The sequence below is a fragment of the Miniopterus schreibersii genome, assembly GCF_964146895.1.
Source record: "Miniopterus schreibersii genome assembly, chromosome: 13".
NCBI classification, from domain to species: domain Eukaryota; kingdom Metazoa; phylum Chordata; class Mammalia; order Chiroptera; family Miniopteridae; genus Miniopterus; species Miniopterus schreibersii.
The window spans coordinates 13,569,647-13,711,865 of record NC_138113.1 but is presented as its reverse complement, the minus strand read 5'-3'; the positions used below and the strand labels follow the sequence as shown (position 1 = coordinate 13,711,865).

Sequence of the window (142,219 nt, the reverse complement as noted above, 5' to 3'; positions counted from 1 at the left end):
TTGCCTTCTTTTTTATGGCTGAATAATATTCCATTGTATACACCACATTTTTTAATCCATTCATCCATTGATGGACACTTAAGTTGTTCCCATATCTTGGCATGTAAATAATGCTATAGTGAACACAGGGGTACAGATATCTTTTCAAATTATTGTTTTTGTTCCCTTTTGATAAATATCCAGATGTGGATCACTGAATCATATGGTAGTTGTAGTTTTAATTTTTTGAGGAAACTCCAAACTGTTTTCCATGGTGGCTGCACCAATTTACATTTCCACCAACAGTGTACAAGGGTTCCCTTTTCTCCACAACATCCTCCACAACACTTACCTCTTGTCTTTTTTATAATAGCTATTCCAACAGATGTGAGGTTATAATCTTATTGTGGTTTTGATTTGCATTTCCCAGATGATTAGTGATGTTGAGCAACTTTTCATGTACCTGTTGGTCATTTGTATGTCTTCTTTGGAAAAATATCTATTCAGATTTTCTGCCCATCTTTAAATCAATTTTTTTTTTTACTGAGTTGTATGAGTTTTTTGTATATTTTGGATATTAACCCCTTATCGATATTTGGTTTGCAAATATTTTTTCCAATTCAGTAGGTTGCCTTTTCATTTTTGATGATTTCCTTTGCCTGGCAGAAGTTTTTTAGTTTGATGTTGTCTCATTTGTTTATTTTTCCTTTTGTTGCTTTTGCTTTTGGTGTGAAACCCAGCAACTCATTGTCAAAATCAATGTCAGGGAGATTACCCCCTATATTTTCTTCTAGGAGTTTTATGGCTTAAGCTCTTATCTTCAAATCTAATTAGAGTTGATTTTTGTTTATGCTAAAAAATAGGGGTCTAGTTCTATTCTAGAATTCTTACCTGAAGTTCCAAAGAAGAAAGGAAATCACTCATCACAGGAAACGTTAATGTGTAAAGCAACAGAAATTATCAGACCTTGGAGAAGTGAAAGTTGGGTCCAGTCCCAGCTCTACCATTGCCTCACTGTGTAGCTTTGGATGCATCACAGACATCTGTAGATACCAGCATCTATAACTCTAGCATTAGTGTGCTGAAGAATTGATGCCCATGTAACATTCCTTCTACATATTTACTTTTCAGGGAACATACCCTACAGATACATATCTCCACCCCACCTTGCTGTATCAGAAGCCCCTGCCAAGTCTTCTAGAATCTTCCAGGAGCTCAATATTTTGTGCTTCCTTTGTTGGACATCTTCAGATGTTAGGTATTCTTTATCTAGAGGCAGCAATCTACATCCCTGGAACGTTCTCGTCATACTTCTAGCTCTGTTATCTGGACCACTGTAGAAAAAAAAGACTGGACCTGCCAGATCTTCAAATACTTGAGAATAGCTTTGCTGCCTAATCCAAAAGCTCTCTTCTTTATTTATCCCTGGTAGTTCTCATCTAGGACCCATTGGTGACCATTCTCTATATGCCAATGACCCTTTGGAGTACACAGTCTCCTAGGCAGCAGTCCTGTGATCAACACATTCTGAGGTCCTATTATTTTTGTAAGCAGCATTTATTCAATCTCCCAATTATGTGCCTTGAAATCAGGACACAGACATGGTCTCCATAAAGAAATAGTATTTTAGCATAAATATTTCCTGAACACTTGGTGCCTCCTAATGAACACAAGTCAACAAACATTGCAGAGATTTCAGTTAATTAGATTCAACTATATTTTCTCAAACTCCCCTTTCGTTCCTTTTTAAAAGTAGAACATTTGATCATTTCCAATCTGCCTGATTCCTATTTCAGTCTGCATGATTTCTAATGTCAGGGATCACTCTTCCATTGCGTTGTTAAGCTAATTTTGCATATGGGACCTAAAGCTTAAACTTTTGAAATATTGGGACTGTCATTACCCTTTCTCCTATAAAGGGTCTCAATTCCCTCTGAACTAATTTCCCTACACTTCCTGTTCCTTAAGATTATGTCAGAAGGAAGTATAACATAAGTTGCACGGCTATGTGTGTTTCAGTCTCCTGCAGTAATGCCTGCCGTCATCCTAAGAGTGCTCCCCCGACTTCCTCATTAATCACCGCCCTCTGCCTTCACATTATTAAAGCATATCCACTCGCTCTTGGCTCATGGGTTGCTTTGCAGAACTGGAGGCAGGAGGATGAGTAAGTTCTGCCTCCACGTCTACAAACCCACTTTCATCTGTAATCGTTTCCCACCTCCTTCCTGTTATGCTAGAGGGGATATCCTTCTGAGGATATCCTGGATCTAATTGCCTTCCACCTTCGCAAGCGCTTGATTGAGCGAATTCTCTCCTCTGACTTCTGAACGCCAAACCTCTCTCTCTTTCTTCTGAAGCCTTCTAATTCCCATTTACACATGCTTCCCTTTTAAATTTCCTCCATCTCAAATTCCCTTCCAGCTACAACCCCATCTCTCTCCCCCCTTTACAACAAAAATTCATCAGGAGCTAATTGTCTCCACATCTCTACCTCCCGCTTTCTCCTAAAATTACTTCAGTTTGGATTTCTTAGACATCATCTCTCTCCCTGACTTTTGCATTGGCTTCCTATCTGATTTTCCTATGTCCACCCCTATCCCTCAAATCAATGTCCTGCAGTCTGAGCACACTTTAAAAAATTCAGACCCAGTCACTGCACCCCCCAGGTTAAAATCCTTCAGTGTCTTCTGACTGATATACAGGAGAAGTAGGAAGTCGTGTATGTGGTCGGCACCACCTGGCCCTGCCCACCTACCTCAATATACCTTATGTCTCTCCTCCTTCCTGCACTCTACTCCCCCCACACCAACATTACTTACATTTCCTTTCAGGTTTTATTATTTTCTCAACCTCATGTCCTTTGTCCTTGCTGTCTGCTCAGCTCTGGGGTTAGTTACCTAGCTCCTGAGCATTTATGTCTTAGCCCTATTGGGTTCCCATATTATTTACTCACATATTACACTTCGTCATAGCATTCAAAACATGTTTTTGTTGTTGCCAACTCCTTCCCTTTTTTAGAGTTTTATTGAGACGTAATTCACACACCATACAGTCTACCCACTTAAGGTATAGAGTTCGATGCTTTTCAACATAATCACAGAGCTGTGCAGCCATCACCGCAATGTAAGTTTAGAATATTTTTCATCACCACAAAACACACACATACCATGCCCATTAATGGTCACTTCCTATTTTTGCCTGACCCCTCTAGTCCTAGGCAACCTCGATTCTACTTTCCGAATCTATAGATTTGCCTAATCTGGACAATGTATATAATTGGAATCATGTAATATGTGGTCTTTTGTGACTGACTTCTCTCACTTAGCGTGGTGTTTTCACGGTTCATCCATGTGGTAGCGTGTATCAAGACTTCGTTTCTTTTTAGCGCCAAATATTTTATTTTGTCAGTATACCACATTTTACTCATCCCTACATATCTTGATGGACATTTAGGTTGTTTCTACTTTTTGGCTATTGTGGATAATCTTGCTATGAATGTTTGTCACTGAAGTTTTTGCATAGTTTTATGTTTTCATTTCGCTTGGGTGTATAAATTCCACTGGAATTTCTGGGTCATACGGTAACTCTATGTGTAACATGTTGAGAAGCTGCCGAAGTGTTTTCCAAAACAGCTGCCCCACTTTACATTCCCACCAGCAGCCTATGAAGGTTCCAGTTTCTCCATGTCCTCCCCAGCGCTGTTGTTGTCTGCCGTGTTTATGATAGCATCCTGGAGGGTGTGACATGGCATCTCACTGTGGCTTTCATTTGCAGTTCCCTGGTGGCAGGTGACATTGAGTATCTTTTCCGTGCTTATTGGCCATCAATATAACTTCTTTGAAGAAATGTCTATTTAAATCATTTGTCCACTTTTAAATTGGGTTATTTGCCTTTTTGTCACCGAGTTGTAAGATACATATACGGGGTAGGAAAAAGTAGGTTTATAGTTGTGAGTACACGAAACACAGAGTTTATTCTTGTAGTATGATTAATTGATTATTGTATTATGTATTTGTATTACAACTGTAAACCTTTTGCCCATTCCTGAATTCTAGCACAAGTCCCTTGATCATGTATGTGACTGGAAACATTTTCTTCCATTCTTCAGGTTGCCTTTTTTAAGTTTCTTGATGATATTGATTACAGAACATGAGTTTTTAAAATTTTGATGAAGTCCAAATTATCTGATTTTTCTTTTGTCACTTACACTTTAGGTGTTATATCTAAGAAATCATTTCCTAACCCAAGATCATGAATATTTACTCCTATGGTTTTGTCCTAAAATTTTTTTATAGTTTAACTCTTACATTTAGATCGTTGATCCATTTTGACGTAACTTTTGTATATGGTGTGATGTAGGGATCCCAACTTTATTCTTCTGCATGTGTGTATCCAGGTGTCCACGTCCATGGAAAAGACTATTCTTTTTGTTGCATTTTATTGACTGGGCACCCTCTCCAAAAATCAATTTATCATAATGTAAAGATTTATTTCTGTACTTTAAATTCTATTCCACTGATCTATGCCTACCCTTATGCCAGTAACATAGTGTGCTGATTACTGTAGTTTTATAGTAAATTTTGAAATCAGGAAGTGTGAGTCCTCCAGCCTGGTTTTCTTTTTCAAGATTGTTTTGGTGATTCTGGGTTCCTTGAATTTACATATAAATTTTAGGATCAGCTTGGTAAATTCTGCAGGAAAAAAAGGCAGCTGGGATTTTGATAGCAGTTGCGTAAATCTGCAAATCAATTTGGGAGTATTGTCGTCATTGCACTATATGATTTTCTGATCCATTAACATGAGATGTCTCTTGGTGTTTTTTTAAGATATTCTTTAATTTGTTTCAAAAGTGTTTTGGTTTTGATAGTATAGAAGTCCTGCAGTTTCTTTGTGAAATTTATTCCTAAGTGTTGTATTCTTTATGATGCTATTGTAATTTTATTTTCAGATTGTTTGTCGCTAATGTATAAAAATAAAAATGATTTGCATATATTGATCTTATATTTTGCCACCTTGCTGAACTCATTTTTTGGTTCTAATAGTTTTTAGGGGATTCCTTAGGATTTTATATATACAAAATTATGTTATCTGCCGATGGAGAGTTCTGTTTCTCCCATCCCAGTCTGGATGGCTTCGATTTATTTTTCTTGTCTAATGTCCTGCCTGGAACGTCTGGCACAATGCTGAATAGAGGTGGAGAAGGCAGACATTCTTTTGTTCCTGATGTTGGGGGAAAATACGCAGCCTTTCACCAATAAGTGTGATGTTAGCTTTGGGGTTTTTGTTACACCATCAGTCAAGCTGAGGAAGTTGCCTCTGTTTGTAGTTTGCTGAGTCAAACACTTTTAATTGCTTGCTGACATCTGCATCCCCTGCCACACTGTCAGGCTGGGCGGGTCTTATTTGCTCCTATCTCGTTAGCGCATAGCAAAGTGCGTGGCATGGAGAAGACATTCAGTAACAATTTCCCCGGTGACTGAAAGGACTTGTCCCTTCAGATGTCCCTCTTCCTCGGTCTTGTTCTCATCCCAACCTTTGTAAATATTGTCTTAAACCCAAGTCTTCTTAATATTTCAGCTATCCCCCTTTCCCATTGGGATTACTGGAGAGCACACAGTTAACATTATCTTGTTATAATCTCTCATACATCATGATCAATATTCTATCATAAAGGCTATTGTCGAGCTTCCTGATCTTCTCTGAAACCTGCTTGCCTAAGTCCAGAGCATGTTTTAACTCTGCCCGACATTCCTTTACTTCGATGCTACAGAGTCAAAGTCACTTTCTTCCAGGATTTTCCCCACGCCCAGGTTAGGAAAGAGACTTCCGCTGTTGGCCAGGACTCAGTCCAGGGGAGAACTCCCTCTCCTCGCTCCTCTGGTCCTCGATGCGATGGAGCAGCCACTGGACACGGGGCGGCCTTGTCCCATGAGCTACGTGAGCTTCTGCCCGGAGCCTGGGGCTGCTGAAGCCACCAGTCTACTTTCCTTCCAGGTCCCTCCCCACAAACTGTGTGTAACAAGCTTCTATCTGCCCGTGGGCACCAGGCAGGCTACAGTGTAGGGCCGCTGGGAGCACACTCCTGTCCCCTCATCTTCAGCCCATCTGCTGCGTCTGCCTGTAAAAGTTAGGAGATAAATGTGCAGCCAGACAATGCCTCTTCCTCCACTCCCATCATACCTGTTTCTTTTTAACAAACCATCTACCTCCATCGCCACATGTGGGCAATGTTTATGTTAAAAATCTTAAAAGATATCAAGTTCATGTTTTAAAAATGATAGTAGTCAGAGCACCGATATATGGACATTTGAGACTAGGTTGATCTTAACTGATTTCAGTCTAGAGATTGAATACACTGCAGCTCACACCCTGCTGAGAGTTTGTCTGGCTAATGTCGTCTACATTCATACTGACCTCCTGCCAACGCGGCAGTACAGGGTCTTATTCTAACAAAGTTGGTATTTATAAGTTCCCCACTACACAGAAATAAAGTGTTGGAGCAATGGGCCAGCTTCTCCTATTCTGCGTGAAGGTGAAATGTGGCCGCAGTAGCCCTGATCCTGCAGATTTACCAGCAACCCAACAACAGTGTCACCAGAGCGGGTTTGCTTCTATCCTGATAAATCCATCTCTCCATCCTTCAGACCAAAGGAACCCTTTTCGAGAGAGGGGAGGCTGGACTCACCTCTGGTGGGATGAAAACTGCCCACCTCCTTTGGAAAACAAACACCCGTTGATGACCAGGCACCTTTCAGACTCAGGATGTGCAGCCTTCCGGAGCTGGCTTTTAGAGAGAAATGTGTCCACCCAGGAAAATGACCTGGACACTCCAGGGGCATAAACCAAGGAGGAGCATGTCAGAGCCCAGGGGAAAGGGGACCTAGCTGTCCAAGGGCCAGCGGGGTGCAGCTGAACAAGAGAGCGAGAGGTCTGGGGGGAGCAGGAAAGTGCCCTTGGTGGGGGGGGGGAGGCAGTAGTTTTATCCAGTCACATAATCATGGGGAAAATGGTGTTCAGAAGGACTTTGAAATTCGGCTGGAGAGTTTGGAAGAATTATTAGGATAATAGCATAGACTAAGCGGATTTTTACAATGAGGTCATTATTAATTCCTGGAAGAACAGAGAATTCTAGAAGGCAGGCAATGTGATCTCGGAGTATTTCTTCACTCAGCAGTCAACAGTACATCCATAATTGTAATAAAGTAAAAATGGAATATTGATTTAACAAAAAATGTGGCGTAAATCTGTTAGAGAATGCGGGGAGCGAAGGTGCAGGTGAGAGGGCGGGCTGGGAGCCCCGGGCCCACCTTGTGCCCTAAGTCAATGGGCGTTCACGCTGCTGAGCCAGGGGAGGTATCACTTCGAAGTGTGGAGGCCGCACCAGAAGAAGAGTTCCCAGAGAGGACTTAGGACAGGAATGGACCGGGGCTGCCTTGTCACACCAGCTGAATTTTTAAATTACGTACTTGGGCTGGATTTTTATGAAAAATAAATCAGCAACCTAGTAAATAGCCTGAGACTCCAGAGAGGCGTCGAGGCTGCTTTACCACATGGGCAGGAAGGGTGACCGATTACAGTTGTAGAACAATATTTATACAAGAATGTCGTCTTAATCCAAGAAAGGTACCCGTGAGAAAGCCCCTCTCCTACAGGAGCACAGCCAGCTGACCGCAGCTCAGCTGGGACAGAGGACAGAGCTGCTGGTCCAGCTGCCTCTGGTCCCAGCTCTTCCAACCTGCCCCGGGGCGGCCGGAGGAACACCTGCTCCCCAACTTTCTCTCCACTTTGCTGTGGACACTCAGGTGCCAAATAGGCTGCAGGCTGCACTCAGGCAGGCAGAGGAGGCGGGTAGCTGCCTCGGGAAGGTCCCGTTCATTGCGGGGCCGGGGGTGTCATGGAGCCGGTCCGGCCTGGCCAGCAGGTGGTACATGTGCTCCCCCTGCTGATGGCCCTGAGCAGTGTTTATGGGAATGGGGCTGGGTCTCTGCAGTCACCCAAAGAAAGGAAAAGCTTCTCTACTCTCCCTGGGCCTCCTGCGTTTGAGCATCTGTGTCTTCCTCTAGGACAGGCTCCCAGTGATCAGTCAGGAACCTGCTCTCATTCCAACGGGCTGTGCTGTCCCCAGGATTGTGATACAAATGACAGTTGTCCTGCTGGAGATGTAGTCAAAGCCGCCTTCGAGGAGCCTAGGCTGGGTCCTCCTCAGGGTCAGGTTCTGGTAATCCCAAGGTCACAGAGCAGGTCACCTGAGAGATTCGGCACCAGCCTGGAACCTCCTGGGCAATGAGGCAGGAGATGTTCCATCGTGGGAAAGGAGAGAACATCTTGATCCCCTCCCACCAGCTCCTAGCTCCCTCCTCCCTTCCAGCTCCCAGAGAACTGATGTCCTAGTTGATTTTTACCTCTAAACAAGCTAATTAAGCAATAATCCTAGAAGAATCCATCACTCTGACAAGGCTGTTGATTAACCATCCCCCAGCCTGGCCCAAAGTGCTTAATATCCCAGCAGAACGGTCGATGAGGCGCGCAGCAGCTGCAGAGCAGGTGACAGCTGGATCTGAGAAGACAGGTGCAGAGCAGACCCTGGGCCCCACCTTACAGCCCCCAGGGAGGGCCGTGGGGACGAAGGTGGGCTGGCCGCAGGCTACACAGGCTGGGATATCTCTAACCAGGTTCTAGATCATTCTTCCTGAGACCATCAAATGCCCTGAGAGAGTATCTAAGGTTATGAACAACTCTGTGCCAGGAGAGAAGGGAGACATAATTCTCCAACTTTACAGCGGTGTCAGCTATATAGCGGCTGGAGTGAGAGGAGAGAGGAGCTAGGCGATGAGATGACTGCCTTGGAGAGATCAATTTCAAGTCCAGACTGATATAGCTTTTTCTTTTCCACACTTAGACTGTTATCTTAAACACCCCCGTTCCTTAAAAGATTTACTTTCTTCAGTGCTAGGAAAATTGTCCCTTAGACCAAGCAGGATGTGATCGAACACTGCCCTCCCATGGTCACAGTTGTTGCAGCTTTGAAGCATCCACCTTCCAAAGATTCCTTCCCAGTCGTGTCCAGTGTGGGCCCAGGGGTGGGGGCTCCAGCCAGCCCCACGGAGCACGCACCATCCGAGCTGCCACCTGCGGGAATCGCCTCGTCCGTCATCTGTCTGACTCCATCTCTGTCTGAATTCTGGTCTCACTTCTGCTGTTTTACATAAAACGTGGGTAACACTGGCAAATACTCTGGACCAAGGGGAAAGAAACTGACCCCCAGTTGTGCCTCCCTGGCTCGGTCATTGACGTGACCTGTCCACTTATGCTTTTGAGCGTCCAGTTGTGTTCAACCACAAAGAAAAGAAAATAGCATATAGTCAGTGCTCACTCAGTGTTAGGAGAATAAAGGACGGAACATAAGGAGTGTAAAGACTGGGAGCGTGGTGAAGTGCAAGGAGCCCTGCACAGGACCTTGGAGCCTCAGGTTCAAGTCCCAGTTCTGCCTCTATCCCTTTGATGTGCTTTAGGGAATGGCCTTCTCTTTCTGGGCCTCCTTCGGCCGCTGAAATGGAGGAGCTGAACTTGAAGATCTCTAAGGACCTTTCCATGTCACCAACTTGGAGAGCCAGGTCCTAAGGATTCGAATCCACAGTCATCATTAAGGGGCAGCAATTAGCCAGGAAAATAGCCCCTAGCGATGCAGCTACTGCAGCTCTTACTGGGAACCACTGTCTGGGGAAGTAAATGAAACACTGCTCTCCTCCCTCACTCATCCTGCAAGTTGCTGCTCCTTTTATTATATTTGTGACAATGGAAATTCAAAAGCCCCTTCAATCACCCCAGGTTGGCCGTTAGCACTGCCATTGCCTTGGGGAGGTGGAATCAGACCACAGTACAGCTGCAGACGGTGGTGGGACAGGGACACCTCGTGGCCATTTCCACTAATCACAGTGCTTCTCAGCACTTGCAAAAGTCTCCCATGCTCCCCGTGGCCGCATCAGCAGCGTCAACCCACACTGTGAGTCACGCGGGGCCTTGGATTGTAGTCTCAGTCTTGCAGCTGCCTCTCTGTCTGACTTAGTTTCATCCAACAGGAGTTTGGCCCTTCAGTCCTTCCCTTGCAATAGGCCTGCTCTCTGTGACTGCGTGGCTTATGGTGAACAGTCGGGGACCCTAGGCCCACGTGGCAGGCAGCATATCCCTACTGGGAAGGTGCAGCACCAAGGTCACGTGGGCTTCCCTAAGGTATACAGTCCTGCCACACATTTGCCTCTGCATAGCTGTGAGACAGGACCACAGGGACAGGACCGCACCAAGGTCTGCCTCCACCTGCCTCCATGCCAGCTGCCAGATGCTGCCACAGAGAAAAGTAGCAGAACCAGCCAGAAGGAAGCCTGCTGAGTAACTCTCTGTTCATCTGGCTTCACCCCCTTGGGGTACCAGAATCTTACCCTGTTGGTGAGGTCCCTAGGACCCATTGTTTCCTAAAGAACACTGCAGATGGGTTCTTTTTTAACACACTTTACTCAGCCTACCAACACCCCACACCCACAGAGAGTGGGAAGGGGTTCTGTGCTGAGGCTCCAGGGCCTCCCTGCAGGGCCCAGGGACTCACCTCTTTGGGCATGGTGCGGACACAGAGCCTGCTTTTTCTGGGTCTCTCCTGAGTCCCACATTGTCCTCACCCTGGAAGAACTGGGCCCCCTGCCTCTTGAACCAGGCCCCTTCTCACTAGCTGCTGGTCTGTGTTGATTAGTCTTTCTCAAGGTATAATCCTTGAGTGCTGCGTGATTCCACAGGAGATCTTGGTGCTTTATGCAAACTGCAAAAACGCTGGGTGAGGTTGTTCACGCAAGTTTTGCTACTCGTGGCTTCCCCTGAACCATCCCCCAGAAGTAGACAGTGGTGACACGTAGGGGACCCTTGAGAAGAAAGTCATTTGTTCACGTGGACGATGTAAATTCTAGAGCTGCCACAGCTTCTGGTGCTGTGTGTTCATGTTTTCCTTTTTGTTAGAGGTGTGTATGAAAATACTTTTTTGGAGATGGAGAGCAGGTGAACTGTCATTTTATAACACACGTATTGGTCAAGGTCCAGTTAGGAGACAAAAAGTACACCAGCTGTTTGAATAGGGAACACTTAATATGGAGAATTATTACTAGTGGAAGGCAGTTAAATTCTAAAAGGGGCAATATAGGCCTCTAAGGAATACAGGTATAGAAAATGCTGGAAGCAGCTGAAAGGCGAAGAACTTCAGTGAGATTCAGAATACCTTGGAGGGATCTTGAGTGTGGCTGAGGCTCACTGGATAGTGGAGTTCACTGGGGCACCAGCAGATGGAGCTGGAGCACAGGAGGCCCCTTTGCTGGGCGCTGGGGTTGGGTGGCGGAAGGAGGGGGGACTCACTGGAGAGACCACCCCTGGGTGAGAGAATCCCGAGGCTGCTGACAGTCACGCTGTAGAAGAAAAAAGGCACCCTGAAGCCAAGAGGGGGCGCTCTTCCTCTCTACACAGCGCAGTGTCCCTCTAGCACCCTCTACCGACAAAGTCCAACATTACACCAGCTGGCAAAGGAGACCTGCTGGCAGCACCCAGCTCCAGTTTTACAATCAGAGGCAACACGTCCGTAACAGGCGCACTGCTCTGTGCCTGGCCCTGTGTTATGCTTTTCCCTCACGAATCTCATAGAACCTCAGGCAATATTTCTTGCAGCAGATAATAGGATTTCCGTTTTAATGTTGAGGAGACACTAAGAGCCGGGAGAAGGGTATGCAGCTAATATACAGGGCTGAGCTGCTCTAACCCGATGTGTGTGTGACTGCCGCGTCCGTAAAGGAGGACAGACAGTGGGAGTCTGCTTTTCTACACCCCTCCTTCGTGAGCGCACATAAACCTTCCCAGCAGCACGTCTTGGTCTTCTCCTTGGAGAGACTCACAGTGAGGCAGGCTCCCTGTGGGCGCTCTAAGGGGGTGATTCCCAAACCAGGCCACTAGGAGAGCTTGGGGAAATCAGAGGCTCCTGGTCTGATCTGCAGATTCCAACTGAGTAGACTGGGGCGAGGGGGCTGGAATCTGCATTTCACAAACTCCCCAGAGTCCCGATGCACCCAAGAGACGGGCATCAACCTGCTCTGGGCTGGAAGTGGAGAGTGTGGAGCTGCCCGCCTGAGATGGGGGAGAGGGAGCTTCACGCTAACGAGCGACCCGGGCCCAGAGCCCCGTGGAAAGGTCAATATTGATACCTGGTTTCCGAAATGAAAATCAAACTGGACAATGGATCTGCTTCATGGGTGATGAAGTTGTAATGGCTCTAACAGGCAGGACTGATGCTCATGTGTCAGCCCGATAATTAGAGGATGGGCTCTGGGACTCGGCCCCCTCGCCTGGCAGCCCCTTTAGGCATATTCTCTGGATAGAGCGTGCCAGAGGCAATCCCTTCTGGCTCAGGAACAAGGGCCACCAGCTTTCCAGCGCCTACCATGTGCCAGGAACTGTGCCCCGTTGCCTCCAACCCTTAAAGCCTCTTGCAAGGATTAAACCACAGCTATCAGATGAGGAATCTGAGGGTCTTGCAAAAGGCCACATAGATTCAAGGGACAGAGTGGGAATTCAAGTGCAGGTGGATCTCTGTCCACGGGCCCACATGGCCTGGGAGAGGAACCAGCTCCCAACTCAGGACTCCTGCCAGGGAAGGGCCCGACTGGTCCCTAAGGGGCTGATCTTTTCCTGTCCTGGGTGGCCGGTTCAGCACAGCCCACCAGGGGCCAGAGCTTGAGCCAGGAGGCCCTAGAAGTCTCTCGGTGGGGAGAAGGGCATGCTGAGCCTACCCAGACACCCAGATATGAGGTGAGAGGGGTTGAGGAGAAGCCAGGGATGTGGCTTTTTTAAAGAACAGGAATCCAGCTCACCAGTAATTGGGGCCCTGTGAGGTTACAATATCTGATCAGTCCTCCTGAGTCTGTAGAAATGGAAATGGCCTCCTGTAAAATTACATCCAGGAAGGGGGAATTCAGAAACGTCTCAAGTGCCAGCCTGTTTGATGCTTAAGGGTGAGAACAGCTTGAACAATTCCGTGAGACATGGCCCAGCAATGCCAAAGGTGAGGAAGCAGCATGGCTGACCGAGGCCTGTGACCAGCCACCAAGCAGAGACTAGCCAAGGGGCATCTGTGACCCCCACCAGCTCTCCCTGCTCAGGTTTCTCTCCAGTGGCCAGCTCTTGCCAGTCACATGGCAGGTGACTAGCCATAGGTAGGAAACGAAGTGGCCTGGTATAGAGTCAGACAGGTCCAAGCTCAGCTCCCTGCCACCTCTTGGCTGTGTGGCCTCGGTCCTAACCCCTCTGGGCCTAGCTGCTCTCCTCTGTAAACAAGCATTTAAAAATACCACCTCTCTCTGAACCCATAGAACACACACACCAGGAGTGAGCCCTCCTGTCAGCTGGGGGCTCTGGCTGATGATGCTGTGTCAATGCATGTTCATCAGTTATAACAGATGGACCCTCTGGGTGGGCTGTGGATGGGGGGGAAAGCTGTGAATGTGGAACGGGGGAGGAACTCTCTGCTTTCCCCTCAATTTTTCTAAAACTGCTCTAAAAACCAGTCTATTTAAAAGAGAAAAAAATCACTGGCTCTTAAGGTTGCTGTGAGAATTAAATAAGATAATGTCACCAAAGGGCCTGGCCCAGTTTGGGCACACAGTGGGGTCCATGGTAGCCAAATGAGGGGGGTATCACCTCGTAAGCATGGCGCAGACCGAACCCAGGAGGACCCTGACAATGGAAGGGGTGTGATGCTTGGTTCCATCGCTGCCTTATCTCCCTCAGGGAGCCCCTTGGGCTGGGACAGGTATAAGACAGATGGGACCAACTGCCTTGTTAACAAATCTGGAGAAAGGACAACAAATTTAGCCCAGGGCTGAATATAAGTAATAGCAGGCCCATGTCTAGGATTTGTAAGATCACTTTCTCCCTCCCTCCCTCTCTCCAGACAAACTTTCTCATAGACAACAGAAGGCATGGGGGAAAACTTGGCTATTTGGCAACAGCACAAATCAGGCTGGCTACTCTCCTGCTCTAAAACCCTCACTTGCTCCCTAGTGCCTTTGCCTGGCACACAGGTCTTCCCTCTACTTGCTCAACCCTACAGCGACTCTGCATTCATACCATTCAGTGGAGCAGAGAGAGAACAAATGTGTGTATGGAGATCCAAGCTTTAGACCCAGCTCCATGGTAGCTATGTGACCCTAAGAATATCTCTCCCGTGCTCTGTGCCTCAGTTTCCCCAGACCAGGTTCCTTCCTTTTTTCATTGAATATACTGCTGAGTGCTGACGATGAGCTGAACACTCTCTGAGGTCCTTCCTACAGTGATATTATTTTTCATACAAGGCAGTTTAAATGCTCTAGGAGAGACATAAAACACAGACACACTCAAAGCACAGGCTGAAAATGAAAAGGTTTCCTTAATCGCGGTTCCCAGAGATGGTGCGTTCCTCCCAGGCTCTGCCCTTGGAATCCACATTTCTGTGTCCACCTTCGTGGGGAGAGGACGTTGGTTTGGAAAGTGCTCAGACAGCTTGGAAGAAGACTTCAGGGCTGTGACCTTGTCCTCAGTATCTGTCCAGAGCTGATCAGGAACAAAAGTGGGTGTTTCCTGACTCCCCTTGAGCATCCCCCATTGTCCCCCTGTCCTCCCAGCCAGACCCCGACCCCACGGGAGGATTCAGAGCTTCTCTGGGGGAGGCAGTGATGCTCAAACAAGTGTGAGCTTGGCTCCGAACAGAAATGGTTCCAATCCTAGCTCTGCCACTTCCTTGCTGTGTGACCTCGGGAAGTTACTTAACATCTCTGAACTTTCCTGTCCTCTATTCAGCAGAAAGACTAAATCTCTACCTAACATAGTTGTTCTAAAGATGAAATAAAATGACCCATGTTACTGGACACCTCATAGCAGTACCACTTAATTTAATATGAGATATTAGGTATCTCATCCTTAAGTGAAGTGATCCCTGCAAAGCATTAGGACAGCTCCTTGGTGAAAACCCCAAATCTAACAGCTGTTAGCATCTCGTCTCCCTCTTCGATGGTTTCATCTCCTTCCCCGGGCCACCAGGGGGCAGCATGGGGCCACAGAACCGGAGCCCTCTCCCCAGGCTGTCCCTCACCAGTGCCCTGCTGGCTGGGCTCTGGGTGACAATAACCACACGGCTGTTTACTGAGCTCTTACCACAGGCGGTGCATGGGGAGCACTTAGCAAACACTTTGTAAGGATGTAAGGGAGGGGCAGCTACCCACCTTGGACAGGAAGGAAAAGGGGGGTCAGGCAGGAGGTGAGCTAATGGGGCAGAGCCAGGAATCAGACCCAGTCCCTGCTGTTGGGCCCTGGCACTTGCCCTGAGCAAGGCATCCTCCTGGTGGTTCAGGGACCCTCACTTAGCAGATGAGCACAGGAGGCCCCAGGAGGGAAGGCATTAGAAGCCAGGGCCCTGCCCCCCAGGGAGGTGCCCTTCCCACACAGCCTGGCCTCTAGGGAGTGTCCCATCAGTCAAGGCCCCCTGCCGTGGGCTCAGCCTGGGCTCTCTGAGTGACACTGTGAACCCCAGGGAAGCAAACACCCACATCTCCTTGTCTCTACCTCACCTGAAAGGACCTCTTCAAACCCAAGTAACCTCACCACTGAAGCCACAGTGATTTGTGGGAAACTTCCTCCAAATCCCAGCGAATCCTCCTTGACTGAGCTCCTTTAGCAACTGTCTTCTCGGCTGGGTGGCTTCTAATCCTTTGGACCCAATGTTCCTGGGAAGGCACACGTGCAGGCATGGGTCCTGCTGGGGCCCCTCAGCCAGCAGCTTCAAGCCAGAGCCTGAGACCACCAGCTTGTCCCTCTCAGCATCTCCCTTCTCTCCTCCCCCCTCCAGGAGTCTCACTAGACAGCAGCCAAGGAGCCCAGGCCCCCACCCTCCACCCTGGGTGACCCTCCGACGGACACCCTCATTTGAAGGTAGGGCCTCAGTTTCCTCCCCTCTCAGTTGGGTAAAACTAGCCCTGCCTCTTAAGGATGCCAATGAGGGTGTGCTAAGGTGAGACAGAGAACGAGCTTAAAGCAGAGCCTGGAGCCTAACAAACAAGCAGAGCTAGTTAGCTACAGTTAACCTAGGGTGTCTACCCACCACCCCACTGCTCTCTTCTCCATGGACCACACCGGATGCTCACAAGAAAGACTGGGGGAGGGGAGAGACCGGAGAAAGCCCTCTGTTGGTTTGGGTCTGGGGGACTGGGTGACACTAGTGCTTCAGGAAATGCAAAAGCTCCACATGGATCCTTCCTCTTGTATCCCTTGTGGAAAAAATAAATAAACCTTTGGGGAAAGAGCCTCGAAGCATAATGTCCTTGGGGCGGGCACAGGAGGAGACCCATTGCAAAACCCTCTATCCTGGGGGAGGGGAAATACATCCAGACAGTGAGTCTTCTACAGGGGGAGGGGGAGGGGTGGGCATGCTCCCTGCCGACACAGGGACACAGCACCTGCCTAAGAGGGACGCTGAAGCCCCCGCCCCCCCTCCCCAACCCCAGGCTGACAGGCGCTGAGTCTCACCAACAGGAATCTATTGCTAGGGGAAGATCCAGAGCATGAGGAGACGTTTCCTCTAAGGTGCAGGCGCAAAGGGAAGCCCTAAAGGGGGGGCTCATTGGGATGCCAGGTCACCCTGAATTGCTTTGTACATTTGGCGCAGCTGCGGTGAAACTCCCTGCAGACCGTGCGCGGGACACTGACGAGCGCTAAGGGCAGCGTTTCTGCGGAGGGCCCAGGAGCTGGGGGAGCTAAACCGCTGCGAAAGAGCAAGGTCCCAGGACGCACCGCCTGTTTCAGGGCTTCCTAGACGCACTACAGCAATGAAGTCAGTGTGGTTTGCAGGGGAAAACGTCAATAACAATCAATGGTAATAAGAGAGTCCAGAAGTAGATCCACACACACAGGCAACTGATTTTTCATAAACGTACAAAGGCAGGTCAAGGGAGACGGGATCTTTTTAAGAAGCGATGCCGGAGCCATGAGCATCCATATGCAAAAAGAAGGGCCGACCTCGCGCCACACCTCCACGCCAGACAGAAATTACTTCAAAATGCGTCAGCGATCTGCATGTAAAGCCTAACATCATAGAGCTTCTGGAAGGAACATAGAAAACCTGTGACAGTCTGTGACTTCTCTGTCCGGAGGTGACGGGGAACCTGTCCCTGATCTCACCAAGGAGGCCGGAGCCGTGCTCCCGATCCCTGCCTCCTGGCAGATGTTCGCCGGTTGGCGGTTATCTCCACTTACACGCAGAACTGAAGGCTCGTCTCGCCCTGTTCTCAGCCCGCCCCGCCACCCTGCACCTCCCTTCAGACACCTCATGGCCGTGCTCAGCCAGTGTCAGCGACAAGCACAGGACGTCCGCTGGGTGACTTCACGGAGGCAGAGAGCAAAGTGCTCCTTCAGCCTGAAGCCCCGACCTGCAGGCGCCCCTCGGCCTGCTCTCCGGCCCTTGCCCAATGTCCCTCATGCTGAGCGAGTGCCCAATGAAGCTGGAAGTTAGAATCAGCAAATGACCAAACCCGAAGCTTCCTCAGTGCTTTTCCCTCTATTTCATCTGTCTGCCCACCTTTCTGTCTGTCTGTCCCACATGCTAGGTAGTCCTGGGTCAACCCCAGGGAGGCTTGGTTGTTGCTGAACCAAGGTCTGCCCTCCTGCATGCATGTGCATGTGTGTGTGTGCTCTCATGTGTGCATGTGTGTACGCATGCGTGCGTGTGTTTATGGCAGAAGCAGAGGTGGGAAGAAATGAGTAGGAATTAGAAATTCTTTTCTTGGAGGGAAAGAACCAGAAATGACATCCGTTAAAAAATACCCTGCCTCCCTCACAGATAAAAATAGTGACGCGAGTGGATGTGTCATTGAACATACTTTCAAAACAAATCCGGGAAGAGTCACTTGAAGAGGCGGTTACTGCTGGCTCTCCCCTTGCTCATCTGTCCCCTGTGTTCCCAGACAATGGTGAGGAGGAAGCAGGAGGAGGGAGGCCTGCACTCTGCCTCCCCAGCATTCAGCAGAACGGGGCATCCTGTCAGGGAAGTGGTGCTCCTTACAGGGCCGCTGGCCAGAAGGCCCAGGTCACCCGACGTCCCCCTCCAGGGAAGTGCTCCAGAAGTCACGTCTCTGTTACAGGGGAGTGAGAGCTCAGATCAGGGGTGCAGCCCACAGAGGCGTATTGACCAGGTGTGGTGGCAAGAACAAGTCACTGGAGCTAAAAACACGTGACTTGAACCCAAGAGTGCCATTAAAACCACTTGGCCACCAGCACTTACCACCAGAAAATGGACTCCAGCCCTTGACAAAGGGGAGGTATAGTGGTCACAGCATTTCATGCTGCTGAGACTCGGCTCCCCTGAGCCCCACATGCAGTCAGTCCCCCCAGCAGCCCTGTGAGTAGGTATCACAATCCCATTTATCAGACGGGGAGACTGAGGAGACAGGAGTGCTTCAGTGATCAGTCTAGGGTCCCACGGTGGTCATGGCAGAGCTGGGCTCTCTTCTGAGAGGGTCAGGGAAGCCCCCGTGCCCCGCAGCTGGTCCAGGTGAAGGCGGGAGTTCTGCCCACACCCAGTTCCACCCTGCCGGTCAGGAGACGGCTCGGCCAGCTGTGGTCACTGAGGGGCAGTACCTGGTCCTGACTCCTGTGGGAACAGAGTCGTCGCTGGTCCTCTAGGAGGAAGCAATTGAGGCCTGTCTGCAGCTGTGAGCTCCTTCGAGTCTCCCACCTCCCTCACCCCAGCTCAGCCTGGACGCCCTCCGGTGCCTCGGGCACCTGTCCCTCCGGCACCTGTCCCTCCCGCTCTCCTGCAAGCCTGAGGCCCCTCACTTACCTGGCTCAGCAATAGCACCTGCGGCTCCTGGGCTCCAGCTCCGATGAAAAGTTTCTTGACGTCTTTGGACCTGTGGAGCCAGAGACCTGGGTTCAAATCCGACCTCTGCCACTCCCCACTTCCGTAGCCCTGGGAAAATCAATGCTCTCTATATTGGTTTCCTATCACTCCTGAAGCAAATCACCACCAACTTTGTGCCTTAAACAGCACACACTGAATCTCTTACAGTCGGGAGGAGAGGTGCCCAAATCAGTCTCCCCGGGCTAGCACGGCCGCGTCTGCAGGGCTGCTCTGCTGGCCCCGGGGGGAATCCGCTGCCTTGCCGTTGCCTGCGTCCGTGGCTCACGGGCCCACGTCGCTGAGGCACCTGCTTCCATCTCTGCGTCTCTCTCTCTGACTCGGGCCTCCTGCCCCCTCCTGTGAGGAACCCCTGTGGTTACACTGGTCCCTCTGGATAATCCGGGATAACCCCCAGCCCCAGGTCCTTAATCACACAGGCGGAGCCCCTTTTGCCGTGGATGGGAACCTGTCCACAGGGTTCGGGGATTAAGACATGGGCATCTCTGTGGGGAGCGTCATTCAGCCTGCCGCACCTCAGTTTCCTCACCTGTAACACGGGGATGGGGACCTGGACCTCACAGCCTGCGAGGTATGCGGTGCCCAGCCCGCACCTGGCACAAAGTTGAAAATGGGGTCATGAAAAGGTGTCCCTGCCTTCCTCGCCCTCTGTCTTGCTTTCCCTGGAGTCGCGGCTGCTTGTCCCCAGACCCGCTCTCAGTGGGGACTTAAAGAATCCGTGTTAAAGCGAAATGCCAGCGGTGATGGATGGCTCTGACCTCCCAAACGCCGGGCAGGGCTGTCTGCAAACTTAACTGCTTCTAGGCAGCCGTGGGAGGAATTTGAGCAAAAACATAGAACGGTATGTCCAGGGACATAAATTCCAAGTGAATTTTGTTGGGAAAGCTGAACAGAAAATCATTCCATCTGCGATCTCCACAGCGGAGTTGCTCTCTCCCAGGTCGGCTTGTCTGAGACTCATTCCAGCGGGTGCCAAGTACCTGTCCCTGGAGGCAGAGAGGTGAGTCCCTCTGTGGGGGAGCAGGGCAGCCTGAGCCCTGTGTCCCCAGAGAAGCTGTTTCTGCGCACTGCCCAGGCCTGGGGGGGGGTGGCTCCAGGTGACAGGGGCTGGAGCAGCAGGTGGCTAGTCCAGGAGCAGGGATGGGAAGACTCCATTTCTGGGGAGGAAGTCACAGCACTGCAGGGGGCCAGGTCCTTAATGGGGGAGGCATAGGGCAGGGAGGGGACCAGACCCCCTTCCTGAAACTCCCTCTACTGGAAGGCTCTCACCAGCACAGTTTAATCCGTTTTAATCCAATCCTCTTTATTAGTTAAAACATCCTTCAGCATACCTTCTAATAAATATATTTATTTTTAAATTATATGGTATAAATTACTGTAGAGATATATTACACACATTAAAACTTTGAAAAATATAAACATAGTAAAGTAAAAGGCTATAAGTAAACATAAATAGAAGTTTGATCCTGCGTCAGAACCAATGAATGGGTGGGCAGGCCCCACTTCGCCGTCTCTGGTAGTAAAAGTGTGGCAAGCTCCCTACACTTGCCTTCCTTGCTCTTCCGTTTCCTTGAATCTTGGCTGTCTGTGTGTTCAGTTCAGAGAGCACCTCTCCTGCCAACCAGGCTTAGTGTCTTGTTTCTCTGCCTGGTTTATAAAGTTGCCGAAGACTAGGAGCCTTTATGCTTTAGATGGTGCAAAGTGCACAGTACACAGCTGGTGCCCAATAAGTCATTCAGTAAATATTTTCTGAACACGTACTTTGAGCGCAGCTTTGTGGAAGGCTCTAGGGGTTCAAAGAGCAAGACGTGGGCTCACCTTTGTGGATGGGGTTCCACAGAGAGGCGGGGGTTGAACGGGGCTTGGGGATGGCAGGGTCATGTGAGGCCCATGAGCAGAGGAAGAGTCAAGCAGAGGAGGCTGCGTGCCCTCTCGGGTCGCCCCCAGCTCTGATATTCTTGGCCCTGTCTGGGCTCATCTAGCCCCTGCCCTGCCCTTTTAACCTTCCATCCGGAGTCGAGAGCCCGCCAAATGGTGGGCCACCTGAGAGGTGACCGGGCACCACCGTGGGGCTTCCCATGTGTGCTTGGAACAACCAGCAGAGAGAGGGCGCCCTAGCGCAGGGTGCTGTTCACCATGAGCTCCCGGTTCAAATACCGGTCGCACCACTTACTAGCTGTGTGACCTCAGTTTTCACCTGTTAATTCGTAATCATAATACCCCCACCTTATAAGGTTGTTTGGGGGACGGAGGGAACTAATGCACGTGAAGAGCTTAGCTGGCTGGGTAAAGTCCTTCTGCAACCTGCTGGGTAAAGGCGGGCCCTGCCACTGCCTCCATCACACACTCCCTCCCACACTGCACCTCGGAAGTCTCCCTGGCAGAGGTGGCTTGTTCTCGCCACCAAGGCCTGAAACACGTAGTCCTTCCCATTTTCCAAACATGTCACGTGGCCTTCACGGGCTGTTTGGGCAGCAGCAGCAGCTAACCCAGACAGCACACACTGTGGCTATTATCTAATCATCTAATAATTAGCCTGACATTTCTAAAGGGCTTCGAGGGCCTTGGGATGACAGTGCTGTTTTCAAATGCAAGGAATCTGTAATTTTGCACCTGTGCCGGGCAGGATGCCAGCAGAAGGGAAAAGTGACCCGAGGTTTTGTGTGCTTCGGCAGTCCTTAGCGTGTTCAGGCAAAGGCAGGTTACCAGGGGGCCAATGGAGCATAATCTCCAGGGTCCCTCAATTGCACAGTCCCGCGTCTTCTGTGAAATTTACAAAGGTAGCATGTGTTTGCATATTTTGTCTTAATGATGCTGTCCAAAATTGTATAAACTCCAAAGTACCTAATTCAGCCCTGGATTTAAAACCAAAGTTGGCTCTTGGGTCTCCTTTGCCTGGAAGCTGACTCTGCCTATTATTGCCATTTAGAGCAGGCAAATAGATTGGGGGGTACAAGGCACAGAGGGGGTTGCACTGTGCGCTAAAGAATTTGTTAATTTGTTGGAGCAGAACGGAGCCTGGGACTTGGGGTCTCAGGGAGTCAGAGTTTCCTGCTCTGCCACCTGCTGGCCAGGAGGCTTGGGTGCAGCTACATAACCTCAGCCCGGGAGTCCTCCACCAGAAAATGAAAGCACTAATTCAAGAGACATATGCATCCTTATGTTCACTGCAGCGTTATTTACAATAGCCAAGACATGGAAGCAACCTAGGTGCCCAGTGATCGATGAATGGATAAAGAAGCAGTGGTGCATATATACAATGGAATATTACTCAGCCACAAAAGAGAATGAAGCCTTGCCATTTGCAACATGGATGAACCTTGAGGGATTATGCTAAGTCAGACAAATGAGACCTAGAAGGACAAATACCGCATGATTTCATTCATATTTGGAATTTTTAAAAATGCAAACAAAACAAAAACAGACTCATGGACACAAAGAACAAACTAGTGGTTGCCAGAATGGAGGGATAGAGGGATGGTTGAAAAGGGAGAAGGGGAATGGAGTCAATAATATTATAATCACTTGGCACAGTGACATTTGGTTACTTGACTCAGTGTCATGAGCACATTGTAAAGTATATAAATGTCAAAGCACTACGTTGTACACCTGAAAATAATATAATATTGTGTGCCAACTACACTTGAATAATAGAAAAACACAAAGTGCAATTGAGAAGCCTGATCTGCCCACAGTTCAGGTTGATATGAAGAACAAATGGGTTATCTGTCAAGGTGCTGAGATGATGCTATTGGTGGTGATTGCAAAATGCACAAAACGCTGACCTAGGGATGAAAAAGTCAGAGCTCTAGACTAGCATTGTGCAGCCTCCGAAAGCCTCGTTTGTTCATCTCAGCGTGCAGTTCAAACATCATCACTTTTCATGCTGCTTCCATGTGGGAAATTTGGGGGAGTGCCGATCTCCCAAGTGTCTCCTTCTGTCCACTCAGGTCCATCCTGGGCACTGTGGTCAGATTCATCTCCGTGGAGTCCAACTGCAATAGTGCAGCTTGCCTTCAGAATGGCCACCAAGTCTGTACGACATGGGAGTTGCTGAAAGCTACAAGGGCAGGCAAGAGGGACCAACCCCAGGTCTTTCTCCCAGAGTGAGTTCAAGGGATGGGCAGCTTGGAGGACATCTGGGAAGGTTGCTCCTTGAAGGACATCTGGGAAGGTAGTTCTCAAACTCTCCAGTGTATAAGTACCATCTGCTACACTTGTGGAAAATTCAGATTCTAGGGCCTCCTCCTGCTCCACCAAAATATTTAGTGAGTGTGTGTAAGCAGACCCAGCAGTCTGCATCTTTAGGAAGCAGGCTGACTGCAAACTTGGGTGTGACACAGACTGCCCTTTGAGGAACAGTGCCTGGTGACCTCAGCTAATTGGCAGACTTCACCCAGTTGGTTCATAAGATGAAACAAGGGCATATGGGTAGGAATTTGTAGTAAAGAGCTGTGTTTTAGCCTAAATCCTCAAATCAAACAATCACTTTAAATACATATATGTAAGAATAAAGGATTTTTAAAATATGGAAAGTGGTTGAAAGGAAGACCGTTGGGCGAATCAAAGTTACTCATCCCCAAGAACATTCTCCCAGAAAAGGCAAACTGCATGGAAAATACAAAATGCAATCTTAAAGAAAGCCTTAAAATCCTGGAAAGAAATTATTTATAATCAATCTATAACCAAGGCAGTGTGGTGCCAAGATGGAAGTTACACCGAGGACATGGAGACATGGAATTATGTGGGTGACCCAGTGCTGACTGGCCAGGGAGACATGGGCACATTCCTTTAGGAGCTTCCAGAGTGGAGAGAGCTTGTCTAATGCGTTATTGCCTGCAGGGTGGGTGATGCCGGCTACAATTCAGCCGGCTCGGGGATCACCCTCACTTAGCCGGGTGGCTCTACAAGCTGTCAGGGATTTTTCTGATTCCCAGCTGGAGAAATGGTCCGGATCATGAGAGTGCCGCCAACACGCTAGGCGGGTGGCACTGGACATTTGAAATCCAGGCTCACTTGAAGACATGGATCACCCGTTCGCCGTGATTTTGGGACGCTGTTGGCATCCCCCAGTTGCAGACGCTGGCTGTCCCTGGGGGTTGCCGCCTCCTCTGCCTCCTTGATACTCTGCCTGAACCACTTCGTCAGAGTTCAGGCCCTGCCCGGAACACAGAGTGGCGCCCAGGGCCCAGGTGTTAAGGGGGCTGAAGCTAAATGGTGACCCAGGAGCTTCCTTCGACCAGGACAAAGCTGTGGCCACTCCCTGCTGGAGGAAGACTGGACGGTGGCCCCTGGAGAGGCAGCTCATCAGCCCGTGTGGGCCGGTTCCACGCCGGCGGGCTGGGTGCCCACTGACAGCTCCCCGAGGGAGGGTGGCATTTCTTGGCGCCTCTCCTTGAAATCTCAGTGAACAGGCTCCCCAGTGATGATTCAGGAGGCGGCTGAGAACCCGCGTGGGGAAGTGATTACCGAAACCTGCCTTCAGCTCTGGTGTGGGGCTCTATTTTTAACTGCGATAAAATATCTGTCAAGGAAAGAGACACAAAAGGCTCAGCGGATCCTTCCAGATGCGCCGAGTGCGCAGCGTGGCCGCGAGTTAGCCGCTGAGCCGGAGCCAAGTACCCTTGGGGGTGCCATCATAAATGTAAATTTTCTTTTAAATGCGAAATTAGTGCTGCACTCTTGTTACTAAATCGTTTAATATTCAGATTTCTAGGTTGACTTTGGGGCGGGAGCAGTTTCTTAGCATTGTGTTCTGAGAGATGGCCCCATCTCACTGTGACATACATTCATGATACCCACAGACACTCACATCTCTGAGGTCGCTGCCAATAGGGGCTGCTCGGGCCGGCGACGGCATCCCGGCTGCCCAGCTTCCTTTCTCTTGAACTGTCACCGACTGATGGTTCCTCTCTGACTCCCGGAGGCAGAGAACTCTCAGCAGGACTTCCCGAGACATTCCTGGCCTGTGTGACAGCAAATAACTAAAAATTAAATGGAGCTTCTATGTGTTAACTTGTTTATTCTGTGCTTCTTATGCCATAGAGCTCCACCAAGATTAGAATCCTAATCTAATCTAATCTAATCTAATCTAATCTAATCTAATCTAATCTAATCTAATCTAATCGATGTTATTCCGCCCGGTGTTTCCAATTTAACTGTTATCAGCTGCCCGCCGGGTGCCCACAATCACTGCCCGGGGTGGGGCCTGAGGCGGGGAGGGGCTCGGCGGGAAGCCTCAGGGATCAGAGCCTGGCGCAGGCTCCCGCACCGCAGGCCGCCTGCCACCACGCTGCCCGCCACCACGTGGGCCTTCTGCACGTGTTGCTGAATGGATGAGTGGCGAAGTGGATAAATAAATGAATAAATGAAGGAACGTATTAAGATGTAAACCCGAGCCAAGTTAAGAGGAGCCGGCACCTGGAGGCCATGTGCACCGGGTAAGGTGAGGTTTGAGAGGCAGCCCTAGAGCAGCAGGAGGGTCACGTTGAGCTTATTGGGAGCCTGGGTACGTAGACGTGATGGGACATGAGGGAGGCCTCGACTGGAGGCCTGACAGACATGGGGTGTGGGTGTCCTGGCAGGTAGGTCCATAAGTGTCCCAAGAGCAGGAGACATCTGAAGGTCATACAGGGGACATGGGGCCAAGTGAAGGACTCCAGACCCCAACCAGGGTGGGTCGTAGAGGAAATAGACCTTGGGCCAGGTGTCAAGGCCCAGAGGATCCAGATGACAACTGGGATAGGAGACATGGCTTGACCCCCGGAAAAAAGCCTGTTAGACCTGAGATCAAAGCCAGAGAAGGACTCTAGCCAGGCTGGCTCAAGGATAAATCCCCCGAGCCATTGAACTTTACATTCTCCCCAGCTTAGGAAAAAGTCTACCCAGGGACCACAGTGGGGATGGGCCTACATGAAGATGACCCAGAGGTCCCAGAGGAAGCTTGGAGGCTGTAAACGTACGAAGCCAAACAGGCCATTGCACTCAGCAGAGAAGGTGAGCCTGAGCCTTTAAAATTATTTCAGGCTTTGATTTGAATGTGACCAGCTTTCCGGGGTCTTGAATGTTTTAACTAATAATCAATTGACCAACCGTGATTTGATGAGACCTACAATGTGGCTGGCATTGTGCTTCCTGTTGGAGATCGGAGGCATGAAACAGTCATTGAACAGATAAGTTTATACTAGACATGTAATGTGCACTATACACAGAGAAGAAAACAGGTATAAAAGGGCCACAGCCAGACAATGCTGCAGATGAGCATGGGCAGCAGAAGTCAAGGAGGGCTTCCTGGAGGAGGTGGGATGTGCCCTGAACCTGCACAACATAGGATGACGGAGTAGAGAGAGAATATTTACGACTGATTCCTTTGGGATTCCTGACTATTCAGAACACACCCCTCGAGCTAAGCAAGACAACTTACTAAACTGCAAGACAGCCCAGGGAAGGAAAAGAAAACTCATTCTTGCCTGGTGTACTCACTGACTTCCACCTCCCAGGTGAAAACCGAGGCACAGCAAGGTCAGGGCCCGTTAGTGAGAGAGTCAGATAAGCAAGGGGCCACCAATCCAATAGGGCCTGAGTCCCCAAAGTCTTTTCTAACACGAAAGAGCTGCCCTCCTCTCTCCTGTTAATTAGAGAGCTGACTGTGACGTTAAGGCGAAGGTTTTGTCTGTTTGGGCTTTTTCCCTTTTGTTTTGTTTTGTTTTGTTTTGTTCTGAAAAGGCTGTTGAAGGGGGGAAAGGGGAGGAAATGACTTTTTCTGCTCCAGTGGTGGGACTGGTTCTGCCCTTAGATCCAGGCAAGAAGGCCCCCTCTGGGCCACGCCAGTTAGGAGGACCTGCTGAGGCCTCCACAGGCTGTCATGAGATGATTGTTGTGTTAGTTTGCTATCGTTGCTTTAGCAAGTTACCACGACCTTAGTGGCTTAAATTGACACCAACTTATTATCTTAGAGTTCACAAGCCGGAAGTCTCACAGGGCGCCGACAGGGCTGCATTCCTTTTTGGAGGCTTTCGGGAGAATCCATTTTCTTGCCTTTTCTAGCTTCTAGAGGGTGTTGGCATTCCTTGGCTCGTGGACTCCTCCATCCTCAAGCTAATAATGGCTGGTCAAATGTTTCTCACGGGGCCTCACTCTGACCTTGTCTTCTGCTCCCTCTTCCACGTTTAAGGACCTAGTGATTCATTGGGCCCACACGGATCATCTATGGTATAACCTCCCTTCCTAAAGTCAGTTGATCAGCAACCTTAATTCTGTCTCCAACCTTGATGTGATATAAAATATTCACAAGTTTCTGGGATCAAGACTTGGACATCTTCTTGGGGGGTGGGGGCACTATTCTGCCTACCACAGTTGCCAAAGTCAGAGGATAGAATGTATTTTATCGAACAATCTGTTGACTTGGTTTATAATTTTAAGTATTTCGAGAGATGTTGTGTGGCCTCCATTTGTGCTCTTGCCCCAGGCCCTGCAAATGTTCGGGCTGCTCTGGTGGGGGCAGTGATGACCAAGGTGGGGTAGGGAAGCTAAGACCTTGTCTTTGGTCAGCAGCTTCCCCCTCTGGACAGTTTCCAAGGCTCCCCTCGCCCCACGGGCCTTCGGAGAAACACGTTATCTTCATGGTCTCACCTCTGATTCAAACTCTGACTCCCGACACCTTGCTCTCCTTACAATGGCATTCCTCCTCAAAAAGGTGAATTTCCACTTCTTTTTGCTTTTTACTTTCCATAAAAAGGGTTGAAGCAAGTGAAGGAACCTCCTACTCATCTCAGCCCAGTAGTACAGACACATCAAAGGATGCCAAGCCCCTCAGGAAACCAGAGCTCGGCTTACATCATCCTGCAGCACATCGCTAAGCAACTGTGGGATCAACATCTGTTTCCATGGAGATGTCACTTCATCACCATTCTCTAGGCAGAGCGGAGAAGCGCATCTGGGAGGGATGAATATGCTGGGCCGTGCCAGAGAGTAACACGCTCTGGAGCCCAGGAGCGAAAAAGCTATAATCAAAATGAAAGGTTGAAGAGCGAGAAGGGGCTAGAATGAGGAGAGAGAGGATGGGCCCTGGATGGACCCAGCGGGAGTCACCCGGTCCGCCTCCCTCAGGACACAGAGTGGCCACGAGAGGCCTCAGACTCCTGCCCAGCCCTGTACAGCCGTTCACGGGCGGAGCTGGGGCCCGGACCCACGCCCTGGGCCTCCCTGCCCGGGATTCACCCTGCATGGGGGGAGCCACTAAGGAGCAATCACACCCTCTCCTGTCGGTTCCCGGCGGGCAGAGATGGTTCTAGGCTATTTTACTCAGTTGGGCCTGCCTCGCATAGCGCCTTCCAGGGACAGGGCCCCCCTCACCTAAGACAAACCCTGCGGCTAAAGGGGTGGCCTTCCGGAGATGACAGTGGCAGAGGGGAACGGAAGGAATTACTGTTTGCCCGGCACTTGCTGTGTGCTTTTTACAAGCTATCTCAACTAGCCCTCAAGTCCCCACTGAGGGGTGTTAACACCTCATTTTACAGACAAGAAGCTGTAGCTCGAGAGAGGGGAGGGGACTTATTAAGGTGATGGTAATAAAAGCAAGGGGAGACTTCCCTTCCCTGGGTCCTGAGGTCCTGGCCCCGCCTCGGCCGGTGAGCCTCGGCCACTCCGTGCGCTGGGCCAGGCGGGCCAGGTGGTGCCCTGGGTCTGCCCGCGACGCCCCCCTGGCCCCGCTCGAGGCCCGTCCTCCGGCTCCTTCTCACTCTGCGCTCTCCCATCCGCCTTCCATCTGGAGCATCGCTTTGGCTCATGGCCTCTTTACAAACAGCGATTCTTCGCCCCCTGGGGGGTGTTATCATCTATCGGTCAACAGGCCGCGCGCCTGGCTTGGCACCTGGGCCACCTGCCCGCTGAGTGAGCTGACCCCCTGCCACCCCAGGGCTCAGCTCAGCAGGCCGCACGGGGCCAGCTGCCGGTGGGCTGGGCGTTGCGACAGGGTGGCTTCCGTCACCTGCTCTGTCACGCGACCTTGTGTTTTTGAGACTCAGCCACATGAAACAGTAGCGCGATTCATTTTTCCTGCTGTAAACAAGGTAGCGGCTAATGTGTCCGTTCTGCGGGTGATGACCATTTAGGTTGGTTCCAGTTTGGGTTTTTTGCAGTGCTGCTGCTGGGGACATTCTCCTTCCTGTCCCCTTGTGCCCGTGTACGAAGCTGCCCTGGGATCTGTACTTAGCAACCGAAGGGCTGGGTCAGGACGTGAGAAAGCGCAGCTTCGGTCGGATGGAATAATGCCCGGCTGCTCTGCGGGTCCTTCCTGTCCCCTGCGCCCCACCGCGGTTTCTCAGCCGCCTCCCCTTCCCGCCCTCCCCACGCCAGGAACTCGCAGGATTTAAATTTTTGTTAATCTGATGCAAATGGAGTATCTTGTGATCTTAATTTGCATTTGTCTGAACACAGAGGCTGTGTATGTTTCAAACGTTTACGGCAATTTAGGTTTCCTCTTTTGCTCATTTGGGAAGTTATTTTTTCTTATTGATTTGTGGAAGGTCTTTATTCTGGATATTAATTCTTTCTTAGTTTTACGGGGTGTAAATATCTTCCCCCAACATGTAACTTGTGTTCGCCTTAATTTTGCGTTTTTTGAGCAACAGAAATAGTTAATTTTAATATAGTCGGAATTCTCAATCTTGAAAGTTTGTACTCTCTGCGACTTGTTTAAAAATTCTTTCCTGTCTCAATGTGATATAAAATTTATAACACTTTTTAAGTTCTGCTTTTCACATTTGGATCTTTTAATCCATCTGGAAATTATTAGCAGGAAGTAAATATTATTTTTTTCCATCCAGATAACCAAATGTTTTCATCGGTTTGCCACTGATTTGTAATGACACTTCGGAAATATCTCTAGTTTCCACTTGATTATTGATCTCTCCACGTGCCAATACGATACTGTATAATTACTATAACTTTATAAGTCTTGATATCTGGCCAAAAGAGTTGGCCCATTCCTCTTCCAAGAAACTTTGCAATTTTGGATCCTTCGCTTATCCAGTTAGATTCTAAAATCTATTGTCAGGTTCCATGAGTAAAAAGGGGGTGGATTTTATTAGGATTGTATTGAAAATATAGATTAATTAGGAGATAAATAACATTGCTAGTACATTGACTTTTCCCATCTATGAGATATGGCACAGTTATGGTTAGGTTTATTTTCTTTCTCTGAGGTGCCAATAATTTTTATTATGAATGGGCGTTGAATCATAGCAAGTGCTTTTTCTGCATCTACTGAAATAATAACATGCTTTCTCTCATATTTTTGTGTAATGAATTATTTTAATAACTTATCTAATACTAACTTATCTTTACAATCCTGGGCTAAACTTGATCATGAACTATACTTTCTTTTATACGTTAATGAATTTTTTAATCTAATATTTTGTTCAAGATTTTTGCACCCGTGTTCACAGTGATTTTGAACTATAATTCTCCATTCTCTTGCTTTCTCGTCTTGATGGTGAGTTTGACCAGCTTCATTAAAGAGTTAAGGAACTCATCTTATTTTTAGAATAATTTATATTTTAAAAAAAGGTATATCTGGTCCGGGAATTTTGTATGTGTGGGGTAGGGAGAGACTAGCTTATCAAGCCATCCAAGGGTTTCTCATTTTTAAAAATCATTATTTAGTCACCAATTTAATTTATTTAAATACAAACTCAGGTTTTATATGTCTCATTAAACCATACTTTATTTTTTCTAGGATTTTGTCTATCTTGTCTATAAGTTTAAATTATTCACATAAGATTATTTCTAATACTCATTTTTAATCTTTTATTTTTTCTAATACTGTTTATTTGTACTTGCCTCTTTTTTTTCCTTGATGAATCTTGCTAGAGATTTTTTATGCATCTGTTCAAAGAACCAGAGATGGGCTTAGTTGATTCTATCATACGTTTGTGTTCTATTGTATTAATTTCTGCTTTAATGCTATTGTTTCTTTCCCTCTCCTCTCTATTTAAATTTATTCTATTGCTCTTAAGTTGGATATTAGTGTATTAATCTCCAGTCTTCTAATTTTCTAATATAAATATTAGATTCCACTATAATTTATCTCTTAGCTGCATTCTGCAGGTTTTTGATGTAATATTTTTACTGTAGTTTAGTCATAATAGTTTCCTAGCTTTCATTTTTATTCTTTTACTCATGACTTATTTAGAAGTGTGTTATGTATGTTAACTTCCAGATACATAAGAGGTTTTATGTTACGTTTTCATCTCTGGTTTCTAATTTAATTATATTGTGATCTGATAATATGGTCTGTGTGATACTGATCATTTGAAATAGTTGAGACTTGATTGATTCATACATAGTTAATTTTTGTAAATATCCTATATAGATAGAAGGGTGAAAGAAAAGAAGGAAGGAAGGAAAGAAAAAAGGAAGGAAGGCGAGGAAAGGAAGAATTGAGAACAGGAAGGAAGAATTTGTTCTAAGTATATTTGAGAACAATATTTATTGTCTAATTAGTAAGTGGCAAATTCTACTTTTAAATCTTGTTTGTTACTGGTGCTGTTCAAATCCTCATCGATTGTTTATCTTTATGGTCTAACAATTTTGATAGGAATGTGCTGAAGTAACTCACTATGATTATGGATTTGTCAGTTCCTCTTTTACATGCTCTTAGGCTGTTTTTCTGGTAGGACTATAGTTACATAAGATTTCTTTTTGTTAGTGTTTCACTGGTATGTATTCTTCCATCTGTTCACTTTTATCCTTTGAAGTCCTTATTTTTAAAAAATATGTTTCTTTGGATCCCTTATGTTTTTTATATGTTTCTTGCGAACAGAATATAATAGAACGTTATTTCTCTCTTCCAACCAATTCAACAATTTCTATTTAAACCAGCAAGTTTAATTCTTTCAAGCTTAGAGAGATGATTGATATGTTCAGATTCATTTCTATCAGAGTTAAATTGGTTTATGTATCTATATATACATTGCTTTTTAATTGAACTTAATTTTGTTTTTAAAGCTCTGTTGAGATATAATTGACATACAATACACCGCAGGAGGGAAGACCGGCAGGAAAGGGAGACTCTGGATTTGCAGAGCCAGTGAAATAACCATCCATCATGGTCCCAGGGGACCAGAAGGTGCAGGGAGGCAGGGATCCCTCTGTGGCAGCCCCAGCCGGGCCCACCGGGCTCAGCCAGCACACTGGCAATAGAGGAGGACACCGCAGCTCCCGGGGACCGCAAGCCACGGCTCCCTAGACTAGGCTCTGACTCAGCCCTGACTCTGCCCCCCAGCTGCCTGGGGTCCTTGCTGGGGCACAGCACTCGCTCTGCCACGTCCCCCCTCCTTCCTCTCCTGGGCCTAGATCCCAGCCGGCTGCCCTGCAGGCCTCTATCTCCTCAAGAACCTGACACAACACCCAAGAGACGAGGGCTCACACCAGCACCCCCAAACCCACCTGAGCAGTCCACCCAACAGAGAGCAGGCTCCAAGGGAGCCAGGACATGGAACAGACATGAGGCCGGACAGACAGACATGAAAGATGTCCTCCACGAGAGAGTGGGCAACGATGCGGTTAGCAGGAGCCACTTTGTAAGAGCCAAGGGGAGGGAGAGCGCGGGGACAGAGCGATTGAGAGAGAGACTGAAAAAAGCAGATTTTCTTATCGCAGACGCCTAGCCCAGCCTGTCCAGCAGGCGAGCTCTACTGCGAGTGTTTTGTGAATTCTCATTTTTCCGCGCAGGAAGCAGCGTTCCCAGGCGGGGGAAAGCAGGTTTACCGTGTGGGTACGCGAAACACGGTTAATCTCGCATTATTATTTATCAGTTCTTGTATCATTTCCACATAACAATTGGAAACCTACTTCTGCCCCACCCTGTGTATGTATATAAATAGGTTACACAGCCACAGCCACACGTTCTATTAAATCTTAACCCCAAATGGAGCCATCTGTTCAGTCAGTCAGTCAGTCAGTCAGTCGGTCGGTCAGTCAGTCAGTCAGTCGGTCGGTCGGTCGTTCATTTCAAATGGACCAGCTGCGGTCGGCGGCCAGCGGCGGGTCCATCACCAGAGAACCACACAAGTGAAGGGACAACCTGAAACTGGGATCCAGGGAGGAAACGCGTGGGACCATCTGAACTGAGAAGCCCTTCAGGTGACAGTCACGTCGTCTTTCACTGTTCAACGGACAGTCACCAGCAGGCTGGGTGCCCGCGACCTGGCCACGGACACATTGTCTTCGGGTCTCTAATATGCTTCGGGTTAAGGAGCAGAGCCGTGACTCGCCCTCATGTCTGCACGGGGCTCACGGGGCACAGCGCCCGCCCAGCCTGTCCCCAGGAGTGCGGCGGAGCAGCTGGAGACGAAACCATGCCCTGTGACCCAGGCGGAGCAGCTCGCCCTGTCCATGCCCACGGCCCCGGCCCCTGTCCCCCATCCTGCCTGAGTGGCGGGGGTGGGCACTGCGCAGGCTTCTGGGTGACACATCTTTTCAGGGATGTGCTGATGGAGTGACAGTCCCTTCTGGCAGGTGTCCTCGGAACACTAGCTGTGACTAAGTGATTAATATCCCTGGCGGAGGTGAGCTTGCCAGGGGAGAAGTGAGGAATCGTGGCTCAGTTCCACCCCTGCCTTGCGGGCCCTCCCTGACCACACCCTCCTGCCGAGAGTGCCAAGGCCGGGTCCTGGTGCTGGGCAGGCCCAGACCCAGGCGGGCGTTTGCATGTCTGTGTGGGGCCGTCCCTGCCCCAGCACCTCATATAGGAGCCGGGCTCTGCCCCTGCGTCTCCTGCTCCAGTCACTCCACCTTCTGCCCTGAATCTGGCCTTGAAATCCTGGAGTTGGCTTCAGCCCCTGCCCTTCGCTCACTCCTCTCATCCCCTCCTTCCATTCTCTGGCTTCTGCCATTTTCATGTCCTTTCTTCCACTCTCAGGGACCCACTCACTAGCCTCGACACCTTTTCCTAAGTACATCTTGGTGACAGTTCTCTATCCACTGCTGGCATCTCCTCAGGGACTGCAGGAAAGACCACAGACCCATAGGCCCATGGAGGGCAGACAGGTGACAGAAAGGAGGGAAGTGGGGGGGGGAGAGCTTATTCAGGGGCACAGTGGGGAGTGGGGAGGACTGGGGCAGATCGAAGAATGCTTGTCCCACTTGGGGACGACCACCACCCGGCCCCAGCTAAGTGTAGCCACAGGGAAGCCACGGGCCCCAATGGCCAGACCTTCCAGAGTTTCGCAAGAGCCCAGCTTTCGTGTATGAAGCCTCTTACTTGATAACACTCGGTAACCATTCACATTGAAACTCTGAAAACTGTCCTTAGTCTGCATTTTGGAACTTCCTCTGTCCGGATCCCACCTGCGCCTCTGGCACTGTCTCCCAGAGCAGCCGCCCTCCCTGCTGTGACCCACGCTGTGCCACGCTCCAGGACACGAGGCTGCCTGTCATTGTCACACGTCCCGCTCTTGCGGATGCTGCTCCGCTCACTGCCGGTGCTTTCCCTCAGCGTCGGTCCAAATCCTGGCCTCCCAGGAAGGGTCCCTAGCTGCCCTGCCTCAGCCCCAAGTCCATTGCTGTGACCTCTCTGCCTCACGCTCCCTCTGCACGTGTCCCTCTGTCCTAGGACGAGACACAGTCTGACCTATGTCATCAGCTGCGCCTGTGCCTGTCGTTCTCACACAAGGGAGACTTGGGTACAGGGATGGGTCAGGCGTCGTGCTAATTAGAATTGAGGAGGGTGAACTAACAGAGCACCACAGTGTGGGTTTGGGAATCTGGGGTGTCAGTGTCCCAAACCCCCTACACACCCAGGCCCACCTCCACGGCATGGCCTCCTGGGCTGAACCCCCAACTTCCCGGGGCCTCCAGCCCTGAGCCCCACCCCGGCCTGTGGGGCGTGGACATCGGCACCTGCGGAAGTTCTGAGTCACCATCTGAGCTGCGGCCTAATGCTCTTCCCAGCCCTCGTCCTCAGCAACCTGGCCCGCTTGGTGCTTTGCAGTTCCTCCGGTTTATGGCTAAAAACATCTGTATGAAAATGGGCCCTGCCAAAGTGTGTGTACTCACTCGCTCCCACCCCTGCTCCTGCACCTGAAGTCCGGGTCCCTTCCGGCCCTTTATGACTGTTTGCTGTGGAAACGGCTGGCTTCATGGCCCAGGAGGGAGCAGGTGCAGAGGGGCCGGAGAGCAATGAGTTCATCGCGCCTGCTGCTCGCTCTGACCCCGAGGAGCGGGGACGTGAGCCAGAGCAGCCGAGCAAGGACGTGGAACACAATAAAACGTGGGCTGATTTTCTCGGAGGTGTGAGCTGGATGTGAAATGGCCTCCAGATGTGGGTCTGCGAGGTCCCCTAACGATGGAAGCTGGGCTTTTAGCAGCCTCCCTGTGGGAACCAGAAGGCCCTCAAGAGGTGGCAGCTCCGCACGTTTCTTTGCACACAGGCCTCTCATGGTCCCTGGTGCTGGGGCAGCCACTGGGCCCCGGTGTTGGCACATCCACACAGGCCCGGGCCATTTTGACAAGAGCATCTAGGACACAGAGCTGCCCACCAGGCTTATCAGAGGAAGACCGAATGCTTTTCAGAGTGATCCCCTGAACCCTCGGAGAAGCAAGGGACACTGGGGTGTGTTCCGCATGAAGAGTCGTGTGTGACTGAGACTCTGGGGGGGACAGCACGCTGCCCCTGATCACTGCATGAGCTGAAGAAGCCGTGGATGTCATCAGCCCCACTTCCTGCGTTGACTGTTCTCTGCAGGTGCCCCTCTTCAGTGTCTGGGCTACACTACAATTCAGTTGAACCAGGGCCATGCATTAAAAGAATTGCACCCCTGGGCTGAAATGATACCAAAGCTGGTTGTCAAACCACTTGGAAATCTCAAAAGGAGCCACCCCTCAGCCGATCAGTGACTCCATCATTGATGTCTCTCTCCGCCCCTCTCCCTTCCTCTCTCTGAAATCAATAAAGATATATATATATATAAAACTGGAGCCATCCCTCACTCTTTGCACAGAGAGCCAACATTCGCCGTCTGGAAGCATTCAGAGCTGGAGCCTGATTGACCGTAAGGCACTGTGGGCTCCATAAATTACTCTCTGTCGTGGAGATGAGCCTTTTCTTTCCCTCTTTTCAGGCTGTCTGGGTGGACACATTCACGCACCCTCCCCAACGATACCTTTCATGATTTTTTCCCCACCTAACCACCGTCCTTCACCTTCGCATCACTAAGGCCCTGACTCCTCTAGTTCAGAAGGCACCGATGGGCAATTCTCTGTGAGTGTATGCCGTCAGCATCCCTAGTGGCCTTTGGAGGTCTCCCTTCATCCTGCCTCCAGAGTTCTGTCTGTAGGATGTTTGGGGTGGGAACAGGCGAGGTCCCAGCAAGAGGTGGAACAGAATGTCCAAGGGACAGGATGCCTGGCACACCGAGGGGCTCAATAAAAGTTGCTGCTGTGTGTCCTTGGAAAAGCCACCTGCCCTCTCTGGGTGCCAGTTTTACCATCAGCTCTCGCCTTTGCTAATAAAGAAGACAAAGAGGAAAGGACCAGAAAACAAAGCGAGTAAGAAAGAAGAGAGAGGGCCGGAGGCTGGGGGGAAAGATCATTGCACATGTTCAGTTCAGACGAACCTCTGCAATGCATCCATTCCGAGTTTTAACTGTAGAAATAAATCTGAAATCAAGATGGTAGATCCAGAGCCCATGTGAGCTACCAAAAGGCAGGACCAGGAAGTGACATTTTTGCATCACATTTTGTGATCATTTTATCACCCTTACAATGGCCCTGAGCTGGGAATTATCATCCCTATTTTCCAGGGGGGGAAACTGAGGCTCAGGAAGCTTGGGCCGCCTTGAGCTTCACCCAAGCTCAAGTAGTTGGCCCACGATGACGCTGGGGTTAAGCCCAGGTTGGCCTGTGCCCAGCGCATGTGCCCTCCCCACAGCACCAGGCTGCCCTTGGGGAAATTCCAGGTGCCACCCACAGACCACAGTGACAGTTTCTGCTGAAGGCGGGTGCCTCTAGCTTGAGCTTTACTGGCAGGACAGTTGTTATCACCAGAGGGCAAGCTCAGGTCAAGGGTGCAAATGAGGGCAGAGGAGCAGAGCCAGGGTTAGCTCTTCACATGGTGCCAATCTGCGAGCAGTGGGGCTCTTCTCCTTCTATCTTGACAGCTTGAGGAAGGAGCTGGGGAAGAAGCCGGCACTGAAGCCTGCTCTGTGGCTCCCCGCGGCCTCCCTGAAGATTTTGCTCTAGGATGGGAAGTTTTGCAAATGTGAACACGTCTTTCCCTTTTAATTCCCTGAGACTGCCCAGCATTTCAGTGATACTAGCCACAGGGTGTTGTCCCCAGAACATCTCCCATTGGCGGGTGGGGTGGAGACCAGCTGTGGGTGCGAGGGCAGGGTGTGGGGCCCCAGAGCCTTTGCCTGAGTCTGCAGATGGCAGATCTTGGACATGTAGTGGGGGGTTGGTCGGGTGGCTGGGAGGATGGGTGAAGTCACCAGGCCACAGAATAAGGAACCTGAGGGAGAGGTTCTAGAACAGGTTTGGCAAAGGATGGGGAAGCGTGAGATGCTGGTGCTCCTTGTATATAGAGAATAGGTGCCCCAGCCCAGTGGCCTCCTCGGAATTGATAAGCTGATCTCCCCAGTTCCACTTTAACCACAGCAACCCATCCTTCCTGTAGCACTGGGGTGGCCTCTTTATTTAAAACATAAACCAGACTGTTACTCCCTGTGACAACTCTCCACTTCTTGGGTTTGCTGACTGCACTCTGGTTGTGTGAGATGGTGAGGTTTGGGGGAGCCAGGTGAAGCGTACACTCCTGCCTCGACCTTTGCCCTGTGGTTCCTTCTGCTGAGATGCCTTTTCCCCGGAGAGCCACATGGGTTGCTCATTCATTCCCTTCTTGTCTTTACTCAAATGTGTGGAGGCCTGAGCTGTCATCAGTTTTCCCACTGTAGGAGAACGCCGTTCAGCCAACCACACGCTCCCACTCACTTTTTCGGAAATATCCCTACACTCTTCCTATTGAGACCACAAAGGAAAATATCAATGATGGGAGAGGCTGGGCCAGTGCGTCATCTTTCTTGGCTGGAAGGAAGGAAGGTCTAGGGTAGGAGCCATGAGTGGGGCCTGCAAATGTCCAAATGGAGGTGTTGTTAGGCAGAACAATGGGCAGCTTCTGCCCACCACTCCTCTGCACAGGACCCGGGCCAGAATCAGGGCTGGTCAACAACTGAGGCCAATGGCACCCATTCCTTAGTCACCACCAGGGGTCAGATGTCCCCAGACACTATGTGACCAGAGGGCAGGGCATATAGGCCTATGAGTGGGGATGCATGCCCACTGTGGGGATGGGAAGAGGCCAGGCCCTGCTGAAAACCCTTTACCCGTTTCCACCCATTTTTTTATTCAAATCTCGACGCATTCTGTGATGGAAGGTAGCCGCGCTGTGAGCATTTCCAGTTCTCCGGTGGGGAACCTAAGGCTTACTTTGAGTATTTTGCTTAAGATCGCACAGTTAGGAAGCTACCCCAAGTCAGCTTTTAATACGGAGCCACCACATCTCCACACTGTCGCATTTCTCCCCAAGACGCGTCCTGTCGCACGTGAGGCAGTGTTTGGAGTTCAGGGGCACTGTACGTGGAACATGGGATCGTGAGCTTGAATCCTGCTTCAGCCACGTGGGAGCTGAGTCATCGCGGGCAATGCCCGTGACCTCTCTGGGACTCGTCCTAATCTGAACACAGTCTGAGAAAGTGCTTTGCAAACTGCAGACTATCTGCCTGTTGCTCATTCGTACTGTGTGGGGGCAGCAAGCAGGGTTAATATCCCGCTGCTTGTTGGGATTATCAGATGGCCGTGATACAAATCATAGCTCCTTTATGGCAGCACAGTGTGCGCCGCCTGTGAATTACCTTTCCGAGTTCTCACTGGAAGGCAAGACAGTCAGGGTTTTCCACTGCTATGCAACAAAGTTCCCAAGCCCTAGAGACGTACGTCAGCGGCAATCACGTATTCTGTCCCAGGCCCTGTCTCCCACCAGCTATGCGGTGGGAAACTCCCATTGTGTGCTGTGGGCTGTGTCCGTTGTCCTTTCACAATTGTTTCTGCAAGTTGCACCACTGGCTGCTGTCCTCAACACTGGCTCAGCGCGCAAAGTAGCCAGGGGCTGGCGCCCTCTGCTGGCCGGCTGTGTCCCAGGCGCCTCCAGCCGGGCACCCACCCTTGGGCACCAGACAAAGGCCTATGCCTTGGGCAGGACTTCCTCTCCTTTACCTTCTTCATTTCTGTCCGGCTGGCTTCACGCCTGGAAGCTGGCGCTTCCTAACCAGTGGGTTTTTTGGAAAGAAGGGAAGCATGCATGTGGGCAAAGAATAAAGCACATTTCAAGCCAAATTTCTCCTTTTAGGAGTTTATGTACTAATATATTTTGATAAATTATATCATTAGCCAAACATGATTTGGTTCTTGTAAAAAAAAAAAAAAGTCTAATTCTTTTCCAGGAGCGGATGGGTTTGCATCTCAATTTATTTTGCTGTTATTTTGAATTTGTAAATTTCTGCGCCCAGCGTTAGTTGAGAACAGGCTCCTTTCTGAATGACTTCCAGGGAATCACTGCTAAGAATTTATTGTGAGAAAGAATGGATCAGATGCTGGGCTGAACACTGTTGGGATAAGAGAAATATGAGACACCCTTATCTCCGCTCTCCAGAAGCTTATAATCCAGCTGAGGCGATAAGACTGAAAAATAACCGTAACGTAACATACAGTCCAGTAGGAGTTGCCGAGAAATATCACCGTGCCAGGAGGGCGTTTCAAGAAGACTGAGCAGGAAAAGCTGCGGAGAGAAATGGGATTTGGCCGGACTTGGGTTGATGAAGCCCCTTCCACAGGTGAGGGATACGAGCAAGGGCGGGAGAGGGCGAGGGGTGTGTGGGGTTTGGGCAGCAGTGAGGTTTGGGCAACCAGTTGTGTTGATCTAGAAAGGTTCACGCCTGGGGAGATCCTGGGCCCAAGGTGGGGCTGGGTTGGGGGAAACTGGGATAGGTAGGGCCTGGGCTGCCTGACAGTCAGCAGTTAAAGCAGGGGGTGTGAGAGGGGCCCCTTGATTAAGCTGGGGCTGTGGGGAGATCAACTGGGCCCTGTGTACGGAGACTGGCGCATGGAGAGCTTGGAGCGGGGAGAGCTGGTAGGAGCTCCCAGACCTGCCAAGCAGCAGGGAGAAAGGGCTGCCCCCGAAGAGGAAGGCCCGGGCGGGACGCCGCCCCGACTGTCGGGCAGGTGAGGGAGGGAATGGGTGATACGCCAAGACCCCGTGCCCGCAGAGCTGGGAGGAGAAGCGCGGCAGCCCCCAGGGAGAGACGTTAGAGCTGCTGCGTTTGTTTCGACAGGTTTCCCAGGGAAAGAGAAACGCTTTCAGTGCTGCGTTGCTGAAGTCTGAGTGAGCTGTGTGGAGGCGATGGCAGACTGTTGATGAGACTGTGCACAACTGTGGGGTGCTTTGGGTTCCCAACTGTCCCGTGTTGAGGGAGAAGGCTGCCGGCCACTTTGTGTGTCTCACTGTGCAGGGGTCAGGGACCCTCTCTGGGAGCCACGCTGATTTTCCCCAACTCCACGGGGGTTTGGGAAGTTCCACAGTTGAGGTGGACAGCTGGCCACCTGCATCGTTTCATCCTGTTCTCTTAACATTCTCTTCAGTCTTCTTAAAATGCATCCTTGTGTTCCAGGGGCGCAAACTTCACCCCTGGCTCGGGAGGGGGCAGCGAGGAACCCCCATTGTATTCTGGGCAGGTAAGTGGTTCAGGAATGAGCACTGAACCCCAGTTTAGGATTTCTGCTTGGGAAGCAGCCTCTTTGGCTCCTTCCCACTGGATTGGACCCGAGTGGATGTAGGGCTGAAGCGACTGCAGGCATCAAGCCTCCACATGGGCCCTGCCAGTCAGGCTGGTGTGGCAGGAGCACACGAATTGTCTCTTAGTAAATTAATTTTAAAACGTTTCCGCATGAGGATCGCGTGGTCTGTGTGTGGATTAGGATCTGTGTGCGTCCAGGGCTTCCTGGCATTTGCAGCACTCTCATGGGAAACCCACAGGGAGTTGCGTAAGCCCTGTGTGTAACTCGACAGTGAGACGAGTGCAGCGGAGACGGGAGGCGCTGGGAGACTGCGCTCCAGCCGGCCCGACGGGCCAGCCCTGGACACCGGCTCTAGAGGTCTGCGCTCTCCCGGCCCCTCGTGCCCCTTCCCTGGAGAGTGACGCTGTGGGCCCCCCACAGAGGGACTCCTTCAAGCCAAGTGCTTGCTGCAGAACCAGGAGGCAGTGGAGCGTCGCAGAGCTTACGAGAGTAGGTTCTGTAGGGGAAGAAAAGAATTGTCCCTCTACCCTTCTGAGTTCTTGGCTGAGACCCCTGTACTACAAGAGATTAACAAGAGAAAAACAAACGGAAGTTTATTAACAAGTATCCCTCAGGTATACATGGGAGGAACCAGGAAAAAATGAGGAGCTCCTCAAGGTGACTTCAAAGTCAGGATTAAACAGCATTTTAGTGGGGAAAGGGGACGGGTCAGGGCTGTTAGGGGGAGTCAATGACTTTTCCTTGGGAGAGATGGGAGGTGTGATAGTTTGCGACGGTTTGGGTGGGGTGTGAACTTCTGGTCTTTTCTCCTGTGACAGGAGTCAGTCTTCCCTGGTTGACGGTATTCCCCGGAGGGGATTTATGGGAATCAGATTGCTTTTGGAGGATCATCTTCAGACAGAGAAGGAAAGTTCAGAGAAAGCCTCTCCCTGCATCTGCTGTTTCTCAAGTGCCTACAGCTCAAAATCATCAATATGGAAGCTGCATGTTTTGGGGTGGCGGGTCCTGAACTCCTAGTCATTATTTTGGGGTTGGCATATTCTGCTCCCCTTCAGTTCCATGATTTTCATGTGTTTGCTACGTACATTTTTTACATTTTTCAAGTTTGGGTCTAAGATTTGCTTTGTAGAGAAACCCCCTGAGAGTGGGGGGTGGGGGGAGTATCGAGTCCCATTAACCTCCTACACCTAGCGGTGCTGGGTACCACCCCACACTGCAGAACGAACTTGCCCTCAGGGCTGGGCTGAGGGAAGCTCTGACTACAGCCACTGACCCTGAATTCAACTGGGGCCTCTGACTCTTCCGATTAGGGGGGCAGCATATTCCCTCCCTGTTCAGTCATTTTTTTAACACCTTTGAAGGGCTCTGACTGCTACATATTATAAGGCTAGAACAACGTGTAGAAACAAAGTAGCGCCCCATCCTGCAAAAACAGAAACATGACACACAGGTCAACTCTAATTCACTCCACTTTATTCTGGGGTTTACATCACAGATGACACAACTCACAAACATACCACTGGACGCTGAAAACTAAGGCCTTCTGTGAGTTATTTTTACGATCCTTTAAAAAATAAATTACCAAACCCAAGGCTCTCTTCTGAAATAAAAACTGAAGGTCAAGTTGGTACAAGACACCTTTAGGGCCACGTCTGATCCGAAGCTCACCCTGTTCAAGACCGTTGTGTTCTCTGCGGCGTAACCAGCTCAGGCCACCTCGGCCCCAGCGCCGAGGCGTCCCCCGCGGTGCCGGCGCAGGAGCCACTCTCAGCAGCAGCCGAGGCCTTTCCCCAGGACACGCTCGGCAGAGTCCTCGGGACAAGGAAAGAAAGGGCCTTGCAACTAAGGCACTGAAAGCACATTATTTATACAAGGAAATGTAAACAATTGAATGCCACAGGCTCCCTCCGGTCCCCTGGAGGATGCGAGCTGCCGGGCAGGGCCCGGCTGGGGGGCCGGGGGACCGAGGATGCCCCCCTCCCTGCGCCCAGGCTCGGCTCCCGAGAGGCTTCTGACGGGGTGCTGCCCATCTAGCCTGCGGGTGACTCAGGTACGGATCTGTGTTTTAATCGGCTAACGAACAGGGAGGGATTTTATCAGCAGCTACAGGCTCTCACACTGATTTTTCTTGTAGTCTTTGACCACGTCCTCCCACTGAATCGCACCTCCTGTGGCTGTTTCGTCAGTGACTTCTGCGGGGGAACCTGGGACCTCATCAGTGCCCCTCCCCGGGGTCCCATTTTCAGCGTAAGGGTTCCTGTCCTACACACACCACTCGCTTCATTGACAAGTTTCCGAATGGTAAAGATTTAACGACTGGACACAGAGCCCTGTAAATGTGTCCGAGCCCCATGAGTTTACCTTCAAAGGCCCGAAGGGGCATGAAGCCTGTGTCGGGCAGGTGCTGAGTCCACAGCGACAGTGTGGGGAGGTGTGCGGTCATTCCTCAGGCCAACCACACGCTGAAGCTAAGCGAATTCCAAGTGACACTTTCTTATCACCTTTAGATAGCTCTAAGTTCTGGAGCATGAACCGTGTTATCTCTTCAAATTTTTTAAATAAGAAAAATACAAACGTGTAGAAAAGCACAAATAAGCAACTTCTTTCTTCCTCAAGTTATTTCTAATTCTTACAGGAAGTACATCATCTCTGTTCTTCAGTTTTAGTGCTTAAGAATTTTAGGTAGGTCAAAAAAGTTTGCATTTTATCTTAAACATGTTTTTTGTTTTAAATGATCAAAACCAATTTTTTAAAAAGAAAGGAAAAGGTTTTCCCTTGCACAGGCTCAAAGGGTTAAAAAGGACATTTAACCCTCTGAACTTGTGCAAGGGAAGACCTTTTCCTGAGCAATGGGCTGAGAGAGGTTGGAGGCAGGGGGGCCTGCAGTGTGAACACCTGTGGGGTAGAAAACCCAGCTCTCCTCCTATGCCCAGGACAGATGCAGTCCCGACCCTTAAGACTATTTCTGTGTTTCTGAATATAACCAAAAGAAGCCTGAGAGAAACTAAATTGGAAACCTTTATTAAGAAAAAATTAAAATATAATAAAAATACCCTAAAAACTATATACAGCGGGCTTGCAGCAGGTGCACACAATACTAATTAGAAGCTCCCGGCAGGTCAAACAGCCTCGAGGGTGCAGTTACTGCAGGTTGGTGGGTCTGGGCGGAGGCACCAGTTCTCTTCCAAAAAGAGGCGTGTGGACAGTGCTCTGCACACACGGTCCTTTCTGGAAGAAGCCTCCCAGTAAGTTCAGCTCCCGCCATGCTCACCTTTCGTGGCAATGCACATTTCAGTTGTGGGATGAAAGTCACTGTCAAGCAAACATGAGATGGAATTAAGGGGAAGGTGTTCATGCCAAAAGAGCACACGGAGCAATAAATGGCTTCTGAGGCTGGGTCGAGGAGGGAGTGAAGCTGACAGGTTTACTAACAGCTAACGACTTCTAATTGCCTCAGGTTTTCTGCTGCTCTAACCAGCATCCTCATCATGTGACAAAAAAGCAGTGGCAGTTTCAGTGGAGTGGAAACGGCGACCACGCATTCTTCATGCCTCAGGAGGTTGCTGCTGTTGGTTTGCTGGATTTTCCATTGACTCCAAATGACTGGAACAATTGGTCAAAACTGGGTTTAAATTTTACTGTTGAAAGAAGCAGCCTAGGACTAAAAATGAGAGAGATCCCTTTCTTGTTATTAAAAAAAAAGGATTCATGTTTATGTTATTTTGGTTTTAAGAGTAGAGTCTGTAGAGACTACAGGGTTGAGTAACTTAGGATAAACCCTTATTGGCCTGTCTGCTAGTGTTTTGCTGTTTCAATGGCAGAAATTAGAAACCCTGTACACGTAGAAAATACACTAACCTTCCGTTTTTGGGCAAGTTTTAAAGGAATAGCTCCAAAAGAGACAACTTCAGAGGAGAGTTCCTGATTGCAGTACCAGAACGTTCTACCCTTTCCCCTAAAAAAGTGGCTTTTTACTGTTTTTAACATAGGCGAGGCGACACCTGCCAACACTGTAAAGAAAGCAGCACTAAGCCTGTGGGATTAAGTAGACATGAAGCACTAAACGGTATTAATTCCTATCATTAAAAATTCAAACTGAGGTTTCTAAGTGGCCCCCTGAGACAGTCCAGGGCTTATTGTCCACATGAGAAAAGGGCACAGGTGGCCTTCCGATGTCTGGGTCAGCGCAAGGCTAAATGCTAAGATCTGATGAATAATGAAGGGCCTCCTATCAAAGTATTTGGACAGTTCAAGGACAAGAGATTTCTGTTTTCTGGTTATATGGAAGGATGCAGTAGTTTGGCATAAAAAGGAGTTGGGAGGGAGGGAGCGAAGGAAGTGCCAGCATCTGAGCTGGGCCAGTGCTCATGAGCCCCAGATCTGCTCTTGTCTGGGGGTTTGTTAGAAAATGGGATTGAGCTCTGAGGAAATCTAGTGTGTCCCGTCTGAACAGCCTGACGATTGTTTAAGAGTACTCTGGTCCGAGCCTGAGTTGTTTCACAGCAATTGCTCCCTGCTATGCGTATTGAAATTACATTCAGAGATTAAAAAAAAAAAAATTGTGTGTATAGTGATATTTTTCCACAAAACAAAGTGCAAATGTCTTTAACAAGTAATGATGGTAGTAAGAAATATTTGATGTAGTCATGCAAAAATACATCTCAGCGTACAAAGGCTTACAACCTTTCCCAAACAGAGACCCTTATAATCTCACTCATCTTTCTTTTCATTTAAATGGGGCTGTTTGTGTAAAAAACGGTAGCATGCAAGTTCCATGACCTCCAGCCCACCAAATATTCTCTCCTGCAGTACAAAGATGACAATGGTGATTATAAAATACCACCGAACAAGACTGTACAAATAGATGAGGAGGCACATGGCAGGGCTGAACAGGGTCCAGTACAGCAAAGAGAGAAACTTGACCACGAGGACCCTGAGCTCAGACTTGCAGGGTGGGATCACAGGCTGCCCGGTGAAGTAGAAATCCTTCTCGCCTCGGTAGAAGGAGCGCAGCCTCTCTTCCTTCTCCTCCCACCGCTTGTGGCACCAGAGCTGCAGGTCCTCCCTGGATGCGGGCAGGGTGTCCACTGGGTAGCGGTGGACGTGGAAGTGGATCTCTTTGGGGAAGTCCCCCCTCAGGAGGTGCCTCTCTGTTTGCGGGACATTGTGAGGGTATGCCACCGTGATGTCATGGACAGCGTCGAGGTTCTTTCCTAGGTTTGGAAAAGATGAAAACAAAGGCTGAGTAATATCAATTGGGCGGCAATGCTGATTCACAAGGCAGAGCCCAAACCGGGAAAACTGTCAGAACAGAGTGGGCTGCGATGAAAAAACAGGGCTATAAATAAATGCTGGTGTCCCAGCACCCGGGTCAACACTGACCAGTCACTTTTGGTTTTTCATCTGCTTGCTAATTACCATAGAGACCTTTAGGAAGAAATTATCTTCATCCGTGGAAACAGTAACCTACATTCTAGAGCTAAACAGATAAGCACATAAGTTAGATTTGAGACAGGAACAAAAGAGCACAGGACCAGCCCTTTTACAACAACAGGATTCACTGCCTGGATGCCTCCTACTAATACACCCTTCTGTCCAAATAAAACAAACTGTCCATCTTTAACCCAGTGTTACCATGACAGCTACTGGAAAGAGAAACTTAGAATCAGACTTGATAAAGTGGTGAGACACCCATGAAAACCTCCATATGATGTTTTATTTTTAAAAACATACCAACTTGAAGTCTGAGTAAGACCCTGAGCCGGTATTGCCATCATCCTCAGCACTCTCGTGATTAACTGCTCTGGGGTTAAGTGTTTTCAGCAGTCATATGCTAGATGCTGGAGCTAAAGAGATGAGTAAAACATGGGCCCTAACCTCACTCATGAGTTCACAACAGAACCAGGGAGACAGGCATGCACAGTGCCCTCAATAGGCCAGAGGGCATCTGTAAGGGGGTGGGGGGTGGAAGGAGGGGAGGGAGCAGGTGAGGCAGGTGGAGAGGGGGCAGAGTCAACTTCCGGGCACTAAAAGCTGGCTGGAGGCAGACAACAGAGGCCTTCATTGTCAGACTTGAGAATTTGAACTCAGTTCTGGAGGTGATAGAGAAGCACCCTGAGTGGTGGAAACCCACTCAGGATGTTTAACAGAGAAGGGATCAGATGGTTTCATTTTAGCAAGGATTACCTTGGGGGCAATGACAAGAATAGTTTGGAGAGAACCAAGGGCAAGAGAGGTAGGAAGAGTCATTACAAGACAAGAAAGGCAAGAAATGAAGAGAAGGTGGGGGCCAAAGGAAGTGACAAGGTTCAACAAAGTTACAAGGTAGAACTGCTGTCAGAGTGAAAAGGTAGAATGAGCCGAGGTTTGTTTCTGGCCCAGGGAGCTGAGTGGATGATGGGGCCTTTGAGATTACAAATGTAAGCAGACTGTAAGATCTTTAAGGAATCATGAGGACCACCAAATTGAACACTGTACAGAAGGCCCAGAGAGGTTAAGTTTTTTGCCCAAGGGCCCACAGCGTGTTGGTGCACAGTGTCTGTTGTTTTCTTCTGTGCCATGTTATCTTCAGTGACAGACTTTTTATGTGGACTTTGATCCATTAAAGAAGTATATGATGCAGGCAAAATTAATCTGGTACTGTGGTTGGCTGTGGCTGTGGAAACTGATTGGAAAGGAGCATGAGGTAATTTTCTGAGTGGCAGAAACATTCTATATCTAGATTAGGGTACAGATTACATCAAATTGTGCATTTAAAACCTGTGCATTTCACTTTATTTGAATTTTACCTCGATATTAATAACAAAGAGATGCAGCAACTTCCCCGCCTTATCTCACCAAGTTCACCCTTTCTACTGAAACTGCTAGGTTGTGCTCATTTTATTTTTGTGATTCTGTAAGTCCTCAATGTTTACTGTCTGACTGATTTACTTACTGACGGAATAAATTACTTAATCTCTCTGTGGCTTACTTAGTTCCTGTATCTATAAACTACCTCATAGGGTTGTGAGGATTAAATCAGATAATACATGTAAAAACACATAAAACAGGATCTGATACATAGTTAGTGCTCAATAAATGTTAGTGGTTGCTGGTGTTATTATTGAATCATAATGTTAGTATGTTAGGCTCTAACCTGCCATCTCTACCTTAGCTCCTATTGGCCCCCTGGGGCCAGTATGGTATTTGTGGGGGAAAAACTTCATTTGAATACCCTCTCTATAACACTTCCCATGGTTTGCCTGGGCCCTGATTTTTTCACCCTGTTGTCATTTCTAAGCTGCACTGGATCTTTAAGCATCACAGACACTCAGAAATGCATTAACACCAAAGCCAAAGAGGAAGAAATGGAGAAAGGCTTTTACACATGGAGAGTCAGTCGACTGTCTTGATAACTTTTAAACTTTACATTAAGTAAATAAAGGTCTCCAGACAACGCAAAGCCACAGGTAACTCTTTACTGCTGGAAGAGCTTACTTTTCACATCACCCTAGAAAGACCTCCTGGCCCAGGGAGTTAGGAGGTTAACAGAAAGTTAGCAGGGCTGGAGGGGCTTGGTTCATTTTTAAGTGACAATAATGAAATGAATATTCAAAAGCTGAGATGTGCCTTTATTTCATTTACCAATATATAATGGAATTAAAATAATGCAGTAATAGATAAAGTTCCTGCAACTGTAAAGGATTTACACTGTCTTTCAGGAGGAAAAGAATAGGTTTAAATATGCAAATTAAGTGGCTGCCATCACTGAAAGCCATTTTTAAAAGATTTAATTGCTTTGCAGATTGTTTAAATTTTAAATCTAGATGCTGTTTAGATTTGTCATCTGTTATATGGGACTTGAAAATGGAACTGTTCCGTTTCTGATACGGTGTCCACTGGAAAGCTTCCTATTTCACTATCATTTTGTAAAGCTATCATTCCATTAGAAGAACCATGGGCACCTGGGCCGACATAATTTTCTTTTTTCCCTGGAAGAACAGAACAAACACTTGCTCAACATTTCAAATCTTAATTTTTAGTCTCAGGCTGAAACTGAGGGCATTTTGAATACTTTAATCATGTTTAATTAACCAACAGAAGTTTAAAAGGTATGACTGGAACTTCCAAATGCAATTACAGAAGGGAGTTGTCTCCAAGCATATCCAGTTGAGCCCATGATTATTAGAAGAGTCCTACCCAATATGAAAAGCTCACTGGCAATGGGAGAGAGCCAAAGATTTATACCTTTGTATGCTTAAAATGAAAGAACTGAGGGAAGAAATCCTGGTTTGCCCAGGGCTGATAAAGATCAGACCCAATTATATATAATTCCGTGGCAGAGTAATAGAAATATAACCTTTTTTTTTTTATCCCAAAAGGATCTATAAGCTTTGATAACAATTGACATTTTTCTTTTTCTCATTCCATAATTAAATGTATGCTGAACATACAAAAATATAATTTATTTTGGATCTCATTTTAATACCTGCTTTAAAAAAAATGAAAAATTCTATTTTCTATTAGCCACATCCAAATCCATAAATCTAACTACATAGATGAAGTAGCTTGTCATCTAAGGTGTTTATGTTAAAGGAAAATGCTGAGTCCTTGGGTAAGAGGTTGGCATGCTTTTCAGGTGTGTGCTGTTTTTCAGATTAAAAAAGAAAATTATCCCAATTGGATAAAAGTTGTATTAGTAACTAAATAATTATTCATTGTGCCACTTTGACACTGACATATAATAGCACATGGCTAATAATAAGCATGACAAATTGGCACTAGTCAGTACACTTGGAAGAACAGTTTTGAATGGACAGATTTGGATATATTTAGACTAAAAATACCAATGAATTAAGACACCCTTCAGCTTCACAATAAAAGGGCATGCATCAACCGCTTAAAATCAACTGATATTAAGGCTCAAACAGTACTATTTTCGTTGTTAGAGAAAAAAAACACTAGTTTCCTACTAGGAACATTATTCATTTTTCCTTCTGTATAAGTTGGATACTTGCAGAACAAGAGGGAGAGTCAGAGGGCTCCCAGTCCTGCCTCTTATCAGTCCCATGATCTTGGCATGCTCCCTCTACGCCTCATGAGGACATGTGGATGACAGTAATACCCACTCCCACAGGGGCCTGTGAAGATCAACTGGGATAGGACATAAAACCCTTAGAGACGTGCCTGGAATATGAAACGTGTTCAGGTCCTTGTCACTGTTATTCCTGTAGGCGGGATGATCACCTGTAACACCCGAGGAAAGCTTAGCTTAGGCTGCTCCCCTTGACCTTCCTTCTCTCTTCCTTTCTCTTCCTTTGGGAGAGAGACCGGGTCTGCTTTAGTGTGCGCCAGGGTTTATCCTCTGATGTGCAGCCCACGCCTTCCCGCACTGCAAAAGCAAAGCCAGTTTGGGCACTGACCTGGGCTCTAGGAAGAGGCCCTAATTTATCTCCTGATACTATATTCCTTTCCATCTCTACTACTTCTCCCTTAGACATTTAAGCTAAGCATAGATAGTAAAGCCTCTGATGGCATTCAGAATTAGAAGCTGATACTCAGAGCTCTAGGATCACTGGCCTGCTACATCTTGTTTTTGGTTAAGTCAAAATTAGTACCTACTCTTTACTCAGAAAGAACCATCCTGGGCTTAAAAACCAGACTTCAGCTGGGAAGGTGAAATTAAAAGTGGTTTCCTTGTGAACAATCTTGCGTATGCAACCTGAATTCGTTTCTTAGAGATAACTTCAGGGACACATATTTTTACATTCCTCTCCTAAATCTGTTGAACTTCTTGTGTTTTGTATAAATGCATGAAATCTTTTCAGTCCTGAATATCTCTCTTCTGATGGGCCCTGGATCTCTGGATTTCCCAAACAAGTTTGATTTTCTAGACAGAATGAAAACATGTTGACCTTTTCCACAATTTGACAATATTGGTGCATTAACAGATCATCAAAGGCAAGACCTGAATAATAGGAAGTACTTGCTGAGACCAGAAACACACATGTATATAAAATATGCCTTGATAAAGAGATCTACTGATTTCCAAAAATGGGACAGTAATGTACATACTGTTTTATAACTTGTTTTTCCAAGCATCTTTCCCATCCATGCCATTAAAGTTTTAAAATATAAATTTATGGATGTATAACATTTGATTATATATAAATTAAAAAAAATAAATTCCTTCCAGATGCATGTAGTTGACTGCTAACTTCACCTCTCCTCTTGGATGTCTAATTAGTACCTCAAATTTACCATAGACTAAACTGAATTTCCTCCTGATTTGCCTCTAAAACCTGTGCTTCCCAGTTTTTGTCTCCATTAGAGGCAAAACTGTCCTCCTCCAGCTCAGGCCAACAACCTTGCAATCATCCTTGTCTCTTCTCTTTTTATTGTCAAACTGAGAGTTTATTAATATATATTCCCCTTCTTATTCTTTTTAATTTTTCAATTATAGTTCACATTCAATATTATTTTGTATTGGTTGCAGGTGTACAGCATAATGTTCAGACAGTCATATACTTTACCAAGTGTTCCCCCGATACTTGCAGTACCCATCCGGCACCTTACACAGTTATTACAATATTACTGACTGTGTTCCCTGTGCTGCACTTTACATCCCTGTGACTATTTTGCAACCGCCCATTTGTACTTCGTAATCCCTTCACATCTTTCACCCAGTCCCCCAACTCCCTCCCTCTCTCTTATACTCCACATCTAATCCATCAGAAAATTCTACCGTTTCTACCTTGAAAGATATCCAGAATCCAGCCAACTCTTAGCACCTCACCGATTTTACCTTAAGTTACCTCCTCACACATGGATCATTACAAATATTGTTCTAATTGGTCTCCCTGTTTGCCCACCCTCCCCCTGCAGCTTCTTTTCAACATAACAAAAGAATCCTTTCATGTTAGTCACTACATTAGAGCCCCCTTTTGCCCCTCGCCCCAAGGGCCACCCTTTCACTCAGAACGCCAGAACCCTTGCAATGACCTACAGAGCCCTACCCGACCTGCGCACCAGCGTCCTCTGCCCTAACCCAGCTCCTACTCAGCTGGCCCACTGCTCCAGACACACCGGGCTTTGTGCTCTCCTTTGAACACACCAGGCACACTGTTCCTCTCCGACACGCTCTTCCCCATCTTCACCTTCTCAGGGAGGCCCCGAGCAGGCCGTCCTCCCGATTTACTTTACTCTCTAGCCCTTATCACCACCTGACATGCACATACCTTACTACCTGTTTGTTGTCTGCTTCCCTCCTGCTAAAATGAAAGCGCCATAGGGCAGTAAGTTTTGGCTGTTTTACTTACTGGCATATCCCCAGTGCTGCTTCAGTGTGCTCAGTGAGTACCTGCTCACTGACTAAAATGAGGGCGCAGAGAAAGGGAAACGGAGCTGGGCTCCCCTCTGGTATGTTTCTGCTTGGAAGAGCGCCCGAGGAGAGCCCGTGCGAACCGCCTACAGCAGAAGGTGCCCTGAGAAACTGCGGCTGGAGAGGAACAGTGATTTCTGACCCTCCAGACTGCAGGAGAGAAGGCAGACAGGAATTTATGCTTCTCCTCTTCTGTGAGCACCAGATACTTTGTTCGGCCTGCGGTTCTGCCACTCTACACCTCTATTTGTACTCACTGTTATTACTGCTACTCTTTATGAGTTATCGGCAACCTGAGAATAAAAGGATTCAGATGATGTACTGGAAAGTTAAAGTCACATGTGTGGTGGCAACAGGTCAAGGGGGATAAGGGAGCTAACTGATACCCCAACATTGGGACATCTACAGGTGCCACAGGATAGGAAGCTAGGGATCTATTCACTGTGGACAGGCGCCTACTAAAGAGCTAAGTGGGTTTGATATCCCCCCCCCCCCAAGTTTCAAGGTGAGTATTTTCTAGCTTATGGCAGAGTTGACAATGTTAAGTTTAAGTGTATGATGCTATTCTACACTGAGATCCCGATGTGTACTACCAAATGCTTCCTCTGTCACTTCCCTCTGATAACAAGACACTTCACTGTGCATGCTGGAATGCAGCCTCTTCAGTAATCGAGGTATCACCATGGAAGCATGTTTCCTAATCAATTCCCTGTCTTTAGAGAGAACTAACAAATTCCTCAGAGAAAACCTTGTCATTCTCTAGGGTGCTACTGTTTTTTAATGTCCATGAGACACAGAGGGTTCCACTAGCTCAGAGCTCGTGTTTCCAGCGGTGCAGACATTACTCTGAAAGCAGTCACTGCAGCCTTACCGACACACGCTCCCCTTTCTACTCTGACCTCTTCTCAGCGGGTCTCCTCTGCAAGCAACCACAGTATCTCATCAGTTATAGATCATCACCCTGTTAGGTCACATGGTCTGCTAACTGGTTCATCAACAACCTCCCTCTGCCAAACTGGACAAGGCAACCCCTTCACTGCTGCTGAGCTGCTCAGAGCCCCTCAGGCCATGCCCAGCCCTGTTAGGAATCTTAGCCAACTTGGTCTGAGATCTCAGCTTCCAATCCCAGCTTCAAAGCACCTTCTTATCAGCCTTTGCCTTACTGACTCAGGCTCCTATCATACCACTGTTCAAAAAAGAACATTTCAAACAGGGCAGAAGAGAGTGCGGGGGAGAATTAACACTCTCAGGAACCTGGTAACTCAAGGGATACAACTGGAAATGGGGACCCCGGAAAGTTCAGGACGCGGGAATGCCTTTCCCCTCTCCTGGCACCCCTCTCTCCCTCAACTGAGAATGTACACACACGCTCTCACTCATACTCACACACGCTCTCACCCTCCCTGGATTTCCAAAAATGGGACCTAAATTACGATCAGAACAAATAACTTAGTTCAGTTCGCTTCATAATGGACTTTCTTAATATCACACAAAAAACATTTTCAAGATAGTTTGGCTGTAGCAAATTAGAATATATTCTCTGGCTTCATAGGATTAATTCACATAGCTTTAGTCACTCACATGCAGATGGTGATGCAAACTTTCTCATGCACACACAGCGGGGAAGGAAGGACTGAAAGGATAAAAAATAAAAAAACTGGACAAAAGGGTTGGACAAAAAGGTTAAAAGTATAAGAGAAAGGGGTGAGGCTAGACTAAATAAAGTAAGGGAGAAATATTTGGGGAAACTGATTAAGAAGTAAAGAGATCCTGAACAAAATTAAATGTCCATCACTGAAAAACAGGAAAAGCAGAAGATGGTCAAGGGTTAGGAGGCAAAAATGGTCAAATCCAAGGAGTTAGAAAAAAAAAAAGACAAGCAACATTCATGCCCATGGGGGCCCTTAATTCAGAATGTTTATCTACGACCTGCTTGTTTCTGGTGACATAGAAAAGGCAGATTTAATATGCTGAAATATTTGGAATAAAAATTGATTCCCAAACCTAAAGAACACAGAGTGGACTAATTCTAAGCTCAGTATTTTAATAGAAAACAGAATCAGTGTGTTGTTTTCAATGACAGCCTGTTACAGCACTTGTGATACTCTTACATTTAACAGAGTGACATCAGACCTAGGTTTACAGAACCATTCAAACAGCAGGTCCTAAGTACTGGAGAGATCTGTGACTATAAAGATGATTTTAATATTCCTAATCCTTTGATGTTAAAAACAATTTCCACCAGACTTTGATACACAAGTGGATAAATCATATGAAATTAAATCAGTCTCTACTCGGGGAGCTATCTTAATCAGAAAGAGATTTAATGAAAAGCCTTAGCTTAGATGAATACTCTAATTATTACAGGCTAATATTTGTCCATAAAGAAGGATTTGTTTCAGGATTAGTCAGAGACCAGGAGAAGCCAGAGACACCAATTCAATAATGGAATGCCTAATTAAATGATAATGGAATCCTAATTACAATGTATTGTTTTCCCCTACACATGATTTATTTACCACAACTGCTTTTCACTTGCTTCATTATGGAAAACTAAATAAAATGCAATTACTAAAAATAAACTGGGAAAGAAAAAAGAATTGGTAAATTAAAACTTTTTTTAATATGGAGAAATTCAGAGATAACAAAAAGTCTAATTGTTAAAGTCTTGCTGCAGAAGATATAGCACTTAGTGCCTGGAGAAACCGTGTATTTGTCCTACATCCTTCCTCAGTCCGTGAAATCAAAGGTACTGACAAAAGCCCAGTAAGTGTTAACTAAGTCATGGTTATGACGATTGCAGATCCTGTGCTAGCTACAGCCACTATGGGAGATTCAGAAATGTGGAAGCAATTCTTGCCCTTTGGAAGTTTATAATCTAGTTGAAATACAAGCTATAAACATGAAAAAATAATTAACAACAGAGGAAATGAATAAAACTTAATACAAAATTTTAAGAGGAGTATAACAGAAAATTAGTACTATGTGTGAGTTCAGAGGACAAGGTCACCGTGGGTTGAAATGCCTAACAGTTCTAAAGGCAATAAGGCTATTATTCTGGGTTAACACATGCAGAAACTAGTTTCTTGAAATTTAGAAGAAACAGGGTCTTCAACATTGAAAGTAAATTCTAAAAAAATCAAGTAGTTACAGAAAAACACACATTTGATATCTTTTACACAAACTAATGCAGCAGAATAGAGTTCAAAGCCATTCTGATGCATATATATAGGAACTTACAGGACAATGATAATGTCCTATAAACTGAGGGGTATGATTAACTTAGTCTTCACTAAGTAATAAAATATTCTTTAATTAACGGACAGTAGGAAGCTCAAATCAGGCCCTCTAAAATAACAGCCCCCCCAAACCCTTTAATCTAAATTAGCTACTCTAGCCACTCAAACAATAGTATATTTAGAAAGGAAGAGCTAAAAATTTCTTTTTGAAGCAAAATTCATACGTCAATGTTCACTGCCATGGAACACTATGATTTTCATACCCCTCATGGGCGGGATAGGAGGGGAGGAGGGGTGTTTTGTCTTGGCCGGTAAAACCTATGCTAAACTGGAGCACTACAAATTCCGAGGACTAGACTACTTAGATCTCTTGGGTATTCATGTGCATCAGTTAGTTTTCAGTTGAGAGTCAAGCGAAATCTGCCAAAATATTTTTAAATTTAGGAACAGCTTTGCAGTGACCATTTAGCTTTCCTTAATTCTCATATAATCTAAAACTATCTTATCTGCAAAGAATTTATACTATATGAGAATCCATTATCTTTCTTTTCTTTTTTACTTTTACTTTGAAATAATTTCAGGTTTACAAAAAATTGTTGCAAAGTACTAAAAAGACTTCCAGTAAACTTTAGGGACCTTCCCCAAAAGTTAGCATCTTATACAATCATAGTACACTTAACCAAAACCAGATTAACACTGATACTTTGCTACTAGCAAATCTATATATCAAATTTTATTCAAATTTTGCCAATTGTTCCACTCTTGTCCTTTTCTTGATTCAGGATCAATCCAGGAACTAATGTTGATAGTTATTTTGAATGCCAAACAGTATGTCGGTAATTTTTCATATTATTATTATTATTATTATTTTATTCCTCACCTGGAGGATATTTTTTCCATTGCTTTTCAGAGAGAGTGGAAGCGGGGGAGGAAGAAACATCAATGTGAGAGAGACACATGGATTGGTTGCCTCCTGCATTTGCCCCAACCGGGTAGGAGATTGAGCCTGCAACTGAGTTACGTGCCCTCGGCGGGAATCAAACCCAGGACCCTTCAGTCCATGAGCTGACAAACCACTGAGCCAAACCAGCCAGGGCTCATATTATTTTATTCAATACTCACAATAACCTCAAGAAGTGGATCTCAAGATCCAGGCTGAATAATCTGCCTGAGGTTACAAAGCCAGTAAGGGACAAGGGATGTTTCTAACCTAGGTCAATCTGATTCTACAGGCCTGGTGGTTAGGTTCAAGAATTTAATATCGGGAGACAGCTGAGACTTTCTCATTTTCAGTTTGGTAAACTGAAGATCAGAGAGATTAAGTAATTTTTCAGAGGCTTAGAGTTGGCTGAATAAAAGGACTAAATTTAGAAGCCAGTTTTCCTGCCTCCCAGCTTTAGTTAGCTCTTTCCACTGCATGAAAGAACTGGAGCAAAGGCCCCAAATTTGTACTTTGGTACTCTCAATAAGCACCATTTTTAAAAGTTAAAATCTGAACACAATTGGTCTTTACATTATCTTTTAAAAGTCTCTCAAAATGTTAAGTTTGGCAGCAAAAGCCTTTTAGATGAACTTAAATATCTTAATTTAATTGCACTGCAAACATAACTGAAATTCTTTCCATTTCTGAAACATATTACAAACAAAACATCAATTAATCAACATTTACCCACAGTGGAAGAAACACACTGTTCTAATTGAGAATGTGTCCAATGGAAAAGGACTGAGTTATGGTGTTTTTTTTGCATATGGTTCTGAAATGGAAAAGTTTTCCATTACTCTTCTAGGTATGACTACGAAAACCTAATTATATTTGAAAGAATTATGGCTCACATGTGAATTTTTAAATGGTTCCTTCACGGACCTGTAATAAAGTGAGAAATGGTATGCTCTATCACATTCCTGGGTTGAACCAGGTTATCTTTTATTCCAGTGAATTTACATTGCTTACAGTAAATTTGCTACTTAATAATATGAATAAGCTTTCTTTTAGTATCTTTTATATCCAGCCTGACAGAGAAAACAAAAGGTTTGTATGTGAGTAGAATGACCTTATAAAATACTATTCTCTTGTGGTTCACTTATCTCTGCCTATAGCTTTTTCTGTATGGTGCTGCTATCCATCATTCTTATGAAAATCCATCAGTGACTCTTGGGGCAATATTTCCCTGTTTCTCTCCAGAAATAGAAATACTCTGTTATAGCTGCTCAGCTACAGTCACAGTATGACTTCCAGTCTCTCTGACTGGTCTGTCTTCTAAGTCTCCCTCTAGATGTAACCTCCACCTTTCTTAAGCATTGCTATACATACAAAAATATTGCCCATACTGAGAAAGTTAGGAAAGGTAACTTGATAGCAAAATGAAATTCAGTGAGTCTCCCAGAAACACTAGCTTGCACATTCAAAATGAAGGCTAACGTTGCATTCTGGTATCTTTCAGCCTAGAAAACAGCTCATTTTAAGGCTAATTTGTCTAATATACTGTTGTGATGCAACTTATTCTTACTTAAATGTGTGTGTATGTGGTGGGGTAGGGGGTGGGGAGAATCCTGCCCTAAGTTCCAAGATCAAAGTCAGTTCAAAGTCAAACTAAGTTGTCCCTGCTCTGGGGGTGGAGTGGGGCCCCTGAGAAGACATCGTTCTTGATCCTATTAGTGTTTAGAATGACTTAAAAGTAATCTCAGAATCAGCTCTAGACCCCTATGGGAACAGAATATAAATGAAAATTAACACTTAGAGTTCCAAAAATTGTCATCGCTGAATCATAGGGAAGCAGGAAGCTTTTAATCTCATAATTTTTTCATTGTTTTTTAAAACTCACCAACTCAATAAGGGGTTTTACTAGATTGTATAGGTTTCTCAAGAGTAATGGGTATTATAATGCTTTTGTGTCTGAGAGCACTTAGTTCAATACTATCTCATGATAGGTAACCAATAAATATCTGCTGAATAAAGGGATAACTGTCATAATTGGATGAATAAAGTGTCAGCCTTGTTAACATTCATTTTCATTGACATATCAATGAGATATATGAAATTATATCTTAAAATAATGAATTTAAACATATGTGGCTTTAAACTCATTGTCAAATAGTGATAACGGTATCAGATTGGCCAGAAAATTGGGTGCTCATTTATTATAGCATCTGAATTATTAGCCCACTTGTATTTAAACATCAAATACTTGAGGAAAAAAAAGTTGCAAGAGCCACTCATCCAAGAAACAGAGTGGAATGCCATTTGCTAAACTTCTATTTTAAAAAGTGACTAGGGAAGGTCTATTTGCAGCCAATAGCCCTGGGGTGATGACGTGGGCCAACTGTTATAAAGCTTGACAACAGAGTAATTTCAGAGTAATTATGTTAATTTTAATAACAACTTCAAATGATTTGTAAACTCTTGATCAAATTAATGCCCCCGCCCAGCCCCCCATGCCTGATGACGAGCAAACTAAACGTCTGCGCAGTGCCATGGTGGAAGTTGAGGGTACACAACTGAGGACTAACAGTAATTTCACTAGGTCAGTGTTAATGGGAATAGACTCTTATGGGTATGCTTGGGCTGACACTAATCTAACTCTACTCAGTTGGCCTAGGACAAGACTAAGTTTTGCCATTCATCAAAAGGAACAGATAAACTATTCTTTGCTTTTCCACATTAAATTTCGGTGGGCCACCTCCTAGAACATTTCTAGCTTGAGAGTACATAAGGATGGTGGCAATGGTGAATAGAAATGGAGAAGCTGGGAAGGAAGTAAGGAGTTTGGTATTAGACATTATTTGAGGTGACAGGCATAAATGAAATAATCCCATCCACTTATTAGAGACACACATCAGACCTCAGGAGACGGAGAACAGTGGTAGTCCCAAGCTTGGAGGTATAGTCTAAGGGAGAATTGAATATAATATAATGAGAGAAGAGCCAAGGGGGACAGGCGTTTCCACTGGAGACCAGAGGAGGAAGGAAGCCAGCAAAGGAGACCTGAAAGGAGAGAGCAGTTACGAGGAGAATCAGCAAGATGCAAAGGTACTGGCGAATACACGAAAGAAAACGTCCAAGATGCCCACAGGGTCTGGCACACGAAGATGTTTTTACCTGAACTCTCTGTGGTGCAATCATTCTTCCTGATCACTGGTTTTAGGGCACTGAATGGGAGATCCTAAGTTTCTGTCTGGGCAGCAACAGCTTCTTGGTTAGATCTTTTGATTAACCTTCCTTTTTGGGAAATAGTCAGAATATGAACTTGGTATTTAAATTGGCACTACCAGAACATAAAGGGTAATTTAGAAGACACCACAGGCCTGGGAGTGGGAGCACAATGAAAGATTGTGCTCATCCATTTTCCGACCTGGCACTATCTAGATTCATTCTGATTTTTCTTTTTTAATCCTCAGTCGCCGATATTTTTTCCATTGCTTTTCAGAGAGAGTGAAAGGGAGGGAGAGAGAGAGAGAGAGAGAAACATTGATGTGAGGGAGACACAGTGATTGGTTGCCTCCTGCAAGTGCCCTGACCAGGGCTGGGGATCAAGCCTACAACTTAGCTACGTGCTCTTGGCCGGAATCGAACCTGGGACCCTTCAGTCTACAGGCCAATCGATGCTCTAGCCACTGAGCCAAACAAGCTAGGGATGATTTTTATTTTTTTAAAGGTTCAAATTCCCTTAAATATCTAAAGATTTTAGATATTTGAACACTTTTTAAACAAAAGCAATTCCTATGAATAGCAATAACCAGAAATCTGGAGAAATAAATATACTAAAATGCGACATGCAAATTGTCTTTAGAATAAATCTGCATATAGTGTCCTGTAAGTGGTACACTTTACAAAGAAAATTAAACCCATGAAATTAACATTTTAATGAAGCAGAAAGACTATTAACATCAAGACTCCTTGCTGATTACAGCTTCCAGGTGGCCTAATGAGATGAAAATTAAATCTATACCTTCAGCTAGTCTAGGCTAGGGATGTTTGCAGATTATGACTGAATTTAAATTAGAAAATACTGCTGTGTGCAAACATGTTTAGGCTAGCAAGCAGTCTTTGCAAACCTTGGCACCACAAATGCTTAATTTAAAACACTCAAGGCAACACACATGCACGTCTAACTTTTTCTAAGAACTGTCCTAAAACCCTGGGAAACGACTGTACTTTGGGAAACATTAAAGTGGCTTTATGAGAATGATCCATTTTAACTGTTATATGGCCATGCAATGCAAGAATTAAAAGGGGGCAGGGAGGTCATGCGGTGCAACCTCCCGCCTCTTTGCATTTCATTTCAAGCACAGGGGAGCCTTTAGGCAGCCTTTTCAATCCCCCAACTCCTACTCTTTCGTCTTAGTTTCTCCTCTATAAACAAACAATATGATACTAGCATTTGTGCATAGCAGTCTTTCAAATGTTTAAAGCAGGGTTAGCAAACTAAGGCTCAGGGGTCAATTCTACCTGTGTTTGTGCATCTTGTGAACTAAGAATGGGTTTTTTTCATTTTGAAATGGTTGATAAAAAACAGAAAGAATACATTTTATGACACGTAAAAGTTACATAAAATTCTAATTTCAGTGTCCATACATGAAGTTTTATTGGAACACAGACCCACTCACTCACTTGCACTACAACAGGAGAGTTAAGTAGTTGCAAAACTAACCAGATGGCCTGCACAGCCTAGAATATTGAGAAAAGATTGCCAAATCTGCTCTTACTCTTCTCTAGGCGGAGAAGTCTCCATTCTAAAGAACACAGGAATGGCTTTCAGACTACTGGATGCGCTGCAGCTTGTCCTGTCCCTTCTAGAAAGAGGTGCTAAAGGTCACACTGTTGCAGCCCAGAAATGACACACATCACTTCCGCTGTGTCTGGACCAGAGCTATCCGTATGGCCCTGACAAGCTGGAAGGGTGCTTGGAAACAATAGGCTTCATTTGCCCAGGAATGAGAGCAGAGCCATCCAGATTAATGAGCACTGGTAATGTTTGCCATGGCTTCTAATCAATGCAGAAAGCAATCGCCTGCCCAATTCTTCCCTAAGCTGTAATGCCACTTCCCAAAGATAACCATTTCCAACATCTTAAACCGTTTATTCTCACATTTACCTCCATATAGCTAAATAAAATGCCTACAATGACATGTCAATATTTTTTCACTTTTTCTGTTATCTATCAATTTCCTACTACAAAAAATAAGATTTTGCTCTTACAACATTTCTCCCCATAGCGCCCTTTCTCCACAGTCCCAATTACTTATACCATAATTCTTGGTAAGGCTAATATTTACTGTTTACATTATATAATGAGGCAGATATTCACAATATAGCTGTGTAGTACTTCTTGTGCTACTAATTTCCCCTGGTGTTAATAATGACCTCATTTTGCTCTTTGCTTCATTTTCTAGAGACCTGCTACTAGTTCATCCTCAAACTCAGCAAGAAGTATAAGTCTCCTTCCAGTGCATGCACATGTATCATATTCTATCAGCTTCATCAGCTTGGAGACATTCTTCTGGGAACCTCCATGCTCCTGCTCAGATCAGGACTAGAGTCACCAAGGCCTCCTGTACAGCTATTGTCTTGAATCTCCCATCACATCCCTAGATTCCCCTTCCTGTGCTGTTTTCCTTGTTTCCCGTATCCTCTATCTTCATCTTTTTTGGTTTACTTCTTTTGTTAGAACTCATTCTCTAGCAGCATCCAAAGAAAGGTGCGTGAGAGGTGAATTTTGAGATCTCACATGTTTGAAAATGCCTCTTCTGTCCTGAACTAGACTGAGAATTCAGGATATTCAGGATTCTTTGTTGGAAACCATTTCCTTCCAAAAATTCAAGGACTTCCTCTGCCTTTTCTACCAGTATTGCTTTGGACAATGTGATGCTACTTCTCCTCTTTGGAAGCTTTTAGGATCTTTTTGTTTCAGGCGTTCTGAAATTTAATGATTGTAATTTGTGGTAGTTTTTCTTTCATTGTATTGTGTACTCACTGGGATTCCTCTATCTAGACATTTATGTTTTAAAAAAATGTTGGGATCATTTCTTGATTAATTTCTTTGATAATTTATTCCCTTTGGCAAAGTTATTTCAGGAAATAATTTTTTGCCTGTTTACTCTGCCAGGTACTGTTTCTTACATATTTTGTTTCTTATATAGTTTGCATTATATATTAGTGCTAATTCTTAAATATATATATGTATATGTGTATATATATAATTTCACTGAGCAACATAGTAAGTGTTAGGTAAATCTTTATTATCCTCATTTACCAATGAAGTGACAAATAAATCACCGAGGTCACACAGCTAGGGAGACATGGAATTATGATTCTAGCTCAATTCTTTCCTAACTGAAATTCTCTAAATCACTGTTTTACTGTCTCTGATAGAAAGTTTTACAGTCTCCAGTTCTAGAGATCTTATCTTTCTCTAAATTTATATGTGATCAATTTAAAGACAAGGGATGGGAAACCAGGGCTGACCTTATGCTGAGGTAGTGTGACTGGAAGAGTAGCATTCCAGGGTCAGTGTGCTATCAAAGCCTCCCGCAGAGATGACCGTGATGCTTAAACTTCCCACCATTAAACTCACTCCTTCATTTCCGAGCATTAAAATAGAAGCTCTTGTTATTGATGTGCATAATACATAGAAAGGAAGAAAAAGAAGGGCGTTTGGGAGAAACAATGGATTGGATTAATGGTGTTGCAAAAAACTCTTAAAGAAATGAGACACACAGTCTGATGATTTTGGCTAAGTCCAGAGGATAGAATACTCCCCAGTACATGTGTGTGGGGTAGAAGCCTAAGAGGGCCAAAGAACAGCAGGATCTCAGTCAAGGATGGGGAGCACAAAAGGGCAGGTGGTGACCTCTGCAACAATCCTCACCTCCAACCATTTTACCAAAGGCTGGCATCATGAAAGAACTTCGCAAAGTTCTCCTTACCTCTTGGAGCTGAAATACTTTGGACCTGGTAGTCTGCTGCCAAAGGAACAAACTATACACTCTTCTGAGGGGCATTTTCCAAGTTGCTGGAAAGATCCAGTAAGATCCATAGTAGCAGAGAAGTGTTCAAGGTTTTCAAAGCTCAGCAATTGACTCTGCTGGACTGTTAACACAGCTGCAAGGACACTCTCTCAAACACACTTATCTGCCCATTATTTCCTGGTGAAAACCCTACAGGTCTATTCTATTTGTCTATTTGATTGACCCTAACTACTGTAGCACCAGAAATCCTTTTGAGAAAGAAGCTGGGTGGATAACCACCAACCAGTCCCGCAACCTAACAAGAGAGGTTTGGCAGCTGCCCCTTTCCCTCATCACTTATATTCATCCAAACAGCTCACTGTTGAAATTGGCCCCAAATCTATCTTGTTTTAAACTTTCTGCTATTTCTTTCTTCTGCATTTTTGAAATTCACAGTTTGACGATTATTTTATATGATGTACCAATTGAATTATAGTATTTACAAAGAACTTACATGCAACATTTATATCACTTTGTTGGTATGTCTCTGGCACTGCATTAAAAAAACAACAGAAACCTTGCCAGATAACTTAAACGCTTTCATTGAAATATATTATTTTCTGCATTTGCTAACCTTGGGATATGAAGCTTGTACCACTGACCATGATAAATGGGTCTGTGCTAAACTAGTTATATTCATGTGAATATGGAAAAGTATTCACTGGTGGGAAGTTAACTGGCCCACATGGGATTAAACCCACAATCTTGGTCTTATTGGTCTTTAACCAAAAGAAATAATATACTGAAATAAAGTTAGTGTTCTGCTTTGGTTGTTTTACCACTTCAGTAATTATCTTCACTCACAGAACAACTCAGTGTTGAAAAATTGCCCAGAAATATTACAGCAGTTCTTGGCATGCAGTAAGAAATATCTGAAAAGTGATAACATACCATATTCAAATTTAGAATCCCGAAATTCAGGCTCACTTCTGGAAAACTATGCAGACCTATTATTTGAAACCCTTGGTATAAATATCACCTTGATATAAATATAAATAAATAGAGTCTTCTAAGATTATTTTTAAATGTAAGTATTAAGGGTAGTAAAAACTCAAAGTAGCTGGGTGCTAATGGAGGCTAGTTAAGAATGAAATAGGGTGGACAGATGAGAGAGGCACTGCAAGGAAGAGCAAATGTTCCAGCTGGGAGTGGGCATAACATGTTCAGGAGGCACGGAGAATCCAAGTTCAGCAGGATGCAGATAAGGTGGAGGCACCTTTGTGTAGCTCAAGTTAGTGCTGGCACAAAACTGTACTCAATACATAAGTGACTTGAACGAATGACTAAAGCTGGGTTACTCTAACAATCAGGAAGAGGGTGGACAAAGGTGGGGGCTGCTGTGCACCAGTAATAGTGTGTTACAGAGCAGTAGCTAGAAAGCAGATAGATCAAAGATGGGAGAAATTCACTGGTAAGAAGTGAGTGTATAACAGACACCAAAATGAACACTGATTCTCTTGGAAGTTTCAGGGAATAGAAGATACATAATAAACCTATTTTTCACAAAATGATTATAATTAAAACTGATCTTCAAAGAACAAAAAGAGAAGGAAAAAAGGTCAAAGACAAACCAATAAAATCTATAGGCGATTATTTCTGAAAACTAGAACAACAAGGGTGATGGCCTTTAGGGTCATGATTTTTGGGAGAACTATATATGTATATAATGCTTATTTTATGCTTGATTAAAATATTTGAGAATTATATAACAAGATTCCAATACAGCATAAACTTTGTAGAGCCACCTTTAAAAATACCGGATAAAATTAGCTTCACTGTTGCTGTTTTTCCTGGAGAGGTATTAATTATGTACTGTTTCATTTCAATTAAAATGGAATTCCTGAAATAAGAGTAGAAATAAGTAGGGAGATCACAATTTTATACACTGTGCTGAGAAATAAGAGACCTGTGTAACAGACACCAACATGCTGGTTAATTCACAGAAGTAACTGGCCACTTTGGTGTAAACTGCCTGGAAACTCTGATTCTAGAAATGTATGTATACACCTATACATGTGCACACACAACAATTAAAGGAATCTTAGTAAATAAGACTAAATGAAACAGCAATACAACTTGATAAAGATTAAGAAAAGCCAAAGAAGAAATTCATAAAAGATCTAGTCAAGGATTATTATCTAACAGATATGTGATCAAAAGAGAATAAAATGTTTAGAGTAGAACCTAGAGGGTGAGTGACAGGTGTTCACTGTAAACTTCTTTGAACTTTGCTGTATGTTTGAAATTGTTTGTAATAAAATGTTGGGTAAAAACTAGGTGTACTGGCAGGACTATCTGAATACAGAGAAAAACATGTATTTGTCATGAATATACTTATGAAATGTTTGGGGGTTTTCCCTTAATTTTTATTAGAATAACACATACCCATAGATTAAAAAGTCATATGGTACAATAAGGCTCATAATGAAAAACAGCAGGCCCCTACCATATCCCCGAGTTTTCAGGTCCTAAAAACACAAGGTTGAAATTATTAAAACTTTATTAAAATATAAAACCTATCACATTTCTTGTGTAATTTTTTTTTTAAGTAGTGTAGGGGGAAATAAAACCAGTTGGAAAGTCATGGAATGACAAAATTTTAGAATTAGAATTTTACATGCTCTGATGAAACACAAAACTATCTTCTAAAATGATGTCACAGAAATGTCTTCTGCATATAACTGGAGTAGGAGTGAAGGAATCACAGTGAAACCCAGGGAGCCTAGTTTCTCAGTGGCACGGGTTTCTCAGTGGTGCTGCCGATACCTTAGGCAAGGGAAAGAGGAGAGCGCTCAGCTGATTAAGAAGGCAAAACTAATTATTGAGACCTGAAAACTTATATCATTGTCCAACCCACTGATTAAAAGCCCAACCTGAGTGAAATACTATATAAGAGGACTGGATTATATTTCCTTGAAATTTGTTTCAGGCAAAATTTTCTATTCTCCAACTAGATAGATGCTTGGATCAATCCCGGGTAAAATACAAGAGTGATATGCCATTTTGCCAGAATTTAAAAAAAAAATTTCATAATGGAGTTTGCAGACACGCTAAGATTTAAGTAGCATGGCCAAATTCTTGATTAGCTAGCCAGGGACACTCTTTTTAAAAAACAATGTTAAATTCTAATTAATTTGTTCTGCCAATAATTAAAATGAACACTTACCAAGCACAGGAAAAATATTTTCTTGAATGTGACTTTCTTTGGAAAGACAAAATATAATTAATCTGATATTTTACTGATGTTTCAGTATAATATTCTCTTAACAGTGTTCGTATTCTCTAATAAAGTTTAAGATTTACTCATTTGATTTAGCCTTAGATAATTTTGACAATTGGAAGTAGCAATGGATTTCTTGGCTGTACATTTACATGAACTGAAAGAGTTAAAGACAGAAAGATGGATGAAGAGAGAAAGGGCAAGCAGGCAGACTGATACGAAGTTAGGTAACACGAAGTCCAGGAGATACAAAATAGACGGCAGCTCTATTACTGCTTTTTATCTACTCCAACTTGTCACACAAAACAAACCTCATTTTAGTATAAATGTAAAATATACCTTTGTTTTCAAATAACAAATATGGTTGACCTGGAAAAACTTCTTAAAGACATGGAACATTACCCTAAAATATTTAATTTTGTTATATAGAATCATAGAAAGGTCAAATCAGGCAACATCAAAATAACAATGAGCATTAGTAGTAAAAATTCTCTTTCCTAAAGGAGCTTAGACCTAAATCATTAATTAGTTTCATCTCACAAAAAAGTTTTCAAGTGTTGAGAACAATTCTTGAATAATAAGTTTTATGAGATACATCTACTGTAATCCTTATAAAATTAACCACCAGTGAATGCTTTACCATAAATACTGAATATTGGTTCTGAAGGGATAGATGGAATCTGTGACCTGTATACCACACTATAATGATATATTGGATTTGACTGTAAACTAAGAAAGTCCTTCAGCTACGCTTTTCCTCTATAGCCATTCACCACTGAGGGCAGGGAGTTCAAGAGCCCTTCAATCTGGATTAACTGGGAAGAAGAGGAGGTATTTTCCTCTTTACATTTCTTCAAGAAAGGCATTCTGTTGCTTCAAGTGCACTTTGTTAAAGGAAACTACTAGTAGCAGGTTGGCAAATAATAGTTGCTATTGGATGTGCTTTAATAAATAGATGATTCTTTTATTATCATTTGTAATCAATCAAGTAACTGAATATATTTAAAGGGATGCTATTAAAATGTATGAAATGATTTAACAATCATCCAGTGGTTTTATTCACACTGTTCTCTGCTTGGCAAGCCCCTTCCTCACACAAGAAATAATAATATATTCAGTTCTGGTCTATAAACAATATAATTCATTCTAAATTGAGAAAGTCACTTTAATAGGGCTTCCCTATTCATGAATACAACTATTAATCTAGGAAAAAATGTTTTCTTATCAATCAAATTGATTATGTGCTATTCCTTTCTAGTAAAGAGTTCTGGTTCACTTCTTTGATGTTCTATCATTTCTTTTCAAGGTGCATGTTGGGATATGGAAAGGGATTGAAGAGGAAGAGTAGTAGACGGTACCCGTTCACCCACATTTATTAAGTGCTTGGTAGGTGCTAAGCCCTGAGCTGGCAGCTAGGATCACAAAGATGAGTGATAACTCTCATGACATTAACAGTCTGGTAGAAGAGATAGGCATGTAAACAAATTACTATGCTACTGATGTAAGAATATACAAGATACAGAAACAGTCAAAGGAAAGAATGAGCTATGTTGCAGGGGTGAGGAAGAGAAATTTCTAAGAGCAAAAGCCAAGCCCCGTTTTCTAGGTGTACAGGTATTCATCTCTACACTAAAAGGGGTACTTATGGCAAAGAGTGGGGAGAAAGGTGAAATGGAGTGGTATGTTATTAACTATTCACGTTTGTCTCCCTTAATTGTCTGTAGGCTTTAGGTTACTAGGGAAGACAGGTCTATGTTTTATTAACTATTGTAGTCTCAGGGCCTAGTTATAGCAGGTGCTCAATAAAATGTTCGTAGAATTGATTATTTCCTCCACCAGTTACCCTAATATGCCAAATATAATACCCGGATATACAACAGCTGTTTTTTCATGTTTGTAGAAGATAACCTAAATTTTAAAATTAATAAAATCTATTATTTATTTAATGCAATAAAAATAGTTCCAAAAGGACTTTCATTTGTTGACCTTAAAGAAAGCAACATAAATATTCTACTTAAGTTCAATGCTAAACTCAAAGCTCAGCAGCTGAAATCTGTAGTTGAACAGATAATCAGTAATAATTATGGTGATGTATTTCTGGAATACTAAGTGTAGTCCAGGTACTGAGCTAAGCCCTTTACACAGATGATGTCATTTGTTCCTGATGATAATCCTATGAGCCAGGTATCCTCATTTACAGAAGTGATGGAGATGGATTAGCAAGTTGATTACCACACTCCAGCTTGGAAAAGAAAATTTTTTTCTCCTAGAGTTGTAATATATACATTTAGTTATACAAACTGTTTTAACAATGCCCTACACTGTGAAAGTAGCACTCTTCTATATGCTGATTGATACATGCAAAGCAAACTACGTGTCAGCTTTCCAATTTTACCTCTAAGTTGAAGGACTAAGAAGGGAAAAATTTACAAATTAAACTTGTAACACCACAGCACTGATGTTACAAAGTATATAGTCTATTTCATTTGTGATATCTAGACAAGTAATGGATGGCATGTTAATTAGCTATGGCCAGGCATATTCTTGATTGTTTATTAGTTCTTACTATCTTTTTTTCTTATTTTAATATGACATTTGGCACACTTGAACCTTGTTTTATTTGTGTAAAAATAAATTGACCTAGCCCTTGAGTATGTGAGTTTTCTACGTGTATTTAATATATTTCCATGTTACTACCTGCTGCTAGATAATTAGTTCCTGAAACTCTTACTGAGTTTCTAACAGTGAAACATAAGATGATTTGTTTTAATGTCAAATTTCTATTCCAAAGTAAATTTGTAATTTGCCTGTTAACTTCCCTCCCCTGTGTATGAGCCATGCTTCATCACTCCCAGAATATGTGTTAGGACCACCTTCACATAGGAATGGGTAATAAATAGGTTTATTGCCTCTTGATAGGGCAAATCAAATCTTATTCTTTCTAATGCATTCTTCACAAAGCAGCTATCTTTTTTCCTATCTGAAAAGCAATCTCTCAAAAGCCCTAGAATATTATAAAGTCAATGATGAAAGTTTAAAGTAAACAGCTGGCAAAAACTATTTTTAAGTGGTGTTTTAAGCCACATCTTCACCCACAAATGTTTTAGAATCAGTAGGAGTTTGTTTGAATGAAGGCTCTTCCTATGCAGAAGAATCCAGAAGTCTTATAAACACAGCAGGCCCCAAACATCTTCTTTAGATACAGTCTCAGATTAGAATGATTATGTAAGTGAAATCAAATGCACCAGAAGGGCAGCAATGAAGGCAGATGCCCTTGAACTCTTCTTGCTCAGGAGTGAACATAATTATCACCTGTTTCAAAACAAATAATTCAATAAAATAAAAGTGAAAATGTCATACAGAAGGCAGAACACTTACTCTGAATCACCTCTTGGATGCTGGGTTTTATTACAAGGGACCCTTTTCAAATGCTGGCTGAGGAGCAAAAAAAAATCCTGGCCGTTTACTAAATATTTGTCAAAGACACAACAAAAGGGACAGAAAAACCTGTAAGAGCAACAGCAGACCCAAAGCCAAAGGGCACTACAAAAGGACTGGGTAAAAGTTCATCCTTCATGAACTTTTAAAGTTGGATACTTTAATATCCTTCGAATAACAAAGATGAAATAGCTTTTATTTATAGTTGTAGTTATGTTTTTTTCTCCTCAACATGGCACCCCTCAGTTCTCCAGGCTCAGGATAAATACCTATTCCAGTTGTCACCCTTTCCTCAATTCAGCCAATTAAAAATAGATGAAAACCAGGTCAGCATCCAGCTATGTTGCAGAGTACTCTAACACTATATCCTAAAGGAACTATTGTAATTGGGTTGCATACACCGATTATAAACCCCAGAGTGATGACAACATTTTGTTCTCAATAAAACTAAATGTGGAACAATTATTTCAATGGGAAGACATTACATAATATTTGAGGAGTGTTCTGAAGCTCACTGTCATGAAAGAGCTATGGCAGTAGGAAGTCCCAAGTGAACCTGAGATTTAATATCTGATGAACTGGAAAGCAGGCCAATTTGCTAAAAGATCCAAATGCCAAATAACCAATTTGCAGAATTTACAAAATGTACTGTTTACCAAAATCTTGTTTAACTGTCAAGTTTGTAGCAATTCATATTGGAAAGGAAAGATTTTTGTAACAACCTTTGAAGACTTCTGCAGTTTTATTGGACTGGATTTCACTAGATGTTTTATTAACTTGCTACAGCTGGACAAAACTGAAGTGGGCAGAGGGACTCAAAGGAAGGGAGAGTTTGAAGCCTCAGAATCCTGAAGCTCTGGCTTCAGACAGCTGTACTGCTATCTCTGCTTTCCATCCACTCTCCTACTTCCTCCCACCCCATTTATGTGCATGATTAATATGGCAGTGCAAAGAGGCCTCGAAGGTGATGTTGGGGCCCAGACACAGGAGCAGAAATTGGTAAAAAGGACAGAAGAGGAGGGCAAGGCGTTTGTTCCCAAGGATTAGGTCAGTCTCAGGGAGAGAAGATTCTAATTAAAAGCTGAAGGAACTCCTTCCAGGAGGGACTTCCATCAGGACACAGGAAGTACAGGCCACCTACCCCTTTTGGTATGGCAGCTTGGGGAGCGCATGAAGCCATGCCCTACACAGTGAGGCACTGCCTCCTGGCCTGAGCCAGCCATGAGATGCCCTGGTGGATCGAGGTGGCTTTCCTGCATGGATTCCAGAGCAGACTTCTACCAGAAGGTCAGAACAAGTGAGATAGAAATATGTGGAAATTATTGGTGGATACTTAGAGAGACATGCTGAAGTTCCACAGCCAGGCTGGAAAGGGCTCCAAGACAGGACTTTTTTGTTATTAATACAATCTCATCTGCATCTTTAGGCTAGGAAGACTTGGGAACATTTAGAAGGACTATGACAACTTTAAGACTAGTCAGTTATCTCTTAAACACTGTTCCTGGATAAAATAAAATTGCTCCATTTCTGATAGAGGTAAACTACTGATCTAAAAGAAGAGCTGTTTGGAAAAAAACATGTTTACCATAAACAACCGAGTTCTTTGTATACAACAGATATTGTTAGGAAAGGGAGAAAACTGTAAACTATTCAAGGTTTGCTTAACTCTTTTACACCATTCAGTTTCCATTTTCTCTTATTTTATTACTTAGTCATTCTACTCTTTTTGAAAAATTAAACTGGATAATAAGCCTATTTTTATAGATATAAAAACCTTATATTACAAGAGAATTCTTCATACTTTCAAAAGGTAACTTTATACATCAAAGCCTGTATCTTCAGATCTTAGAACTTTAAACTCAGTACAGCTAGTTTCTATTTAAAGTTTCCCTAGTGTGTTTTCTATTTCTGAGAAATTTTATAATAACAAATACAGTTACTAAAAATAATCTCTCTTCGAAATTACAGTAACCGCATGAGAAAGATGTTGCATTCTGTAGTCTCAACATTTTTTTCAAAGCACTACCATGTTGAAATAACCACAAATTGCCTAAACGTTTTATAAACAGAGAGAACTGAAGTTCCTGAAATCTCAGAAAATCATCAAATCTTAGAACTAGAAGAGATCTCAGAAGCCTCCTAGTTCTACCTTGTTTATTCTTTTCCCAAATCTCCCTAAATTCCCCTCAAGGCAGGGATGTTTCTAGAGGAAGGGACTGTCCAATGGGGTCAAGTGATAGTGACAGGGCAAGAAGGGACAAGATAGATCTGGGTTTTACAAGCAGGCGGTCACTTGAAAGGCTGCTCAGGTTCCATGGAACACAAAAGGCAGAAGACTGACTACAAAGGGTTAAGAAGTTATTAGGATGTGATGACAGAGTCCACAGCTCTTCTGAGGAGCCCGTGTCTTCGGGGAAGAAAGCAGTATATGACAGCTGGAGGAGGGGTGGAGATAAAAACAAAACAAAACAAAACCCATTTCCGTGTAGTTGTACAGCTTTTTGTCTTTTCTTCTTAAAGACTGAAGATATCTGAGTGACATTAAGTGCTGAAGACAAGTAACCATCAGTAAGTTAGAGCTTCATGATATGGTAAAAGGGGGGGGGGCACAAAGTTTAGAGTGAGGTTTCCTGAGGGGGCAGGAGGGTAGAGAATTCAGTGTGTGGGTGGGAGAAAAAGGAAATTTTTGACAGGAGGAGGATCCCTTTCATTACTACAGGAAGAAATAATGACTGCAGACTCAGGAAATCTGAAGTTCTGAAGAAAGGGAAGGGGGTTCTGGTTTGATGGTGTCTGATTTCTTTGTAAAAGAAACAGGTTGGGAGGGCTCAAGTGCCGAGGATGGGCAGGGAGGCTTAAAGCAGAGTGAGCATTGAGGGTCCTTTTGGAAAAAAAAAGTTTTTATTTATTTTAGAGAAAGAGGAAGGGAGAGGGATAGAGATACAGGAACATCGATGACAGAGAAACATGGATCAGCCTCCTACATGCGCTCTTACTGGGGATAGAGCTTGCAACCAGGCATGTGCCCTGACCGGGAATCGAACCAATGTCCTATTGGTTCATGAGCCGACACTCAACCACTAAGCCACACTGGCCAGGTGCGGGTCCTTTGGAGATCAGCAACTACACTGGATTGAAAAGTGTGTCACCCCCTGCCTTAAATTCATGTCCACTGGAAGTTCAGAATGTGATCTCATTTGGAAACAGGGTCTTTGCAGGTGTAGGTTAAGTTATGAGGTTGTACTAGATTAGGGTGGGCCCTAAATACAGTATGAGTAGTATCCTTACAAGAAGAGGGGAGACACAGGGAGGAAGGCCACGTGAAGATGCAGGCACGGAGACTGGAGTTATGTTACCACAAGCCAAAGAATGCCAAGGATTGCTGGCAACCACTAGAAGCTAGAAGAGTTGGGGAAAGATTCTTTTTGAGAGATTTCAGAGGGAATGTGGCTACTGACAGCTTGATTTCAGGCTTCTAAATGCCAGACTGTGAAAGAATAAATTCCTATTGTTTTTAGCCACTCAGTTTGTGGTAATTTGCTGAGCAGCCCTAGATCAATAATACAGCAACCAAGGATTGGTTTTGGCAGTGATCTGCATGGTTTGGGGGATTTTCTCCAGCAGAGCTCAAAGCCAGTGCAAGTATAGACCAGTGCAAGTATAGACGAGGCAGCAGCTGGCAAGACGCAGGACCTCTGCCAGGTGCAGGAACAGGGCTAAGGTGTTGAGGATGCTGACAGGAGATGGCTGTGAAGGATGGGCCGCTGCTCTGGCTGGTGTGGCTCAGCTGACTGGAGCCTCACTATGTGCACCAAAAGGCTACCAGTTTGGTTTCCGGTCAGGGCGCAGTTGCGGGTTCGACCTCTCGTGGGGCGCTTATGGAGGGCAACCGATCAATGCCCCCCTCCCCCTCTCCCTCCTTCTTTGCCCCTGCCCCTGCCCCTCTCTCTAAAATCAGAAACAAATACCCTTGCATGAGGATTAAAATAAGTGAGTACAGGGTGGGCCACAGAGAATAACTGGGGGGGAGAGGGGCGGGAGGACGGTGAAGGGAGGAAACGAACGGGACAATGAAGGAGAAAGGTCTCAAGGAGAGTAAAGAACAGCTGTAAGGGAAATGATGTACTGACAGCTGCAATATAGTGACGGTAGTCAGAGAATGAGATGTTTGACAACAGGGAGACAGGCCAGGAGACAAAATTCAAAGCATGAAGTGGCATGGGTGATGGGGAGAGCAAGGAGCTGGGCTAAATGTGTTGCCATGTGGACGGTGAAGTTGCCCAAGAGCATGGCTAACCAGGGATGGTCTGGAAGGCTGAGCCAAGGGTCGGCTCCTCTCTCCTGTGAAATGAGGGCTGAGGCAGATGGAGAGAAGGGTTGGTTGCTGCCTGACAGGGGTAAAAGTTGCAGTTATTAGATAAAAAAGCTCCAAAAAATCAGGAATTTTTTTCAACTCCACAGTATATAAATCAAAGGTGAATTACGAAGATCAAAAAGTAATAAGGTTTAACAATGAACAACTTTCACTGAGGGCAACAGGGCAGAAGCATGCGGTTAGGCTACGGTTATGTTTTAATAAAGGTAGTAAGGCCGGTAGGATGGCCAACACAGGGGCGGCTGTTTGAGGAATGACCCATCCGATGATTGAGATTAGTTCTTATCATACCCTATATTTTTCCTATAAATATTGTAACTTAGCTATTACAAAGTCTCTCTGCCTTCTTTAAGACTGTGGCATCTATTCCTATAAAACATACCTTGAATGCATTCATTGACATCACCAAGAAGTCCTCTCTAACGTTACTGAAACCATTCTACATATGAACTGGCTAACCAGAAAAACTGACAATTGCAACGGCAAAGCGATGTTTAGCTACATGTAATGAGAGCTGGAAAAGCAAGAGCAGGGTAGCCAACAGGCTAACGGTGCAGAAGAGTGAGGCCCATGAATGCAACTACAACACAAACTGAGGGGTCTCAACAGAAGCACATTACTGCTACAGGAATCTAGGGAAAGGAGAAACTGTTTCTGGCTGACAGCATCACAAAGCTTCATGGAGAAAATGGCTACAACTAGTAGTTACCCTTTTTCTCTCATCTTCATGCCCATTTCAAATATCCCTACATCTATGGTGTTTTGTTTGAAAAAGTCACTCAGGATTTTACCATTTTTTTCCCCTACAGAAATTATTTTACATATATACCAGTACACAGGAACCTGAGGCAGGCAATGAGTGGAGATTCAATAGCATAGGCAGAAATGCCACAGAAATGATGGCGGTTTGCTTGGAGGGCTCCTTTTCCTCTACATTTTATTCACTCCACTTGATAATATACTGTCCTACTTTGGACAATTTCAGTAGACAAACCTAGAATTTAAGTGTTTTATCTGTCCTGAACCCCCTTCCCCAAGGTGAAACTATGTTTTAGTAATATCTTTCCAGAAACCACTGGGGTTGGTGTGGGATAACCTGGGTAGAAGTGGATGGATCAGCATCACTGACAAGGAAAATATTCAGTAAGTGCTCTCTAGGCCCTGGGTACGGCAATGGCAGTCAGAGGATAAGCTGCTATTGTAGTGGAGACGCGGAAGATGACTCTATCGTGCTTCAGTGAAACAACGAAGCCCATGACCTTGGAGTTTGCAGAAACTGAATTTGAGTTAATGACGGCTATCTGTATCGCTATGTCCAAAATGGCAAAAGAGGCATTTAGAAGCATTTGAGAAACTTTTGGTTTAGCTCCTCAAATGAGTAACACAAAACAAAGTTCTGTAATGCAAATTAAGATCTAAATACTGAGTTTTATTTTAACAATAAGCCACAATAATATCCTTCTAATTAATATCCAATAAATAGCTAGTTATATCTGTTGGCTAACTTAGCTGTATCTTAAATTTGTGTCAGTCAACACTTTCGATAAAAATGCCAAATAAATAGTTAGAGGATAAATAAAATGAACTAGTTCATAGGGCAGAAAAATGGTGAGCAGAATACAAATATCTGAATTATTAAAAACCCCGAAGTGATGTAAAAGAGGATGACCTTTATAAAAGAACAGCAATCTTCAATTTATGGAAACGTTATGTGCTCCTAGACAATGGGAATCAAGGCTTCATAAAGCTAAGAATCTCAGGCATGCTCCATCATGCTTTGCTAAGTTGAACATTGCCATTTTCTGTAATTGCTGCCTTTGTTGTTTTCATCATGAATTTTCCTCTCCAAGCCAAACCTTGTGGGGCCAGCAGCATGATGCTCACGTTGGTACCCAAAGTTCCTTCAGCACAGCACAATGAGTCACTGAGTGAGAAACTAAAAAGGAATTTGGAAAGGAAGTCTAATCTTTGGGTGAGTGGTACATTAGCTCCTTTAGCATTAGAAAAGCCAACATAAAAGCTGCATAATTAAAAAAAGTTGGACACAATAGAAATTGTGCTTGGTGTGAGCTCTTCATGTCTAGGAGAATACAAATAAGCCGAATAACAAAAAAACATGAGCCAAGTAAGAGTTATCATCTACAGATACAATATATTTCCCTGCTATTGTCAAAGGGAAGTTAAATATATACACAAAATAATACTCTGAAGTTGATGCCTGTGGGTTAATGACCTGATAAAGAATCCTGACAAACCTGACCTTCCTATAGAGGTCTGTCCTCTCTTACCCAGTTTGGTTGTAGTGGACTTGCTTCATTCACTAATTTATTCAATCAATACTTATTGAATATAGCAGCACTGCCCTAGGCAAAGAAAGGGAACAGAAACACAGACACTGACAAACCATGATTCTTGCCCCACAGGGAACTACAATCTAGGAAGGAAGATAAAACAGATTTGCAAATTATGTGACACTTGAGAGCCGTTCAACTGCTGTAGAAGACTGGAGGGAACTGAAAGCATTTCTGGCTGGCCAGATCAAGAAATAATGTACCTGAGCTGGGCATGAAAGAACAGGCGGATCTGACCAAAGGCGGGAGGGAAGGGGAGTGTGCAGGCGATACAAGCCACCACTCTGCATGGAGCTTAAAGCTGAGGTGGGAGTCAGACTGGGCCTGAGGCCAGAAAGCTCAGAAATGCTGTTACTTGTTTTTATCACCTTCCTTTTCTCATTTCCACAGCAACTATTCCAAACTCTCACTGATCTACTAGTCTTCTCCCCATCCCACCATCATCAGGGTACATAACCTCTGATATGACAGAGAGAACAGTCTTCCAGTCAAAGAATCCTTCATTTCTCATTACCTACGCCCCAAACCAAAACATGTACTCATGTTCAGCCTTACCTTAGAAAATGAGGAATTCCCTTAAGTTTGTTTCTATCCCCTCCGAATTTCTCAGAAAATCTGCTCCATCGTTAATCCATTTCACTTTCAGCTTTTCCCTCTATTGGATTTGCTCAGCCTTTAAAAATACTCACCTCCCCTAGTCATTCCCGAGGTGGCTTCCTTCTACTGACTACTTGAAGTCTCTCCAGTACTGGATCAGCAAATTCCCTGCAGGAATCATCTACACTTTCTAGCTCTATTTATTCACACTAGTCTTCGCTCCACTCCAATCTGGCTACTGGCATGCCCATTCCTGTGAACCTAATTCTCTGTAAGGTCAACAAATACAATGCAGTTGCTGCACCCAGTGACTCTTCCATTTCAGATACATTGCTGATGTTTTAAAGAACAAATCCATGAAGTCCATGAGTATCTGACCTTGCAAACAGGCCAATACTGCTGAAAGAGATTAATTCACGTCAAATCAAAATTTGCAAATATAAAATTATGACCATATTTACAGCCATATACAGAAAAGGCAAGATTATTTTTAGTCTCAAAGCCATTTGTAAAAACAGAAATAAGACATTTTTCCAAGGACTCTCTCCTAGGAAAAAGCTTCGTAATTAGGATGAGTCATACTCTTTCCTACTATACGCCATTACACAGTCTGCAAACACCTCACTTGCAGATTAAGAGATCTAAAAAAACATGAGATGCAATTACTTTTACTGAGTCTTCCTCTGACCTGAACATAATTAATGCAGAAATCTCAAAAGAAGATTATTTTGGGATGACTATGGTGATGATAAAGCCAACAGATCTTATTTTATCTGAGAACAAAGTAGTAAACTGCTGAGGAAGATGATCTACTCTTAGAACACTGAGCAGGGAACAGTTCACTCACCAGGCCCGGTGTCTATAGGGTCATGAATACCATCTTCACCACTCTCACTATTTCTGATTCCCTTTTCCCTACTTTGTTAGATGAAACTTGATGACAGCTATGACTACCTCTCCAACTGTAGGTCTTACCACTTGAAAAGAGGAACTCTGGGCTCCAATCAGGCCCATCTCCATTGTTGGATTTCCAACATGGATGGTACTTTCCCAATGTACCAAATCAAATCCTACTCTTCCTCAAGATCTAATTCACTCTCCCCTTATACTCTCCTCCTTACTCTGCCATTCACTACAACCCTTCTCGACCGTGAACTCGGGTACTGTTTCTGTGGTACTTGACCAATGTGGACATAGGGATGGGTTCATCGTACATTTTTATTCTGATGCTGCCACCAGCATGCCTTGATTGCACAGATTTAACCATAAAACATATAGGCCTTACCTAAGATTCAGATTATATGCATTTATAAAAAAAGACATTTTCTTTAGAATATTTAAATATAAACACCTTTAATAAGCACAATTTTAATGATAATATGTACAGGACAAACTTTTTATGTTTCTCTCTGCCTAAATTCTCTTCATCTGTCAAATCTAAACAGAATTCAGTGTTTCCTATCAAGTCTTTCCTAATTTCAGTTCTTACCAATGTCCATCCCTGAGGTGGTTCAATTTACAAGTTTTACTTTATGATGGGTGTAAAAGTGATAAGCATAATAAACACATAAGATATTCAACACTTTATTATAAAATAGGCTTTGTGTTAGATAATTTTTCCCAACTATAGGCTAATCTTGGTGTTCTGAGCATGTTTAAGGCAGGCTAGGCTAAGCTATGATGTTCAGTAGGTAAATGCATTTTCAACTTATAGTATTTTCAACTTACAATGAGTTTATTGGGACACAACCTCATCAAAAGTCAAGGAGCCTCTGAATTAAAATAGCCTTCATTATGACTGATTTAGTAACATAAGAGGTATCTACAATCTACTTGAATTACTAAAGGAACTAAAATTGGAACCAACATATGATGTTTTTACTGATCAAACAGGTTATTAATAATTTCTTTAACAAAAATTTGAAAACTTTGTTTGGGTTTACTATTAGGAACTTATTGTGGCTGTTAAAATTCTGTTCTAGATGAAAGTAAGTCTTATGACCCAGAAAAAAATGTTCCAAGTACAGCAGGTCCTCGAATAATGTCATTTTGTTTGTTATTTCATTATGACATTGATAAGAGGCTGTTGGAACTTAACCTTTGTTTATAGCCTTGTTTTTAGCCTATGGTAAAATTGGTTTGTTATATATCTTTTTGCCACAGTTCCAAGCATCTACTGGCAACGTTAAGTGAGGACTTCCTGTACTTTCCATGTAATCACAGCAACAGTATCAAGTTCCTCTCCTGAGTGGAAGCATATCATGGCCAAGTGGAAGATCTTTCATAAGAATGACATCTAAGAGCAGGATGCAAAAATCGGAAGAGTTCAGATCTGCTACCCAAGAGTAGTGCTAACTGTGCCTAGGAAAGGCATTGACTAACACTTCCTCTTCTGTTATCAATTAGCCCATTACTATTGTAAATCACCAAGAACTTAATGCAATGAGTAAAATATAGGCAGACCTTGAAGTCTAAGAAGGTCACTGCTAAGGCTAATGTTTGACTACTCAGCTCCCCGTAGCTTGGATAATAAAGCCCTAGGCAAACGTACTTTAATTCCTGACTCTGGTACTGTGAGTCAAGTTCTCCCTATTTTATCTTCTGCCAAAGGCCATCTCAAATCCATAAGGAAACAGGAAGATGTAAATCATACATAAACTATAAATACAGGGTTTTTAAACTTTAAACATTCTCGAAAGTTCTGTCAAAGTTTCTACATGGAACCCAAACTACTTTCAGACTACATTTATACAATGCAAAATTAATCCAAAGACAATTTTGGCAGATAAAAATCTATCACTTCAAAGAAAGCAGCTATTAACCTGTAGAAACAGCAAATAATTCTCAACACAAATTCCTCACATTTAGCCTCTAAGAAATTGTGTAGCACCCTCATAGTATCAAAGGCTGGTTGTTTAAAAGTCTAAAAATCCTCATGTTTTGCAGTCTTTTAAAATGTGTAATATATAATAAAAAGGAATCACAGACAGATGTTTACAGTAGCCAAAAACTTATTAAGAAAGTAATTTAGTCACCACAGACAGACATGTAGCACGAACAACAGAGAATAAAAAAGACAAAGAAGAGCACAAACATGATGCTTGCTGTCAAATTTAAGACAGCAACTTTTTTCACGTAAAATATTAGGATAAAAAGAATCCAACACATTGTAGATTACTGTCAGTTTATTCCATTCAAATGAGACTCTAACTGGAAAAGGTACTTTACAAAACAAAGACTGAGAAATAAATATAAGTTAGTGGTTATATTACTTTAACTTCTCTTTCAATTATCACCCCCTATGAAAAACATGACTAAGCCACAATGAAAAGAATTTGCTTTAAGTTATAATTGTCACAAAACAAATACACTAAAATAGGCATGGTGTGTGTTTATGTATGCTTCACGCATGCTCTTACAGCTTCTCCAAGGCAATATTCTTACCAAGTAGAATACTTGGAATTTGCTCCATGTGGTCCATTGTAATACTTTCTGTGCAGGGAATAGAAGCCAATGAGGGCATGTATGCCTTCCTCTCCTACATAGCTGTGCTAGGGAAAAGCAGGTGAACTGGAAAGTCACTAACGCCCTTTCAACATCCTGTGCTTCATGCGGTACAGAGCAGCCAGCTATGGTAACTGTACCAGGGTATCTTTTGCTCAGCCCAGACTCTATGACAAAGTGAGTTTGGGTGCTTTCAGCAACCACATGATAAGTGTAGGCTGCCTATGTCATAAAATACATAGGATAACATTATATAATATATACATATAACTTTCTATTATTTTATAATATTTTATATAAAATATAATTATGCAAAATAATGTGGAGAAAGTGATTCATTTTAGAAAACTGTTCAAACAATTTTCAACATTAATAAGTAAACAATTTCTGTATTTAGTTTCATGTTCTTGTGGGACTGATTTTTTTTATCAGAATATATTTTTAAAAAGTAAAGACACATGAACTTGGTTTGCATGTGAACACACATAGGTGTGCACACACACACACACACACACACAACACACACACGCACATACCAGCAAGGTCAGTATTGTTTAAACTATACCCTTACAATACACAAAACAAACATCAATTTAATTAAAAAAAAAAAAAAAAAAAAGAAAGAAAGAAAATGAGAAAAGGTCCTAGCAACGGAAAAAATATACAGAACAGATATTTTGAATAAGGAAGAAAAAACTCTATAAAGCCAAAAGAGAGAAGGCACAACCTTTATAAATAATGAAATGGACACATGCCCAGAATAGAGGAGAAACAAGGTAAAGCTTTCTTGGACAAACCCAAAAAAGAAATATAATATATGCACAATGAAACTGTATACTAGAGAAAACCAAAAGGCAAGCATAAGCTCCTGTTAAAATGAATTTCTGGATTCAAGGATCCGCAGGATTTAGATTCGGGCCAACATCTCAACTTCAGTGAGAGTAAGATTTAATTTTCATGTGAACAGGAAGCTAAAGTATATTGTTACATACATTTTGCATACACACTGAAACTCTTATATTTTGCTTCAAAGCAACATTACAAGGACATAAAGATTTAGTGCGTAGCTGCCACTCAGTGAATTAACACTGTGGCGGCAGAGCTACTGGCATTCTCTGCTGTGTCACCTCTCTCACTTTTGTCTTTAGAGGGTAATATTTTACAGAACACTTTAATGTTATGTAACAATATTCTTTATAGTCAGTATACAGTCCACAGAAAGTTGTCACTCAAAGGCAATACCACAAATTTTACTTACAAAGCTTCTTCCACCACAATTCTGAGATTTTAAAATAAGCATATATTGTGTTAGTTATCAACATTTTTCAACATGTTGCTCAAGAAAATAATATAAACATTATGACAGAACATCAATATTTAAGCACAGAAAGCTTTTTGAATGAGTAAAATACAGGTATATAATTCTTACTCACCTATGAAAATGATAATCTTATAACCAATAGAAGAACATATATCTTGAGAATTTTTTATTAATGGTGCCATAAGACATTCATTCGTTATCACCCAGGCCTACCTTTCACACTAGTGGGCACTTATTACAGTGGCTGATGTCAGAGAAATAGTTGATAGCCCCAGGACAAGATTTCTCTCCCACTGAAGTCAAGTGGTAGAGAGGCACAGGCTGCAATGACTGTGCATCAGTACTATCTTGGAATCTGAAACTCACTGGGTAGAAACACTAATAAACCAGGGAAACATTTACCACAATTCGGTGGGTATGGGCATTATAGGAGGAAAAGGCTTAATGACAAGCTCAATTTTGAACGTACTGAAGTTGAAGTACCTGCAACTCCAAGTGGTGAAGGTCACATGTACGGCTTTGCACTAAGAAAGGGCTTTGGACTAATGATTTAAACTTTGGAGTCATGAGCATATGGATGATCATTTAAGCCACCAAACTGAAAGACATGGCCCAGAGAGAAGGTGTGGAGTGAGGGGAACAAAGGAACCTAGGAGAGCCTTTTGAGGAACACAGACAGTGAAGAGACAGAGGTACAAAGAAGCTACAAAAGAGTCGAGAAGTGAACCAGAGATGTAGGAGAAAAAATGAGAAGCTAACGGGAGAGTGTATTTCAGAAGAATCAACAGTGCCAATGTTGCTAAGAGGAAAATAAGATAAAATAAAATCCTTGCTTTTGATGGGCTGGGCGACATGGCCTTGCTGTCCTATTAAAAAGGTAAAATGTAACATGTATTAAGACAGTTATTAATATTAGGTCTACTGTGCTAAGTCCCAGTAGAGAGGAAAAAGATATTCAGTCCAGATGACTGCCAGCTGGGGAAAACAAGAGTGAACTCTTAAAAGACCATGAAAAGAAGAACAGTATTTGGAGTTTAAAGAAAACAGCAAAGCACTGCAGGTTTTAGACTTCACAGACATAACCAGACAAAATTCAGAAAGCATAAGGCAGTAAGGAATAGTGAATTAATTCAAATAGGTTGGTTCCCTCTGCTTGAAGGGGGTTCTGAGTGGTACAATTTAAAAAGTAGATTGGAACCATATTATAGAAAGTCTTGACCAAGGAATATGGAAGTAATGAACATATTTAAATGCCTTTCCTCCATGGAAAATACCTAATTATTCTTTAATTTTCTACTTATATGCTACCTCTTCAGTGTCAATTTAGGTAAAGATAAACTAACCTTTCTTTATGTCCTCAAGTTACTTTCTATTCAGATCTCTTATGACATTGCATTCTAATTATGTTTCCTAAATCTTATGCTACTCAAGGGAATGGGCTGTGTCTTGGTATTTCACCAAGCCAAACAACATATGTGCCCAAGGAACATTTTCTGAACAAATAATATGAGTAGAGTGGTACTTTATGAAGACTGACTGTTAACTGTCTGTAGTATGGATTAGCAGAGGCAGGCCAATCAAAAAGCCAGGAAAAGTGAAAAGAAGCAATGAGATCCCATCTCTGTGGCCACTGTGGAAACAGGGGAAGGTGGAATGTCTCTGAGAGATGCTTCCAAGGCAATATCAATACAATCTGTGACCGAACGAAACAAGGCAGAGCATAAGGCTAACATTTTTAAAAAAAACCTTTAAAAAACTATACCCTTTGACTCCGTAATTAGACTTGGAAATATATCCTGAGGAAATAATTACTAAGATTCATGCATACTTTGGTATTATTTATAAGGGTGGAAAACTGGAAACAATTTTAATTTTGAACAACAGAGGATTAAATAAACAGCAGTCCCCCTACCTGACAGACTACCATGCGTACAATATATCACACTTATAAAAATTATGTAAGGATAGCAAGAAAATGCATACATTATAGTAAGTTAAAAAAACTTTATAAAGACAAATATACAATTTGACCCCAGCTTTGTTTGATCTATATAAAAACACAGGAAAACTGTATGTCACAAGGCAGGCACTGGATATTTGTGAGAAGTGATTGACAAGACTATAAATGCCTTTTTCTTCTTTCTAATTAATTTTACAATTTTTTAAACAATAAATATGATTTTTATACTAAAAATTAAACATCCCTTTTTGTAGGAAGTGAGCTAGCATGAGAAAATCAAGTTGTCAGGCTACTTTTTTTCTGAGAGTTGGTGGGGGGGAAAAACAGAACCAAAATCTGAAAGGACAGATAGTTTGGTGATTTTTTAAATTTTTGTCTTACTTTAAGGATTAGAGAAATGGAGGAGAAGCTGGTAAATATAGAATCCAGAGAAATAAAAGAGAAGCTTACCATATCCTTGATGTACTTTTCCATTTAAACAAAATGTACAGTACAGCCAAAAACACCAGGGAGAAATCTTGGAAAGAAAGGGGAAAAAACAATCTACAAAGGTGACATTCTTGTAGTATCTAGAATAGGAAACTGTTACCTTATTACATAGTGTGAAAAACATGGCCTTGGCATCAAACAGATCTGGGTTTAAGCCATGGTGCCTCTACTTAGCAGCATGTGACCCTGGGAAAGTTGCTAAAGCAAGTGCAACGTGGTACAAACCACCACCTGGCGCAGAGACGAGAGCTAAGCAGACTCTATGGAAGTGGCTATGGGGTACCTGTGAGCCCACCCCCAGGCTGTGACTCAGCAGGTCTGAGGCTGGTCCTGGGCGAGTCTACTGCAGGAGCGGGGGAAAGAAACATGTGACAGCTCAAGGCCTGCCACATGGTAGGTACTTGGTAAATGCTAGATGTTTTAATGTACAGAATATAGGGCTTCGATCATTTTCATTAAGGCTGCCATGATTTTTTTTATTAAACACAAAGACAAGATCTGTCTTAAGGGAGTATCTCAGATTTTTTTGCTATGAGAGAAAAAAGGTAGAGAATTAACTAAAATGAACACAAAGAAAAACTAATATAAATGCCTTTTATGATCTAAAGCAGTACAATGGCATTAAAAAATTCAATGTGAGTGACTCCAAAGGTCTTTGACATATGGTTCTGCATAATTCTGCTAAAGCAAATGTGAATCATTTCTGCTTCGTGATGCGTGGAACCCAGTCACTTAGTTGATCTGTACACTTTCCCACTGATCAGTATCCAGATTACATTTAGGTTTTGTTGTATTCTCTTCATCACCATAGACAGAGAAAGGCTTCATTCTTTGTAAAATGGCCTCAAAAGGGAGTCAACTGCTATGCTACAAAGATATCTGCAAATGTGGGGAAATGTAAAAGGTCTCAGAAAATATTCTAGCAAATGTCAAAGATCTACTGTACAATTACATTTTTTAACATAAGGGAAAGGTCTTATCCTATTTCATAAATAGTCTCCAGCAATAAAAAGTCACATGAAAAGGTCAGAGTACATGGCATTTAGTGCACCCAATATTTCAAGTTTGTCTGCCTTCCTTCCTGGCGTCCTAGAACATGCTGGCTGTTAGAAACGATCTTCGAAATGCAATCCTGGGGGAGGCTCACAAACTAAGATAAGTGCACTGTGAGCCATAGAGAGTGGAGGCTGCTGGCCATCTCTACTCCCACTATATATAGTCACTTTAGGCAAGAGACAGACTGGATTATCAGTAGGTAGTTTGTACAAAGCAAAAAGATCAAGAAATTAATTGGTCTAACCACGCTGCTGAAGACTGAGCTGTCTATGATCAGCATACTGCGTTTCCTTCTTACACAATCGCCAACTTTCTCAGAGCAGATAAGAACTACTATAGAACAAAATAAGGGAGCCAAAGACAGAACGATCAGATACTGCAGCCGTAGTGTGGGTGTTAAGTCAGCAACTCTGTCTCCCCTGGATATAGGATGGGGAGGTTTGATCAGGTGTGCTGATCCAAATTACCTAGTGGAAATTTATTTTTTCTTGAATGGTTAACCCTATATTCCCTAGATTAGTGGAAAGATAGTATCCTCATTCCTTCACATTTAGAATTGAGGCATCTGAACTAAATATGGATTGTTCTACTTTGAATTAAAAAACATTTTATTTATTTCAAACCCAAAACTTAAACAGATCCATATGATGTTTTAGAGTCTTAACACATGAGCTGATTTGCTTGAGTGACTTGATCTGGAAATGGATAAACTGAAAACATGACTATTTGGGGGCAGGAATTAAGTTTTTCAATAATGCTCCACACAACCTTCTTACATATTGTCTGTTACTCTACAACACAAGTCTTCAGTTCAATGAGATTGGTTTTGCCTAGCTGACTACTCAGCTCCACAACGGCCCAAATTCTGTGCTCTTTCTTATACTCTTTTCTGCTCTTAGCCATGCTTGTTTTTCCTGCATATCCAATCACATAAAGTCTCTAAGGTCCAAGGGAAATTCAACTTCTTGAAAAAGCCTTATCTGAGTATTTCAGCACTACATGATCTCTTTTACTGAACACTCCTGTAATTATTCAGCATATTTATATGTTATATACCATAAAACGTAGCGTATAATTATGTTGTCTTTTATTTTTTAATTTTTCCATGTGTATTATTATCAATCCATGAAGATGGTAAAGTTCTTGAAGGCAAGGTCAATCTTAAACAAGACATACCTTCAAACAAATATGTTAAGTTTCATCCTTACCTCCAACTAGTTAAACCTAATTCAAGTCGTTCAAATGAGCACACTTGTGCCGCCTAATGGTGAAAGTAATTATTGAACATTTACAACTCAGTAATTGGCTTACAAAACAGTAAAACCAAATAATGGTTGGACCAAATCATTATTTGTCTAAAATCAAGGAAGAATAAAGCTATTATTCCTAAAAATGATGAAGCACCAGAGATGAAATAAATATAACTAATTTTTGTGACAAAGGAGGCAAGAACATACAATGGAGTAAAGACAGTCTTCAATAAATGGTGCTGGGAAAATTGGACAGGCACATGCAAAAAAATGAAACTGGACCACCAACTTACACCATACACAAATGTAAATTCAAAATGGATAAAAGACTTAAATGTAAGGCATGAAACCATAAAAAACCTAGAGGAAAACATAGGCAGTAAAATCTCAGACATCTGTCACAGCAATATGTTTGCTGATACATCTCCCAGGGCAAGAGAAACTAAGGAGAAAATAAATAAATGGAATTTCATCAAAATAAAAAGCTTCTGCACAGCAAAGGAAACCATCAACAAAATGAAAAGGAAGCCCACTGTATGGGAGAACATATTTGCCCACGACACATTGGATAAAGGGTTAATATCCAAAATATATGAGGAAGTTATACAACTTAACAAAAGGAAGACAAACAATCCAATTAACAAATGGGCAATGGACCTAAATAGACACTTCTCCAAAGAGGACATACAAATGGCTAAGAGACATATGAAAAAATGCTCAACGTCACTAATCATCAGAGAGATGCAAATTAAAACCACAATGAGATATCACTTCACACCTGTCAGAATGGCTGCCATCAACAAGTCAACGAACTACAAGTGCTGGTGAGAGTGTGGAGAAAAGGGAGCCCTAGTACACTGCTGGTGGGAATGCAGACTGGTGCGGCCACTATGAAAACAGTATGGAGTTTCCTCAAAAGATTAAAAATTGACCTGCCATTTGACCCAGTGATCCCATATCTGGGAATATATCTTAAGGAACCCCAAACACCAATCGCAAAGAACTTATGCGCCCCTATGTTCATAGTAGCACAATTCGCAATAGCTAAGATTTGGAAACAGCCCAAGTACCCATCAGTAGATGAGTGGATAAAAAAGCTGTGGCACATTTATACCATGGAGTACTATGCGGCTGTGAAGAGGAAGGACCTTTTGGCCATTGGCACAGCAATGGAAGGAACTAGAGAGTATTATGCTAAGTTAAGCCAGTCAGAGAAGGACAAGTACCAAATGATCTCACTTATATGTGGAATATAACAAAATAAACTGATAAAAGTTTATTATTAAATGTGAAAAAAACAAAAACAAAAACAAAAACGTTCTCATATAATAGCCTCTTTTCTCTAAGTTAACAACTTCTTTTGGGTTTGGGTTAATCTACTGGAGAAAAATTATATAATTACATATTGAAATGCCCTATGATTAGAGGTACATATGAAATAAATCATCCATGACAAAAATTGATCTAGGACACTATGCTTATCTTACTTTTCAGATAAAAGAAAATAATATTCAACTAATACCGATTGAGTCTCTATTACGTGCAGGGCATTCCATAACCTTAAGATGGTTATGATCTAGTAAAAGTATAAAGGAAGTACACTAATGACAGAAATCAAGGTACTGGTCCTCGGGGGCAGGGGGAGGGGGTGAAGTAAACTTTTGCAGTTATTATTCCAGGAACAACACATCTGTATATAAAGTTATATAATGGGTTTTATATTTCAGGATAAGTGTGGATTTCCTAAATGTTCTTCATCTTGATAAAATATATTCTAAACAGAGGCACAGAAACTAGTTTCCTTGTTTTATATTTTTTCTCATTCAGGGCTTCCTAGTAAGACTTTTTATCCTTAACTTCTTGGTGTCATAAACCTCTCATTTTCCCATTTGTGCTGACTATGGGATGTCAGCAACACTGAATTCAGTTACATGTGTGAGCAGTAAAGATGTTATTTAATGGTAACTGGTTTCAGTGCGTGGTCTCCAGGATTCCATTAGTATATAGTATTTACTTATATGGTCACTTGTTTTAAGAGCAAGCTTCTTTTTTAAAAAAATTTCTTTTCTATAAATTTTTATTGATTCATTGGGGTGACATTGGTTAATAAAATTATACAGGTTTCAGGTGTACAATTCTATTTCAAATGATCAGAAGCAGATCTCAGGGGCTTAAAGGTCAGGAAGTTGTGCTGGGCCCTTTCTGAGTCAGGTTCCTCTTCTACAAGGATGCTCTGGCCTGGGTGACCTCTAAGAGCCTCTTTACCCCTCATTCTTGATGAAACTTTTTCTTTCAGTTCACTTGACACCAGTCCTTCCCCAAACCCCCGCCTAAAGTAGAGCTGCCTCCACTCCCCACCTGGTGCCAGCTCACCCTGTCATCTCAGGCAGCATCATAACCACCTCCCTTGTGATCACCATCCCTCCATGATCTGGCCATTTAGCCTCCTTGTTCTTTCTTTTTAGAAGTCTTTCTTGAAGAAAACCATCCAGATCACTATTATCGAAAAGGTCCTTTATTAACTAAACCATACTACAAATATGAAAGGCACCACATTACAGTAGAAAGAGCGTGGCTACTCAGACAAACCATATGCCAATAACTCTGACGAGCTTCTTCACTCAGCCTCTGCTTTAATTTTGCCTACAAATTAAATATTAATAGTGGGAACTACCATATGGAGGGTTGTTGTGAGGATTAATTGACAGAACACTCAGCATAATGCCTGGTACTTAGCAAATACTCAATACATGTTAACTGCCATCACTATAATCATCATCATCATCATCCTTATTATTTCTATCATTATTACTGTATATAGGTCCCATTCCACTTTTCTAATGGAAGCAAATGAAATCATCTGACTGTGTTTGTCTTTTTTACTGATACAGAGAAGGGGGGAAATCAGTTGCCAGCTCTGGCAGGAAATTACACACTGTGGTTGTTGACTAGTACCCTGAGTGATGACTAAGTGACACACATCCCCCAAAGTTATAAATCAGTTTGCTACTAAAATATTCCCCAGATTTCAGAACTACAGATATATCCTTATCCACTATAAAATAATCTTCAATTGCCCTGCCTACATTTAGAAAGATCTTTATTAGCAAAGATGTGTTCCAACAGCATACTTGTGTTAAGAGAGAAAGCCAGCAGATGAATGTGTGCCATGATGTCAGAAATACCTTTAATGAAACCACTAAATACTATGAAATATCAGATTATGTAAAGAAATAAAAAACATTTTGTCGAATGAGGAGTCTGAACTGTAAGTCACAATAAGTGGTACCACATTAAAAAAAAAGAAGAAAAAATAAAAACAGCATCACTGCTCAAATGTCTCTGGGCCTCCCCGTGCCTTCCACAGGCATAGAGCTGCCTTCTCTGTGCGCCTCTACGGGTAGATGGACACTCGCTCTCACACACCACACAGCCGTCAAGCACATGAGGCCATTTCATACTATAAACACAGAATTCCAAAAGCAAGCCAGACTAATAGGGACGACATTTTCAGTCTGTACTATAATTTTGGATTGGCTATATTTCTTTAAAATCATGGGTACTTCGTTGTACAAATGTCTCATCCTGGCAGGGTTTGTTAACTGAGGTTATACTTAGTATCTTAAAGCACATTAAACCCTAACGAAACAACATTGCCATTTAGGGAAAGAAGACAGAACTTAATTCTTACATAATGTTTCAAGGCCTTTCATGTTAGGAACAAGCAGTTTTGTGACAAGGAAGCAATTACCAGATGAAGGTGATAATTTGTCACAGATGTCACCATTATACATATGATTTACTAGAAATCAGAGTGGAAAGCAGAACCGTGCAAACAAGATTTTCCTTCTGCTAGGTGACTCTGGCTTAGAATTATTCTTGTAAAGTTAATAACACTTCAGCATGTTTCTGGATAGTTCCTTTTTCAAATACATTAATATGTGTGCTATTTATATGTACGTGTGTATGAATATATAAATATATAAATCTGCAGCTATAATGAAATGTACAATTTTTTTACACATAAAAATATCAAAACATAAACATTTAAATGGGTGGTAGGTGTAATATCGGCAATGGAATCACCTTGTCCCCACAAGCCCTTCAATAGACAAGGCTCTAGAAGAAGCAAATGTGAGGTAGGTAGTAGTATGGGCCGCAAACTAGGAAGCTGAAGAGTGGGGTTCTATCCCTGACCTATAAAAATGTATTACCCACCCCAGATGCCAGTTCTATTTAACTACAAAATGGAGGTAGCATTACTGCCTTCCTACCAACCAGAATCATCTGTTGGACTGTAATAATGAGTAAAAATATTTTTAAGCTACAAAGAACTGTAGCATAATTATAGTATAAGTAAGATACTTTCAAGACAGTTTTGCTGCTTTGAAAAACATTTAAAAATAAAATGACAGTTTAACCGTGTATATCATTTTCTGCCTATTCCAAAAAGGGGGGAGTGAAAAAGTTTTGTTTTTATAAAGATATCTCTCATATTTCTAAGGAATACATAATAAAACATTTTAGTGCATGGGGTCAACTTAGTGTAAAAATATAGTGTCTCATTTCTTGAGATAAAATATAAAAAAGTGCTTTGTAAATTCTAAAGGGCTATGTATATATAAAGTGTATCAATTTTTGCCACTTTGAGATGGGCGCTTACCTTCTCTTAGACGATCTACTATGAAAGTAAAGCCTGTAGTTCTTGGATGTAAGACATATTCATATTTCTGAAGTCCATTCTTTTCAGCAAAATCGTTACTTCGAGCCTTGCTGTTTTCTAAACAAAACAACAGACCATTAGAAGCCATGCAATAAAGGAAGATAATGTGAGGTAAGGAAACAAAGTTTCTTTAATAAAAATGAGTTAATTTTCCTGTGATTACTGTGTCAAATGAGAAGATACACTTTAGCAAATCCCTTACAAAGATCCTAGAGTTATGTATTTATTGGACTTTTGAAAATTATATAGTAAGGTATTAAATAACTTTTTGTAAAGGTTTATAAATTCATATTCAAACCTTTAAAATTCTTTAAGAGATTTCACAAAAGTCTATATTCAGTGAAATCTAAAATACAAATAAAATTCTAATAAACTAAAATTTTCATAGTCTTTATGTAATAAAAATTGAAATACTAAAATACAAGATGCTAATAAAATAAAACTAAAATAGTAATAAAACACAAGGAGATTTAGACATTCAGAAGAAATAACTAGCAATTTGCCAAACATATCAGATCAACATTTTTTCTTAACCCAATAATTTAGGGCTTTAATGCAAAGTGAAATATCTCCCTTGCTCAGGCACAGAGCATGCTAATATTACTAACTAAAACCACTCACAACAGAATGGGCACATGATCAGCACATCATGTACAAACATCTGAACATGGTTTGGCTGAGTACAGTTACAGAGTCAAGTATATGTTCCAATTGTTGGCAAAAACCTCTTTTTCCATTCCATGAGGTAACTTTATAAGTTCCAAGAAGAACCAAACCCATTATTCAGCAAATATATTTGGAAAAAGTAAAGTGTTCAGAAATCTGGCCTCAACCCCTGGGGGAGATCATGAAATAGCTTCTGATGACAGCAGATGTTAGAACCTGCAACCCTCAGCTGCATCTTGAAATTTATAGACTATTCCAAGTCACAAGAAAAGTGCCTATATATATATAAACACAACTTTCCTAAGAGTAAATTTAAGACCATGGAGTCCTCAAAGCCTAAAAAAAACCACAGATGGATTTAGAATATTCAAAGAACACTCCTATAAAAGGCATGTGCTTTAAAAAAATAAATGAAGAATTGGGTCAAAGGACTAAATATCCACAGATCCCCGGCAAGTCAAAAGTAAAGGCCCTAAACATGAAAAGTAATAAGCTCCTTTCTCATTCACTTGAGGAGACTACCCTGGGCATGGGAGCTTATCAAAGCTGGCAGTACCTGAAATGGGATGAGGAAGCCCAGGGGCACTAAAAGCGTGAGTAGTTAACTACTCTTCAGTTTGTTCTAGCTGGACCCTGAAAATATGCAACTACATGTTGAATAAGTTCACCACCTAAAAAAGACATGAGAAAAAATAGAGACTAAAAAAAGTTTTCAATATATATTGTGTAGGCTCTGAATGTCTAATGTATGAACATTTTAATCTAACATACCTAAGTAGCAGCAACCTGTGGGCTTTTACTCCATTAGCTTTTAATTACTAAATAACTTCCAAAGTTCCCATTCTTTAGTATGCATTTTGGCATTCAAAAATATAAATTAATCTGTCATTTCAGTAAATGACATACTAAGATAGCTGCTATTTCAATACCCACATTTAAGTATTATACATTCTAAGTATTATAAAATTTAAGTATGGCTCTGTCCATTATAATTTCCCAATGATAGTTTAGCTCTGGTAATCAACTTACAATGTCTTTTCAAGCTTAAACAATATGCAGCCAATATTATTCTTAGTGATCCAACTGCTTTTAGCATTTTAGCTATAAAAACCAAATACATACTATACAGTAAGCATATATTTAATATATAATACTAGTACATTAACATTGCCATGGTTCATCTAGCTCAGTTCCATTTGCAACAGATGAGTCAAAGATCTCTTCCTTGCTATCAATGTTTCCCAAAATACTTTCATTTCCTGTATTGACATATTATGGCTTAGTCATTCATTCACTTACTTAAATAGTTGTGTAACTGGTTCCATACATTACAACGTCGAGAGAGTGAGTTAGTATGTTCATTTACATGTTCTCCTCTCTTAAGCTCTAAGGGTTGCCCCTCCTAGTAGATCTTAGTTGCCTTGATCTGGTGTTGAGGAATTGGAAGACAAGTTAATGTGCCACCTCTCCATACCATGTGATTTTTAGATTTCAGTTCTGTCCTACTTCAGTCTGTCTTCCCTCATATAGCAGACTTTCATCCACTGGATCCTTCTCAAATTCTGCTGTATCTTTCTTGAAGTAACCAGTCTTTAAATTTTGCTCTTCTGAGTTGAAGGATTCTATAGAACTGCTTCTTGCCCAAGCTTACACACCCCACCCCCACCCAAGCTCAACGAAAGCAGTTCTTCAATCTGTCTTAAATCCTAAACTGCAATAGAAGACTTCATCTATAAAAATCACCCGTGGTTTAAAGCCAGGTGAAAACTACTGATTTGACAAGGATGAGACTATTTTGTTTCTAATCTTCTAAAGAATCCATGGAAATCCAATGGCACTGTTGGCCTATGTGGTTTGATATCTGGGAAGGCAGGAAGTCCTAACTGTGTCCTTCTACGTCCCCTCAGTTACAGCTGAGTTTTCTTGAGGAAGGACAAAGCCTTTCTTGCTTATATTAGGGATAAGGCTTTAAAATACCAGGAGAAATGCAACATATTAACTTACATCAACAATAAATGAAATTGGTTACTATCAGATGCTTTTCTAATAAGAAGTTGAGCGAAAAGGTCTACTGGATAAATATATCTTGGAAGAGAACAGAAAATATAAAGAACAGGAAGGAGGTCCTTCTTCCTCAAGGCTGCTTTGGCTATTCAGAGCTTTTGTGATTCCATACATATTATATAAAAGGCTGATGCTTAAAATATGTACTGAGACTCAAAATATAAAGCTCTAGGATGGCAAGTATAAATAATCATGATCTCTTGGGGTTGCCCATCATAAATTCTGGGGGCTGGAGACCAGGAGTGTTGGGTTCTAATGTGCTACTGATTAACTGAGTGACCTTAGGGGTGGGACATTAATCTTGGTGTTCAGTTACTTCATGTAAGAAATAAGAAGTTTGGATTGGATGATTTCTAAGTTCCTTCATTTTTTAAAATTCTGTGATCCAAACCCAGGCTACCTTACCTGTGAGATCAGTCCCTTCTGGGAATATGAGGAGTTGAAGTGGTTCACGGATATCACAAAAATAATCAATCATGTCTTCAAAATGGCTCTTGTCATCCTTCCATTTCCTATGAATGAAGATATAGGCAGCAGCCTGCATGGCCCAACCTAGGATCAAGTTAATAAGTATTTACATACAGTTTTATTGTCAGTATCCATATTACTGAATATAATATTTCAGGTTTTTTATTTTACTATGAGTGACTTACTGTCATAATAAGAATCTCATACCTTAAATTTAGCACTGATCTTGGGTTAAATAACTCATATACCAGAGAATATTCTTAAAGGTGTTAATGTAAATGGATGGACAAAAAAATAGATAACAGAGAGAGTAGCAGCTGAGGAAAGATATAGTATATACTGTAGTGAATATCTAAAAAATATCTTGCAGCTGAGGTGCCTAAGCTGATTTTGATTCAGAATACAAGACAGTTTTAGTCTCCAGAAGCACTGGCTAGTCTACAGAACCACCTCTTAGATATCCCTAAGAGTCCATCTCCTTTAATATCCTGTGTATCTTTACAATATACTTTCACAATTTCAGCTAGTGGGAGTGAGTGACAGTTCTTTGCAAACAAAGAACACAACTAAAACAATAGCTATCATCATTTGGTAAATATAGTAAGTAGTATTTGAGAATATATAAAATTATTAAATTTCTTATTTAAAAAACTGTAGAACTTTAGTTGGTTTGAGTAAGTGCAAACTAGAATACTGTATTCTACAAATATAAATAAGCACATACCAAAAAATCCACTTTAGTATATGTCTTGCTTTTATGCATCCAATTACTACTCACCCACTGTACTGTCAGTCATATCCATTAGTACTGGACTTGATCCTACACTTGACCCTCCCACATGTCTCTCCTCCTTCACTCAAGGTCACCTAGGCCAACAGTGCAGTGTCTGTAGGCAGTGTAGCTCTGGGGTGAGGTTGCCTGGATTAGAATCGTAACTCTACCACAAACCAGCCATAAGTCTTTGTCCCTCCTTGATCGCATATGTAAAAATTAGCATAATGCTGTAACAGTATTTACCTGAGACGGGCTATTATAAGAAGTAAATAAGATTATTTAGCAAAGAGTATTCAACAAATAATAGTGATCATTATTATGATTAAGAAGTTCCAATAATAAAAAAGGATATTATATCAAGGAACATAAAAATATAACAGAGTTCCCATTCATAATAGCAAAATAAAAATGCAAAAACAAAACAAAACACCTGCATGAAGACAACTACACAACTGGGAGGAAAGGGTGAGATATACAATGTTTCTGAACTCAACCCACATGCCAATGATCTCCAAATTTATAATATATGAGTTTCACATAATTACAATTAAATTCCAGTGGCATGAGAGTATGTTAGAATTTGGCTAGTTGATCCTAAAGATTATCTGTAATAATAAAGAGGTGAGACTATCCAAGATAATTTTAGAAGAACAGTAGGAAAGATTCACACCATTAAACGTATTCATTAAATGTATCATGAAGCAACAATAATTAAATCAGAACAATTTATCTGCAAAAACAGACACATAGAAAAGAATTCAAGACCTAGAAAAAAGACCCTTGAATATGTAAGGAAATTTAGCATAATGACAAATTTCAAATCAGAGGGTAAAGAATAAGTTGGTTGAATTCTTGGTGGTTGTTTTTTTACATTTTTATTGAGGTAGAACAGTAAACTATGCAGATACTAAGTGTGTAGGTGTAAAGCTTAATGAACTATTACATATATCTGTGTGGCCACAATCCAGATTAGAACCTTTCCAGCATCCCAGAATGCTTCTATGTGTCCCTCTGCCAATCAATACCCCCCACTCCAGCAAAGGAAACCATTATTTTGACTTCTTTCACCATAAATCATAAAAATGAAGTAACACAGCAGATATCCTTTTGTCTTTGGCTCAATATTATGTCAATGAGATTCACCCACGTTGTTATGTGTAGCAGTATTTTTTCAAAAAAACATAATATAATCCCCTTTGTTAAAAAATACATGTGAATATATTTCCAATAAAAGACTGGAAAAATATACACCCAATCTGATGGCAGTTCAAGGTTGGCATTTTCTTTCTACTTTTTACACTGCTGTACTGTTTGAGTTTTTATAATGAGTGTGACTTTATGAGGACTTTTTTAAAAGCTTACTGACAGCCCGGCCGGTGTGGCTCCGTGGTTGAGCATAGACCTAGGATCCAGGAGATCATGATTCGATTCCTGGTCAGGGCATGTGCCCAGGTTGCAGGCTTGATCCCCAGTAGGAGGCGTGCAGGAGGCAGCCGATCAATGACTCTCATCATTGATGTTTCCATCTCTTTTCCCTCTCTCTTCCTCTCTCTGAAATCAATAAAAATATATTTTAAAAAAAAAACCTTACTGACAGTATCTATGCAATAAATGCCACTAAATTACTTCGGTCTGTCTCAGCTACCTGAAGAGAAAGGAAAATGTCAGCTTGATTAGCCAGAATTGCTGTGTAGCAGTATTTTCTTCTTTGCATTGCCATGTAGTAGTCAATTCTATAAATATATCACTATTTATTTATACTCTCCATGGAGAGATTCCTTGGATATTAGGAATAAAGTTCATACGGATGTTTTTGCAGCAGTCTTTTGTTGAACATAAGCACTCGGTTCTGTAAAGAGAATACTCAGGAGTAGAGCTACTGCCTCAAAGAATTTCTGCAAGTCCAGTTTTAGTAGACAACACGGTTTCCAAAGTGACTGTACTAACTGATATTCCCCACCCGCAACGTACGAGACTTCTAATTGCTCTATAGATAGCCTCACCAACACTAGGTCTTATGAGTCCTGTTAATTTAGCCATTCTGATCCAGGTAGAGTCGTTTTAATTTGCATTTCCCTTATGATTAACGATGTTTGAGAACCTTTTCATATGCAAATTGACCATCTGGATATCTTCTTTTTGAAGTGCCTCTTCAAATTTTTCCCCCATTTTTAACAGAATTATCTTTTATTAATTTGTAGGATACAAAGTTCTTCCTCAGATAAATACACACACAGGAAATATATATAATTCTAGGTTTCACATATATATTAAATATATTCTTCAGTCTGTAGCTTGCATTTTCCTTCCCTTAATGGCATCTTGTTATGAACCTAATATCCAGTATTAATGAAACCCAATTTATAAATCTTTTCCATTGTGCTTGGTGCTTTTTGTGTCCTGTTTAAGAAATCTTTGTCTACTCCAAATTCATGAAGACATTATCCTACATATTTTTCTAGAAGTTTTCCTGTTTTAACTTACACATTTTGGTTTATGATCATCTCAAATTAATTTTTGTATATGTGTGAAGTAGACAAAGGTCCTTTCCATATGGATATTCAGTTGCCAAGTACCATTTATTGAAAAGACCAAGAGATCATTAATTTAAATAATAAGATATTACATTATACAATAAATGAAAACATACTGCCATAAAAAATGTCAAACAATACAAAAGTATAGGCTAAAACATGAAAATACTCCTTTATTACCAAGTCCTTCAACTCTAACCCACCTATCATAATCTCTTTGTTGTAATGATGGTTAACATTTTGATACGAATTATTCCATATTTTAAAAATTCTTTATATATATGATTGATTTTTTGGTGGTTGTTTTTTTAAAAATATATCTTTATTGATTTCAGAGAGAGGAAGGGAGGGGAAGAGAGACAGATAGAAACATCAATGACGAGTCATTGACCGGCTGCCTCCTGCACGCTCCTGACTGGGGATCGAGCCTGCAACCCGGGCATGTGCCCCGACAAAGCATCGAACCCCAATCTCCTGGATCCTAGGTGGATGCTCAAACGCTGAGCCAATCAGCTGGCTGGGCTGATTGATGTTTTTTAAAAAACACATTGAATCATACCTTTGTACTGTTCTATCATTTGCTTTTTTTTCATTTAACATGTTTATAAATATGAATCTACTTCATTTTAAATACCTGAATTATAATCTCTAATAGTGCTTCTCAAACCAGTTTTGTTTTTAATTTCCAAACCATTATTGATAGTTTTGTAAATTACAATAAATTACTAGAAAGATGATCACATGTAAAGTTATGACAATGTCACAATACTAAAAAAGTTTCCAACTACTTTAGCTCTGTACTTACGGTGGGCCAGCAAGAGTGTGCTAAGGGGCGCTATTACATAAATCACACTTCAAGAAGTAGTTCTGTAATATAGATATACCATGGTCCAGTACCTTACTATCATCTAGGATATATCCAATCTGAGAATCTGGCTTTACTGGAAAGGTTTACTCCATTCACATTTATTAGAACTGTCTTTTCCTTTTCCTGACATCTTTTATGTTTCTTATTTGTTCTACTTCTTTACAGTCTCTTGCCCACCTTCAATTTTTCTCCCCTTGTTTTTCATCAAAATTACATTTTCTTTGCCCCCCTCCTTTGTTTTGTAGTGCAAAGGTCGGTAAACTATGGACCAAATCCAGCACAGTGTCTATCTCTGGCCCACAAGTTAAGGAGAATATTTTCTAATATGTGGAAGTTATGTGAAACTCAAATTTCACTGTTTATAGACAAAGTCTGATTAAAACTCAGCCACCCTCACTTGTCTGTGTCACCTATGGCTGCTTCAGTGCTGCAGTGGCCAAGTGGAATGGGTGCAAGGGACACAGGACTGCCTGCGAAGCCTGAGCTAGCTGCCATCTAGCCCTTTACAGAAAATTTACTGACATTACTCTAGTGGTTTGGAAACTGCATGCCCTCTTCTGTTCTTATAATGGTCATTTCTTAAAATTCTTTCACCTTTTCATCTCTGACAAACATTTAAACTTATATAATTCTATCAACACAGAGGTAATGAACAATCCTCCCCAAGCAAACAAAAGTATGCTTCCCTGCTGGCCCTCTTCCAAGACTTACAGAAATATCCACAGTCCTCCAGTTGCTGTTACTAATACTAACACATTCCTGAGGCTCCGCAGAAACACTTTTAACTAGTTAGACTCTAAGCTTGCTGGCTTCTTGCTAATCAGTGTTTCTCTATCCTATGTCCTTCTACTAGTCCTCCTGAAGGAATTTCTTTCAAAAATGTCTGAGTCTTTCCATTCCTGAAATGCATTTGCTCTGTTTTGGAGGCTACTAAAGCTAAAAGCAGAATTCGAAATTCCCAATCATTTCCCCTCAGTTTCAAAGCCATCATCTTCTATCATCAGATATGACTCACAAGAAGTCCAGCAGAACCTGATTTGTGTAGATAACCTAATTCCTTCATCTGGACGCTTTAATGATTTCCCCTTTCACCTTGAGTTTATGGAATTTCACCAGTTTGGGTCTAGGTATAGAATTTGTTCATTAATTCTGCTCAGTAGTTGGCATGTTGTTCCAATGTGAGTCTTTCTTTAACATCTGGTACATTCCTTCCATTATTTAATTATTTTCTCTCCTCTTCATTCTCTCAACCTGTCTGGAGCTTCTGTCAGTTAGATGTTGAAACTTCTGGATCTGTCCTCTCATACTTTTCATCCCCTTTCCTCTTACACTGTGTCCAAGGGAAATCCCTTGGCTAGCTCATCCAGCTCACTAATTAGATTTTTAGCTGTGTCTGGTCTACTAATTGAGCTTATTTCAGCAATCATCACCTTAAATTTTCAAGATTTATGTTTGGTTCTTTTTCATAGCAGCCAAAGTTTACAAACAAATAGCAAAAAAATGTTATGACAAATACAACAGTATAATTCCAATAAAAACTTATTGAATGATTACTTTGTGCCTTGTACTGTTCTAAGCAGTTTTTGTTAATTCAATTAATTCTCAAGACAACCTTATGAATTAGGTAAAATTATTATCCCTATTTTATGGATAAGGAAACCAAGGCACATTGAGATTCAAAGAACTAGCAAGTGGTAAAACCAGGTTTCAAATACAGGCAGTGTGGCTCCCAAGCTGATGATCTGAACCAATGTGCTAAACAGCCTCTCTGCAATATATACTTGAATCTCTCTAAGGGTAAAACACAGTTTAAATTCTCCTCAGAGGCTAGGCTTGGCATTTTTTAGTGCCAGACTATCTTTAAAGCTGTGCATTTTCCTCAAATGTCAGTTCTGAATTGTCTTCATATTTGTAAAGGATGTTCTACACTGAGCAATACTAGCAGGTAGAATGTATTTCTCCATTCCAAGTGAGAATATCTGTTGCTCCCTTGGGGGAAGGAGTCGTAGCAAGATCTGCAGAGCTGTGCCATAAAACTCTTTTAACGTTTGTGTTTCAGAAATCTCAGAAAGGGAAGTAAAATGGCTGAATCAGTCAGCTGCCTGGACCTCTCCTTTGAAGATGCGATGATTCTTCCCCTTTGTGCCATTGCCTTGTCAGTGTTCCATCTACACATCACTAATGCTTTTGAATTTTTACTGCTTTTAGCTTAAACATTTTTCTCCCTTTCACAAAAATCACAGGAACATCTTGTGAGGTTTTCCCCCCGTTTCATTGCCATCAAAGCATGTATTTTATTCGTGTTTAAAGCAACACCCAGATTTCTCTTAACATTCTTAAAATCCTCAAATGTACATTTTTATGACATTTATTTCATATGTCTATGAGCTGATAAATGACAGTGCAACTGATCATGTCATCTGAAATTAGGCTATATCACTTGCCTTTTTCATACTTTTCCATCGAAGGACATTCTGTCTATCACCTCAATTTCTCAGACACGGGCTGTGAGTCTGGCGGGTTGATAAAGACAGATTCTGTGTACACTGGCCTTACTACCGCTATCTGCTTTCTAAAATCCTGTTTACGTGATCAGCATTGCTTCTCAAGCAGACAGGAGTAACCCCTGAGCATCCTCTATTGTTCAAGCCTATTCCACAATTGTAGAACCTGGTTTTCCTTGGCTTAACTTCCCTTTTATCAAGTTTTAGAGGTAGCTAGGGAGGAAAAAAACAAATCTGTTTGCTTGAGTATATTTTAACATTCATTCTTTCTCAATAAAAAGCAAGCCATTTTCACCATTTTTCTCCTTTTTTGCTGTAGTGTAGATGGATATAGTTAAGGGAATCATAAAAACATCTGCACCACTTACCTAGTGCTGTAAAACCTGAACTTCAAAGATAGGTCAGTCCGATTTATCACTGTTGTCCACATATAGATTAATTCACTGTAGTATCTACTATGGGCCTAGGAATGCAACACCAGAAACAAAAAGCAATGTAGAAGACACAAACTGTTCTCTTCATTGTATTTTCAATCCTGAATACTGGGTGTGGACGCAACCAACGAAATGCTATACACAGGCCTCTATTAAATGAGTGATAATATTATCAGATACAAACTTTATATAAACTCGTATCACAACAATCATGATCAAAAACTATATTTACTGAGTATATATAACAGCAGCCTCATGTGGCTGGGACTCCTCACTCCTTGGTGGGACCTCCCAAGTCAAGACATTGCTCCTGACTCTTAAATCGCCACACCATGGGTGTGGGACCTGTCTGTTCCACTTCTCTGCCCCACCTACCCATCTCAATGTGGATTCTTTTTTATATCCTTAGTTATAGGACTTCTAGTCTTCAGGTGGTTCTCAATGATGCATGTTTATAATTTAGTTGCAATTTTGATGTTGTTGTGGGAAGAGGTGAGCACAGAGTTTACCTACTTCAGCATCTTGACAGGAAGTCCCCCTAATACTATTCTTTAATAAAAGGAACTAGGGTTCCTTAGAGAAATGCTGAGCCTAGGATTGGGGCAGGGAAAATACAAGATTCTTGTACCAAGAGAAAAAGACATATATAATAAATACAACAGCTAATTTAGTTTTCCCCCAGTACTGCAATGTTGCTTTCTCTTTTAAAATGCCATTACAATTTACTTAGCCACAGGTGAAAGGACAACTGAAGGCACTGCAGTCAAATTATTGACTGAAATTAAGATGAAAAACAAACTATAAGGTACACTGAGTCCATCTCTCCTATCTTTTTACTATTATTGTAAAGTACCCTTTTCTAAGTTGGTTCAAACTGGTCATTGTAAGATTTATTTTATTTGTACTGCTCCACTAAACACAAAGCACACAAAACCTTAAAGCTCCCTCCAAACTCTTCTACTGCTTTCCCCTAAAATCACCCTGTTATAAAAGCATTCCTTTTAGATATTTTTTAGAATCTACTTTATTAATTTAGGCGAAGGGACTCCTTAATTTACAGTAGACCTGAGGGTACTGAAAAGCCTAGAGTCAAAATCTGTTTCAGAGTTCACATTTGGGATGCCTAGAAGCCTAAAGCAATGCAAATCTGACTTAAGTATTAGAAAAAGTATACATCAATGTGATATCCAACTTAGGTAACTAATTGTATTAACTTCAGTGAGTGACTGAATGGAAAACCTTAAAACCCAGAGCCATTTCTCTCAGCCAAAGAAACTGTCTACTTCCACACAGCTCAGGACTTGAGATTTGTTAAAGAGTCAGCTAACACATTCAAAACAAAAGCTTCATTTAAATTACCTAGATCTCAATGCAATCCTAAAAATTACTTAGTTCTCAATGTAATCTTAGAAAGAAGTATAATCCTGGTATTCTGCCTGGCACATGATTTAGCTGAACTAAACCTTTGTTCCCAATGGGTTTCCCTCCCTGAAAAAAAAGTCACCAAACTCATCTCAGCCAAGCAACTCTGGCAACTGAAACTGCAAAGGCAATAATTACAAGAACTTATTTTTCACCTAGCAGCAGACTTGCTAAGATGAAACTGATCTGCATTAGTATCTGAAAATACACAGAGATGTGTATGGGATATTCAGTCATAGAACTAAAACCTCTGCCTACCATGTTTCATTTGACAGTTTTCATTAAAATCTTGATTCATAAGCATTTAATAAAATTTACTGAATGAGTAAATCAATCATTAGATACTTTTCTTTATAGATTAGTAAAATGGGGGAAAGCAAGTTATAGCAGATGCTTTTGGCTATAAATAACATAGTACCATCTGAAAGTTATACAAACAATCTGGGCTTATGTTTCTCACATAAAATGAAGTCTGGCCCCAAGGTTGGTTCAGACGCTAGGCTCTCCCATTCTATTCTGCCATCCTCTTGGACTCAAGGTGGCTGCAGCAGCTCCAAGTATGATATGCTCTCACAGTAATGTCCCAAAGCAGGAAGGAGCACATCAGCCCTTCAACCAAGCTCTCCTTTTAGTAAGGAGGAAAATCTTTCCCAGAGCCTCCTGCCAGACTCTCCGCATTAAGTCCCTTTGGTGAGACTGGCCAACAGGAGGCTGAGAAAGGCAGTATTGGATATTTTCATCCTCAGTGTGGGATGTATGTATCAGAGATTCACTGCTAAACTTAGTAAAACACTCAAATATGTTTGCTGTAGAGAGTCCTTCCAGAAAGGCCCAAGTAGCTGTTAGTTTGGTGATGAGGCTCACTTCCCTAATGTAAATGACAAAACTGATACCTTGGTTGCACCAAAGAAACTGACACGGCTGAAGTGTTACTGATACCAAGTCTTGTGGACAGTTTTCTCCAGTTTAGAAATGTATTGGTCTTACTTCTCTGAGCTGTGAAGCAGGAGAGCAGCATAAAATTTTGTTAAATAAAAAATGGGTCCACCAAATTGAATGAAGTCAAAGACCTTCATGGTTTAAAGATGGTTCTAGTTTTAGTGAATGTCCATTTTAAGTAGAAGGAAGCTGGATAGAAGAGAGAGAATTTTCCTTTTCACAGGAGATAAAGTCTGGTATGGTAGGCTGTAAATATCTCAAACAGAGAAACATTCATTCTTTGTGCTTGATATATGATAGATAATAAAATTAAGGCGATTTCAGTAAATTTAGTACTTCTTAAAACTGAGCAACAACATCTTTAAATAAATTTATACCTTACTAACACTTATAAATACATTCATGAAATGCAGCTAAAACTGCAAATTTGGCCACACAAAATGGATTATCTTCCCAATCAACATGGTCCCGGTGCTACAGCCCTTTCATGTTTAATGGCAAGAGGCACTGTCATCGTTTCTCCACTGCACTGGCAAGGCAGACAACAGATCTGAACCAACTGGTTTTCTATTCATGCTCTTCAAAAAGAGAAATGCTTTTAAAACACCACAGGCATTTAAAATAAAATCTCAGTTATTTCTGTAAATCAAATTTGACCAAAAAATTTTAATATTTTGGCAGACTGAACTTATGAATAGCCTCCTGCCCAGTTTCAAATATCCTGCTAAAGCAAACCCCACAGGGCCTTCTGAACAGACACACACTCACAGGCTCTGGGTACCTTTAACAAACAGATTCACAGAGGCAAACCCGTTACTTCTGACTTCTCCCTGATCTCATTCCAAACAACCTAGATATATTTCACAGTTGATGATTTCCCTAGCTTTCACCATTACATTACGTTGCAGTTTTAGAATTGAGTTATACAACAATTTACTTTGTCAGGGAGATTTTTAGTTTAATTCATGATGTGGTCATTTTAAAAATCACAATCTCTTTAACATTTACCACTTGATGCTTTCTAAAAGCCTCAAACTCTTCTGCTACTCTAATGTGATTAATTAATGATCCAGAAAAACCAAGAAGCATGAGCTAGTTGGGCACAAATGACACATGTATTTCCTGGTACAAACTCACCAGACAACTCACCAAGCAAATGGACTTTTCTATGACATCTTTTGGTTCAACTTTTCATTTCATTAGATTTTGCTAAGTGGTTACAAAATTGGTTAAAAATAAGAATCAATGTGTATACCATCATTAGAAACAGTTGACATCTAACCATAGGACATTTTTTCTTAAAATCTAATTGCATATATCTTAGCAAACTCTAAACAGTTTAGTTAACTTACCCAAACTCTTGGTAACTTGACCTAGAATCTAAACACTCTTAATGAGTTCTTTCCTGGCCTGCTGCATAAGTCTGTTACTATTATACTCTAAGAAAAGAACTTTCAAATTCCAAACTCTCACACATTCTCCAATCTGGCACTATACATATAAAACATTATTTTCTTTAGTCATTATATTCCAAACATCTGGTAAGCAAGTATTTGTTTAAAAATAATTATAAATAGCAATACTAAATACTCCCTAAAGCCATGCCAAATTGTCACCAAGCTAGGTCTAAGCATAGGCTGCAGCTAGAGAGAGCGTGGCCACTAAGATGCATCCATTCTTTTCCCTTTTTCATTTCCTCCTACGAATTTCAACTGTAATACTCTCATTTGCAAACAAGTTCTGTTTTGGGTTTGGTCTCTGCTGCCTACACTTTTGCCTTGTTTAATTTACTCTGCACTTATTCACTATAGAGATACTAAAATCTTTTTTTCCTCCAATCCAAAGTCTGTTCTCATTAATGGTTTGTATTTTCATGAAATCCTATCAAGTCTACAAATATTTAAGAGGCTAAATATGTAAGACAATCTGTGAGAAGCTTATAACTCATGTGAGAAAAGAAAAGAGGCAAATGGGAAAGCTAAGAATTACACAAGAACACAAGCAAGACTGATAAAAATGGCTGCAGCGGTGTAGAGTAGGTGGAAATAAAGGTGAGGTGATCAGGGAAAGACAATATGAGTCCTGGAGGCACTGAAAAAGTCAGAGGTCTAATACGCATTTCTGTAAGGCAAGAATAGCTGTTCAAGATGGAACTACAGAAATAAAAGGCAAGAGCAAATAACACTCTATTGGCATTTAATTTAATCCTCACAACCATACAATAAAGCAGTACTACTTCTTAAAAACTGAGATGTAATTTGATGTATAACATTACTAGTTTCAGGTATATGACAAAATGATTCCATATACAGGTAAGCAAAAGTAGGTTTACAATTGTTCGTGTGGAAAATATAAGAATAAACTCTTGTGTTTCGCATACTCACATCATAAGCCTACTTTTGCCCACCCCGTATGTGTATATAGCAGGGATTCTCAACATTTCTCATCTCATGGCACACATAAACTAATTTCTAAAATTCTGTAGCACACCAAACAACATATTGTACTTTTTGCCCATCTGACCAAAAAAATAGGTGTAATTTTGATTCATTCACACAGGATGGCTATTGTCAATTTATTTGAAGTCTAAGGGAAAAGAGGTCAGTGCCCCCGACTAAATAGTCAGGTATTGCATGTTCTAAAAATTCTTGTGGCTCACCAGTTGAAAATCACTGGTATGTAGTGAAATGATCACAGCAAAATGTCTAGTTAATATCTATCATCACACCAAACAGTTACAACTTTTTTCTCATGATGAGATATTTAAGATCTACTCTCTCAGCGACTTTTAAATACATAGCATGGCGCCATTAACCAGAGTCGCCATGCTGCACATTATTCCTATGACTTTCTCATGACTAGACGCTTGTCCTTTTTTACCACTTTCATCCATTTTGCCCATCCCCTAACCCCCCGCCTCTGGCAACTGCCAATCTGTTCTCTGCATCTATGAGTCCAGTGTTTTTTTTCATTTAATTCCACATATAAGTGAGATCACATGTATTTGTTTTTTCTCTGTCCGACTTCACCTAACAAAATGCCCTCAGTGTCCATCCATGTTATCACAAATGATAGGACTTCCTTTTTTTATGGTTAAATGATATTCTGCATGTGTGTGTGCATGCATACCACTTCTATTTATCAATTCATCTATCAATTCACAGCTAGGTTGTTTCCATGTCTTGGCTGTTGTGAACAACGCCACAAAGAACAAGAAGGTGCAGAAATCTCTGAGGTAGTGTTGTTTTTACTCCAGACAAACACCCAGAAGTGGAACTGCTGGATCAAATGCTAGTTCTGTTTTTAATATTTGAGAAAAAATATATAGTTTTCCTCCATACTGTTTTCCACAGTAGCTGGAGGAATTTACATTCCCATCAACAGTGCATAGGACTCCCATTTCTCCACATCACTGCCATCATTTATTACTTTTCAAGTTTTTTAAAACAGCCATTCTAAAAGGTGTGAGGTGATATCTCATATTGTAGTTTTGATCTGCATTTCCTTGATGATTAGTGATGTTGAGGACATTTTCATGTACCAGTTGGCCATCTGTTGTCTTTGGAAGACTGTGTATAACCCGAAACCATAAAACTCCTAAAAGAAAACATATATTCTTTGACATTGCTCTTAGCAATAATTTTTTTAGATATGTCTCCTCCGAGCAAGGTAAACAAAAGAAAAAATAAACAAATGGGGCTATATCAAACTAAAAAGTTTTTGCACAGCAGAGGAAACCATCAACAAAATGAAAAGACAACCTACTGAATGGGAGGAAATATTTGCCAATGATACATCTGATAGGCAGTTAATATACAAAAATAGAAGGAACTCATACAAGTTAACACCAAAAACAAAACACACCAAACGAATTTAAAAATGGGCAGAGAACCTGAACAGACATTTCTCCCAAGAGGACATACAAAGGGCCAATAGATATATGGAAAGATGCTCAATGTCACTAGTCATCAGGAAAATGCAAATTAAAACGAGATATGGCTTCACAACTGTCAGAATGGCTATTATCAATAAATCAATAAACAACATGTGTGGTAAGGATGTTTAGAAAATGAAACCCTTGTGCTGCTGGTGGGACTGTTAACTGGTGTAGCCACTATGGAAAAGAGCATGTAGGTTCCTCAGAAAATTAGAAATAGACTACCATATGATGCAGCAATTCCACTGCTGGGTATTTATCCAAAAACCTAATTGAAAAGGTATATGCACGCTATGTTCACTGCAGCATTCTTTATAATAGCCAAGATACTGAAGCAACCTAAGTGTCCATCAACAGGCAAATGGAGCCCGGCCGGGTGTGGCTCAGCGGTTAAGCGTCGACCTAGGATCCAGGCGATCAGGGTTCGATTCCCGGTCAGGGCACATGCCCGGGTTGTGGGCTGCAGCCGATCAATGACTCTCTCATCATTGATGTTTCTCTCTCTCTCTTCCTCTCCTTTCCTCTCTCTGAAATCAATCAAGATATATTTAAAAAAAACAAAACAAAAAACAGGCAAATGGATAAAGAAGAGGTGGTACATATATACCATAGAATATTACTCAGCCAAAAAAAAGAATGAAATCTTGCCATTTGTGACAACATAAACGGACCCAGAGGCTATTATGCTAAGTGAAATAAGTCAGACAGAGAAAAACAAATACCATATGATTTTACGTATACGTGGAATCTAAAAAATAAATGAACAAACTCAGGCACAGAGACCAAATTGATGGTTACCAGATGGGAGGGGGTAGGAGGACAGGTGTAAAAAGTGAAGGGATTAAAGTACACATTGGCAGTTATAAAAACAGTCACAGGGATATAAAGTACAGCACAGGGAATACAGTCAATAATATTGTAATAACTATGTATGGTGTTAGGTGGGTACTGGACTTATCATGGTGATCACTTTGTAAGTTATATAAATGTGTAATTACTGTGTTGTACGCCTGAAATTAATATAACGTTGCATGTCAACTTTAATAAAAAAAAATATAAAAAGAAAATACCAGCACCTAGTATAATGCTTAGAACCAATGGGTATTTAATTTGTATTTATTAGATGAATGTGAACATATCAGTTCATTTCAAGTACCTCATCAGCACAAGCCAGTTTCTGACCTAAATTACTAGAAGCATGACATGCAATAAAAAGTTACTAAGCTATCACCCTAGCCAGTGTGGCTCAGTTGGTTGGAGCGTCGTCCCATACACTGAAAGGTCGTTGGTTCGATTCCCAGTGAGGGCATATATCTAGGTTGTGGGTTCTATCCCTCGTCGTGGTGCATATGGGAAGCAACCAATCGATGTTTCTCTTTCTCTCTTCCCCTCTCTCTAAAAATCAATAAACATGTTCATGGGTGAGAATTAAAAAAAAAAGTTACTGTTGGTCCCTCTGGAACCATATCTACTTTCTTGAAAATAGTTTCTTCTCTCTTTCAACGTAAGATGTTTCAAAAAGAGATTCAAATAAAGTAGTCTGTTATGATCCACTAAAAAAAAAATGAAACTGGTGATTGCTTTTAGACCAGTGAAGAAAAAATAGGAACGGCTTTACTATGTCAGTGGAGTTTAGTAAGTTATTTTCTTTTAGGTGGATACGTCACATATAAAATGAACAAATTAATTTGTGAATAACCTACCAAATCCAGGAACACTTTTGAGACTGGCCTTGAGGCAAACCTTCTCCAGTCTGAGGTAGCTATATCTCATCAGACAATTCCACAGGAACATCCAGTCCATTCTTGTCCGATGATTCATGATAATAACACTTCTTTCTCCAGGAACAAATGCATCACCTGTTATAATCACTTTTACACCAAAGATGGTCTCCAGCAAAGCCTATGGCAAAAACAAAATAGATATATAACAAATTATGGTTTCCCATAAGTAAATAAGTCAAAAGCATAGTGTTTCCCATAAATCTTCTATAATAAATCAGGGAAAGAAGTTATTCTGGAAGAATGTGAATATAAAGGCACTGTTTCTATTTTTAGTTCTACTAATTTAAGTTTCTGGCAGTTTCCTAATTAAAAAATGCTAACTTTCATTAAAATCTTGAAGATACTATGTTAAAAAGAAAATGGCGTACAAGATTCCACTGTGTAATTCTTTAAGGCTATAAATATATAAGATTATTACTCTTTTATGGAAAGGATAGTCAAGAGAGTCATCACTGGGTAAAGGGTTGAAGGAACAGAAAGTCAAACTTTTAATTTCATACCTTCTATACTATGATATTTTTTAAAACAAATACACATATCTGTTTATTTTAACAATGTATAAAGAATAAAATATAACTATTTTTACTGAAGTGCTGCAGCCTTAGCACCCACAACAATGCCTGGCACACAGAAAATGCTCAAATAATTGCTGAGTTTTGTAATTAACTTTTCTAATGGCCAGCATATACTATGTGCAAATCTGTAGGAGAAAAGTATATTATAGACTGGAGTTATTGAAAGAGACATAACAGATAATAAGAAAACCTGATTACTGATTTCAATCCCTATTTAAATTTTCAAATAGCTTACATATACTAAATTTACTAGTTTATATTTGACTGTACTATTACTTCTGTATTAATGGAGAGAAAACTAGTCCAAGGCAGAAAAAGATAAAAAAATAAAAAGTTCCTTGGCAATATCATGAAAACCTTGATCAAACTATAACAAATAAATTGTAGTATAGTCATACAATGGAATATGATATATGAAAATAAATGAATTACAGGTATCTACAATAATATGGTTAATACACAAGCATAATGTTGAGAAACAGAAGCAAAGCAAACAAAAAGGGATACATACAGTAAGTGTCCATACATAAAACTTTCTAAATCAAACAGAAGCTAAGATGTCTTAGGGGTAAATAGATGGGGAATAAAATTGTGAACAGCAGGGAACTAGCCACCTCACAAGTCAGCTTTGTGGCTACTTCTATTAAACAGGAGGGTGTGTGCTTGGGAAGCTCGGTAGCTTGCTGGAAGGCTAGCAATGTTTTTATTTCTTGACCTGGTTGATAGTTATACTTTAAAATTATTTATTAGAGTGTGTGTTTATGTTTTATTAACTTTTCAGTACGTTTGCTATATTTCACACAAAAAGTTATTTTTTTAAGGACTATGATACAAAAGAACATGAGGACTTCAACCACAGGAATAAACAGGATTGAGAAAAAAAGGTTAAAGAAATAGTGGCTAAGGGAAAACGAAGTTAGAAATGTTGTATGTCCAAAGAAGTACAGAGCCAGAGTGTTAGGTTCTTAACAGAGTTAAAAAAGATCATTTGGGCTAACACAGCTATAGATATCCCATAGGTGCCCATTGTTACTGTCCCTTGGCTGAGGTTCTTTAGGGCCTGGGCATTTAACCTGGCTTTTATTAAGCTCTAGAAGAATGGCCTTCAAGGAGTCAATAAACAAGTACCCTTCTAGAAATTGTATATAGGTGTGTTGCAAGGGAAAATGCCTACAGTTTTCATCAGATTTTCAAAAGAGACCATAAACACTCAAATAATTATAACCCCTACTCCAAAGTCCCTGGGAAATTCAGTCCCTATGTAGGAGACATCATGATGGAGAGAATCACGGCAGCGAACTCTAGGCTCGACCCACAGTAAGAAATATCTCTTTTCTACTTGTAAGTATAAAGGACCATCAACTACCAAAATGAATCGATAAATTTTATGTCTTGGCCAAGAGGATATGTGTGACTTCACCATCCAAGGTTAATTTGGATCAGCTCCCCCCTGCTTTACAAAGATGATATACTTTTCAGATTTGCAAAGAACTGAAATGCAGGATACCCTTCCCTTAACTGGTAGAAAGAGGAACCTGACTATTCGTTGTGTTGTACTATGGAAAAGAGTTTCAAATCTTAAGCCTATAAACCCAAAACCTCAACTCTACCTTTTATATGCAATTTCTAATACATATTTTCTATGGATCCTCCAAACAATCCTTTGCTTTTATGAAAAATGTCAAAATAAAAAAATCCCAGACTGTTTGTCCAGGAGCATATCATATGACATTTTCTCCCTTACCATCTAGCTCTCTATCAGAATGTGCCTGAAATTTATATATAACCTTTAGGGCAGCCTAGATCTCAAGCTCACATTAATCATTTTTAATACAAGACAAGACATATCTAGTCAACATTATTTACAGCTCCTGCAAGGCAAAATAACAAATTACAACAAAGTTGTAATGTCTAAAAAGAACTCTAGAATTCAAATAATCCAGATTAAAAGCTAAAACAAACAGACACTATTCTTGTATTTCTTGAATTTGTACTATTTCTAATAAGAAGATACGTTCAGCAATAAGAAACTAATCTTGTAAAATTTTATAATGCTTTATTTCTCCGTTGAACTAAGAGCTACAATGCTCATGACTTTTACCTAATTGGACAAATACTTCTAGAATTAGAAATAGAGAAGCAATTTCTGAGGATCTTTTATATACTATTTCCTATTGCCAAGAGTTCAACCATGTATGAAAACATTAAAATGAGAGGTTCTCCTAATAATCACAGAGAATAGGTTTTGCCACATGCCCTAGGCTTTCATTTATCATTCCAATGGGTCTTTATTAAATCTGAGGTAACAACAGCTATGTGCTGTTCATCTGCTTTGTCTTCAGACTTGGCTTCAGCCCGGCTCCTCAAATCTTAGCTATTTAAGGCCTTGCAATTCCAAGTCCTGAGCATCATCAAACACTGAGCACCCCCCTTTATTAAAAGAAGCAGTCTAGACAGAAATTATATCCATTAGTCTGTTTGTTGAACACCTGTTTTGTTCTAGGACTGGAATGAAATCAGCAAGGCTATCGAAGAAAGAGACTTGTATTCTAGGTGGGGAGTCCTCTAAATTCCTAAGTCATGGTTTATGGTGAAAGGGCAGAACTCTAAGTAACTTTCATAATCCCAGGTAATTAGCTAACAATCGGACTGTTGAAAACACTTAATTTTGAAAAGCAAAAACTGCTCTGGGCACATACAAAGTTTGACCCCGACAATATTATATTGAATGAAACCATCCAAAAATGAAATGAACAAAGATATACACTACCTGCTATAGAAATGTTCCAAGGGAGGCTGAAAGGTTCACTCCACAGACTGTTCTAAGGATTCATGCACACACAGGTAGGTTAGGCTAGGTGACTCTATGTTTCATCTAAGATTCTAAAAGATTTTACTCTAGTACCTCATTTAACACAGAAAATGTGCTCCTTAAAAACAATACAGCAAGAAAAATCTTTCCAATGAAATAATTTTAATACACAAGAGCTCACAAAAATGATCATTTTGTGATTATTTCTGTGAACAATAATTAGTCTAAGTGCACTTACCCTAATTTACTTTTAATGAAAAATTACTTTTAACTGTTAGCTATTGTTTAAAATAAAGTACACCTACAATAGGGGGGAAATGACTAAATTCCTTCTAAATAAGAAAATGACCTATTTGCTTCAAAATAAAAACTCCTTTAGTATCTTATAAAAGTATGAAATAAACAGTCATTAAAAAACACCCTGACAGTTTTTCTCCATTTCTTTGAACAGAGATGCTTACTATCTCAAAACTAGAACATCAATTTTCTGTAACCTAGCTATAGGGGATTTGACATCAATAAATTTCTTAACTGGAAGACTGTCGGCCTGATATGCTGTTACTAGTAAGCAAGACAATGAGTGAAACAGCGACCTCTTGGTGCATGGGTTGACACTCAACCACTAAGCCACACAGGCTGGGCAGTTATCTAAATCTTAATTTTGTCATTGTTTGGTAAAATAAATGGAAATGCAAAATAAGATTATTGATGCAAAAATTCTTCAATCTGTATCTTTAGATTTCTATATTTTGCTACATGTAAAGCATATCTCAATGAAGAAAAATTTTTAAAAGAAAATTCATGAAAATATAAAAGAAACTCAATTTTTACATGTCTCTTAGATGTTTTACTTCAAAGGACAAATTTTTTAAAAATTTACCTTTATTGTTGAAAGTATTACAGATGTCCTCCCGCCCCCCCGTCCCCCGCCATTGATCCCTTCCACCCTGCAGGTTTTATATTGCCTTTACATTCTAATGCATCTCTTATATAACAGGAAAGACTTAAACATCTGACTAAATCTGACTCTAACAAAGTAAAAATCAATAGGTTGGGCCACTTTGGTACAGTCTCTGGTGTGTAACTTACCACAGGAAGTGTGAGCCAGGTTGCCACGAGGCGGTTGTTGATCCAGCGATACCAAGAAGGGCTTATAAACATCAAAGGTAAAAAGGGACCCAACATGAAAATGCTTCCAAAAAAGCTTCCCCAAAACAGAGTGAGTATAAAGTAAACCCCTTTCCATGACACCATGATTCTGAAAGATATAAAATAAAAAGGCATATTTGTTACTATACATATAATTGCCCAAATTCAATTTCAGAATGATGCTATAATGATCTTTAATTATAGGGCTACAGAATAGGCTCTGATAAAGGATATAAGGGCTTGAATGCCCTAGAGGTGACCCTCTTACCTGCCCTACTGGTCTAACAAGTTGTCAGTACATACAAAATTGAGACTTTCAAAAGAGTATAAATGCCTGACCTCCAAAATTAAAGCCATCTAGTTTATAAAGCCTTTGTTTTTTATGTTTATTAGTATCAACATAAACCTATGTATTTTCCTTTTCCAGGATTTATCCAACACAAAATCTTAAAATATTCCAAAGTTTTTTATATCCTACTATAACAAACAGACTTAATGGACAAAGAACTGCAGAACAGCTTCCCAAGGGTGATCATGCCTAAAAGTAATGACAATTTTACAGCGCACTAAAAAAGTTTTCTAACCTAGATATACTAGTTATTTACATTAGAATCTGAAAGTAGTATCTTTGGTCAATTAGACTTAAGCTGGCTTGTTATGAGCTGAAAAGCTGAACAGAAGTTGACTCCTCACTCTCTTTCCTAAACTATTTGCCAAAGGATTAGTCAGCCCTCCATACATGCAGAAACTATTCAGAAAAAAATGTTACTCTGATGGTCATATCTGTACCAAACATGCAGAGATTTTTTTCTTATCATTATTCCCTAAACAATTCAGTGTAACAACAACTCACACAGCATTTACATTGTATTAGGTAGTATAGGTAATCTAGAGATCATTTAAAGTATATGGGACGATGTGCTTAGATTATATGCAAACACTAAGCTCTTTTATGTAAGGGACCTGAGATCCTCAGATTTTGATATCCAAGGGGGTCCGGGAACTAATACCTCATGGGTACCAGGGAAAACTGTACTTTCATGGGTCCTTATAACCAGAAGAACATTAATACTGATGTTTTAAAATAAATTGTTGGAAACACAGTCTAAAATAAATAATCAAACATTTGACTTTATAACCTGAACTATATTAGAACAAAAACATACAGTTTACCTCAGGATAATAAAACTATTGGAAATATTAAACTATGAAGTCAATGATGGCCTGAAAATGTATATCTTTAAAAAGGTGTTCCAGCAATCAAGACCTCTGAATATTTAAAAAGAATCACATCAGGAAACAAATACAATTTCAAATGTAACGATGCTTTTAAAAATGTCAAACAACAAAACAGGTCAAATCCATTAACAAAAAAATCAAGTTTATCTGGGTAATAAATATATTATCAAATCTCTACCAATACACGTGTGGAAAATAGTGTACAAAATTGTTCCACATATAAACAGAATAAATATCTACTAAGAACTGTTTTTCTCTTTGTTTGTTGCTAAATTCTACCTCTGAACTAGGAAATGAAGTGAGAAAGTGAGGGAGGTAAAAAGACCACTGCTTAACAATTTGTTCACACAGGGCCCTGAATTGTCTGTGTTCTTACTACTCTCAGCTTGGCTTTCTCTGAGGCTCAGGCATTCTGCTTTGCATGAAAAAACACTATAGGCAGCTTCCCTCCAGTCTTTAGTGTAACTTAAAGCTTTTCTTAATAGGAAAAAAAAAGCTTCTAAATTCTGCATTCTCAACCCCTAATTCCTTTTATACACCCCCAAGTTCTTGCACTGCTGCTACTATATTTGCAAACCAGTAACTACCTTTTTCTATCTGCTGTTTATTTCTGCCCGTTACCCATTAGCTAGCTCTATGTTTAGACACTCACCCCCAAACTCCCTGTGAGATGATAGATGCACTTTACAATGTATTCATAGATAACTGCCCCCAGCCCTCATCAAAGGCTCTGGCATGCTTCTTCCTCACCTACCAAACTATTTCGCATTTGATGTGATCGCAAAAAATATATATAGTTAAAGGAGCTGAGATATAATCTAATCAAATATTTTCATTTTACAGTGATGAAGCTAAGGACCAGAAGAGTTAAAGATGATTTTCCTAAATCCACATAACCAGTTAGTAGCATCAAGTCTTTTCTGCCTGTACTTTTTCCTGCAAAGGGGCTGGAGTCAGAGGTGGAGTCAACTTTTAAACATACATTTAAACATAGACTTAAAGGGATATGTCACACGAATATACTGGGATTACTCAGACCAAGTCTAAGCTAAAATTATTTTCCATCCTATTCTTGTTTCTCCCCTAACCTCTCAATCGCTTGTTCAAGGATTCAATTAACATACCTACTGTGTGCCAGGTATTGTGGCCGTCATTTGGGGATACAACAGTGACTATTACAGACTTAACAACCTCTTACGAATCTAATGGTCTCTTTCCTCCTTATCTCTGCATCTGATCTAGCCCCATGCATATTTTCTCCCAAATCTCAAAGGTTTAATGGACAAACATGGCTAAGAATTCTGCTACACACTTATTTAGAACAGCTAAAATTTTCTTTAAAACTGGCAATATCAGGTGCTGGCTAGAATGCAGAGCCATCAGAACTCACGTATACGTTTCCGGGGGGAATGCGAAATGGTAAGGCCACTCTGGAAAACAGTTTAGGCAGCTTCTTAAGATGTTAACTGCACACTGACCCAGCAATCCCACTACTGAATATCCAGGACCAATGAAAACTTATGTTGAACCAAAAACCTGTACACAATTGTTTACAGCCACACTATTCGCAATTGCCAAACAATGGAAACGACCCAAATGTTGGTTGGGATGAATGAATTAACAAACTATAGTAAATCCACATACTGGAATACTACTTAGCAATGAAGATAAACTACTGATACATGCAATACCTTGGGGTAATCTCAAATGCATTATGCTGAGTGAGGGAGGTCAGACTCCAATGGTATGGTTTCTTTTTTTACAGTATGATTTCATTCATAAGACATTCTGGAAAAAGCAAAACTGTAAGAGGGGGAATTAGATCAGTGGTTGTCAAAGGTTAGGGGTGAGGGGGCGTGACTATGAAGAGGCAGCACAAGGGAAGTTTTGGGGGTTGAGGAAACTGTTCTGTTTTCTGATTGCAGTGAAGTCAATTACTGCACTAATATCAACTGTTGCATATATGCATATGTAATAATAATTATTGTAAAATGATCACTTAGCAATGAAAATAAAAATGTTTTAACATATAGCTAAAACAATCATAGCTTGATTACTGAGATTATTCCACAATGTAAAAGAATTGAACTGTGTTCATTATTTAAGTAATTTAAGCCAAATGCTCTTTATGTACTGCTCGTGTAAGCTAGATGAATACTTCACAGACACAATAACACTAATTTAGTTTTTTCAAAAACATAAGTGAAATATTTATGCGCTAATTAATTTCTTTCAAATCCAATGCATTTTAAAATCCCTGAATGCATTTTAATTTGCATGACCTGATTCTGATGAACATTTCTGCAGTTTTCAGAATTTAGTAATATAAACACATCTGTCTCGCCTGATGAAATGGTATGCTTTATTCCCCAATGAGAACTGATTTGTTTTCCTTTCAAGTCTCAAAAGACAGTGGCTCATAGCTAAATTTAACATTCAATCCCAGCAGCAAAAATTATGGTCATCATTATCTCCTTCTCCTCTTATAATCATTTATTTGTATTCTTATTGGCATTATTACATATGTCTTTTATTGTAAATCACTTGAAATTCTTTTAGGAAACAGAGCATTAATTAAAAATAAATTGAAAAGGATGTCACCATTAGTGACTTTATTCATCTTTACCTACTTTACTGTTTTTTAAAGTCTCTCTTAAAGCATAGTGTCAGGAAATCACTGAGAATTATTATTTCAGAATCCTGAATGTTCAAGCTTTTCTGAAGACAAAAAGGTATACTCTTTTAATAAGCAAATCACCAAAAGAAATAAGAAAAACAAAAATAAGCCAAAAAAACCCTTAAAACACCTTTCAGTATCAATTAAGAATTCATAAGGCAGGCAGGGGAAGATGAAAGGGTAATGTATAAAGTTTGCTCTGGCACCTTTGCCTATTTGGGAAAATGACATGAACAATAACAGGGAAGGGACAAACTAGACAGTTTCATGCTTCCTGAAGCAGCACGAGAATACCTTCCCAAATACAAAGAGAAGGTGCAAGGTAAGCAGGCATTCCAGTTAGACAGCACTTAGGCAAAATAAAACCACAGTTTACCTATTTTGATAAAACACAACAGGATAGTTAAAGAGCAGAATGGGGTCAAACCTCTCAGTCTTACCCAAAATGAACAAGAACTTTCATCAATCAGCTGGATTTCAGTAAACAAGTTGGCTAATCCCGGGGGGGGGGGGGGTAGTCCACTCAAAGAGTTCTTAGAACTATATAAGGACCTCAAGGTTTATATAAAAATGACCCTAATTTCTTGAAGTTTAGTGAGAGAAGCAATTATCTGTATAAAATAGTCATAGTTCTCTAAATGGTAATGTAATTCTTAGAATGTATTCAAAAACTAATACATAAAAGAAGAGAGTATATCCTTTGTGATTCTATTTATCTAAAGAAAAAAAACAGAGAAACTAATAAGGATAAGTTATCCCTGGAGGAGTGGAACGGGGGTGGTGAATGGAAGGGGTACCAGGGGACTTCAAGGGTTTGCTAATGCTGTTTGATTTGGGTGAGGGTTACACATGGTGTAGTCACTTTATGAAAATTCACTGAGCTGTATACTTGTAATTTATGGACTTTTCTATATGTATATATCAAAAATATTTAGAAAAAAAGTTATGTATATAATAATCTAAATTGGATACTTTATAAGTAATACAATTCAATATAAGCAGTTTACGGGAAGAAAACACAAATGGTCGAGAAACAAAGAAATCTTCAACCTCACTATTTTCAGAAAATGCAAATGAAAACAACAAAATACCATTTTTTCTCACAGACTGGCAAAATATGTCTCAATTTCGTCTTTGGTATTCTAAAAATCATTTGTTGGTGTCTTTGCCTATGCAGCTGGAGACAGTAAAATTTTAGAGGGCAAACCTGATGAGTAGCTGCTATAATTCTGAACATGCCTACCATCAAGAATTCCTTCTCAGCATCTACCCTAGAGAAACACTCAACTGCAAGTGTAAAGTAGTTTCATTGCAGCATTGTCTATAACAAAAAAATCAGAAACATAAACATCCATTAATAGGGAAAAGCTATGTAAACTGTGGTACATTCTTATGAAACACTATGCAGCAGCTGGAAAGAATAAGGCGAAACTATGTTTTCTACTATGACCAGCTCCAAGATACACTGCTAAGTGAAAAAGAATACGATACCATTTTTGGAAGTGGGGAGCCACATCCCCCCACCACAAAACGCCCTATGCTATATGGTTTACTGTATAAATAAATGTAAACACACACAAATCTGTGTAGAAGGAGTCACACCAATGTTAGTATGGTCAACTCTATGAAGATGGAAAAGCTGTGACAAAGGATGATGGCCAGAGAGGAACATGCCTTTCTGTATGTTTCAAAAAGAGAACGTTTTCATTTGATACATAGTAAAAAGGAAAGAAGGAAGGGACAAAGAGAGGGAGAAAAGGAGGAGGGCGGAAAAACTTAAGCACAGCCAAAATTTACCAGCTTGCCAGTAATGCCAGTGATGCCTATTTTTCCATGACCCCATAATCAAAGTTAAAATAATTGTTGAGGTAGAAATAACTTATATCTTGTGGCCAAATTAATGTCTGCCATCTCTAACACTCAAAGTAAATTTTTACAAATTAAAAACCACTGAAAGCGTAAATTGAGATAGAAATACTAAAGTACCACAGGTGAACTAAAACACGCCAGCACCCCCAAGGATCCTTGTAAAAACAGTCACTTAATGTCATTCAATTTACTTTAGAGCATTTATCTTTGTTAACTTGAAGTTTGGTGCTCATATTTTGCTTTCCCTTCATGAGACACAGAGACAGCCAATAAAATGTGTAAGTAAAGAACACAGTGAAGGTACAGACTGTCAGAAAGCAAAGGAAGAATTTACTGAAACTCTTTTTATATGCAAAATAAGAGCCTAGGAATATATATTTCTGAGTATACCCATGTCTTCTTTAGTCAAAAGCATACTCTTAAAAAAGGAGAAAAGGGAAAAAATTAAAATATCTGTCTAACTTTACAAAGTTATTTCAATCATTTCATCTAAACAGAGACTAACTACCAATTAGAGTCATTCCACAGTCATTAAAAACTCATATAATACTTGTACTATTAAACAGTAATCATCTTCAGACAAGTTTACTACAAAGAACAATAAGTCTTTACCCTCCCAGGGCATGTCATCTAGGTGGAGAGAGAAGAACAAATTTTAAAAGGAAGGAAGGAAAGAGGGAAGCAATACAAAAGAGCATATATTAAATGCCAAATTCATGAAACATCAGTATGGGTGACAATCAGTTTATAAAATCTCAGAAGTCTAGAGTTAGAATTAAGATCACAGAAAACAGACTCATAGATACAGAGAACATGTTGATGGTTGCCAGATGGGATGGGGGAAGGGAGGATGGGTGAAAAAGGTGAAGGGACTAAGAAACACAAATTGGTAGTTACAGAATAGTCATGGGGATGTAAGGTACAGCTTAGGGAATATAGTCAGTAATATTGTAATAATTATGCACAGTGCCAAATGGGTACTGGATTTATCAGGGTGTTCACTTTGTAAGTTATATAAATGTCTAATCACTGAGCTGTACACCTGAAACTAATATAAAATTATACATCTGAGCTCTAAACATCTTTTGGTTTCACAGATGATTCTCTCTACACCAATGAAGAAAGTTGAGGGACATGAGTTGTGCTCACAGTGGCACAGCCAGTGGTGACTCAGCGAGGCTAAGCCCTCTCATCTCTGGTTACCAGCTCAGTGTTCTTTCCATTAGAAAGGGATCAGAGATGGCTAAGACTATCAACTAAAACATTCAGAGGAATTAAGACGCAGGCAAGGCCTGGGCCTGGAGGAAGAATAACAGTCAAGCTAGGACAAAGGAGAAAGAAAGAGGCCATTTCTTGACATTATTTATTTTCTGTGGTGCACACCGTAGAGCCACTGGTTAGTCAAAAGGAAGTTTTTCCAAAGTCTCAGGATTTCTGTTGGGTTTCATTTCTTCCAAAATGTTTCCAACAATATGAATTATTAACAGCAAGCATTTTTTTAAAGTGAAAAGTCACCATTTATTTTCTGTGTAAATGGCAAGCACTCCCACTACATTTCAACAATTTCCTGTTATTGCATAAGGTTTCCTTATAAGACACAAGTTAAAACCACATACACCTACACTAAGTGGAACACTACTACATGGAACCATTTCAGAAAGACTGGTGAGTGTAACTCTGTTATACCTCCTACCTGTTATTCAAGACAACCTACCTTCCTTGTTCAAATTACTTATTACAGTCCTCCAAGTGTTAAATATGGAGTCACCATATAATCCAGCAATTCCATCCAAGATATATATGCCTAAGTTAAATGAAAACGTATATCCACACAGAAACACATACACGAATGTCCACAGCAGCAAAATTCATAATAGTCAAAAAGTGTAAACAACCCAAATGTCCTTCATTTGAAAAATGAATTTAAAAAGTGGTATAACCATCTGTGGATATCATTCAACAAAAAAATGAAGTACTTGAAACATGCTACAACATAGATGAGCTCTGAAAACATTACATTAAGTGAAAGAAGCCAGTCGCAAAAGTCCACGTAGTGTATGATTTCATTTACATAAAATGTCCAGAATAGGAAAATCTACTGGGACAAAGTAGATTAGTGGTTTCACAGGACTGGAGGAGGCAGGTGGAATGGGGGTGACTACTAATGAGTATGAATGTTTTGGAGGTTAAAAAATGTTCTGAATGTCAGTGAAAGAATGTCGGGGTGCTTACAGGAGGCAAACGATCAATGTATCTTTCTCACATCGATGTCTCTCTGGCTCACTCTCCCTTCATCCCTCTCTAAAATCAATTTAAAAAAAGAATAGCAATTGATATTTATAGAGTTTTCTAAATTATTTATAGAAGTTACAAATGTAATTATTCAATTTGAGGAAAAGGAGGTAGTTTTCAAAACAGTGTAATGCATAAATTATAAAAGTGATCTCCAAAACTTTATTTTAAAATCACACTGCCTATAAAATCACCTATCACGGAAAGTTGATTGAAAGGGGCTTCAGAGATAACTTATTGCACTGGTTTGCAAACCTTTCTGACCATCAAACCCTTCTTTCAAAAACCTCACCAAGAAGTTTCATATATAAAACACAAGCACATAAGGTAGATTACAAAATGTTCAAGGAACCTAACATACTCAAATACATAAACAGCTATAATAAAGGCTATGAAAGAATATAATGAAGGCTGTATGCTCTTCTAGAAATACCAGACAAGTCTTCTTTAACTAAGTGAACTAGTGAAGCTAAAATAGAAAAGCTTTCTATCGGTTTTGGCGTTTTGGCTGTGTGTTTACTGGAGAACAGAGCACACAGGGACGGGGCTGAGCAGGTGAAGATAGGGGCTGGGGAGGGGACAATATGTGTGCCATCCCATGTCTCCAAGGCAGGAAGGTGTTTGCTGGTTCAAGAAATAAGATTCAGACTAGAGTTTTTGGTATAATAATATACCTATGTATATAATAATGTAACTACGATGTCAGTAGGGTACTAGACTTACTGGGGTGATCACTTCTTAAGTTATATAAACATCTAATCACTATGTTGTACACCTGAAAAGAGTATAAAATTGTATATCAACTGTAATTGAAAGTAAATTTAAAAAAAACAAACAATAATAATCACATACAAACTGAAGAGCATTAATATAGGACAATAGTCTCTCTATAATCTTGGAAAGAGAGAATACTAGGCTTTTAAGTAACATCAACCCACTGCATTTGCATATTACACAGTACAGTACACCACAGTCCTCTATACTCTCTCATTTGACACTGTGGCAACCTATGAGAAAGAAAAGGTAGGATTTTTACAGATGAAATGAGTTTATTCCCAAGGCCATAAAGCCAGAATGTGGGAGCTCTGGAGGTGGCTATAAACCTATAGGATGTCCTCCAGATTCATTACATGTGTCTACATATCTACCACCCACAAGCTATCTAGCAGAAAGACCCCAAGTAACCACATTTACTAACTGGGAGGCTGCCGTGTGCCAGATGTTAAAGATACAGTTGTGCTGTCACTACATCACAGAGCTTCCCTTAGCCACAGGCATGAAACAAGTAAGTTTTGTGCCTACTGACTGCTTATATAACGCCCCTGGGTTCATCGCTCATTGGGTTCAATCTCCTCTTATAAAAAGTGGCTCCAGGCCCGGCCAGGCATGGCTCAGAGGTTAAGTGTCGACCTAGGATCCAGGCGATCAGGGTTCGATTCCCGGTCAGGGCACATGCCCGGGTTGTGGGCTGCAGCCGATCAATGACTCTCTCATCATTGATATTTCTATCTCTCTCTCTCCCTCTCCTTTCCTCTCTCTGAAATCAATAAAGATATATTTAAAAAAAAAAAAAATGTGGCTCCAGAAGCACTAACAAGAGCAGCACAGATCACAAAACCTGGGTTCCCTGTTCAAGGTTCAAGCTCTACTACTAACCACACTTGCGTAATTCTGAGAAAGTAACACCAAGCCCCTCATCCAACACCCCCTCCTCTGCCCTTTCACCCTCACCCCTTCCTTCTTTACCTATGAAATGAGAAAACTGGGTCCAAATCATGGTTATCCATGGAACAGTGCCCTCTACAAGCATTTTAGAAATCTGTTGGTTGGCTTTTTGTTTCTTTTTTTGTCTTCTAGCATACTCATACCTCATACTGTATTATATTTTCCTTTTGTTTTTCCTTTATATTACAGTTAGGGAATTACATTGATTTATTTTAATTATGTGGGTAAAAAATGTCATTAACTATGAATTTCATTCCAGGACACTGAAAAGAAAATCAAGTATTTATTATAAAAGGGGGCTTTGGGTTAGACAGAATAAGAGCTAGTTGACTAGAAGATCTCAAAGATTCCTTCCAGTCCTATAATTTACTGATTCTATTAATATTTTGAACACTAATAATGAATGATAAAGACAGTGTACATGATGATTTGTGGGCAAGAACAAGAAATACTAAATCTGCTTCTGCACTTGATTATATAATTAAATTTGCAGAACAACAATTCCATCCCATTGCCTAGGATGTTATTTATTGGAACACTGTGTACTTTACTTTTAAGAAAAAGATAAAAAGGTAAAAAAAATAAATAAATCACTATTATAGGAGAAGCTTAGGAATACAAGTTCAAAAGGAAGCCCTGAGGTTGGCAAAGATTCAGTCCATATGTCCCAATTATCAATTTTTAAAATCCTATTTAATGAAATGGGTGTAATGTGAAATCAATCCTGAAATATTAAGATACAGTTAAATAGATATGGTGTATCCTCACCCCCCCATCCACATGCTCTTTTTTTTTTCTTAATAAGCTTTTTGTTTTTAAGTTGACAGAAAAATTGTGCTGGTAGTACCAAACTCCCATATACCCCGCATCCTCTGGTGTTAACCTCTTATATTCGTATGGTACATTTGTAAACTCAGTGAATCAACATTGACGCATTTTATTAACTAAAGTCTGTCTCTGCTTTAAATGTCCTTAGTGTTTTCAGTGTTCTTCTGTTCCTAGATACCGTGTTACATTAGACATCATGCCTCCCTAGGCTCCTCTTGGCTGTAAGTTTTTCAGACTTTTTCTTGTATTTGATAACTTAGGAAGTTAAAAAACTGAGACCCCAGATGTGTCTTACTCCAGACATGGTGCTTCTTAACAACTTTCCTAAACAATTTCCTATAATCCAGATTGTTTGCCCTTAGAATGTTTAAAAGATGTCTATGTGTTGGTCAGTGCAGTGGGCCTGAATTGGCAGACCAATCACATTTGGAACACAGATCCTACAGTAATACTTTCCCAGTAACTATGTTAATACACAGTATACTCAATATATGAATGAGCTGTCATAGTATATTAAGACCATGTGACTCCAAAATATAAGTAACATCATTCCCAGTGACCGGACCAAACAGGTAACATATTAACTTCTCTTTAAATAGACATATTACAGAAAAACAAACTAGAGAATTTTATGAATATCCAAATAATTCCTATTTGCTTTCACTTAACGGCAGGGTGCTCATAAAATATTAAATTTATTATACACATTTTAGGATTAGGTTGTAGCCAGTTCTAATTATAACATGCTTGGGAAAAAGTTTAGCCTACACTGATTAAAATTCTATTTATAAAGGAAAAATCTAAACCACAGAAACAGTACTTAGTTTAGAACAAGAACATGTACATAATTGCCAAACGCAATCCCTGTTTAGATGTCTCTCTTACTGAAACACTGTAATTATAAAAACCAAAATGAATTTTTAAGTGTTTCAAAATGAAATAGTCCTTGCATGATTTTCAAGGCTAATAATTACTTTCCTGAAAAGGTAAATACTCTGTTTCAACTTAATATAATACTAACTCTAGAAGTTAACAAAGACTGAACATTCTATTTTATTCTAAAACAGAAGCCACCTATGAAATTCAGGATATTTTAAATTAACAATCAAATGCTAAAGAAAACTTATTTGGAGGCAAAGGAAAAGAGCTATACTAGCCTTAAAATCCAATGAAGATGATAAAGAATTCTGAAAGCCAAAAGAAACCTAAGTTATAAATGCCCTCAAAAGAATTCTTTAACACAGAAATGAGCAGTAGATTCTTTAAACTTTAAAGAATGGCGTTTTACAGAAAGTAAACTAGGAAGGTAAGGCTGTATCATTCTGTCTGTCAAATAACTCTTTAAAGTAAGTACGTATGGGCCAAAAATCTTACATAGACTAAATATTTAGGTAGAAATTATTAAACTACTGCATCTGTAATTGAAGCTCATGAGAAACCACATGCTTAAGTGCAGCAATGTAAAGATAATGTAGCCGAAAGTAAATAGCTTGATCCAGATAACTAAATGTCCTATCAGAAAGCTGCCAACCTGTAAACAATTAAAAATGACCTTACCCTACCCACTATTATTTGATATGAGCTGGTCGTGGCTCCACCACTTACTGTATGACTTTGGGCAAATTATTTAACCTCTCTGGATCTCAACTGCTGGAAGCGTAAAACAGAACTATAAAGATGGTACCTACCTCATGATTACTCTGAGGATTAAGTGACATAAAGGTACTGTAAACTGTTTTGAGCAGCTGCAGGAACAGAATAAATGTTCGATAAAGGCTAGTTAGCTACTGTTGTTTTCTCCAAGCTGAAGCATACAAGTTACTGGAAGTCACATCCCTGACTTAACACTGCCTTTGAAAGCTTCACAACCCTCAGCCTAATGAGTAATGGCTCATATGTATCTAGAACCTCAGATGAAGTTGAGAGAGATGTTAGAAGTCCTCTGGAACAATTACACTTAATTCAACAATGAGACTCATGAGGGATTATTAAATCTTTGCTTAAACATTTCTAGGGACAGAAACTTGCCATCTCAACAATGCATATAGGAACAGCTCTAATTACTAAAATGCTCCTTTTGAAGGCTTCATTGTCTGATTACTGTCTCTCATAAACTTCTTATCTGCAAGGCTGAATTCACTAGAGGGCATCACAATATTAGGAAAAGTCATTTATCAGAAAGAATCATGAAAAGGACCATCGTTTAACATCTATTCCAGTTAATAGAGAAATACTGCATCCAGTTATATAAAACATGCATGTTAATTTAAAAATTATTCTGTACAAACATACATTAAAATATTCAGAAGGAATTACATGTAGGTTATTTTATAAAATCATAATACTTACATATTCTTGTGTATAAGATAAGTGATTCAGATTATCATAAAGCCTGGGCTCTTTCCAACCCCACAATAAGGTCTCCAATAATTTTAAGCAACTTTAATAATTATATCTTTATAAAAGCAAAGCATACAAAACCTTGTGGCATAGTCCAAGTTACCAACAGCTTTTCACAAAAAGATCCAGTGGCAAAAAGAAAATTACCAACTTCTATAAGAAAATTCAAACCTAAATCTGTATATAAGCAATTATTTAAATCATCTAATAAAACCCAAATTACTTTAAAATGTCTGCATTCATTTACAAAGTGATGGCACAACTATAAAGGCTCATCAAGCTCCAAGAGGGTCCAGAAGAACTGTTCTCAAATATCCTCTACTCCTACTTGCAATTCATAGTAACATGTACAGGAAAAAACATGGAAAACCTGACACTGTTTATAGCACATCCTTCCACCATATCACATTCTGATTCTTTGTGAGACTGTACAACTTTCTAAGTTGTAGGCAAGAGAGATATGCAGATTCTATCCTGTCGGGTAGAGGTTTCAACTGACTTCCCTCGCTGCTACCTGGCTTCCCTCCTTCCACAAACCACTTTTATCTCCATTTGCAATCCATTTCAGTATTCCTTTATTTCATATAAATTTGTGTGTGGGGGTTTCACTTTTCCTTTGAACCACTTATACCATTTGCCTGATACTTCATTGATTATGATTAAATAAAATCCTTAAAGCATGTGTATCTTTATATCTGTATGCCATTTTGTTATCACTTAACATACTAGTCAACTTTCTTATTATTGGTAAGACATTGTTCAGTACTTAGATGTTGTTAACACAGAACCAGAAAGGTCTATCTCCCTGTGTAAATTAACAAACAGACCTCTGGCTTTTGTAAATATCAGTCCCTTCTGAATTTCCTTGCCATGAATGAAGTCACGAGCACTGGATGAAGCAAGGAAATCAGGTTCCAGAACCTGCAGAGCCAGTAGAGGATGAAGGGATTCAGAGCTTCCACATCCTCTCTAAGAAATTCAGATGTCACCCTCCCAGCAGATCGATGGGTTGATCAATCCTGAAATTCCACTGTCCCAGAGTTTATATAAGGAGTTGCATTACATACGCATTATTAATTAAATCACCGGCCATGTGATCAGATTCAATCTCCTGTCTCTCTCCCAGCCCAGAGATAAAGGGAATGGTCAAGTTCCAACCTGCTAATAGAGAGCTAAGTCTTTCTGGTGTGACTAGCCCCAACTCTAGAACTATTGTAGAGCCACCCTTCGTCATGAAAGCATAAACTCAGGTATGGTTTAAAGGGGCTCATCATGAAGAACAAAAGATACCCCTACCACTTGGGAAATTCCAAGGGTTTTTGAAGCTCTGTGATTGGAGCTAAGGGTCAATGACCAGATATGTTTTTTATTTTATCACATACATAATAAATGGAAGCTGTTACTTTAGAGAACAAGTGGTAGGCTATTAAAATAATACAAGCACAAGGATGAGGGGGAGGGAAAACATCAAAAGCATCACAAAAGCAGCAATGGGGGGAGGGAGGGATCAAGTTGAGCATGAAGGGTCATGTCTAGAGTACAAAACAGACGGAAACAGACACCCAGGCAGAAAATGAAGATGGGATCAAGAGTGAATGTGGTGTTAGTCCAGTCAAGATGAAAGGCAATGGCCAGGGGTTTTCAACAGACACTGGACAGATATGGAGAATGAATCTAGAGATGGGAGAGGACTTGGCCGGAATCAGCTGTCAGTTATCCAGAGTTAAGATGCGCCACTCCCCACAGAAGCCCTCACTGCTCAACGGATACCAGCCACTGGTGTCCCATGAGCAACTATCTGAATGAAATAAAAACAAGTTATTGTACACAGCACCAAAGGTAAGGGGTGAACTCTAGGTCACTGGGCTCAAACAAAATGGCACCTCATTTTTAACATGAAGATTCAAAAAGAATCACAGGACCAAATGCCAAACAAATGCCAAATTCTGTTCTTTAACAAAAATGGACCACTTTATTTTCTATCAACAGGAAACTTACAATGAATCTCTCTAATAGAAATGTTTATTTTTCAAGGAAAAGTTTATGAAACAACTACAGAACATTTCAGCAACATAACAATGTAAACAGAACTGTGTATGATCAATTCACAGGAGCTTCCTGTTCAGATTCATGAAGCAGGATGGGCACTTCAGGCATAGAGACCATTACAAAGGCTCACTCAAAGCTCTCAGAAAGTACATTCAATAACTAGAAACCGCTTGTTAATTGCCCATGGTTCAGAAGTATCACAATGTATTTTTCCCCATGATGCACACATCATCTCATCTTTTTGTTGCTAGCTTCTCAGAAAGAGAGTCCCAGCTCTCTTTCAGCCAGCAGAGGTGACAAATGGGAGCAGAAAGGGAAAGCAGAGTTTGGGACAATGTACTGGGCTAGTCAGATGACTCACAGTGTAAAAAGGCTATCATGTCCATGGAGCTAAGACGTTCAAGTACTGACTGGGTTAATTAACAAATAGGCTTATTAACTCAGGAAGCCAGGAGGATGGGAATGGCCACAATACTTAGGCTGGGAATGCCGGAAGAGTGCAGCGAGCCCAGGATGTGTCCCTTCCTTCCTTCCTTCCTTCCTTCCTTCCTTCCTTCCTTCCTTCCTTCCTTCCATCCATCCATCCATCCATCTTGCCCATTCCCATCTCCCACCCCTTCCCCCTCACTCCAGGGAGAGCAGGAAGTAGCAATGTTAACTTTGGAGCTTCCACTTCTCCCTAAGGGCAATACCCCTTGCCAGAATACACAGTGAAGAAGGAAACCTGAGCCAGGATGACAGTCTCCAGGAGAAACAGAGTAAGGGGCGGCTCCCCTTCCCACACTCCATACTCCTGGGGCATTCGAGTTCCAGAGATGGCTATGGGAGCTCAAAGACCTGTTTAACTAAAGAAAGCAGGCATGATTCCACTAATTTACTGGATTCTAAAGCCAAATTACAAGAACAATTTTATGTTGCATAAAACTTTAAAATATGTTTGCATTAGGCAAACTGTTGCTTTTGTTTATAGTAGTACTTAGTTATATCAAAATGAATGTATAAACCAGTTATAACTATAGGCATCTACCTACATATAAACTTCTTGTTGTTCTCAAGGTAGCTTTTCCACTGAGGCTCATTTTCATTACCCTAAGCTAATAGTAGCTGAGGAAGCCCTTGGATTGAACCAGTCCCCAACTTGCTCCATTACATAACCCACAGGAGGCCAAAGTCCACCACAGATCACTGCTAATTTCTGAGGAGCTTAAATTCTCTCAGCCTCTGAGGAGTCCCTCTTCTAACTCAACCAATTCACCAATTGCACCCTGCTCCTGTCCACTCCCATCCTCAAACCCTCCAAAAGACCCTTAAGTAAAAACATTTGTAAATGTTAAGGGTCAAAGGGAACGGTCAATTTAAACAACAGATATCCTTGAGACACTTTTCCTGTTCCTCTCTCTTATTCAATCACCCCACACCCCTACTTACCCAAAAATTGTCTTGAAACTCCAAATGATTAGACCTAGGTTAAGCAAAATTCAGCCCTCTCCTGTTCCTACTCCCTGGTGAGCATGCCCACAACTATCAAGGTGCTCAGCTCTAACACCTTCCATCTGACAGGATCCAACCTCCAAATTTTTTAAGACAAAAAGATAATTCCGTTATCCTGTTGAACCACATTTCCAGCCCTAATGCTTCTTCCTAGTACAAAGGCAGGCAGGGCAGGGTCTTCCCAATCAATGTTTACTGAACTGAATTAGCAGGCTGTTGTTCTAACTCATTACAAACCAGATCAAACTCTCCATTTCCCTTTCTCAGAACAGCAAGGTCACTTGCACGTTAAAAATGTTCTTCCTTCCAAAAGCAACTATCATCAGTTACCCCGTTCCATTCTTTCCAGTTATTGCTAGGGAAATTTTATAACCTAACAACCAAGTAAAAAATCCCCTTTTTTATTCTTATTTTTTTACAGATTAAGAAATTAAGCCTCAGGAAGATAAAATTAGTTGCTCACAGCTTTCTAATAATAAAAAACAGAGTTCTTAAGATGTATGAGGTACTGTGAGAAGAAGTGTGTCACTTGTAACGTCTCTTTTAATCCTCACTACCACAGCAGAAAAACAGCACTGTGGCCCCTTTTTACAGTGGGTAAACAGACTTAGGTTAAACAATAAAGTTCCCTGCTCCAAATCACAAAGACAGTGAGTGCTACATTGGGATTCAAGCCCATCAGTCTAAGTTCAGAGTTCAAGTCCTTAAAGGATAATTTAAACAAACAAAAAGATAACATTGTGTCTCCCATACAAATATAAATGAATACCTACTATGATTTTACTTAACTCATTAACAAATTACGAAACAAATAAGATGTTCCATCTCATTCAAAAGTGAATCCAAAGAGCACAAACATAGAAGCAATGGGGAATGATGAGATGGGTTTGCTTAATAGAGCCAAAATGAGCTTCTTCCATAAAAAAGGAAAAATGTTAATTTTACCTCCAACCAACAAAATTTATTTGCATGTTTAAGGATGAGAATTATTTGCACTGCTGTCAGTTATTCACAACGTATTAAGTTGTAAAATAAGTTAAAAAACAGTAAACGCTGCAGACCCTATGGATTAGATCTCCAGGAAAAGTGCTCTAGACATCACCTCATTTCCAGAGAAGACACCCAGTAATCCTTTCGGTACATTTCAAAGACTCACAAATTCTCCTTGCATAGCTCCTAATCACTACGCACAATGCCTATTTCTTCCTTTAGAAAAGAATCCACAGCTTCCAGATCTCTGACAGCCACTAGAAAAACTGAGTTAATCCTTTCCATAAAACTAATATTTCACTAAGATAACTTTTTCTCTATCACATACTAAGCCAGAAATTTAGACTTACTATGAATTTATAAATAAATTCAGAGATAAATTAATTCACTGGATGATCAAGCTTCCTACAAGATCTAAAACTAATAAGCATTTGGTTTTACTGAACAGTGTGTGACCCACAGAACTACTCTCTGGAGAGATGAAGACATAGTTAAACTGTCACTTCCAAGTAACCCAAAAATTAACTTCGTAAGTGTCTCACTGGCCAATCCATGCATCTTAATTTCCACTCTGTTTTCTTCCATAAGAAAGTGTAAAAAATTAGTGAGCAGAAATGGCATTTAAAATGAAGTAGGGAGGCAAAGGTGGGAGCTCTCACGCCCTAGGTCATTGTAGCCTTAGTAAAGTGCAGCAAGAAGAACTCTTTGTAACAGCCCTCCCAGCTTCCTCTTTCCCTCCGTAAAACAGCTTCCTCCACTTCATTTTAGCAGACTGGCACACGGCCTGCCATGGCTGCATGTTCCAGACTGCAATTCTTTGTTGTTCCTGAATAAACCTATTTTGCTTAAGATATATGTGGCTGGTTTTTAAGGTCAACAAAAGTAATCCCAATCTAATTTACATCTCCAGTAAAATCAAGTATTTGTAATTTTCCCTATTGCTCCAGCTAAGTGCAACTCAAAACACTGAACATTATACATACATAAGAAACAAAAGACGACTTAAGTGGAGAGAAAGCAAACCAGCTAGGGACTCACAAACCCACACAACAGTGAGTTCCCTAGGTTTTCCTTTTGTATCATATACCACATGGGCAGAACTGAAGCCGCCAGTAACCCAGAAATGCCAAAGGGGGCCAATAAAAAAGTCCCTGCTATTTCGAAGGACCAAGAAAAGAGCAGCATAGCAAAACAGAAAACTTTTATGCAATAACCACTGCCCTTCAGCAAAAACAAACACACAAAAACACACCCACAGAAAAAAACATGGCCTGCCCCCACCTATGACAGCAAAGGTCAAGCAGGAAGCCTAAATTTTCACTCTCACCAGGCTATAATGTTGTGCCTCGGCATGACCCACCCCAACCCCTACCCCAGCAGGGGTAATACCAAAGGCTGGACTTTCTTCCCTACCAGGTGGTAGGTAGTGAGACCCAAGTCCCCTGCCATACAGTGTCTATGGGGACCACCTGGAGAGCCTGAATTTCACTCCCAGGACAGTAATGAGGTGCCCCTTCTTATCCCCATGGGGATGGTATGAGACAAGGCCTAATAGAGAGTCAGGACGTTCAGCACCTGGTTAAGAAAGCCATCCCCTCCCAGGAGTGTCAGTATAAGCCATGTGGCGAACAGTAAGGAAGCAAGGTAGTATCAGCGGAGGAGTAGAAAAAAGCTGAAATCTCCACCCCTGCCTATCAGCCAAAAGGAGTCCTACTTTGTGTGTCAATGGACCAATTCCTTGAAAGCTCACAACTTATCTAAAATGGAAATAGGCCATTTGAATAGCCCTGTAATTATTAAGGAAATTGAAATCGTAATTAAAAACTTCCTAGAAAAGAAATTGCCTGGCCACATTGTTTCATTAAAGAATTCTACCTAATGTTCAAAGAAGAATTAACACAATCTCTTCCAGAAAACACAAAAATGAGTACTTCTCAATTCACTTTATGAAGCTATTATCACCCTGATGCAAAACCAAGAAAAGGGCAGTACAAAACAGACCAAAACAAACAAACAAATGCTACAGACTAATACATGAATATAGACACCAAGCTCCTTAACATATTAGCAAACAGAATTCAGCAATATATAAAAAAGCTCAATTTAATCCAGGGATGCAAGTTTAGTTCAATACTCATGAATCAATTAATGTAATCCACAATATTAACAAACTGAAAAAAATATTTATATGATCATATGACTCTATATAGAAAAACTGTCTGGTAAAATTCAATACCTGTTCCTGAGAAAAACTCTCAGGGGGGAAAAAGGAAATAAAGGAAAACTTTTTCAGTTAGATAAGGAATATCTACAAAAATTCCTAGAGCAAACATTATTATACTTAATGATACAAGACAAATGCATAATGCACTGCCCCTATTATCGGGAACAATACAAAGAAAAAATAATTCTAAGAAAGTATTTGTATTACAACAACAGGACAGCAGAAATTGAAGCACCACGGTCAAAACTACCTTCCCCAACATACAAACATTCCTGTGGGGGAAGTCGCTGTCAGGGTTAAACACAATCCTTTCATTCCACACTCCAGCCACACAGGGCCTAAGAATGGGTGCCACCACTCCGTGCTGTTTCCTCATCACTCCCTTGTTACTGATTTTATCCTGCATTTGCTTTCTGACACCACTGGACACCAGCTCACCAACATGCTATCTCCCTGCTCCATGAGTTCTCCCAAGGGGATTATACTTACACTTATATGACTCTCTCATCATTGATGTTTCTCTTTCTCTCTCTCCCTCTCCCTCCCTCTCTCTGAAATCAATAAAGATATATATATTTTTTAAAAAGGATATACTTATCAACATAAAGTGGAGGTGATCTTTTATTTGAGATGGAAAACTAAGGGTAGCATAAGTCTTCCCTTTATCATCCCTAGAACAGTAATCTACTTCCGAGGAAGTGAACAATTTACTTTTCAGAAACCTCAACTGTGAAACACTGCTGGTTAATCATCTCCAGACAGCTTTCACTGATGGCTGCTCCCCAGAAATCCCTTCCATCTGCCTCCCAGTTATCACAGGAGGATCGCCATGGCCCTACTGCCAGATGGAGAGGACCAGGTACAGAGATGCAATGAAAACTTTCTGACAAATCAGACTGAAGCCCACAAGGGCCTTCTTTGAGCTTTACCTCACTGATACAGGGAACTAGCCAAAGGCTTTTCTTAGTCCTATTGTAACATTCAAAACCTTGCAGCCAAAGGGATCACAGGTAGTAATCAAAGGGTAATCAGCACAGTAGGGAAAGGCCACACAGTGATCTCTCCTGAACAAGGACATTTCATAATGATGAGAAAGAGACTTGATTAGAGTTTTCCAAAAACAAAAAGCAAAATATAAATTTACTTTCATAATGTATCTTATATTTACCAAAGTTTAGGTTACACTTGCAACTATGCACTAATTCTTAGGACAATCAACTGGTAGAGTTTGGGATGTAATTTTGTAAACAAGCTATAAAACAGCATAATATAACAACTCTAACTTCATATTTGCCTTTTGCAACACAATTATATAAAAGTCATTTTTACCCACAACAATTTAGTAGACTCTGCTTTTGTGAACAAAAATATAACTTTCAGAAACTAAAAAATTAAAATAAAATAAAAGTCAATTTTTGGGAAAAAAAATAGATACATACACTCCATCATTTATTCCCCCGGAGCCTCTCATACACTCTTAAGAAATGTTTAAAGCACCTCTCTCACCATCACCCTGCTGGTTTTCCTCATCAAAACTTAACTGGTCTTACACTGCCAAATTCTCACCAGTGTCTCTCTTTAAAGAAAACTGTAAACAGTAGAGTGCACAGATCTTAGGTGTGCAACTTGAACTCTCACATGTACATACACCCCTGTAATGGCCACTCATCTCAAGACATAGAAAACTTCCAACATCTCAGAAGGTTCCTTCATGCTCCTTCCTGGTCATTACCACTACCGCCACCGCCACCCAAAGGAACCACTATTCTGACTACTTCTACCACCAGGAAATAGTTGTACCTGTTTTTGGAACTTCAATTAAATGGACTCATACAGTGCTTATGTTCTGAGCAGTTTTTGACCTTGCTCTGAATTCATGAAATCCTGCATGGTTGCAAGGTTTGCAATTTCGCCTAGCAGTTGATTTGGAATGTGTTATGTTGTTGGGTTCCAGACAACTCCAGTGTCCTGAGTGTTTCAGTGGAGATCAGCTTTATAACTGGAGAACTCATTGTGATTAGTTTCATATTATAATGACTTCTGAATGAATGTATTAAAAACAATGTAAAAAAAGGAAAAGACTCGAATACCCATTATTCTTGCATTTTACCCCAAACAGGACAGATAATTCTTCCCACTCCTTTTGTGTGGCTTTTCTCCAATCTCCAACGGAGCCAACTTTACACTAGATACTGCTGATTTTTGATGATATAATTAAAGTTTTCTGTAGTCTCAGAAATCAGAGGCCTAGCGGAAGTTAGATATCTAGTTTTGTTACATATTATCTGACGCAACAACCTTAAGGGTTTATGATTCTCCCAAAGCCCAGTAACAACTGCCTGCTCTACCCTTTTCTTAAAAGAGTTGACAGTATCACCCAATAACTATAGTGACCAAAACAAACCTCACTTTTCTGTTTACTGTCAGCAGGTGTTCCCTCCCCCACCTTATTATTCTTCACACCAGGTCAATGTTCCATTCAAAATGCGTGTGGTGGACTCTGAACACAGCCAGCGCCCTGGTTTACTCCCTCACCATCTCTGGTCTGGAGTATAGATACTATCCTCCTCAACTGGTCTCCTCCTTAGGTTGTCTTTCACTCTGTCACCAAAGTCACCTCTCCAGAATATGAAGTTGATCAAGTTATTTACTCATCTGATTAAGATCCTTCTATAGGTCCCGCAACCCACAGGATAAAGTCTCTCTCTGAACTGAGAATTCACAACCTGGCCCTAACCTTTCCTGGCTTCTCTCCCAGCAACTCCTGCAAAATTCTGGTCTGACCCCTAGACACCCATGCGCACCCGCTTGCCTGGGGGCTGCAGTGCTTCCTCCTTTGGCTGGAAGCCTTTTCTCCCTTTATCCAGCAGGCAGCTCCCTTCCTTTCTTGGCCAGGGCCACCCGAGCAAAGGCACCTGTTCCATTGAATGTGTTCCCACAGCCCTCTGTACCCACCACAACTACATCATACTGCATTAGTTAATCATTTATTTATTTGTCTTTCACTAGTCTACAAACTTCTAGACTGGGGGTTCTCCCTGACCTCCTTAAGGGTAAGGTCAGGATTAAATCTTTACATCCCAGGGACTTGGTAGAGCAATTCCAGAAAGGCTCAATAAAAAAAATTTTAAAAAAGAAAAAAGAAAAAAAAAATGTCCCTGCCACTTTTATTCATGTCCTCTTTTTTCTGTAAATAGAAACTAAAAAAATTAGTAGATATGTCAAAGCAATGAACCTAAGTTTTCTTTTAAAAGTCACCCAGCAAATTATTTTAAAGAGTTTAATAAAAACTAAAATCTCCCTTAATTATTGATTTGTGCTTCCTGTTAGAAATTAGTCACAGCTCTTTGTTTTAAAGTACCTTTTAAAATAATGGATATCAAAGACAGAATGAATATACCACTTAACTAAAGTAACTGTAGTCATCACCATATAAATCACTATTAGATGCCAATGGAATGAGTCACAGTTATTATTTATACAACTAAAAGATCACAAACAAAATTACTTCACTGAAAAACCTGTCCATCTATATCCCCTTATCACGTAACATTTCTGCATGGTAGTTAAGAAAATAAGCTGGAATCACAATGCTAGTTGTGTGACTTGGGGCAAATAACCTAAATTTCAATGTGCCTCAGTTTCCTCATCTATAAAACAAAGATGATGAAACCGCCCACTTCACAATGTTTCTGGGTGACTGAGCACTTAAAAGTCCCTTGGAACAGTGCCTGGCAGAGTAAATGTGCAATGATGTATGTCAACTGTGAACGTATAGTTGTTGTTTTCTCACAACAGTACAATGAGATTTTTTGGACAAAGTCACTATACCCATTTCAGAGATAAGGTACCATCAGAGAGGTTATATGATTTCCCTAAGCTATGTTAAGAGGCACAGTTGGAACTGGAAACTGGAACTGTCTTAAAGCGAATAATCTTCTTTTACTCTCAAACATGTAACAGTTTTGCAAAAAGGACTTTCATCAAGTTTTCAAGTTTTTTGAGAACTAACCCAACTAGTGATATTTCATGACATGAATAGATACTATTTCATCTCCCTAAGACCTTCACCAATACTTATTTTCAATACTTTTCCGGGCTTAACCTGAATTTCAATCACCAGTCTTAATCTCGGCCGCGTGCACATGGAATATAGTAAATGAGATTCGAAGGCAGATGCGATGCTCCCGATGGACCCACCTGAGCCAGGAACCAGGCAGCAAAACATCACGAAAAGGACCCCGAGGCGCCCTATCTTTACCTTTCCTCACGTCAAACGGGCCAGACAAGTCAGGAGACACCTTACTGATCAGACTTGACATCGGCCCCTAAGGCCTCCCTTTCCCTTCCTGGCACCGCCACTCGGGGCACCTCCAGGCGGGCGTCTGGCACCTGGAGAACACACAGACGAGGCAGCGCCCGCCCTGCCCTCGCTGGGCAGCTCCCGGCCCCGGCCTCGGCACAGCGGGCCTAACGGCGGCGGCGCGCCCCCCGTGCTCGGGGCGGGGCCTCTGCCAGGCCCGCCCAGGCTGGCGCGGGAAGGCGTCGAGGCTCCTTTGTAAACGGTGATTGGACCCCAGGCCCCGCACGTTCCGGCGGCCGCCTCGCCCCGGTACCCGACCGCCGCGGCCCCGCGGCCCCCGACGCCTCCGCCTACCTCAGGGAGTCGCCTCCCAGCGCCGCCCCTTACCTCAGCCGGCGACGCCGCCAGCTGCGTCGGACCCCAATTCCCGGTCAAGTGCCCGTTATCCGGGCCGCAGCCCGACAGGCCCGCGGCTCAGGGGCAAGAGCCGCTCCCCCGCCACCAGCTCGGGGATTCCCCGGCCGCTGCCGCCATTTTCCCCGCGCCGTAACCCCCACCTGACAGTTCCAGTCTCCCACCTGTGACCAGCAGGGGACGACGCGCGACACCGTAGGGGGCGGGGGCGCGTGCGCGAGCCGGGGAATCCTTGGGGGGGTCACAACCTCCTCGCCGAACCCGCCGCTAATTCATCCCGGACAGGGAGGTGTCCAGCCCGTCGCCCTAGTAATGCGTCCCAACAGGCTCTATACCGATTGGCTGCGAGCGCCGTGACGCGGCGGCGTCCCCGGCTGCGTGGGAAGCCCGGGTCCCCGGCGCCGCGCCCCTGCTCCCGGGCCCGGGGCTCCCAGGGCGCAGGTCCCCGAGGGCTCCCTTAAAGGGCCCGCGCTCCTCTCCTCGCCGGGCCTCCGGGCGGGGAGGGGCCGAGTGGGCGAGGGATGTAGGGGTGAGAAACAATAGAAATAGGAGATCTCACAGAGGGCGTTGCCCCGGGGAACTGACGGCCGGTCCGACGTGCGCAGTCTCAGGGTGGAAAGCACATCTGGGGAGCTTAATGCTCTGCAAGCCCGATTACTAGCGCGCAGCCACGGGGTGGATCGCCGGGAGAGCGGCTCCAGGACGCAGGCTGCTGACCCGCAGGCCAAGCTCCCGCAGCACCGCAGGGCCCCCGCGCTGAGCGCCCACGGCCTTCCTCACACCCCTGGTGAAATGCATTCCTCACTTTCTACCGGGGCGTGCCTGGCTCCAACCTGCTAGAATCTAAAGCTCCGTGATGGTGGGCACCGGTTAAAACGCTTTTCGTTTCCTACGCGGTGCCTTCCTCCTGCTGATCTTCAACAAATAGTCGCTGATCACAGTCTTAAAAAGAATGAAACACAGCCACGCATGGCCTCTCAGTCATTCATGTATATTTATGAATTTTATTTGTTTATTCAACACGGGGAGGGGGTAATTTTTTTTTTTCAAGTACAGGGTTGCTGTCCTCACAAAATGCATGGTGTAACGATAGTGAATATCTAGGTTAGGGATGCATAGCTTCAATTAAACACCCAGATTATATCCCCCAGTTCTCTCTGAATCAAGTTCCTGGGCTCCTCTCCTACGTCAGCTTCAGAACCTCTCCAGTTTTGTTAAGAATTACTGAAGTATTTAAGATGTGCTCAAGTTGCGTTAGGAGAGGAAGATAAACTCTGACAGACGGAAACACCAATTACCTCTGTAAAAACTTAGGACGCATTTAAACATTATTTTCAATTTTTTTTTGTTTTTTTTTCTCTTATTTTTTAAGCCACGTTTTTATCTTTGAAAAGAGATTTCAAGAATAAAAGATCTCTAAATTTTCTTTGCCCCACTCTTACACGTTTTTAAGCTTCTTGATGTGAGAGACCAGGGGGAAAACCCTGGAGACGCTGGAGATGGCGACGAAATCAGGAATTACGTAATAGTGTATCGCCGCATCTCTGTGACCAAACAGGCCCGCCAACTGAAAAAGAGAACTCTACACGTTTGAATATAGTGGATGTTGAATAAAGGTTAACTGGCTTGAATGAATCATCCTGGTTTCTTTATTTCACCTTTTAGCCTTCGGCTTTTTTGGGGGGTGAAGTGGTGGAATCAGAAGGAAAGGATACAAACTGTGGAGCCCATGGCTATTAGCTCTTTTTTACCCCAAATACTTCTGACACCCACCACATGTGCGGGCTTTTCACCCAGGGACTTCTCCAGTTCTCGATGGACACCAAGTGAGTGCCCCTACAGTGTAATTCAATTCCGCCACTGACCTCTCCAATAATGCAGTGCTATTTCCCATAGTGACCTCCCCGATTAACATTCCCACCAAAAAAAACAAGCAAAAAAACATTCCAACCAACAGAGCACGAGGGTTCTTTTTCTTCACAGCCCCACCAACACTTGCCATCTCCTGTCTTCTCAAGTTTTACATCCCTATTGAGGCCATGCCTTTGGCACTGGAGATTTGCCTAGGCTGACAGTTCAGCCTTCTCGGAAGCTCTGCCACCCAGAGCTAAGCCCTAGGTCTGACCTTCAGCTCTGGCTGCCTCTGCCAGCAGATGAGAATCTCTCTACATGCTGCTAAAGAAGCCTTCTGACTCTCACACGTTGCTTGCTTAGCAACAGTCACCCAGTTCCACAATTTTTATAAATACTAATTTCCCCCGTACCCCTCAAACACCAGAGACTTTGCACCAGCTAGTGCATCGTCTTTGGTCTGCAACCTTTCCTGGTACACCAGGAGTAATCTGCCGCAGCATATCAGGAGCAATCAGAATTTTACTTCTTACTGGCAATGGGGTGGATCCTCAGGGCCCTCCTGCCATCAGATGATTTTCCCTCAGAATCCCATCTTTGCAGTTTGCTTCCTAGAAGCAGTGACTGAAGCAGGGACCCTGGTGCAGGTGAATTTTTTTGAGGAAATGTTCTCAAAAGAAGGGGGGTGATAGAAGCAGGATATGTGGCAGGAGAGATAAATTCGGTGAGGAGAGGGTGTTAGCTGGAGATTAACTTCAGCCTGATCTCTGTAAAGCTCTGGAGCATGAATTTACCACTGGGTTATTCCACCTTGGGCAAGGGGGCAGCCTCTTGTACTCCTAATCAGTCACTGACTGGCTGCAGGCTGCCTGAGAGTAGGGATGCATAAACAGCAGGGCAAAGCAGGCCCGATTGGGCTGAGGGGAATCCTTGGAGAAAAGGGGCATCTGTGAACCATCAGCCACAAATACTCAAATACTCACAGCAGCATGGGGGGGGGCACCAACAGCATCCACTACAGACACAACCTAAACGCTAGTAAATCTTCATTGTTTTAAGGAATACATATATCACTGTACATGCCCAGAACATCTGGGAAGGTAATCAGCATAGAAATCATTGCAGTCGTTGCCTCTGGGAAGAGAAATTGGCTGCCAGTAAATTGCCACATTAATGTATTTCCTTCTGTACTGTCCGAATTTTAACCGGATGTAGGTATTACTGTTTTAATTTGGGGGAGAGAAGAATTAAAAGCTGC

The 142,219-nt window shown here is 41.8% G+C and overlaps 1 protein-coding gene across 5 annotated transcripts; it reads right to left on the bottom strand.

The window, feature by feature from the left end:
• Positions 1–42,243: 42,243 nt before the first annotated feature.
• On the bottom strand, positions 42,244–139,592 carry LCLAT1 (lysocardiolipin acyltransferase 1). 5 transcript variants are annotated; one of them, XM_081156110.1, is made up of 6 exons: positions 139,275–139,592; positions 114,550–114,718; positions 109,993–110,191; positions 94,814–94,960; positions 91,619–91,735; positions 42,244–46,005 (listed from the first exon to the last, which is right to left on the bottom strand). In XM_081156110.1, the coding sequence occupies exons 2-6, from the start codon at positions 114,712–114,714 to the stop codon at positions 45,503–45,505; spliced, it is 1,131 nt and encodes a 376-aa protein (XP_081012236.1). In that variant the 5' UTR covers positions 114,715–114,718; positions 139,275–139,592; the 3' UTR covers positions 42,244–45,502. The 5 variants fall into 5 exon arrangements, with proteins under 5 accessions (XP_081012236.1, XP_081012238.1, XP_081012237.1 ...); XM_081156112.1 differs by having other exon boundaries at positions 139,254–139,441; XM_081156111.1 differs by having other exon boundaries at positions 139,084–139,414.
• Between the last annotated feature and the right edge of the window lie 2,627 nt (positions 139,593–142,219).

Bases quoted from the DNA above. Each gene is read 5' to 3' on its own strand.
- LCLAT1 (XM_081156108.1), bottom strand. From the start codon at position 138,715: ATGTCAAGTCTGATCAGTAAGGTGTCTCCTGACTTGTCTGGCCCGTTT. The intron at 110,192-114,549 runs GTAAGTTACACA...TTTTTGCCATAG, and splicing joins CCTGGCTCACACTTCCTGTG to GCTTTGCTGGAGACCATCTT. The intron at 91,736-94,813 runs GTAAGGTAGCCT...TGTTTTGTTTAG, and splicing joins AGAAGGGACTGATCTCACAG to AAAACAGCAAGGCTCGAAGT.